The following is a 144,179-nucleotide window of genomic DNA, read 5'->3' as shown; positions in this document are numbered from 1 at the left end:
ATGGAGAAAGTCTAAGGGGGTTCTATAATTAAACATTTAAAAAAAAAACAAAAAAGGCACTGTACAGGCAACGTGCTCAAGCGTTTGACTACTAGTCGAGGCCGCCCTATTATTAATTAATAAATAAGTGCTTTGGATTTTTTAATCAAAATTTGGTAAAACCTTAGATGTGACCATATATTAAAAAAGGGAAGCATGACTCGTGTTCACACTATGAGGATATATAATATTCCAATTGGCACTCACCAATCACAGCGACAATTGGCGTCGTCTATGGGTTCCATTTTCATTGGGAGTAGGAGTACTAACCTTGTGAAGTAGAAATTTTCTTCTCTTTTGAATTTATTTGAATTAAAAAAAAAAATATATATATATATATATATATATTTTTTATAAAATATGTACCATTAGAAAACTATTTGAATTAAAATATTTAGTTTTTTTTTTATCATTTATGATGATTTCTTCTCACTTGGTATTTCAAATTTATAATTTCTTAGATATAAGTTTCACTTAATTTTAAAATAATAAAATAATATTTTAAAAAAATTACAAAATTTTTTGTTTATTTTTACATTTTTTAAAAATTAAACTATAAAAGTAAAAATTAATACATGTTTAACAATGGATTAAATAATTTTAATGTTATAAAATTTATATAATTATCAAAATACCCATTTTTAATGTATTTAATGAGTTTATCATGTTTTATCCATTAATTTATATGATTTTATTGGGTGATATTGATATAGACCAAATATGATATCGTCAATCCAAATTCGTAATTTATTATGTGGATTCATGTCATATTATCATATCGTATGATATTTTGCCAAGCATCCCTTTTCATTAAAAACTCTTAACTATTGAAAACCGTTTTTTAGAATCTTTCTACAGTCTCTTAGATATTCATTGTTCTTCAATATTTTTATTTTTCAAGTAAGTTTTTAATTTTGTCTTTATTTTATCATTTTAATTTATGAAATTTTATTTTTTTGAGAACTTTTATTTTAATTATTTTTGTAAATTAATACAATTATCCTAATTTTGTCAAATTTAATTTATTTTATAATTATATATATATATTTTTTTTTTCTTTCTTTGAAGTGGCACGCATAAAAATAAAGACAATCAAATTGTTTGGTATTTCAAAAGTACTAGATAGTACCGTTAACATTATTTTTTTTTTCAAAAAACCTTTCACATTGTTAGGCACATCCAAATTACATAAATGTAGATGGGTAGGAAAAGAAAAATAAAAGTAAAGTGAACGGATGAACCAAACACATTGTTTTAAATAATATCCATATTTTCAATTATTGCATATATATATATATATATTATTCAATTTTTCAATTTTTCACCAAATACGTGGATCATCTAATCATTTCGTAGATTCCACAAACTTGATGCTTAATCAGATTCCTTCCTTTCCAATAAATGATGCACTTTTCCTCCCAAAAGAAAGGATATAAATATCTTTCAGCGAAAAAAAAAAAAAGGGTATAAATATTATTAGAAAAAAATTAAAGAAAAGTAATTAGAGTGTGTATTGACCTAACTAATTAATTTATACGTTTACTTTTATATTGCTACTGTTTTTAATTAATATCATTATAATAATATAGTTATTCAATTAAAAAAAAAAACTTTTAAGTGTCATCAAAATTAATAGATTTTCACACCATTTAAGAATTTGAATCTCTTTCCTTTTTTTTTTTTTTTTTTTTTGGGTTTCCGGTTTGGCTTAAATTAAGTTGTATTATTCTGCTCTGTTAGCAAGTCAAATGGAGAGAAAAGAACCTGCTCCAATTGAATTGATTTAGCAGCAATTCTTGTTTCGTGGAAAGTCAGAAATTAATAGATAGGTGGAACTTCTAGATGATGTTATAAAAAATTAAATAATAAACAATAAATAAAACAAATAAATCATTGGTCAAATAAAATCGCCTATCTTGAAACCATATTGCTTTGAATTGAGCCTAGTCCTTAATTATGACATTGTCCTCAAATGATATTTGTTCTTAATTTACAGGTCTAAAAACGAGCAATAAATATATAATTCTTAGACGACGAACACAAAGAAAGAGTGACCGAGACAATCACCACAACACGGTGAAATGGACAATTCTTCTGGCATGGGGATTTTAAAGTTATCAAAGTCTCTTCACCCACTTACTTTTTATAGAAAATGATTAAAAAGCCCATTAGCTTTTTCCTTTTTGCTTTTTAAAAATTTTAACCATTGTTTTTCAGATAAATAAATATTTTTAAAAAATGAGAGCAATCACAGATTATGCAAACACTTAGTAAAATTTTCTAATTGGGAATTTCTGAAACCCCAAAATCTTAAAATTTAAATTTCATCTAATCCAACATAGGACTTAGCCACTTGAATTTCATCTAGCTGCAGAATTTTCTTGACCAGTCACTTTTCTGTTCAGCAGATTTTTCTAGTAACATTTTTTTTTTTTTTTTTTTTTTTAGGTTCATTGTTTCTTTCTCTACCTTTTTCTTGGTTAATGGTTGATTATGAATTATGGATTAGAAACCCATAAATTTATTTCTCAATTTTGTTAAAAATTTATTTATTTATTTATTATTATTATTATTATTATTATTATTTTGCATATGAAAATAGGATCAGAAATTCGGAAATCCATGAAAAAATAGATTCAGCCATGGTCATTGATCATTTGGAAGTAGAAAATTGATTAATTTAGAAGGAAAAATTAAAAGAGGGGCTATTGGTCATGTTTAAGATTTTTTTTTTTCCTTTTCTTTTTTTGATATTAATTCCCACATGCTTAAAGGATTTGTTTGACGCTGCCAATATTATATATGGTCAACGAATTAAAATTCATATGTAGGCTCAACCAGAATTCTTTTTATATGTGCAAATAATTAGATGGTGAATTAGACTAACTTCCCAATCATGATAATAATTTTCTAATATTAATTCTGGAGTTAACTTCCCTTCAAAGAAAAAAAAAAAAAAAGGACCTACGGTTCAGTTTCTTATTATTATTTTTAAGGAATAGTAGAAATTGTACAGGGTCCTGAACAAATAAGACGTGGTCATATCAACAGAGGTCAATAATATTGCAATGATTGCTTGGCCAGTTACTGATTTTTATTTTTTTATTTTTTGCTTAAAGCTTGACGAGTTACTGATAATAATAATAATAATAATAATAATAATCGCCAAAAATATAATAATAATAATAATAATAATAATCATAATGTTTCCCCAGAATTAATAATGATACAGAATGATAATAATTTGGTAATTTCAATTTTAAAAAAATAGTAATCTATAACTTTATGAAGTCAAAAGGCAATGGCCATATTGGACCAGGGCAGGTCCAATTGAAAGTGCATATGTTCGTAATGGAGCCATATGGTGTGCCATTTTCATTAGTCTAAGCCTTCTTTTAAGCCTTTTTTTGGTAAGAAGAATGAAAAATAGGAAAGACAAAAAATTAAAAGATAAAGAAAAAGTTGAAGTGATGAAAAATTTTATATTTTCCCTGTTGTTTGATAGAAGTGAAAAAACAAAAGGGAGAAATTTTTTTTAAAGAATTGCAGCTATTTTGTATTTATTAATTGTTTTTCATTTCAATAATTTCTGCATAAGTAAAGGGATTGTTTAGGATAGAAAACTTATCTTCAGGATAGAAAACTTATCTTCTAATTTTTCATTCATCTTTTTCTGCTTCCTAACCAAACAACCATTTTTTTTTCCCCTTCCACTTTTTCATTTATCTTTTTCCTTCCACTTTTCCATTATAACAAACAAAGCCACTATTATAGCAACATAATTTAATCTATCGCTTAGAAATTATTTATGTTTAAAACAAGGTTCTAAAAAAAGTGAGATCTGGGAAAGTGGCAAGATCAAGCCTCAATTTATGAGCTTTAAAAGAGCCTAATTGTTTCATATTTTTATTATTATTTTAATTATTCTAAAATCATTAAATCACTAATATAATATGTATGTACATTCAAAGTTAAAGTATATATATATATATATATATAAATCTATATCGATCAAGTATATAAAATTAAAATAAGCTAGTAATAATTAATGATAACATATTTATTGAAACTTTATATTTTCAAGTTTTCAACAAAAATAAATCTTAAACTTTATAATTTTCAAATTTTCAACAAAAAATAAATCTTGAAAGTCATAAATATTGTGATTACTTAATAATTTATGAGAATATTTAACCTTACAAAAATAATAATTTGTCTATTTTAACATCATTAGCATATTTAATATTAAAAAATTGAAATTCAAAAAATAAAAAAAATAAATAAATAAATAAATAGATAAAAGGCATGGCTTCTGATGCCTAGTGTCACGTCCCGTGCAAAAGGAGCAAAATCCTTGAGGTTTAACCGGAAGACTCTATACTCTCCATGAAGGATCAAGAGAAGCCCGGAATATTCTAGAAGATTCAAGAGAAACCTAGACTAATGTAGATGAGAATCTGTCTAGAATACTCCATGTAAATATCTTGTACATAACCCTAGAATAATCTAGAACCATAACTAGATAGGTGACATGTGTACATATCTAGAACTTTCCTCCATGCCAAGCCCTCTATATAAAGGGGTTGGTCTCTCATTTGTAAGATATCCAAGAATATCCAAGCATATCCAAATATCCAAGCATCCAAGCATATCGAAGCATATCCAAGAACACCAAGAATTCTAGCAATAGAAGTATTCTCCACATTCTCTCAAACTCTCCTACTTCCTACTCTCTCACTCTTAGCTTCCGCATTTTCATAGCTTGTGAGCAAGGCTTACTTAGCAAGGGAGGTGCTAAGTGCCGCACGGGAGTGTTGGAAAAGTTAGGCCCGTGACAGTTGGTATCAGAGCCAATTGCTGCTCAAGCATATCGTTGGTGTAACGTGGAAGTAGGCAAGATGGCTAGCTCGGATGTTACCATCAATGTGGAGGGAGCTACCGACGTGCGGGGTCGTGAAGTGCAACGCAACCCCAATGCGGGGAAGCAGAGGCATAAGTCCAAGTCCAAGGATGTAATGACCGGCGTAGAGTTGCGCTTAGAGGAGCATGCATCCCGAGTACAAGAACGGTTTGAGGCGCTGGAGGGTCGCCTAGATGGGCTAGAGTCGGAGGACATTGCCATCAATCAAGCCGTGAGGGGGTTACTCAATGGGCTAGATGATGCCTTGAGGAGGGAGCTCCGTGCGACACGCGACCAATGCATGGGGGAGGTAGCGGACCTTCGTGCAATGTTGGAGAGAGAATTGGATGTCATCCGCACCCAAATGGAGGATATGCGGGGTGATTGGGCTCTTTGCAAGAGGGCGGTGGCGTCGGGGACGACCACTATCCGCGAGGGGCCACGAATCGATGTGCCAAAGCCCAAGTCCTACTCCGGGGCAAGGAATGCGAGGGAGCTCGAGAATTTCCTTTGGGGCTTGGAGCAATACTTTGAAGCAACGGGCATTGTGGACGATGCTTCAAAGATTAGGACTGCCACTCTCTACCTTAGCGACACAGCAATGTTATGGTGGAGAAGGAGGCATAGCGACATTGAGCGAGGTACGTGCACTTTCCATACTTTTGATGATTTTAAAAAGGATCTCAAAAGGCAATTCTATCCGGAGAATGCCGAAGATGAGGCAAGGAGTCGCCTTCGACGACTCAAGCAAGTAGGCCATATCCGGGAATACATCAAGGAGTTCACCAACTTGGTGTTGGAGATCCCGGACCTATCGGATAAAGACTCCCTTTTCTACTTCATGGATGGACTACAACCTTGGGCCAAGACGGAGTTGAAGAGGCGTGGAGTACAAGATTTGGCTAGTGCCATCGCGTATGCCGAAGGCTTCATCGACTACTCCAACCAAAGAGACTCTCCAAGGCCAAAGGAATGGAAAGACAACCATGGAAAAGGTGGGGGAGAACCTAGTAGGTCCAAAGAGGATGAAAGGGAGGAAAGTGCACACAAGCCAAAAGGCTCGAAATGGAAGCCACCGAGGGAAGGTAAGGATGCTTCCAAACCTAAAAACTCTTGTTTCTTGTGTGATGGACCGCATTGAGTTAGGGATTGTCCAAAAAGGAAGGCTTTGAATGCCATGACTGCCCAATACGAGGAGAAGCAAGAGGAAGGAACTAGTATAGGTTCCTTACAGCTGTTAAATGCTATCAAGGCTGCTCCTAAGGAGACAAAGAAGAGTGGCCTAATGTTCGTAGAGGCAAAACTCAATGGAGTGTCCACCAAGGCATTGGTGGACACGGATGCCTCACATAATTTCCTATCGGTGGAGGAGGCACAAAGGCTTGGGATTAAGGCAACACAAGGAAGGGGCTTCGTCAAGGCGGTAAATTCTGACGCGAAGCCGCTCCAAGGAGTTGCTCGAGGTGTGAAAACCACCATCGGCGGTTGGGAAGGCCAATTGAACCTAACGGTGGTGTCCATGGATGACTACAAGGTTGTCCTTGGCATGGACTTCTTCAACCAAGTAAAGGCTTTCCCACTCCCATTTGCTAACAAGTTATGCATCATGGATGGGGGAACGACATGCATGGTGCCTACGGAACAAGCTAGCAAGCGGGAGGCAAAGGTTTTGTCGGCACTGCAAGTTGAGATGGAGGAGCAAATCAACTTGGTTGCTGCCCAAAAGCCTAGTAAGGATGTCCCAAGCCATGCCAAGACACCTCCTAAGGTACAAGATGTGCCAAAGGAGTTGCACCAAGGGAGCTTGCGTGCATTGGCTTCAAGTTGTGGAGACAACAAGAGGAAGCATGTGGAGGCTAAGGGCGGGGCCTTAGTCAAACCACTACCCCAACCGCACAAGATGCATGAGGGGGTGATAGGACCCTATGAGAGGTCACCTCCCATTGTAGGAAAAGGGGACAAGGAAGCCCCAAATGAAGGTAAGTCAAGAAGGGCACCCATGGTAATAGCGACTTCACCCGACAAAGATGTGGAAGCCACACCTGCGGATCGAGTAGTTCAACGTGAAGGCGTGCCTAACTACTTGGTGAAGGGGAAGGACCTGCCAGATGGTGAAGTAAGTGGGGAGCACGAAGATACACAACGGCAACTCAAAGATCACATTCGGCGGGCAAGGAAGAAGGCGCGACGAGGGCGTCGCGAGTTTAGGTGGGGGAGAGTGTCACGTCCCGTGCAAAAGGAACAAAATCCTTGAGGTTTAACCGGAAGATTCTACACTCTCCATGAAGGATCAAGAGAAGCCCGGAATATTCTAGAAGATTCAAGAGAAACCTAGACTAATGTAGATGAGAATCTGTCTAGAATACTCCATGTAAATATCTTGTACATAACCCTAGAATAATCTAGAACCATAACTAGATAGGTGACATGTGTACATATCTAGAACTTTCCTCCATGCCAAGCCCTCTATATAAAGGGGTTGGTCTCTCATTTGTAAGATATCCAAGAATATCCAAGCATATCCAAATATCCAAGCATCCAAGCATATCGAAGCATATCCAAGAACACCAAGAATTCTAGCAATAGAAGTATTCTCCACATTCTCTAAAACTCTCCTACTTCCTACTCTCTCACTCTTAGCTTCCGCATTTTCATAGCTTGTGAGCAAGGCTTACTTAGCAAGGGAGGTGCTAAGTGCCGCACGGGAGTGTTGGAAAAGTTAGGCCCGTGACACTAGGCTCCTACCTTTTCACGCCTTGGATAGGGTTGATTGTCTTTTTCTACATCTTACCTTTGTGTGGGCCTTTTTCCCATGCCTCACACCTAGGCGTGCCCAGGCCTGTCACTAAACAATCTGGGTATATATTTCTTTTTCTTTATTTATTTATTTATTTATTTTTTGATAAATGGGTATATATTTCTTTTTGTTTTTTTTGCTTAAACAATTTGGTTGTATATATTTGGGTATATATATATATATATATATATTAAAAGTAGTGTTTTAAAAGGTAAAGCGCAAAATGGCACGCTTTGATTGTTATGAGGCGGGGCATAACAGCAAGAAATTAAATTACAATATTAAAACAATTAAATATATATTTAGATTGATATAAAATTAAAAAAATATAAAATAAAAATTAATTTTTAAATTGCAAAATAAACCAATTAATGTTTACATAAACATAAAATTAATAAATTATAAAAAAATATATATTATAACTTACATTTTTAATTTATAAATAATAATCTATAAATTTAAATGAGGGAAAGATAAGTTTTTTTATAAATTATAAGATAAAAATTTCGATTGAATTAAATGTTTGAAGCGTATGCCTCACTGTTTGAGGTGGAAGAAAAAAACGTATTCTTTTGCCTGAAGCATATGCACGATCTTCTAAAATGCATGCTTCACATGTGCATTATCCCAAATGTCAATCCTCGAGGGGATCCCAGAGCATAGTAGACCTAGGCGTGCCTTCTAAAATATTGGTTAGGAAAAATAGTTAGCTAATTAATAACTTTAGAGATGGCCAACCACATGGTTTTCCATGGTTTTCCGAGATGATTGATTTTTTTTTTTTTTTTGGGGCTAAACTAATTAAAAAAATGATTCCTGGTAGTATCATAGGCATCAGCCGTAGTATTGCACACATCATAATGATGAAGATATTAATCCTGTGCTAAAATTGAATAAACGAATGAATTTCTGCTTGTGTTGATCTTTCATTGGGCTGATATGTTTATGCTACTTATACATGACCTCACTGTTACAATATTTATCAGAAAGGTATAGAACAAAATAAGATACGTGCCTATCTTTATCACAGCATAACTCCCATCTTAACAATATGGAGGCTAATCAAACATTTACAATAATCGAAACCAGCTGCACTAGCAACTAGGAATCTCATAAACTTCACATAGGCCTTGTTGAAAAGAGTGAAACTGCATTCACATTTGATTTTCCACATTGTTTATTTGTTTTCTTTCTCGCTAGAGAAATTGTCATTGAATTAGATGCTTTTTAAATCTTTTTAAAACATCAAAAAATAAATAAGTAGAAAGACTATGAAGAGGATTTTTACGAGCAGCAAAATTTTCCTACAAAACTAAAAATTTTGTGACTAAAAAATGTTAGATCATCAAAGAGATTGTAATCATGTTGTGAATAAAAGGCAGTCAAAGGTTTATTTGTCATGATTAACATCCCTTCTGGTGACAATTATTCAACATGTTGGTGTGTCAAACACACATTTAGGCACAATATGCACATTTTGACGCAATATTTTTTTTTATTTTTTATGTTTTTGTAGGCCTGGTGTAGAGTGTGCATGTATAAGTTTTACATTAACTATATATGGGGATCGTAAATGATATATAAAAATTTTAAGTTATTTTTTTTATAGGTTAACTTTTTAGGATAAAACTCAAAGTCTTAACAGATGGTATCAGAGTCGGATTTCAAACAAAAATATATGTATGCATGAGATAGAAACCCAAGACGATCAAATGGTAATGGACCATCATATGGTGGACTGCAATGGTGAATAAAATCCCCATGATTGGCGGTCAAAACTTGATAATAGAAATTTTTATGTTGAGTGGTGTAGCAATGGGGAGCTCCATGCAGGGGCACACGGATTAAGTCATGCCAAGTGGCACAGGGAGCCACCATGATGGAGACATGGTCACATCTTGAGGGAATGGGGATGATATAGTAGTTGTCAGAGAAAAACTAACCCGATAACTAACAAAAGCCAGAAGCCATAAACCTCAAAATTTTGAGACTAAAAAACTAAGAAACCAAATGAAGTTTTACAGGAATATAGGAATATATATAGACTCAAAGCACACGAACATATATAGATTTACGTAAATTAATAAATCGATTGCATTTGATGCTAGAATCTAAACCTTAAATATCAATTTTAAATCCAAATTAATAAAAAAGAAAAGTAAGATCAAATTATCCAAAACTGAGCAACTTCTTCATTTCCCAATCAATCAAAATCTCCAAAACTCAGAACAAAAATGCAAAAAGAAAAAAAAAAAAGAACAAAATGCAAAAAATATGCAAGTGATTGCTTCAAACTTCAACAAAACGCCATCCCCCCAGAAAAGAGATTCAAAAATGCAAAAAGGAAATACTTTTTCACCTATAAATAGGAAGAACATCAATCAGAGCCGATTCTGATCCACTAGCTCCCCTTTATCTCATTTCGATGGATTTGGGCACATAAAAATGAAGAACCCCCTAGGAATGGCGATGTCTTGAAGAAGTTGGGGTTTCAGTGTATTAGATTTTTAGACATTAACAAATGCAGTAATGTTGGAGATATTGGGGTTTCAAGTGTTTCCAATGCTTGATCATCTTCTTTGAGGACATTGAAGTTGTTGAATTGCTACAAAAACAAGGATGTGTCAATTTTAAACTTGGCCAGATTTTGCAATAATCTTGAAACTCAAATCATTGGTGGCCATTACTTGTAAGAATATTCTGAAGAATTTGGGCATCGATTGGCATTTAAACATCTCTGATTCCTCATTGGGTTGCATCTTCAATGAATGCGTAAACATGGAGGCTTTGATACCGGATATTGTGAGGAGTTGATAGATGTTGCCTTTGAGAGTTTAAGCAGTAGAGAAGCTAAGTTGACTTTGAAGGTTAGTAATTGCCTTAAGATTACTATAGCTGGCATACGCATGCTTTTGGACAAATGCGATTCTCTAGAATACTTGTATCTAAGGTCATGCCTACAAATTACAATGGCTAGTTGCTGTGAAGTAGGACTGCAGTTTCTCAATTGTTGTTCAATGAAGTTTACTAGAAGTTTATCTGAACCTGATGTGTTACCCTTAACACCTTGTCATCATGTTCATTAACCTTTGAAAATCGAACAGTGCCTTCTGAAGCTGGGGAGAGTACGAGCTTGTTGGGTTAATTATTCTCGTCAGTCATGTGCATTTATGCCTTTGAGCTCATGGGATGTTGGGCTTGCATTGTATTTACTTCTAAAACTATGTGTATATTTTTACGTAAGTTGTCTTTTGATTCGTAAGTATCCTTGAATTCTGGGTGCAGTAGCATTGTAACTTATTTCTACTGTGGATTTGGATCTTCTCTCAAGTTTCAAACGTCCTCCATCCTTGTTTGATTTTAACCGAAGCCCGCCCCGCCCCCCCCCCCCCCCCCCCCCCCCCCCCCCAAAAAAAAAAAAAAAAAAAAAGCATCAATAAATCAACCAAGTGAAAAATATTAGTTAGGTATGCTTTCAACAATTTGATGTCTTTATCTATGGTCAGAAAAACATTGATGTTGAAGAGCTAGGGCAATCACCATGAAATTACTGGCAATAATTAAAAAAGGAAAATGCAATAATAGAAAGAGTAAATGGCAATTGTGGTTGTCCTTAAATATTGCATCTTGGTTTCACATGCGCTAAATGATGGTCTAAAAGTTTCCAAAAAGTCATCGTTTGCCCCTACTTTGCTCCATCACCTCATTTTCTCCCCTTCCACCTCCTTTACCTCCGTCCTCAATCTCAGTTGAAGGAATAACACCATGGCTTTTGGGACATCAATGGCATTAACTCTGTCCACTCGCATCTTAAGAGTAAAACCTTTGCCTTTGCCCACTCCTTTGTCAGTGTATGCGGTCTCAAAAGTAACATCTATGGCAGAGTATCACTCTTAGGAATAAGACCACTGCCTTAATCTCAGTCTCAGAAGTATATCACTGCCCTTAGTTTTAGTCGAAGAGGTAATATTACTGTTCTCAGTCTTATTCGAACATGTGTGGACATGTGTGGCATGGTTTGGTGCCAAGGTAAGCCTTATGTATGTGGGATGGGCAGCCATGCTTATGTGCTAGTGTAAGCAATTGATTATGGGCTTGATGCATAGCATGCTTGCAAGTGTGTACGTTGATGTGTGAACATATGTGTGGCCATGTGTGCATGTGTGCAGGCATGAGCATGGTGTGCAACAATGCATGATACTATGTAGCAGTATGTGGCAATAATAAGTGAGCATTTTTACTCATTAATCAAGCTATCTAAGCTTAATTATTTGTCTAATTTCTCAAGTTTTTAATTATTTTTAATAGAAAATATTACATCTGGATATTTTGAAGTTTGCATTAATTATAATTTAATTTTCTAAGTTTTGAAAATTAAAACTAGCACCCTTAAGATGAATAAATAATATTATTTTAAGGAGTATGAATGAAATAATTGGAGAGAAGATAATAACTTTTTGGAACCTAAAGAGAGATGAATGATATTTTTGAAATTAGAGGGACTAATGTATATGAAATTAACCCTTTTTAATATGTTTTGTTCTCGTTTGGAAGGAATAGCTTCAATTAAGGCATTTAAAGCATATTTGCTAAAGGTTGAAGTTTTTGAGCATTTTGGACCTATTTCTTGAATAAGACCCATAGAATTGATCTTAGGTGTGTACACTTCAATATTTGAACTGCACACGCCAACTTTTTGGTCTCCAAAGATGGAGGGAAAACAGATATGGCATGCATACTTCTTCCTTTGAAATGCGCATGCCAATCTCATCAAGGAAGGAGATGGAAGTGACATACCCACTTGTTCCCTAAAGTGCCAAGCCTAATCTTGGCCAAGGAAGAAGAGAAGTGGGTGCCCACCCTCCTTGTGAGTTACCCATGACAATTCCACTTATTCCATACATGAGAAACTTTTTTTGGAGCTCATGGCTTGGTTATTAATAAGACATGTGACTGACATATATTTATCTTTGTGATAGTCTTATAATAGAGGTCAAAGTGTGAAGATTAAGCTTAGGGTAAGGATTAGAGATCTAATTGAGAAATTGGCTATATATAATTCCTAAAAGGCATCATTAGAAGAAGCATTTTGGAAGGAGGCTAGAGATTTAAAGAGAGCTCTTGAAGAAATTAGGGTTTAGATAGCTTTATGGAGAAAAAGCACACATCTAAAGAAAAGCTCTAGTTCTCAAAGAGAGTTCTTATAGAAGAAGACACCACATCACCAAGTTGAGAGAAGAAGTGCTTTCAAGAGGGAGAAGCTTTGAGATTTTGGAAAATTTTTGAAGACCCAAGGGATTGGAACTTGGAGGAGACATTATTCATTAAGTTTCTTTAATCTTCCCACTCTTTATCATAATTTGTGTACAGATTTCTTGGGTTTTATATAAATTGATTATTGTTATGGATTTCTCTTTGTATTGTGTTTAGGCTTTTTTTAAAATTTTGAATATGTGTTAGATCTTTGATCTAGGGCTTTGATGTAGCTTAGATTTGAATTGTGATGATATTATTTGGTTGATTGAATGTTTAATTCCTTTTCAATTTGTTGTATTTTTCTTGGATTAATTGATGAGCATACCCTATTAGATTGAGAAATTGATTGTCTAAATTAAAGAATTAGTGTTTCAGCAAGCCTAATTTTGTAGATTGAGAATGGGACTAAAAGCTATTATGAACTTGACCAAACCCATTTAGGTTTTAGGCTACCTTAGTATTAGCTTTTATTAAGTTTGAAAAAACTAATTTAGGTTGGGTAACCAAAAGGGAACTTAATTTCATTGTTAGTTGGTAAAATTAAGAAAAACTTGAAGTTTAACTAAAATTTTCATATATCTTGCTTAACATCAAGAATGTCAATGAATGAATTTAGAAATTCTTTGCTGATAATTAGATTGAAATTGGTCATTAATTTCTAAATTAGGTAGTCACATGATAAGTTTAGGTGAAATCAAGGTCTTAGTTGTTTGAATTCATAAATTCCCTTGCATAATCAAGGTGTGTTTATATCATACCGAATTGTCTCATTATATTAGGTTAATATTTAGTATTTTAGCTTAATTTTTATTTGTTTTTCATTGCCTAAATAAAGTTAGGTCATGATTATTATGGTACTTGGGCTAACTTTGCAAGTCTAATCAATCTCCATGGTAACGATAGTCTACTTAATTTACTTCATTACTCAAGTGATATATGCACTTATGGGATTCATCACAATCAAGATATAAGATTTATTGTCAAGGAGTTCTATATTATTTTACCAAGATTTTAAATTGTAGTGATTATAAATCAAGCAACAACTTGAGAAATCATGCAACAACGTGCAGCACTTTATGGTAGCATCCACACATAGCAGTGCTCAACAATATGTGTATGCATGTGGGTATCAGTGTGCGGCCAACAAGTGTGCATGTGCACAGGCACACAAAGCTTGGTGCACTTATAGGCTAAGTTTGCAATAGTAGTTGTCCTTTCTAGGCTATATGTAAGTGGCAAGTGCAAGCAAGGCTAAATGGCTATTATGCAACCTTATGCGTTTTGTATGCTTAATATCTGACATTTGTTTGACTTGGCTTTAAGGGGTGACTATTGTTGGTTCTTTATGTCTTGAGCCTTGGTGGATGCATCCAAGGATGTTAGAGGACTTGTCATGATATGTGGCATTCAATAGCTTATGAAATCATACTCTTGGCAATTGTGAGAGGTCAACCACAAGGCCAGATGGCTTAGACTAATTAATCTAGCATCACCCATATAGTTAGGGTTGTTAATTACAAGTTTTGTTGGCTGTATAAGTTGAAACATTGCATGAGACATCATAAAAAGTAGTGTGGTGATCTTTGTATGTTCTTGGCTGATGTTCTTTATTATTTAAGTAAAGAAAAGGTTTTGGGTGATCTTGTAAACTTGGTGTGCCTTGTGTTGCTTTGTGATTACCTTTATTTGCACTTTGTGTATGATTTGTACGTAAACCTCACTTATGTTCATGTGAGATTGAGTTTGGCTAACTAAGGTTTGCTACCTTAATCTATACAATTGCAAAAATTTGATATTGAATTTTATCCCTGTGGCAATCAATATCAGAGTCTGGTTATTTCTAGTGGTAAGGAAAGCCCTACATGAAAGAATTTCCCATTTGAAGGAGTTGCTTGGTGCTTCTTTTTTAGATACAGTCATGAGTTTCTCTAAACAGTTGGATAGTGCCATACTGAGCATTGAAGCTTTGGCACAAAACCTTGCCCCGTTCATCATGGAGTTGAATGACAAGCATGAGGCGATCATGAAGGATCTTATTTATTTAATGATAGGTTGAAGGCTTGGATGCAACTGTTAGACTTTGAATCAACCGTCTTCGAGTCTTTTATAATCAACCTTCCTTTTCTATGGAAAATTTACCCTCGAAAATCAAAGTCGATAATACAATGCCCTTTAATAGGGCTAGAAATACTAAAGAATTGGAAAACATCTTGTGGGATATGGTGTAGTAATTCAATGTTTTCCATTATCCAGAGTAGGAGAAAATGACCATTGCCATCATGTATTCAACTAGTGATGAGAAGCTTTGATAGTGAACTTGATTGTAGGACAATGAGAATGCTAATAGACCAAAGATAGAGATGTAAACATGATTGAAGAAAGAACAGAAAGATTGATTTCTATCTACAACATTGTTTGGGTTGTTAAGGATGCTTTGAAAAAACTCACACATATTAGCACCATTCGTGAGAATGTGAAGGAGTTTTGTTTGTTGATGTTAAATAGAAAGAATTCTTATAGGAAGATAAACTCTTTAGTTTCATGTTCGATTTAAGAGGGTAAGCACAAGCCAAATTAAGAAAGCAAGGGGTGCAGACTTTACTTGCTACCATTACCACTGTAGATGGCCTGTTAAACTTCAAACACTCTGTTCCATCATCATCTTCTGGTGATAAGAAGAAGAATGGTGATAGGAAAAAGTTCAAAGGAGGCAAGAAAAAAGGTGCAAAGGATTGGAAGAATAGCGACCTTATTATGCCTCAATCAGATTAATCCAATGGAAAATGAAGAATACTAGTGGTTACTCCATTTATAATGGACCTTAAAGAACTCATTATTATCCTAAGAACGAGAAGATCAATACCTTGGTTACTGATGATAGGAACTTGAATGTTAGTGATTTTGTGCCTTTAAGAGTCACCCCTCTTTAGTTGTTGAATGTTCTCACAGTTGAAAACGCCAACTTGTAGCAGAGACTTTTGTATGTTATAGTATAAATCAATGGTAGGGAATTGACAGTGATATTAGATACAAGTGTTATATAAATTTTTTGCATAAAAAAAGTTAGAGGACTTAGGTTTGAGTGTTAATTCACACTCAAGTTATACCATGGCCTTCAACTCTATTGCACAATTTATGTATGGCACGACTTTGGTAGCTTTAAGGATTAAAGATTGGCAAAGTGTAGCTTTATGGTGGTGGCTTTGGATGAATTTGATGTGATATTCAGTATGAATTTCTTTATTAATTCCTAAGTATACTTAATGCCTTATCAGAGGAGGATTGTAATTTCTGGTGGATTGTGCCTTGCCCATGTGGAATGTTTTTGACTAGGAAAGTGCATTCGAAAAAGCAGAAAAGATGATTTATGCCCTATAATTGAAGACTAATTTGGAGAAAGGTATGAAGACCTTTGTGGTTGTGTTGGTGGAGAGTAAAATGGACAAATACGTGTTGTTGGTCTATTAGAGGAATTTACATACTTAATATCTCCTATATTGCCCAAGATATGTCCTCACAAATAAGCATTTGACCACAAAATTGACTTGGAGCCTAGTATTGGATTCTCGCTTATGCACCATACCAAATGGCTCCATCTGAGTTGGCAAAGTTATAAAAGCAATTGGACGAGTTGATTGATGTTATGTGTATTCAATCATTCAAGGCTTTCTACAGTGCTCTGTATTGTTTCAAAGGAAGTAAGACAATATATTAATAATGTATGTGGGTTTTAGGGCTTTGAATAAGATCATTAGAAAAAAGAAGTACCATGTGCCCAATACAATGGACTTGTTTAATTTGTTATTCCAAAGCCACTGCCTTTACAAAGTTTAATTTGTGATTTTTCCATTGGCAAGTTTAAATTGTAGAAGGTGATGGGTAGTAAACAACATGTGTTTTATAAGGTGTGGCTGATTAGAATTCCTTATAATGTACTTTAGTCTCACCAATGCTCATGCTACTTCAATAAGCTAATAAATGATATGCTATACAAGTTTTTGAGATAGTTTATGGTTGTATATCTGGATGAGATTGTGGTGTATGATAAGACTTAGTTTATGGTTGTATATCTGAATGAAATTGTGGTGTATGATAAGACCCTTGATGTTCATGTGGAGCATTTGAGAATAGTATTTTCTAAGCTAAGGGAGCATTCTTGCAACTTAAGAAGGAGGAATGCAAGTTTTGCTACCAAGAAGTGCTATTTTTTGACCATTGGATAGGTCATGGGCAACTTCAGATGGATAGCAGAAAGATATAAACAATCACGGATTGGATACCATTTACAAGATTGCTAAGTTGCAATCTTTCTTTAGTTTTAACCAACTATTATTACAGGTTGATTGAGGGTTATTCCAAAAAAGTGACTCCACTTATTAACTGGCTAAGTGGATGTGGGATGAGAAGTGCCAGATTTTGAAGTTGCCCAATTTCAATTTGACTTTCTAAGTGCATACTCATGCTTCAGACAAAACAATCAGTACTATTTTTGTCTTGGACAACCATCATGTTGTCTTTAAGAATAGGAAGCTGAAGGAAACCAAGTAGAGATACTCAACTCATAAGAAGAAGATTGCTATAGTGGTGCGTTACCTAGATGTTTGGAGGCAATACTTTTTAGGAAGGAAGTTTGGAATGGCGATTGACAATGTGGAAAACATGTCCTTAAAGACCTCGAAAAAGTTAATCTTTAAGTAAACATGGTGGTAGAAATATCTTGGTGAATTCAATTTTAATTAGGTTTATATCCAAAAAGGCAAAATTAATGACCTAAATGCGCTGAGCATAAAAGAGTTGTATACATATATTTCTTCCATTACTCACATTAAGTCAAAAAATTTAGAACATATAAGGAGTAAATCTTGAAGGATACTACCTACACCAATCTTATATAGAAGATTAAAGAGGGTTTAATATGAAAATATTGGCTTGAGATGGGTCTCATTTATGCTAAGCATAGTAGATTATATGTCCCAATTAGTGGGGGATACGAAGGGAACTATTGCATGAGTTTTATGACTCTCCTAGGGGTGGTTACCATGAAGTTGAGCAAATGATAGCTTTGCTAGCCAAATTTTAGTACTGGACAAAGATAAAATTGAACGTTGAAGCATATGTAAAGACTTGTCTTGTATACAACAAGACAAGGTGGAAAGGCTCAAACCTCAGTGCCAATTCTGCTACAATATTACACTGGAGTAGCAGCTCATGATGCGTCAAGATATGGTGAAGTAAAAAAGGAATGATGCTTTTCCAATAGTTTACCTATAAAAAGTAGGTTTTGTCAGACTAAGTTAAGGATAGTTTGGCCAAGGCTTTTCAGAGGATGAATAAGATATTGATAAGAAAAAAAAAGACTTTTAGAGTTCTAGGTGGGAGAAAAGTGTTGTTGAAGTTGACATCACAAATCCAAAAGTAGCTAATTAGGACCAATGTGCATTGCTCCTTGGTGCATAAGTATTAGAGACAATCTAAGATTCTAAAGAAGACTGGGAAAAGTAGTTTGATAAGGAGATAGATAATATAGTTGATCATCAAATCATGGGGCATAATAAGAAGATAAGGCGGATGATTTTCTTGTTCATTAGAAACTAGAATTCAAGGTTAACGCTATTCATGAGAGAAATGCTAGTTTGCGGCATTTTAGGATACAAGTGGTTGATTACTTGAAGCTCCAGCCAACAAAGATAGTATCCGTTTCAGGTGAAGGAAGTTTGTTAGGTCTTTAAGCCTTGGTATGGGCTAAGCATAATGGCTGCTATATGTTATGCTTAGGTTCTTGGCTTGATTGTGTACCTTGATGGGTGACATACAATGTTGTGCAGCATGGTAAGTGGGCATTTAAGGTTAGGCATCAAATGCAACATTAAGTAAATGTGCATTGGATGTGTAGCTTTGCATAAATATTGGCATGGTTGGACGTGAGCTTGGCATGGTGGTAAGCCTTCCAGGCCATGCTAAGGGTTATTATGATTTCTCCTCATGCAATTTGATGTATGGTGCTATCAAACGTTAAATGACTAAATAAGCTCTTTAAATGGGTACCTCGATGGTAGATGTAGCATATAGCATGCGTGAATGCCCAACGTACCTAAGGTATGGTATAGGCTTGCCCTAGCTAGCATGCCTATAAATGTGGGACAATGTCGGTGATGTATAGCTATCATTGGTGGCTCGTCCATCTAAACATGTGTAGGTAAGTACAGTACATCGTTGAGGCAAAGCATGAGTAGACCTTATATATGTAACGTGGGAAAACCATGTTTATATGTAAGTTTGGGCAAATGATTGTGAGCTTGATGTGCAATATTCATGGAAATGTGTGCATCGATGTGCGGACATATATATATATATATATATATGGCCATGCAAGCATGTGTGCTAATGCAAGACGCAAACGGTTATGGTTAGGCACAATGTGCAAAAATGCATGACAATATATAATAGCATGTGGCCATAACTTGTAGAATCATACAATGACATGCAGTACTTTATGGAATTTGGCAATCGCAGCAAACAATAGCAGGGGCGCGCATAAGCAACAATGTGTAGCAATACATGTGTGCATGCGAGTAGCAGGTGTTCGTGTTCACGAGCATGCATGAGGGTGTGAAACTTAGGGCACATTAGGCATTGGCTCACTTGTGAGTTGAGTTTGCAGTGGTTGTTGTTCATTATACCTACATGCGAGTGGCATGTGCAAGTAAGGGAACATGGTTGATATGCAACCTTGTGTGTCTTGAATGCCTGACACTTGACATGGGTCCGAGCTGATTTTAAAGGATGGTTATTGATGGTTCCTTATGTTTTAACCTTTGACGATGTGAATCTAAGGATGTTGGATATTTGTTTTGATATGTGGCATTTAATGGCATATGATAGCTCGTTTATGGCAGTTGTAAAATGTTAAATGCAACGCCAAATATTTTAGGCTGATTGATTTAGCATTATCCTTGCAGTTAAGGTTGTTGGCTGTAAGTTTTAGGACCAAGTGATTAATAAATGCATTTTTAATATTAATCTTTGATGTGATCCAAAGGCTGAAAAAGAAAGTCTTGATGTTAATCTTAATATTAAGATTCCTATTTGATTTTGGAGCAAATAATTCTTAAATCAAGTCATTTTAAAACCAATTTCAAGACTTCCTTTTTCAACCTTTAGATATATATATATATATATATATATAATGAAGCTCACATCAAGACAACCTAATAATTTTAATCTTAGATCTTCCTTTATTAGCCTTGAGACCACATCACGGACTATAATTTAAAGTTCAAAAAATGGTCAAGTACAGATTTAGTGACATACTAAAATCCTATTTAAGAAAAGTAAATAATGTAATACCTAATGATTAATAAATATAATTTTATATCACAATCTTTAATGACCCAATGGCTAAAAAAAAGTCATGACGTTAATCCTGATATTAAAAATTTGATTTGAGCATATGGTCATGTATATATATATATATATATAGTTTTAACACTATAATGGATTAAATATATCTAATTTCACTATGAATGTAATTCTAAATCATTCAAAATATGAATTTGTTTGTACCAATATTTTCAGCCTAGATAAAGGGAAACTAGAATATGGAAAAGTAATATATGTCCTACATTATTTTGGAAGCAAAAGTCACATGAATATTAGAAATATAAATATTGTCATTTATTCCATATTGAAACAGTAATGAATTTATGAATTGTTCCAACTTTCTATATTGAAGCCTCTTATGCACTTTGAAAGGACACCTCAATATTTATTACACCTCTCTATAATAGAAGATGTCTCTTATTTTTAATTCTAATTTTCAACAAAGAATAGGTCTTCCAGCCGCTTATTATTTAATTTTAGCTATTAATTTTGTGTTGGCCTTTAGGTCACCTTTCTTTTTAGTCACTGAAATTTAATTTAGTGCTTGTCCTTAGGATGTCTATTTTGTTGACTTTAGTGTTTTTTTTTTTTTGTCTTTTTAGTGGCATTGTTATTATTTATTTTTTTTAGTTGATTAAAATCATTTATTAGTAAGGCATTAGAATTTTGTAATTGTTTGTTTTCTACAATTAAATGCAATTGTCCGATTTCTTTTGTTTTTTAGGCAATTGTTATTATTATTAATTTTCTATATACCTTCAATATAGAAGGTAGCATGCTGAACAATTAGAGATGCTCAATGTTGGATTTTTGTCCCAACATTATCTTTGGACACACCCAGTAGAACACATTAACTAAAAAGTCGAGATGATTTTAAATGATGAGAAAGTAATTCAAAAGATTTTGTGTCAGATGAGTGACGACATAAAAGAGCACGATATAAAAATGATAACATCGTTTGAATTGATCCACCAACAATTAAGGCTGCACTGAAATCTGCATGGGCAATTTATGGCCAAGATGAGCATTAGGTGTAGGCCATTCAAGCTTCACCAACTGAAGTGATGGTTTTCAAAGCTACCTCTACCTGCATCCATTCAGTTGCAGGCCCGACATACTGCTCTGATGTCAGGGCCCGTCCAAAATTCCTCACCAGAACCCTAGACAAGCCCTGATCCCAGGGAAACCCTACCGGACCCTCCAATGGAAAATCCGGCAGAACCTCTCCTAAGGGTTGGACTTATCACAAATTTCCTGCACTGAAAACACACTTCTATATTCATCCCCTTATTCCTCCCACAATACTACAAATTGATTCCACAAATTTACAGCATTCCAAATGAATAACAGCAATCCAGTGCATAATTAATACATAAATGTCCGAGATAGTATACAGAGCTTCATGAAATACTATTAAGCATAGAATACAACAAGGATGAAAGAAAAATTACAATTGAAATAAACGAAGACAAAGGTAACTTCTCGAACTACAATAGCGACGGAGATTTGGTTCGCTCCGAAAGAACATTTACCACCCCTTGCACCTAAAGGAACGGAATTTAAAAACGTGAGATGCTAATCATCTCAGTGAGTGACCCTAGCTACTGTACACCTTTAATAATAATAATGTAACAAATAAAGGAGTTTAATTAATACCAACAATTAAATAATAAATAAATAATAAACAATTGAAAGAAATAATTTCTCTCAAAACCCTCACTATTCACTCCGTTGGAAATGTTCTCTTTTTAAAACATTTTCACAAAACCCGATATTCGTATTTCTCGAAAACCAAAGGATCAATTAATTTAATAAACAATAAATAAATACCCCAAATATAAATAAAATGTACTAAGATATAATAAATATTATTTTGAATACTTTGGGGTTTGAAATTTCCATCCAAAAATTTATACTTGACGCACCACACCATATACCAGTGATGCCCCCTGATACTCAGCGTCCCGAGCACCGACTAGCGGGGGGTTAAAGAGAGAAACTTGCATACGGCACTTCGGCATCCCGACAGTACCGCTGTTGAAATCGTCATCCCGGCCAAGGAGGGGGGCAGCTGTGGCCAATATCAAACTTGCCTGCCCTCGGTCAAATGGCAGCTCACAGGAGACATAATAACTTGCGCACTAACCACATATACACCGGAACACCAATATTGTATGAGTGCGTCTAAAATAATTATTAATTTAATTATTACCGTACCGATTTTCCAAAAATCACCGTGAGAAATATACCAGTTTTCAATTTCACCATCTCACATTTTCCTTTAACATACCCGGTATGAAACCATCGATAATAATATACAATTAATTTTTCTCGTAGTACAAAATCCAACAAATAATATTCCATGGGCATAATTATAAAATTTAAACCACCAATTTAAACAAATAATTTTCTTAAAATATTTAAACCAATTATGCCCAAAAATAATATTAAAATCTAAATACAATTGATTAATGAAAATACTTTGCTCATGTGTAATAAATACAATTAAATCACAATAAAATAATAATCGGGAAATTCTTAGTAACCAAAATTCAGTTTAGCATCAACGGGTAAATATATATATATATATATATAAAATAATATTTTTTTTCCGATTATATTCAAATTCACCCACATGAGCATAAATTCCAGATATCAATTTAACACCACATAAATATAATTAATTACCCTAAAATATTTTTTAAAGGTGAGTTACTGTAACACCCCGTCCCGAACCATGTCGGAATTTTTGCATGTTGACCGAGGTTGACTGTTGACCGTTGACCGAAGGGGTCAAAAGTTGACTTTTTGATCCGGTTGGAATTCTAGGTTGACTGAGGTACCGTTACGAAGTACACGTTGGCACGAGTTCGTAGACTGGTAGCACGTTGAAAATGGAGCTACGGTTTGAAAGTTTTGAGCAAAACAAGTTGAGGTCCAAACTATCCAAGGGGTGCCGGAGTTGACTTTTTATTCATGCAAGGTTGAGCTTTGACTCATGCATGGTTGTGAAGTGCTCGTCGATACGAGTCCGTAGATTAGCGGCACGTCCAATTTGGACATGTGGGTTGAAAGTTATGGACCTGTAAAGTTTTTCAAATACTGTATTATTTTATTATTATTTTTACACGCATAACTATGTGCCACGTGTGACTTACTGAAGGTGACCATGTGTCACCATGGTGAAATGCCACATGTCAACCATGTGTAAAATCAAATTATTTTTATTATTATTTTAAATAATAATATTAGTATTTAATTATTTTTATTTTTATTTCTTTTATTTTCCTTTTTCTTTTCTTTTCCCCACGTGGGAAAACACCCTTTTCTTTTTTCTTTTTCTTTTTCTTTTTTCCTTTTCTTCCTTCTTCTTCCCCGACCCATCAACAAAAAAACGTAGCAAGCTTTTTCTCCCTTTCTCTCTCCTTTGACTCTCTCCCTCTCTCTGTTTGACCGGTGTTTCGCCGGATTTCAATCCCCAAAATGCTACACGCGCCGGCCACCAAGGAAGCCCGCCACCTCACGACCTTGGCCACCAAATTTCCCAACCAGCCGCCGCCGGACGCGCCCAGATCGGGCCGGCAAAGTCACGGCGGCGAGGTGGAATTTTTCCGGCGATTCTCGCCGTTTCCGACCAACCCAGCCCGTCCCATACCTCTATCCCACTATTTTTGACCCCTCTGAGTCCATTTCCGGGGTTAGTTTGCCCAAAATCCCCACCGTTTGAAAGATCCCTCAAGATCAAAACCGGCCGAAGCTTCCCGACCAAATTCCGGCCACCTCCGGCGGAATTGGGGTCGATGGAGATCGGATTTGTGATCCTCGTCCCACGATCTTCGATTCGGTATATTATTCGACCATTTTGGTTAAAGTTTGTGTTTGACCCCCCGGGTACCGGGTATTATTTACCCGATTAAAATATTAATTTATTTGACTGTCTGTGAATTTTGTTCTAGGAGCACCGGTGAGTCGTAGAATTGATCCCGTAGTGGATCGTGGGTTAATTGCGTGCTCCAGGTGAGTGACCCACCTTCAAATTAATTTTGGGGAATTTAATTGTTGAATATATTATGTGTGATTTAAATATTTGGAATTTAAATTCTATGTGCCAAATATTTATTCAATTTATTGTGGAATTATTTATGAATTTATTAGATTTAAGAAAATGTGCATTTTATAAAATTATGCCATGTGAAATTATTTTATGGATTTGAGGATTTTGAAATTTGTGTGGTTTTAATAGTAAAATGGGCACGATATGATTTTCAAATATTTCAAGGAAAATATTTGGTTATGTTGGTGATTTCAATTTTTATAAAATATGCCCATGGAATATTATGAGATTTGATTATGATATTTCGAGAAATTATTTATGCTTGGAAAAATGTGGATATTTGAATTGATGGATTTGAGAGTTGGTGAATTTGAAAATCATGGAATTTATGGCATTGATTATAAAGAAATTGTGGAGAATTTCCTGGTTTAAGCAGATGGATTATGCCCGCTATGCTTATGAAAAATGTGAAATTTGTTTTATAAATTAAATTTGTGGATTTTATGATTTTTAGATGCACCGTGCACGTACTGGTGTTCTGTTTATTTGTGATATGGTTAGTGTGCACACGGTTGTGATTAGGGCGCAGGTGGGTGTGATTAGCGCGCAGGTGATGTGATTAGCGCGCAGATGGGTGTGATTAGCGCGCGGTTGATATTATGAGGTTGTCCTGTGGTTGCCATCGGATGAGGGTGGCCACCCCCTTTTGGCCGGGACACCAGGTTAGCAGCGGCGCAGTGGGACGCCACGCGACCGTATGCCGGTTTCTCTCTATAACCTCCTGTCTGGCGGTACCTTGGGACGCTGGGTACTGTTGGCGCCACTGGTATATAGTGGGTGCATCAACTGATTTTCAGAACTGTGTTTTAAAAATAAAATGTTTTAAAACTGTATTGGAATTAAAATTAATTATTACTGTTCGGATATTTATTTGATGTCTTGGTTTTCGGGGAATATGAATAAAGGGTTTTGTGAAAATGTTTTAAAAGGGGAACCTTTCCAACTGAGAGAATTGCAAGGGTTTTGAGAGAAAATATTATTTCCAAATAATTATTATTTATATACCTATTACTGTGGTATTATATGGTTTAGTAGTAGGGTCGCTCACTGAGATGATTAGCATCTCACACTCTTAAATTCCGTTCCTCTAGGTACCAGGTTGTCGGTGTTCACTCGGAGCGGACTTGATCTTCCTCGCTGTTTTACTTTGTGAAGTACCCTGCTCTTCTTTTATTGCAGTTGTACTATTTCTTTCACTCTTGTTGTAGTTATTATGCACTGGATTACTGTATTTTTTTATTGAAGTGCTGAAATTTGTGGAACCAACTTGTAGTACCGTGGGAGGAATAAGGGGATGTTTTTAGAAGTGTATTTTCAGTGCAGGTAATTTGTGGTAAGTAAATCCCTTAGGGGAGGCTCTGTCGGATTTTCCATTGGAGGGTCCGGTAGGGTTTCCCTGGGATCAGACCTGTCCAGGGTTCCGGGGAAGGAATTCTGGATGGGTCCTGACAGTTACTCACCTGGAACATGCAATTAACCTAAGATCCTCCATGGGATCAATTCCACGACTCACCCGTGCCCCTAGAACAATAACATTACACATCTCAAATAAATTAATATTTTATTCGGATAAATAATACTCGGTACCCGGGGGTTAAACACAAACGTTAACCAAAATTGACGAGTAATATACCGAATCGAAGCTTGAGTGACGAGGACTCGAGGTGGCCGGAATCTCGCCGGAAAGCTTTTGGGATTCAACTCTTCGATTCTCTCAAACTGTCGTGAAATTGGAGGAAAAGGACACCGGATCTGGGTTCAGGGGGTCGAAATTAGTGGAGAAGGACCGGTGGTGCAACTGGGTACTCGCCGAAATAGTGATTTCCGGCGAGCCGCTGTGGTCATCGGCAACCGTCGCCGGCAGCCGCGCGTCCGATGGCTGGTGGCTGAGATTTTTGGGGGTTTTGTAGATCAAGGGGAGAGGGTTCCAACGGGACCGGCAGTGAGGCAAACGGAGGCCGAACGGCGAAGAGATCGGGGTTTGAAGATTTTCGGCCCCTCGCCGGAAAATACTCCGATCCCGGCGCGTCGGAGGTCCGGTGGCCGTGAAATTTGGTGGGTAGGCCAGAATTCCCACGGGTGAGAGACTGGTCAGGTGCGTGTGGCTTGGGTTGGCCGGTGGTGGAGGGGAAAAATCGCCGTCGCCGGAAAACGCTCTGATCCGGGCCCGTCGCCGGTCGGTTGACCGTGAGATTTGGGTGGTCGGTCGGAAATGGAGAGGCGCTCCTGCTTGGCCACACGCACCGGTGGTGGCCGGTCGTTTCTCTCTCTAGCTCTCTCTTTCCTTCTCTCTCCTTCCCGCTGTTTTGTCAAAATAAAAACCACCGTGGGTGACACTGTTCACCCACATGGACCTCTCAGATGTCGACATGTGGCATTTCACTGTTCACCAATTCAACAACATTAAAATATTACGGTAGTCGGAAAACTTCACATGTCCATAACTTCTTAACCAGATGTCCAATTTAAGCGTGCCACTAGTCTATGAACTCGTATCGATAAGCACTTTACAACCATACAAAAGGCAAAGCAAAATTTCACAACCATAAAAAGTCAACTCCTGGCACCTTTTGGACAGTTTGAATCTCGACTTGTTTTGCCCATAACTTTCAAATCGTAGCTCCGTTTTCAACGTGCTACTAGTCTACCAACTCGTGCCAACGTGTACTTTGTAACGATACCTCAGTCAACCTAGAATTCCATCCAAGTCAAAAAGTCAACTTTTGACTCATTCGGTCAATGGTCAACGGTTAACCTCGATCAAAGTTGGAAAATTTTCGTTGTACTTTGGGACGGGGTGTTACATCTGACATCTATTAAAGTGTTAGACCCACAGGCCACCTTTATGTCAATGTTGGTCTTTCAGACAACATCTATTTAAGTGTAAGTACCCCAAGACATATATGTCCTATTGCTGGCCTCCTAAGCCACATCCTTCTGACCGTATTGATACCTACTGGAATGTTGGCCCTCAGGGCCACTTCTGCTTCGATACTAGCCCTTCAGTTCGTATCTGCTCCATTGCTGGCCCATTTAGTCATATCTATCATGGTGTTGCCCCTCGACCCATATCTAGCATGGTAATGACTCCACAAGTTGCATCTACTAAAGTGCAGACCATTATGGCCATACCTATAGGGATGAGATAAGTTGAACACATGGGATAGAAATTGAAATTATACATTCCCCAACCAATTAGAAGTCGAATCCAAGGTAAAGGATAGTAGATTGCACACCGAATCAAAACTAGATGAGTGGCCAAAATTACATCCTTTAACCATATTTGCTCAATCCTAATGGCCTAGGATTGAAGAATAGGGACCATGACTTTCAAGCCAACCGAGAATTTGGATGATCGAAGATCTAGATTATAATGAACGAAGGCTTGTGCATAGATTTAGGAATTGATGAAGACATTATTTTGAAGATGACTTGTCATGCGACTATGAGCATAATAATTCAAAGGAGTTCTGGTCCAAATGAAAGACCAAATGTGGTAGAAAAAGACAATTAAAATCCAACACAATCATCTAGTGGCGATCAAAGGCCATTAGTAAGGAGACCTGAGGATGAAAATTCAAATATCATATATTTCATCAAATTATTCTAATTTAATGAAACGTTAGGGGGGAAAGAAAATTTCGACTTAGATAAAAATGAAACTAGAATATGAAAAAGCAGTATTTTTACCATAATATTTTGCTAGCAAAAGCCACATTAATATTAAAAATACAATTGGCATTTATCCTACAATGGAAAAGCAAAAAATTGGTGAATGGTTCCAACTCTATATATTTAAGCCTCAATGCACTTTGAAACGACAATTCGACATTTATTATACCTTTTTAAATTAGAATATTTTGATTATTTTTAATTTTAATTTTCAACATAGAGCATGTTTTTCGATCGCTTATTATTTAATATTAGCCGTTTAATTTTGTGTTTGCCTTTAGGCCATTGATATTTATAGTTATAGTCATTTAATTTAGAGTTGGCCCTTAAGCCATTTATTTTAATTATTGGCTTTAATTTTTTTTTCACTTTTTTGATATTGTTCTTATTTATTTTTCTTATTTGATTAAAATCCTTTATCATTAAAATATTTGAACTTTTCTAATTATTTGTTCTTTACATTTAAATAAATTCATCTGATTTCTTTTATTTTTTTTGCACAATTGTTATTATTATTTTTATCATTATTGTTTTTTATTTTTCTTCAGTTTAGAAAGTGACATGCCAACAGAATAAGAGACATCTAATTTTCCAATAAAATTATATATAGCTAGATATAAGATGTCTAGTTTCTATTGGGTGATAAATGTGTATATATTTTATTTTTTATTTATTTATTTTTTATTCTTTTTTTGCTAGAGAACTTAGTATTGAATTATCTTATCCGGTTATTCTTAAGCTTTTTAAATCTTAAATAATAATAATAAAGAGGACAATTTTAGTAATAGAAACTTTTCTAACAAAAGTTAAAATTTTGTGGCTAAACTATTAGTCATTGAATAGAGTGAAATCATGTTGTGGTTAATATTATCAAACTATAAAAAATAAAAAACAATTAAAAAAAAACATGTTGTGATTAAAAAGGCAATCAAAGTCTTGATTGCAACCGACAACATTTTTATAACCAGAATCCTTTTTTGGTTACAACCATTCAACACGTTGGTGTGTAAAAACATACACTTTTTGGTTTCTAGTGGGCAGCAGATCAGAGTAGTACTTGAAAGAATGTTCTGCTTTCCAGTTACCTTAGCGGTTTCTGAATTTAGAGCTCTTTTTAATTCTTATATTTCAACCAAAAAAAAAAAAAAAGTATGCAGTGTTTACTTGTTTCTTGTGTTTGAGCAGTGTTCAATTGGCCGGCATTCGCTTCTCTCACAACGTGGCTCAACTATCCTCTCTTGCCCAATATGAAAAATGCATCAAACAAGGAACGTCTTTTGGCCCAGGAGTAAGTTGAAGGACTATGAACCATTTGCAAAATGGTTCTCGTTTCTTCAGCTATACCGTTGACAACCACTGTGAACTGGGACAAAAGGTGATTATCACCCTTGGATCACCATCGAACACCTCCACTATTCTTTCTCCACCTCCACCAGACAACTCAGATGCTTCATCTCTCACTTTTGAAGTTCTGTTTATTATCTGTTCCTCCATGCTTGTTTCTTTCTTGAATCACATTTAAATCCTATTATGTATCATGCATTCTATTCTCCTTTATGGAAACTAGCTTCCAAAAACGGTGCTGACCATATGGCAAAGTCTCAGTCCATGATAAAAGCCATTTAATCTAAAGGGGAATTTGGCCTAATGTCCTTCTTTCATGGCCTCTAATGAAATATACCCCTCATTTCTTAGTTTCTTTTTATCTACCCTCTGCTTCCCATTTTATCCCCAATGAAAGTAAAAAATTACTTTACTTTCCTTTCTCCATTCCTTCAGTCCAAGAAACCCACAGTCTTTAGTTTCTGCACTCGGCTTTTCTATTTTTCTTCATTCCCCAGAAAACCCACACACAATCTCATTAAGAAAAAAAAAATCCATGCTCCATCTCCTTGCATCTCTTACCTCTTCTCTTGCAAACATATGAAAGACTAAGGAAAAATTGTGTTTGAGGTAAGGATCTGTGTATTTTGATTTTTGTTTTTTTTTTTTTTTAGCTTGGGTTTTTGCTTGATTGGTGAAAGGCGAAGACGATGATTGGAATGGAGGAAACTAGTCGAAATCAAGTAGTAGTAGTAGTAGTAGTAGTAGGTTATACAATTTAGTGGGGTGATTAAATATTATGAGTATGCTTTAGGGTCGGTTTCTGTATTGCTTTAAGGTCAGAAACACTTCACAAGTTTTTGTTGAATTTTCTGATTGCAACTTAATATTAAAGAAAATTAAAAGAAAAGAAAACCCAAAAAAACAAAATTGAAGAATAAGTAGAAAGCAGTTATGGTTAAAATCTGCTTCGAATGTTGAATCATTTGTTTTCTTGTTTATATGACACTCACCATCCTGCTAGATATCATAATTTAATTACATAACTTCATTTTGATTTTATGTTGGTTTCTTGTTTATGGTTATGAAGGTGAGTGGTAGTTTTGCAGAGGAGCTTCACTTGGAAAGTTTGCAGCATCAAATAGAAAGTGATCTTATGCCAAGTGCCTGATGTGACCAAAGTGATTCTTATGGTTTCCTTTTAGTTATATGTTCTATGGCAAATTATATAAGTTAACTTCTTCTTTTTTTGTTTACAATTAGTTAATATTTAAAAAAGATGTTATACCTGCTATATGGACCATGAGGTATACTATCTATGTTGTTTAGTTTGCCTTAATTTCTTTCCGTTTAGTTTTCATCCTGATACGAACCTAGGACGACCTGCTCCTAAACCCGTATTATATTAGCCCGGATCTTTAATTAAGTTCAAGTTCTAATGGAATGGACCTCAACCCCTAACCAACCTGTGGTTAGAAACCTTGGTATAATGTAGATGCCACAATAGGGGATGGAAAACCTATTGATAAGTCAAGCTAAAACAACCAATTCTCTAATGGTGTTTTAGGTGTTCTCAAAGAACAAAGAGATAATTAATCTCACAAGTATTTTCTCAATCAAATCAAAGTTTTAAAGTTGTGTTATTAATGAAAAATAAGCCTTTAAATAGGCTTTGAAAGAAATAAAATAAACCCTAAAAACCCTAGGAAAAACCGGCCACACAATGAAGAAGTCTACCTTGGCCGAAACTTTCCTTTTCCTAATCTAATTTGGATTAATTAATTCCTTTATTTTAAATTAGGAATTAATTAATTTACAATGAAAATAATAAAATAATAACTTTCCTAATCTTATTTGTCCAGAAAATAAATAAATAGAAACTAAAAAATAATGGTAGTTTCCTAAAACAAAAAGTAGAATAAAATTAGAAAACTAAAATACTAGCTTTTTGACTAAATTGACTTTGACCAATCTTTGACCAAAGTGAGCTCCAAATCAGCTTCAATATGCTTTGTAGGATGCCAAATAAGCTTATTGTGAAGTTCCTCACGTTGCCCTTGCTTGGAAGTATGAGAAAAGGCTAATACAGTAAAATACAGTAAAGCCAGCAAGAAATACAGCAAATCCGGCCTTTCCTTCTCCTTGTGCGCAAAGATGGGGTTCCAATTCATACAACCCGGCCTCCTTATTATCACCAAAAACGTCACCTGACCCTGTTTTGGCTTCTATTGCTTGTATGAGTAAAACAAGCCTTTGTTCTGTAGATGTGACCAACCCCTCTTGACTATGACTTATTCCTTGTATGAAGACAGCAAGATTGTCCTTGAACTTCTTGGCTTGGGCCCTAGTGATCGGTCCCACCTTCATTTGTATTGGGTCAGCACCCCAGCGGGTTGTTGGTCGAGCAGTCTCGGGTGGATTCGCATCATTCCCCTCCTCTTGAAAAGGATTTGTCCTCAAATCGAAATCATCACCTGCAGCAAAAGGAGATAAATCAGCAACATTAAAGGAAGCACTAACATTATACTCACCCGGTTGATCAAGCTTGTAAGCATTGTCGTTTATCCTTTCCAAAACTTGAAAAGGTCCATCACCCCTCGGCATGAGTTTTGATTTCCTTTGTTCGGGGAATCTTTCTTTCCTTAAATGCAGCCACACCCAATCTCCAGGTTCAAACACCATTGATTTTCGGCCTTGATTAGCCACCCTTGCATATTGCTCGGTCCTCCTCTCAATGTTTGCTCGGGTTTTCTCATGAATCTGTTTTACAAAATCAGCTTTTTGTTTTCCATCTAGATTAGCACGCTCACTTAAAGGCAAAAGTGTTAAATCTAATGGAGTCAAAGGATTAAAACCATAAACAATTTCAAATGGAGTAAATTTAGTTGCTGAATGTAAAGACCTATTATATGCAAATTCAACATGTGGTAAACATTCTTCCCAAGTCCTTAAATTTCTACTAATTAATGCTCTCAACAATGCAGACAAGGTTCTATTTACTACTTCGGTTTGTCCATCAGTTTGTGGATGACAAGTAGTTGAAAATAAAAGCTTAGTACCTAATTTAGCCCACAATGTTTTCCAAAAATAACTTAAGAACTTAGCATCCCTATCCGACACAATAGTTCTTGGCATTCCATGCAATCTCACAATTTCCTTGAAAAATATGTTAGCAATATTGGATGCATCATCAGTTTTGTTACATGCAATAAAATGTGCCATCTTAGAAAACCTATCTACTACAATAAATATTGAATCCTTACCTGTCCTTGACCTAGGCAACCCAAGAATAAAATCCATAGACAAATCTACCCAAGGATAGGTAGGAATCGGCAAAGGCTTATACAATCCATGCGGTTTCAATGTTGATTTTGTTTTTCGGCACTTCAAACATCTTTCACAAATTCTCTCAACATCTCTCCTCATGTTAGGCCAATAAAAATGTTCTTGCAGCAAGGATAAAGTCTTTAAAATACCAAAATGACCCATTAAACCCCCATGTCCTTCCCTAACCAATAATTCCCTAATACTACAATTAGGCACACAAAGTTTGTTTTCCTTAAACAAATATCCCTCAAATATGTAAAATTTATTAAATCCATGTTTCAAACAAGTTCTAAAAATTTCTCCAAAGTCACTATCATGCTCATAAAGTTCTTTCAATTGTTCAAACCCAAGCAATGTAGCATCTAAAGTAGAAAAGAGCACATACCTTCGGGATAATGCATCGGCAACCACATTTTCCTTACCTTTTTTGTAGCGGATCACATATGGAAATGTTTCAACAAACTCAATCCACTTAGCATGCCTTCGGTTGAGCTTTCCTTGACCCTTGATATGCTTCAAAGACTCATGATCCGTATGAATCACAAACTCCTTTGGCATAAGATAATGCTGCCACGTCTCCAAAGCCCTCACCAAAGCATACATCTCCTTGTCATAAGTCGGGTAGTTTAGGGCAGCTCCATTCAATTTTTCACTAAAGTAGGCTATGGGCCTTCCTTCTTGCATTAAAACAGCTCCAATACCTACACCCGAAGCATCACACTCAATTTCAAAAGTCTTAGAAAAATTTGGCAAAACTAACAAAGGTGCATTACACAATTTTTCTTTCAATAAATTAAAAGATTTTTCTTGTACTTCCCCCCATTTGAATCCAACATTCTTCTTGACAACTTCATTCAATGGTGCTGCTATGGTACTAAAATCCTTGACAAATCTTCGGTAAAAACTTGCCAAGCCATGAAAGCTCCTCACTTGGGTAATGGAAGTAGGAACCGGCCACTCTTGGATTGCCTTCACCTTAGCTTGGTCAACTTTGATTCCTGCGGCACTTACTACAAAACCTAGAAACACAAGCTCTTCTTTGCAAAAATCACATTTTTTAATGTTAGCAAACAATCTTTCCTTTCTAAGAACTTGCAAAACTTGCCTAAGTTGATCCACATGGTCATCCAAATTTCGGCTATATATTAAAATGTCATCAAAATAAACAACCACAAATTTACCAATAAATGGACGCATTACATGATTCATAAGCCTCATGAAAGTACTAGGTGCATTAGATAATCCAAAAGGCATAACTAACCATTCATACAGTCCATATTTAGTTTTGAATGCGGTTTTCCATTCATCACCTTCTTTCATCCTAATTTAGTGATAACCACTCCTAAGATCAATTTTTGTAAACATGCAAGCACCATGCAACTCATCAAGCATATCATCTAATCTAGGAATGGGATGTCTGTATTTGATGGTAATATTATTTATAGCCCTACAATCAACACACATTCTCCAAGAACCATCCTTTTTAGGTACCAACAAAACAGGAACAGCACATGGACTTAAACTCTCACGAATATATCCTTTATCAAGCAAATCACTTACCTGTTTTTGCAGCTCCTTTGTTTCTTCAGGATTGCTCCTATAAGCTGGTCTATTTGGTATGGCAGCCCCTGGAACAAAGTCAATTTGATTTTCTATCCCTCGAATAGGTGGTAGTCCACTTGGAATCTCACTTGGGAAGACATCTCCAAATTCCTTCAAAAGAGAAATCATTGAACTTGGCAATTCAAGTTCTTCAAAGTTAGTTTGATCATTAAAATAATTTTCCTTGTAAAGCATGACCAGCAAAGGTTTCTTACACTCAATAACCTTATTAATATCCCCTAAACTCAAATAAAAATTCTGGTTTTTCCTCTCTTTCCTTTCTTTTCCTTTTCTTTCCTCGGTTTGGCTCTCATTGGCGGAAATTTCCAATTTTTTTGTACTCTCGGGTTTGCTCTCTTTACTCACCCCTCTCTCGGCTTTTTGCTGGTCTTTCCACTCAATATGAATCTTAGAAACCTTACCTTGGTCAGCAACCTCAATCTTACCTTCTTGAAAGGATGGTGAAGCCGTTGGTGCCATACTTGCTTTTTCCTTGAGTTTTTCGGCTTCTCTCCTTTGTTGCATTTTTAATTGGTCTTTGTAAACCTCTTTAGGAGATAATGGTTCCAGCTTGACCTTCTTCCCTTTAAACCTGAAAATAATACTATTTTCTCGACCAAAATGAGTAGCATCTTTATCAAATTGCCATGGTCTACCTAATAGTATATGTCCAGCAATCATAGGCACAATATCACATAAAACTACATCCTCATATCTACCTATATTAAATTTTACTTTGGCTTGTTTGTTTACTTTCATCTCACCATTATCATTAAGCCATTGTAATCTATAAGGCTCTGGATGTTTAATTGTTTTCAAGCCTAATTTATCAACTACAAGATTACTTATCACATTAGTACAACTCCCACTATCTATAATCATGCTACAAATTTTACCTTGTATTTCGCAGCGAGTGTGGAAGATGTTTTCTCTTTGTATCTGCTCTTCATCTTTGTAGACAGCAAGTACTCTCCTTGAAACCAAGCTCAACTCAGCATTAGATGTATCTACAGGTTCGGCTTCATCTTCATTGCAATCCTCCTCTCGCTCGGTTTCAGCTCCACTTTCTTCACTTGCGGATTCCAGCTCACCATCACCCTTTAATACCATGATTCTTCTATTTGGGCATTGGCTGGATATGTGTCCTCTTCCTTGGCACTTAAAACAAATTATTTCTCTAGATTTTTGAGGTTTAGGATCAGATTTTATCTCACCTCTAAGTGCTTGGACAGATTCGGTCTTGACCTCCCTTCTTGGCCGGTTGGTAGATTCATCTCCTAGTTTCGGCCTCATCTTGTTTTCATAAGTGAAATTGTTTCTCCAGCCACTTGAACTTGTCCTTCCACTGCTAGAAACTCCTCCAAACCATGTACTAACACCCCTCCTCTTGAATTGGTTTTCGAGCTTAATGGCTACATGCAACATCTCCTCCAATTCCAAGTATTGTTGTAATTCAAGTTGGTTGGCAATGTCACGGTTTAACCCTCCAAGAAATCTTGCCATTGTTGCTTCCTTATCCTCCCTCATGTTTAGCCTCATCATTAACATCTCCATCTCTTTGTAATAATCCTCCACGGACCTACTTCCTTGAGACAAAGATTGAAGCCTTTGATGCAGCAACCTTTGGTAATGAGATGGCACAAACCGCTTTCTCATGGCTCCTTTCATTTGACGCCATGTTGTAATCAAGTCATCACCAACCCTCTGTCGGGTGCTTTGCTCATTTATCCACCATTGGAGTGCATAATGGCCAAACTCCATTGCTGCCATCTTCACCTTCTTACCTTCCGAATAGTTGTGGCAGTAAAAAATCATCTCCATTTTTTCTTCCCACTCCAAATAAGCTTCGGGATCACTTTTACCCATAAAAGGTGGGATATTAACCTTGATATTTCCCAAATCTTCATCTATATCTTCCCTCCTATATCTCCCACGGCCAGCTCTATCTTGGACAGCAAAGGTTTCGTCCATACCTTCCTCAAAGTCACCGTCGAATGGCTCTTCATCAAATTCCTCTCTCGGCCTCTCGCGACCTCCTCGTCCTCGGCCTCGTCCTCCATGGAATTGTTGCATATTTCTTGTATTCGGCCTTCCTTGTGAGGCTTCTAGTCTTCCCACTCTTTGATTTACATGCTCAAATTGAGCACTAACCCGCTGTATTGATTCCAAAATAGCTCTCATGTCCACTTGGTCTCCACTCCCGGTAGCTCGGTCATCGCCATGGAATGCTACGGACTCTTCCTCATTGATCCTCAAGGGTGGATCCCCTCTTCTTATTCTAGAATCTGCCATGTTAGTAAAATACTGCAAAAATAAAATAAATCCTCACAATATTCACTCCCTCACGTGTTTCACTCAAACAAGGTCTCGACACTCGTGTTTGCACACTAGTTTCGGCTTTTATCCTCTTTTAAGCTCACACACTCTTGCCTTTTTCCACTCAATTAATTATCTCAAAGTTCTAATTAAAACACCCACAAAACAGCAATTAGATCACTAGTATGTTTTAATTAAACTTATCAACAAAACAGTAGCAAAAAGTAGGCAATACCGAAAGAATCCAACAAATCCTAATTTTTTTTTTCGGCTTTCTAGACAAGAAAACACAAAATAATGGGAAAACGTTGGAATTTTTGAAAACTGCACCAGATGGTAGTAGATTATGAGCTCAAGAATAAAATTCCAGAATACGATCAAGAATCAAAGAGAACAAAAATATAGAAAAGTTGTTGGTTGTTGTTCTTTGTAATTCGAATTTTTGTATCAATTCCTTTAACTAATTTTAATCCAAAAAATTTAAACACCCAAAATCCAAATATCCAACAGCAAGAATAATTTCCCAGCAACTCAAATATTGAATAAATAATCAAAAACCAGCAGCTCCAACAAATTTCCAGCAAACAAATCAAACTCCAACAAACCGAAATATTTTTCTGTTTTTTTTTTCTTTTTTTTTAATTCGGCTTTACCTCTTTTTTTTTTTTTTTTTTTTCACTCACAGAACATAAACAACTGCAGTAGCAAGAGTAATTACCAAAATTGCAATTCCAAATCCGAAACAAACACCAAACCTGTGACCTCCAAATAAACAAAATGTGCAGTTTTTATTTTTATTTTTATTTTTTTTAAATGTTGCCGCAAACTTCTTTTTTTTTTTTTTTTTTGAATATATGAATGCAAATATTTAAGACTAAAACAGCAAAGAAAAATCAACAAAAACCAAATTAACAAGAACAATGATAAAAGACAACCAACAAACTAGAAAACAATAATACGATAAAACTAGGAAATCCTAATTCAACTAGGAATGAATTTTTTTTTTTTTTTTTTTAAGATGCAGAACGTGTATGGGATGGATGCAACCTTAACCTAATGCTAAAATTGCAGAATAACACAAAAAAAAAATAAAGCAAATAAAGATAGATCAAACCTGAACAAAACTTAGCTCTGATACCAAATGATACGAACCTAGGACGACCTGCTCCTAAATCCGTATTATATTAGCCCGGATCTTTAATTAAGTTCAAGTTCTAATGGAATGGACCTCAACCCCTAACCAACCTGTGGTTAGAAACCTTGGTATAATGTAGATGCCACAATAGGGGATGGAAAACCTATTGATAAGTCAAGCTAAAACAACCAATTCTCTAATGGTGTTTTAGGTGTTCTCAAAGAACAAAGAGATAATTAATCTCACAAGTATTTTCTCAATCAAATCAAAGTTTTAAAGTTGTGTTATTAATGAAAAATAAGCCTTTAAATAGGCTTTGAAAGAAACAAAATAAACCCTAAAAACCCTAGGAAAAACCGGCCACACAATGAAGAAGTCTACCTTGGCCGAAACTTTCCTTTTCCTAATCTAATTTGGATTAATTAATTCCTTTATTTTAAATTAGGAATTAATTAATTTACAATGAAAATAATAAAATAATAACTTTCCTAATCTTATTTGTCCAGAAAATAAATAAATAGAAACTAAAAAATAATGGTAGTTTCCTAAAACAAAAAGTAGAATAAAATTAGGAAACTAAAATACTAGCTTTTTGACTAAATTGACTTTGACCAATCTTTGACCAAAGTGAGCTCCAAATCAGCTTCAATATGCTTTATAGGATTCCAAATAAGCTTATTGTGAAGTTCCTCACGTTGCCCTTGCTTGGAAGTATGAGAAAAGGCTAATACAGTAAAATACAGTAAAGCCAGCAAGAAATACAGCAAATCCGGCCTTTCCTTCTCCTTGTGCGCAAACCACCTTGTTGGTCGGTTTTGAAGCTGCTTTGGCTGGTTTCTATGACTCATCCTCCATATGAATTGAACCCATAAAGATGGGGTTCCAATTCATACAACCCGGCCTCCTTATTATCACCAAAAACGTCACCCGACCCTGTTTTGGCTTCTATTGCTTGTATGAGTAAAACAGGCCTTTGTTCTTTAGATGTGACCAACCCCTCTTGACTATGACTTATTCCTTGTATGAAGACAGCAAGATTGTCCTTGAACTTCTTGGCTTGGGCCCTAGTGATCGATCCCACCTTCATTTGTATTGGGTTAGCACCCCAGCGGGTTGTTGGTCGAGCAGTCTCGGGTGGATTCGCATCACAGCCAAGGTTGGAATTTCTTAGGCTTGGCTGGTGGAACATTATTAATTTTCAAGTTGATTACAAATATGCAGTTGGGGGTAGCATAGGTGAACTGTCGTATACTTACTCCTATTTTATGAATTTGAGGTTGGTTGCGGAGATGTGGTATTAGTTTGCTTGTGGTTTTGTATTATAGGCTAATGGCACTCAAGACTTCCATGATAAACTGATATTTACAGATTGAGAAACCCATACTATTGGTTACAATTCCAAAAATGTGCTTGAAAATGCCTTAGGTCAGGTGCATATCGTTATCCTTGTGCACTTGATTATGAGGTTGATGTAGTGTCCCTCCTTAACATATGGAAGTTGTGGGTTTTTTTTTTTGGTCTAGAAGTAATAATCACTGCCCCCACACCCTTTCTATGAATTTCATGTAACAATTGGTGTATTACTAGAGTGGATATCATGATGGTTTCATAGCAAGAGAAGAAGCTGTGGCACAAGAGGGATTTAATATTGGCTTTAAGGAATCAGTCCTTGTTGGGTACAAATGGGGTCTAGTTAGAGGTGATACCAGGTAAAAGAAAACAAAAGAGGAAAAGAATTTGAATGCTCTGTTGCTTATAGAGTTTTTAATGAAATTGCTATAAGCATATGATTAAAAAAGAATTTAAATGCTCTCTCATAGAGTTTTTAATGAAGTTGCTATAAACATGTGATTAACTTCTTTTCTCTGCTACTTTTGTTTTCCTGTTTTATCCAATTTGCATCCCTATGAACTGCCTTCACTTTAGTTCCTGAGGACTAGAAAGAGAGCATTTAAATTCTCAATATGGTAACCAAACTCTCAAAGACATGAATTGTATGGTTGCTTTTCATAAGTTGTTGGATTCTACTATGAATCATAGTAAAACCAAAGTCATCTTCCAAGGAATTTCTCTTACCCACTACCATTAAGTTTACTTCTTTCCCATCACCATTTTTTTTTTTGAAAACCAAAAATTAATTTCGTGAATTTCTCTGATCCTTTTTTTTTCTTTTTTTTTTCCTTTTCATATTTAGTTGCAAGGGATTGGAATGAGCTAGGGGTGACAAACTGTGGAAATGAGACAAAACTCCTAAGTGGATCAGTTATCGAGGTGGATTGTCCAAGGCATTATATGTGGTGAAAGATGTATTAACTGGAATGAGAAAACAAGTTCATCTGCTGGACATAACAACTTTACTGATGCACCATCCGTATTGATTTTTTTTTAAATGTTTTCACTTCTTAAGGTCTGTTTCTTTCTTATTTGGTTTCGGATAAACACTATTTAAATGTTTTCACTTCTTAATGTCTTTTTTTCTTTAATTTTGTCAACGATTATCATTAATAAAGCTAGATTTAACACGTTCTTGGTGGAAACACACACTATCGAAGCTATCGGATGGAATTGTGGTGATTCTTTTGTGACAGTGGACAAATGTGAATTACCGACGATGCATCGGTAATTACCGTTGGGCATTAATAGCATCCTTGTAACAGAAAGAAACTCACAAAATGCTGAACACAAAATGATATTTTACTAACACAATACGATAGATGACTTATAAAAAGGAGAAATGCAAATCTAAAAGAGATTGGAAGAAGCTTTCAAGCTGGGAATATTCTCCAATTTAAAACTAACTAAATTTTAATGTATACCATTAAAACAAGTTCAAATGGTCCCAGGAATTTCAATCTTTCATCTATATGATTAAATTTGGGGCTTTGAGATTTTATATCATAACAGCATATGGTTATATAGATGGGGTCTATTTAAGCATTCAAAGTGCCTTTTTTTTTTTTTTTTTTAATGATGAATTAAAAAGATATCTCCTGCTAGATACTATTAGTACTATAGGCACTATATCAATGGTCCCATATGCCACATGGCCATTACAGAGGTATAGGACCTTAAGAGACGATAAAAAGGTAAATCAAAACACAGCATAGTTGAATCGGCTTTTTTCTGCTGTGCTGGTGGTAAAAGTGGCTTGTCCAAACGAAGGGTAGGAACAAATATAGCAGATAATTATGAAACATAAGTACGTTAATAGACAAACCTGCCCTTGTCATCCAGGCCCAATAAATTATCTCCAACTGTCCCCTACAACAAATGACAATTGGATTTTGTTCCGTTTGAAGGAGAATGACTGTCTACACAAGGAGCAGAGCTTGTTTAGATCTTTATAGAAACTTAGTAATGCCAAAAAAAAAAAAAAAAAAAAGGCAAAGAACAGAGGTCCCACCTTAATTAAGCAGATGTTGGAGGACAAAGAACCATTTCTGTTCCATGCCACAACTAAGCAAAAGTCCTTGTATCAAATTAAAATTATTTTGTTTTGGAAAGGCTAAAGAATGAAGATGATAAAAGCAAGCATCATAGAGATATAACGATTGAGAGGCACTAATTTTCATTTTCATTCTTTTTGTTCCATAATAGAGAACAAAATAAGTAAAAGAGTACTTACCAACATGTATAATATATACACATTCTTGTATGGTTCGCATTTTTTTTTTTCCCTCTCTGCAATCTCACAGGTTTAGAAAAATTACCTCTTCAAGTACCTTCTAACCTAAATTACCTCTCCAGAAAAATTACCTCTTCAAGTACCTTCTAACCTATATATTAACACTTCTTCATTCACTTAAGATATATTCCCTTCCAAAAAAAAGCAAAAATTTAACAGCTGGTTTTATTTCCTTCTAGTGTCTCTATATGCTCTCTCCCCTTTCAGATTAAGAATGGATGCAATATTAAATTTGTTTCACAACTTGAGAAACCAGGCGGATACTGAGAGTACCAAAGTATCTGTTTATATAACAATCAGCGTACTCAGATAACAATATAGGACCCTTCTGAACACATACCACACTCATTCTTGCTTTAACTTTAAAATAATAACTTAAATAAAATAATACAATTCATATTCTTGTGAACAATACAACTGAGGGGAAAGATTGATAGTCTCTTACAGAAAAAGTCTTCTGAGATGAATTATCAAAAATAGCACCTCCAAGTGCTTCAAGAGTGATAAAAAATTTATAAAAAAAAATTTCAAAATGTTAATGGAATGGCATAAGGTAAAAAATTTGGCATTTTGAGACATGACATCTTTGTCGCTGCATGCTCAAACTTCTTGATAGTAGCTTCATTCTCCTCCAAGCTAGTCTGAACAAAATACTTGACCCACCAGGATGAACTCCTCATCTTAGCCTTCAAAAAGGAAAATAAAAATAAAAATGCCAGTGTGTCGGTTATTTAGAAAATTAAATTGTTTATAAGATGATATTCAGACTAAAGCAGCCACGAGACACAGGAATATCTGCAGCACAACAATATGAGCTGAAATATTAAGATAAACCAGCCTTTCAAATGAAAACCTTTCATTCCTAAAGCAAAAAAGGTTGTTTTTTTTCTTCGGTAAGCTTTTTAAATTCCTTATATTTTTTTTGATTCCTAAACCTTTCCATCCAATCTCACCATCTCAAGCAAAGGAAGATTATCATGAAAATGATCAATAACAAAATGTTAGCAGTTAATGTAATAGCTTATCACAATGAATTAAACAACTTTTGAAATAAAAGAAAAGCATATGAAAAATAAGTTTCAAATGCAGATATCCTTACCACCCTTCCATATTTGGATTCTGAAACTTTAGCTTTCCGATGACCAGGAGAGCCTGAATGGACATTTCAAAAGATGTCACTAGAAAACAATCATATATTTTTCATCCCAATATAGAAGTTTTACTACCATAAGTATCAAGCAAAAATTACTATGAAGTTTGAACATCATAAAAGAGCAGTTTTCTCAAAGAACTGATATCATTAAAATAATATGACTGTCCAGTACATTCAAACACAACAAGGAAAATCAAAATTTGCTGTCAAATAGAAATGTGAATATCGGAGAACCTTCTTTTAATTTATTAAATGTTTAAAGCATCTCATAATATTACAACGTAATTTATAAGAAAATTTTAAAAACATCCTACCACCTTTTGGTTTCGTTGGCATGTGGGAAGGCATTAAGGAAAAAATCTTAAAGCATTCTAATTTAATAATTGTGAAACTTGGGATTAAGAAAAATGCACCAAGATTGGAAGATAACATCATAATCTCATATAAAATTTGGTTTTCATGGTCTTCACTAGAAGATACTTATGTGCCAATAGGAAGCACAGATTGCCAATTAATGCAAAAAAAACAGTTACTGAAGACTCAGAATAAAGAGAGCATAAAGAGCAGCAACAGATAACCACATAGAAATGCAATTAACAAACAAAATACAGGGTAAAGCCTCTGTACTTTCACAAAATCTATTTAACAGTTGTACGATCTTTTCACCTGTAAAGATCACAAGCCCATCAATAGATACCCTTGCCAGATCTGGGAGGGTCTTGTTAAGGTACCTAGGAGACAAATATTCCAATGCATCTGAAACAATTACAAGAGAAAATGATTTTGGCCTGTATGGAAGTGGAAACTTGATGTCGGCAATAGGCACAATGGCTTTCTTCACAAGGGCTTTGCAGTTTCTATTAGCATCCTCTATGTCATATGGTTCCACACCCGAGGCTTCAGTTTCTTTCTCCTTTAGCAATTTAGAAACCACTGAACAAGTATCAGGGCCAACATGTAGAATTTTGTGCATGCTGTCACCATATGCTTTTGCTAGAATGGGAATTGCTCGTTGGACCTCCACCGTGCATAAAAATCACCTGGAAATAAAAGGAAGTTAAAATCCTCAAGAGAGGTGACACCATGGAAAGTTAAGCTCTTTTTTAGAAGGAACAATTTCAACTTAATCTACCATGAACTTTTATATAACTTTGCAATTGGGTTGGCACTTCTACAATGTTCAAACAAGCGAGCAGCAAATATGCATTTTAAAATTAGTTACTCAACAGTGAAACACATTACGAATCGATTGATCCTAGGCTCCATTGTTCATGGAAAATATGGTTTAAGCATGGTCGAAGCCTTACTACACAGGAATAGCTAAAGGAATATGGTTTAAGCATGGTCGAAGCCTTACTACACAGGAATAGCTAAAGGAAAGCTCTGGGGAAAAAAATATCATCCGAGACTAAATCATCAAATACATAGTTATGCATCCATACTCACTCCACCTTTGATTTCAAAATCCAAAATTCATGAATAAATTCCAAGTAACACAAAATATGCAGCAACCAACATACGAAAATGTCAAACAAACAAGAAAAAAAACCCCAAAAAAAAATTATATTTACCTTCAACCTTGCCAACAGCCTCCCTATTAAAGCTGAATTGCAGTCAAGCATAGCGAGTATAACAAAAATATCCCGCAAAGTAGTTCTCAGCCAAAACGTGATTGATAAACAGCCTCCCTAATGTTGACAAATCCACCTGTCATATTAAAGCCAAATTGCAGTCAAGCATAGCGAGTATAACAAAAATATCCCGCAAAGTAGTTCTCAGCCAAAATGTGATTGATAAACAAATTGTAAGAAGTCTATCACGTATAGTATAGAAGCCAGTTACTAAGGCGACAAAAGGAAAATGATAAAGCCCATTCGTTATTAAACCAACATGTATGTTATTTCTTAATTCTTACAGACAATAACAAATTGATCATAAATTTTATTATATGGTTACAGGGTTTAGATAATGAAAATTTGTGGTGGTCTATAACAAAAACTAGGAAATACACCATCAGACAATCATTTCCAGAGAAGTTCATATTCCTAAAGTGCGGAATTATAAGATGCCATTATCAAAATCAGCTCTTTATGTGTGTTTTGCTTGCACGTACGTGTGATAAGTTAACATAGATAGTAACAAGGTAAAAACAAATATACTAAGATACGAATCAGTATCTTAAGACAGTGTATTTTATGACAGTTGTGCTGTCAAATATGGCATAGAAAAGGTTCAGAATTTATGACATACCCATTAAATTGAACAAGCAGAATCGTGACAACACGAATTTGATTTTTGGAAGTGCAACGAAAGCCCATGAAACAGCTCCTACAAAAGGCTCTGTTGGTATCAATCTCAATTTGACCCAAAGTTCCCCATCAATGTCAAAATCTCGAACACCAATTGGCACCACAATTGGTATAATGCTAAACTTTAGTGACAGCATTAAAAGCATACAGGCACCTCCAGTATAACGGAGACCGATTTGATATCTGGATGAAATCAAAAGAAATATCTGCAGTTAGTTAAAATATTTAGCATACAAGTTTAAAAAAAAAATAATTAAATATCTAGAGTATCCATAAAGAAAAAAAAACATAACCCTAATTTCGATTCCAACTTATCCTAAAATTAATCCAAAAAAAAAAAAAACACCCACAATTGTTTTTAAAAAAAACCCAGAAACCAATCAAATCGAAAAGTCAAAGGAAAAATAAAGCAAACAGATAAAGCGTTTTATCAGAGAGGCCAAGCAAAACAACAAGCTTGGGCATCTGCTTCCGCTATGAAGCACCACCCTTGAGCTTCGCATACAAATCCACGTCCTCCTTCTTCACGATACCCTATTTTCCAATTCCAAACCATCAATTTCTTTGTATGAAATTTTGACGACCAGAGAGATGAAACGGGGCCTGTTTGGCAAAAGGGCAACTAAGTGAAGAAAGCTTGACGAATGAGAAGAGATGAGCCAGCTTTGGGGGAAGGGTGATAAAGGAGAAGAGAAAAGTCGGGTGGAAAAAAGAAAAAAAAAACAGAAAAAAAAAATTTTAATAATAAAAATATTTAATTTGGATAAAAAATATTTTAAAATTATTAAAAATTAAAAGAATATAAAAACAAATACTAAATAAAAGGATAAAAATGGTTAAACTCATTCCTACGAGGACATTGGCCAAAATTCTCCTAATCCAAATTCAGACCGGCCCATACTAAAAGCACATTGTATTCCGTTTCTGGGCCCTAAGAAAACTTTACCGCGGCACCAAGTTTGACATTTTCAATATATGCCATTGCTTGGCCAGATTAAAAAATTAAAATTTTTGGCAGCCAAAACTAAAACTCTTATCTATCTAGGCTGAAAAGATGGATTGGACTAACACGTGACCCAATGGAAGATAGTTAAAATATTTTACTTTTCTTTTGTGTTTTGGAATGGTTAAAGTCTTTTACTTTTCTAGAGACAAACTTTTGTACAACCGAAGCTCATCATGCGGTGATTGCTTGGCCAGATTAAAAAATTAAAGTTTTTGGCAGCCAAAACTAAAACTCTTATCTATCTAGGCTGAAAAGATGGATTGGACTAACACGTGACCCAATGGAAGATAGTTAAAATATTTTACTTTTCTTTTGTGTTTTGGAATGGTTAAAGTCTTTTACTTTTCTAGAGACAAACTTTTGTGCAGCCGAAGCTCATCATGCGGTGATTGCTTATGTTAAATCAGGCCTGTATAGGATAATAAATAGTTACGGGTCCACTTTTATTGAATGTGTCTTGGTACAATTCCCAATTCCAGCACGAAATATATAGCCATGTTTAGTTGTAATAAGCATCCCATTTGGACTTATTCCAAAAGACTATGTTTTCAATCTTTGGACTATTCTAAAAGACTACACGCTCAATCTTTCGCTTATAAATATCCCATATATGGAATGCTATCTTCATCTTCAATTTCAACATCAACCATTCTCATTCCATTTAAGACACGATATTAATTAGCTGATTAAGTTCGAGCTTTCGTGATCTAGCTGAAAATAAAAGAGAGTACGTATTAGGGAAATGGCTAAGCAAATGGGTTTGATGGGGTTGGGCTGCTTCATCTTTATGATGGTAGCACTTCAAATTAATGGTGCAAGTGCAACCACGTACGTGGTCGGAGACAGCTTGGGTTGGACTGTTCCTCCAAATACCTCTTTCTACACCGAGTGGTCTAGCTCCAAGACTTTCCATATTGGGGACGAAGTTTGTAAGCATTCTTTTTATTATCTTTCCTCTCATATTGGCTTTATCCTATTAATATATTGTGACTAGAAATATATATATATATATATATTTATATATGTATGTATGTATAAAATTTCGTTTTATTTTACCTCCTCATCAAACGGCTGGACCATCTAGTTTTTTTGTACAAATAAATAGTAAAGTATTACTACTGTATAATATATAAAATATCAAAGCTTGTATGCACATTTTATAACAAAATTATATATAAATATATATATATATATATATGTTCTATTATATTTGGTTTGGCTGCAACTTATTTTACAATGTCACGTCATTTGTGATGCATCACAAGATTTGATGAAAATGTTTTCTTACAAATGTGGTGAAAATTTTCAAATTTTTTTTTTCCTCAATGTTATTTTGGTAAAAAAAATAAAGAGTATTCTTTAATTTAGTGCTACATGAACAACTTCCTAATCAACATAGAGAGATATAAGAAAAATGTGTTAAATTAATTGTACTAACCTTTTGTGAGCAGTGTTCAACTGGACCGGAAATCACAACGTGGCAGAAGTATCATCACTAGCTGAATACGAAAACTGCGTAAACCCAGGAATTGTTATTGGGTCACCAGTAACAGCAAACCTTTTGGAAAACGGTTCTCGCTTCTTCATCTGCACCGTTGATGACCACTGCGAAGCTGGACAGAAAGTCATAATCACCGTTGGATCACCAACAAATACCTCCTCTACAGCTAGCCCTGCTCCTTCACCAAGCTCTGCTTCATCTTTGAGTTTTGGTGTTATATTCACTGTTTTAACCTCCGTGGTTGCTTATTTCTTCGCTTAGATCTAAATTGTTGTAATAGTAGTAGCTAGCCAGCCAGCCAGAAAAGTGATCGTGTACGTGGATATTGTCTATATATTATTTTTCAAATAAAATAAATAAAACAAGTTTTCCTATTTTTTATATTAGTATTGAGTATAGTGGATTCAATAATTTCGTCTGTCTTAACTCTATAGAGATTGAATATGTAAATTATTATGTATTTGTAGCATGTATATCTCAGGCTTGTGACCCTTTTTCCTTTATCATATACGACTATACGTAAACTTAAAAGAACAGGTTTATAATTCAATCTTAAAACTCAATTCAAAATGAAATGAGTCCTTTTTTTTTTTTTCTTTTAATAAAAGAAAACAAGAGAAAGTAGAATTGAGTCTGTTTAAATGCTTAAAATTTAAAAAAAAAAAATGAAGCTATATTTTTAAAATCTAACCAATAAAAATTCAACATGAACCGAAAAAATTATATGTATAAATATATATAGAGTTCAATTTAAATATATATATAGGGAAAGGCTATTATCAGGACTGATCTTACCACTTTATATGCGGTCCAAAATCGTAATTTTATACTAGCCCTTAGATTAAAACTAACAGCTTAAATTACTCCTTTAATTTCCCTCTCAAAAATGCTCTCTCAGGTACACGTCTTAGGGGCCTCACGCCGCGAAACTTCTTCACCGCCGTCTTTACCGGAGCTTTTAAACTCCAGTGGGTGACCATAAGCCTTGTGTTTCCTCTTTCGATACTAGCCCTTCAGTTCGTATCTGCTCCATTGCTGGCGCATTTAGTCATATCTATCATGGTGTTGCCCCTTGACCCATATCTCGCATGGTAATGACTCCACAAGTTGCATCTACTAGAGTGCAGACCATTATGGCCATACCTATAGGGATGAGATAAGTTGATAAGTTGAACACATGGGATAGAAATTGAAATTATACATTCCCCAACCAATTAGAAGTCGAATCCAAGGTAAAGGATAGTAGATTGCACACCGAATCAAAACTAGATGAATGGCCAAAATTACATCCTTTAACCATATTTGCTCAATCCTATTGGCCTAGGATTGAAGAAGAGGCACCATGACTTTCAAGCCAACCGAGAATTTGGATGATCGAAGATCTAGATTATAATGAACGAAGGCTTGTGCATAGATTTAGGAATTGATGAACACATTATTTTGAAGATGACTTGTCATGCAACTATGAGCATAATAATTCAAAGGTGTTCTGGTCCAAATGAAAGACCAAATGTGGTAGAAAAAGACAATTAAAATCCAACACAATCATCTAATGGTGATCAAAGGCCATTAGTAAGGAGACCTGAGCATGAAAATTCAAATATCATATATTTCATCAAATCATGCTAATTTAATGAAATGTTAGGGGGGAAGGAAAATTTCGACTTAGATAAAAATGAAACTAGAATATGAAAAAGCAGTATTTTTACCATAATATTTTGCTAGCAAAAGCCACATTAATATTAAAAATACAATTGGCATTTGTCCTACAATGGAAAAGCAAAAAATTGGCGAATGGTTCCAACTCTATATATTTATGCCTCAATGCACTTTGAAACGACAATTCGACATTTATTATACCTTTTTAAATTAGAATATTTTGATTATTTTTAATTTTAATTTTCAACATAGAGAATGTTTTTCGATCGCTTATTATTTAATATTAGCCGTTTACTTTTGTGTTTGCCCTTAGGCCATTGATATTTATAGTTATAGTCATTTAATTTAGCGTTGGCCCTTAAGCCATTTATTTTAATTATTGGCTTTAATTTTTTTTTTCACTTTTTTGATATTGTTCTTATTTATTTTTCTTATTCGATTAAAATCCTTTATCATTAAAATATTTAAACTTTTCTAATTATTTGTTCTTTACATTTAAATAAATTCATCTGATTTCTTTTTTTTTTTTGCACAATTGTTATTATTATTTTTATCATTATTGTTTTTTATTTTTCTTCAGTTTAGAAAGTGACATGCCAACAGAATAAGAGACATCTAATTTTCCAATAAAATTATATATAGCTAGATATTAGATATCTAGTTTCTATTGGGTGATAAATGTGTATATATTTTATTTTTTATTTATTTATTTTTTAATCTTTTTTTTGCTAGAGAACTTAGTATTGAATTATATTATCCGGTTATTCTTAAGCTTTTTAAATCTTAAATAATAATAATAAAGAGGATAATTTTAGTAATAGAAAATTTTCTAACAAAAGTTAAAATTTTGTGGCTAAACTATTAGTCATTGAATAGAGTGAAATCATGTTGTGGTTAATATTATCAAAATATAAAAAATAAAAAACAATTAAAAAAAAACATGTTGTGATTAAAAAGGCAATCAAATTCTTGATTGCAACCGACAACATTTTTATAACCAAAATCCTTTTTTGGTTACAATCATTCAACACGTTGGTGTGTAAAAACATACACTTTTTGGTTTCTAGTGGGCAGCAGATCAGAGTAGTACTTGAAAAAATGTTCTACTTTCCTGTTACCTTAGAGGTTTCTGAATTTAGAGCTCTTTTTAATTCTTATATTTCAAAAAGAAAAAAAAAGTAAGCAGTGTTTACTTGTTTCTTGTGTTTGAGCAGTGTTCAATTGGCCGGCGGCAATCGCTTCTCTCACAATGTGGCTCAAGTATCCTCTCTTGCCCAATATGAAAAATGCATCAAACAAGGAACGTCTTTTGGCCCAGGAGTAAGTTGAATGACTACGAATCATTTGCAAAATGGTTCTCGTTTCTTCATCTATACCGTTGACAACCACTGTGAACTGGGACAAAAGCTGATTATCACCGTTGGATCACCATCAAACACCTCCACTATTCTTTCTCCACCTCCACCAGACAACTCAGCTGCTTCATTTCTCACTTTTGAAGTTCTGTTTATTATCTGCTCCTCCATGCTTGTTTCTTTCTTTAATCACATTTAAATCATATTATGTATCATGCATTCTATTCTCCTTTATGCAAAACTAGCTTCCAAAAATGGTGCTGACCATATGGAAAAGTCTCAGTCCATAATAAAAGCCACTTAATCCAAAGGGGAATTTGGCTCAATGTCCTTCTTTCATGGCCTCTAATGAAATATACCCCTCATTTCTTAGTTTTTTTTTTTCTCTACCCTCTGCTTTCCATTTTAGCCCCAATGAAAGTAAAAAATTACTTTACTTTCCTTTCTCCATTCCTTCAGTCCGAGAAACTCACAGTCTTTAGTTTCTGCACTCGGCTTTCTATTTTTCTTCATTCCCCAGAAAACCCACACAAAATCTCATTAAGAAAAAAAAAAATCCATGCTCCATCTCCCTGCATCTCTTACCTCTTCTCTTTCAAATATATGAAAGACTAAGGAAAAATTGCGTTTGAGGTGAGGATATGTGTATTTTGAATTTTTTTTTTTTTTTTTTTAGCTTGGGTTTTTGCTTGATTGGTGAAAGGCGAAGACGATGATTGGAATGGAGGAAACTAGTCGAAATCAAGTAGTAGTAGTAGTAGTAGTAGTAGTAGGTTATACAATTTAGTGGGGTGATTAAATATTATGAGTATGCTTGAGGGTCGGTTTCTGTATTGCTTTAAGGTAAGAAAAACTTCACAAGTGTTTGTTGAATTTTCTGATTGCAACAGAATATTAAAGGAAATTGAAAGAAAAGAAAACCCAAAAAAATAAAATTGAAGAATAAGTAGAAAGCAATTATGGTTAAAATCTGGTTCAAATGTTGAATCATTTGTTTTCTTGTTTATATGACACTCACCATCCTACTAGATATCATAATTTAATTACATAACTTCATTTTGATTTTAGGTTGGTCTCTTGTTTATGGTTATGAAGGTGAGCGGTAGTTTTACAGAGGAGCTTCACTTGGAAAGTTTGCAGCATCAAATAGAAAGTGATCTTATGCCAAGTGCCTGATGTGACCAAAGTGATTCTTATGGTATCCTTTTAGTTATATGTTCTATGGCGAATTATATAAGTTAACTTCTTCTTTTTTTGTTTACAATTAGTTAATATTTAAAAAAGATGTTATACCTGCTATATGGACCATGAGGTATACTATCTATGTTGTTTAGTTTGCCTTAATTTCTTTCTGTTTAATTTTCAGCCAAGGTTGGAATTTCTTAGGCTTGGCTGGTGGAACATTATTAATTTTCAAGTTGATTACAAATATGCAGTTGGGGGTAGCATAGGTGAACTGTCTTATATTTACTCCTATTTTATGAATTTGAGGTTGGTTGCGGAGATGTGGTATTAGTTTGCTTGTGGTTTTGTATTATAGGCTAATGGCACTCAAGACTTCCATGATAAACTGATATTTACAGATTGAGAAACCCATACTATTGGTTACAATTCCAAAAATGTGCTTGAAAATGCCTTAGGTCAGGTGCATATCGTTATCCATGTGCACTTGATTATGAGGTTGATGTAGTGTCCCTCCTTAACATATGGAAGTTGTGGGTTTTTTTTTTTTTTTGGTCTAGAAGTAATAATCGTTGCCCCCACACCCTTTCTGTGAATTTCATGTAACAATTGGTGTATTACTAGAGTGGATATCATGATGGTCTCATAGCAAGAGAAGAAGCTGTAGCACAAGAGGGATTTAATATTGGCTTTAAGGAATCAGTCCTTGTTGGGTACAAATGGGGTCTAGTAGAAGTGATACCAGGTAAAAGAAAACAAAAGAGGAAAAGAATTTGAATGCTCTGTTGCTTATAGAGTTTTTAATGAAATTGCTATAAGCATATGATTAAAAAAGAATTTAAATTCTCTGTTGCTTATAGAGTTTTTAATGAAGTTGCTATAAACATGTGATTAACTTCTTTTCTCTGCTACTTTTGTTTTCCTGTTTTGTCCAATCTGCATCCCTATGAATTGCCTTCACTTTAGTTCCTGAGGACTAGAAAGAGAGCATTTAAATTCTCAATATGGTAACCAAACTCTCAAAGACATGAATTGTATGGTTGCTTTTCATAAGGGTTTGACAACATGGGCTAAGTGGGTGGATTCTACTATGAATCATAGTAAAAACAAAGTCACCTTCCAAGGAATTTCTCTTACCCACTACCATTAAGTTTACTTCTTTCCCATCACCAATTTTCTTTTTTGAAAACCAAAAATTAATTTCGTGAATTTCTCTGATGCTTTTTTTTTTCTTTCTTTTTTTTCCTTTTCATATTTAGTGGCAAGGGATTGGAATGAGATAGGGGTGACAAACTGTGGAAATGAGACAAAACTCCTAAGTGGATCAGTTATCGAAGTGGATTGCCCAAGGCATTATATGTGGTGAAAGATGTATTAATTGGAATGAGAAAACATGTTCATCTGTTGGACATAACAACTTTATCACAACTCAGAAAAGATGCACATCCTGGCTTTTATAATGGCTTTAGGCGCATGGACTGTAACCATTGGTGTATTGCTGGACTTCCAGATACTTGGAATCAACTTTTTATGCATTCCTCATAATTGTCATGCTTGTTCTGGTATTTTTAGTTTATAAAAATGATCATACGGTTGCTTAGGTCCTTCCTTCTATAGATCACCATTTTTAAGGGAATCAAGTTTCAAAACACGAACGATCTTTTCATTTTCAATGTCAACCAGATATTGAGAGTTAAACATCATTAATGAAACTCTACAATCTTGCATAATTGCGAGTATTTAATATATTCATAATTTGAACCATAAATTTGCACAACTCTTTGATTTTTTTTTTCCCTGGTAAATATGTCATTTAATAGCCCACTCTTTAATTCTTTGGTTGTTAAATATGTCATTTGATAGTTTCCTGACCTTGCATGTTACATTAGTATATGAGTCTTTGGAAAATTGCATGGTGACAGAGGAATGAGGCAAGGTTGCATGAATCAAACATATGAGGGATTCAAAGTGGGTGAGACTAAGACAAAGTTATGAAAAATTTCTCAAATTGGCATAAAAATTTGATTATCGTAAGGTCTTCAGTAATTACCGATGAAACCTACGGTAATCAATTTGTCCTTGCTTGAAAAATTACTATAGGTTTCATCGGTAATTACCGAAACTCGTATGGTAATCATATTTTATCAATTTTTAGCCCTCACAAGTCTCCTAATGTGTGTTAAATGCAACAACATGCAAAAATACTTTCTTCAATGATCCTAAGGAGAAAAAATCCTAAAAGTTCTGAAAAATTCTCAAATTGGCACAAAAATTTGATTATCGTAGGGCCTTTGGTAATTACCGATGAAACCTACGGTAATCAATTTGTAGTTGTTGGAAAAATTACCTTTGGTAATCCACTTTGTTTGTAATTTGCTCACTTTTTCCAAATCTTTTGTGGATTTTTTTGTCAGAATCATTAATAAAGTTATATTTAGCAGGTTCTTGGTAGAAATACACATTATCGAAGGTTGTCGGATTGAATTGTGATGATTTGCTTTGAAAAAATTGAACAAATATAAATTGAGGCCACCAAAACAATATTCTTGCCATACCATTATTTTCTTGTTGACAACAAACCATCAAATATACCATATATGTAGAAGGCTAAAATATAAATATAAATATTTGGACAAACATATGTATATATGGTATAAATATAAATACTACCAACAACACAGTGGCCAAAAAAATATATAATGATAACAAACTCTTATTGATTCGAATTTAAAAGACACATGACCAAAACATTACAAGTTATCATTAACAAAATCCGAATACAATTTTGTATCATACTCAATCTATGTAGTATGCAATTAGAATGATTGTTAAGCTATTCTTTCCATTGCATTATTCTTAAGGGTTCTCTATGAAGGGAGTTGCAGATTGTCATAGCGGCTGAGAGACTTAAGTACAAATTAAATGGGAAGACAAAATAACATGTTAAGAGCCGATTATGTGTCATGGCATATCTTTGAACAAATTGAATGGGAAGACACAATAACTGTGATTTTTCTTTGTCTTTGAAGGCCAAAACGATGTCGTTTAAGCCTAACCCTAGTAGTAATGTTATTCGGTTCCTGTTTGTATCATACTCGATCTATGAAGATGTAGAATAAAATTTATTAGATAAAATAAATTGGAAGTCCACAATTAGAGCTCCAACCTTATAAGGACATTCTCCAACCTTATACCAAAACTCCTGTCCTCATAGTAACGAGTCTGAAAAAAGAAATTTGAAGTCCACAATTTGTAGTGGTGCATTTCGAGCATGTGGTCTGAAACTAATTAAATGGGGTCCTGTTCGATGTGTAAAATGAATTAAACAGGGGAGAAGAAGAAGGAAAACTTACTATAGCCTTGAAATCAAAACACAAATAATAGAGGAAAGAAGTAGTAAAACACACTTGCCTTCATGAACATTAAGGTAATGTACCATGCCGATAATCACTACCATTTTTCCATGGTGGAACTCAAGCAAGAATGTCTAGGGCATTCCCTATAGGAAAATGAACATGTACCTTCGTATCACAAACTTGCAAGAATATGGTCAATACATTTCACCTAAAATGAAATACATTATTTGAAATAGAAAATAAAATACCATTGGTTCCATTAGGAAATTGAGCATTCCCAAGTGCAATATGACCTTTGAGGACCTGTAAAATGAAGCAAACAAAATTACTTTGCAATACTTGAAAAATATATAATAATAATAATGATAATAAAAAGTAAAAACAAAATAGATTAGCACTTACTGCAGTATGGCATGGTTTCTCATGTTCTGATGGTTTTCCAAAATGAACTGTCCTTCTTATATCAGTTGTTCGATGTAAATACTGCATAAATGCCCATAAAGATAACCACTTATAAGTTAAAAATGTATCAATAGAAAACATAGTCTATCTAGCTAAAATATTTAATAAAGTAAGTGCATGAATGTAGTTTGTAATTTTTACATAATCATTACCAGTCAAGTTCATAATATAGTTAATTATAGCTAACAAGCCTTTGCTCCTGAGTCAAAAAGATATATGCTGTCTGGATTAAACTTAGCACAAGTTTCTACTTGTGATGCATAATGGATGATTGTAGCATTTGGACCAACCAACGAAATAGTAGGAAAACTTAAGCCTCTAAAATGTTGCAGATATAACAGAAAAGAATATCTCTATCATGACAAATTTTGTAAGAAAAACATATTCCTCTAGTGTATTACATAATTCAAATTTCAGTTGCTAATTAAAGCAAACCCCTGACATGTAATGTATAATTAAATTAGCTTCACTTTTCAAAGGATTTTTTATCAGACCCATGCTATGCTAACTAGGAAATCTATCAAAATTATCATTATTTGGTCCATAAGATAAGAAACAAACATAAAACTGTTTTGAGGGATGGTACCCCAACATTTTCAACTATATCACTTTTTAAGAAGAACATTTAAAAGTGGTTGATAAAGTATGAATTTACATATCCATGTCAAAGTTCATTTAAAAGTGGAATACCCTTTATTTCCCTTCATATGTTGCACGAAACACACATTAGGGGACTTGTGGGAGTCAAAAAATTTGTCAACCGTAATTAACGAAAGGCCTTCGATAATTACCAATGAAACCTTCGGTAATTTTTCCAGCAAGAGTAATTTGATTATCGATGTTTTCATTGGTAATTACCGAAGGCCCTATGGTAATCAAATTTTTTTTGGCAGTTTTAGAACTTTTTTTGAACTTTATGGGGATTTTTCTATTTAAGATCATTGATGAATGTATATTTTGCATGTTGTTGCACGAAACACACATTAGGGGACTTGTGGGAGTCAAAAAATTTGTCAACTGTAATTACCCAAGGGCCTTCGGTAATTACCGATGAAACCTTCTGTAATTTTTCCAGCAAAGGTAATTTGATTACCGATGGTTTCATCAGTAATTACCGAAGGCCCTACGGTAATCAATTTTTTTTGGCAATTTTAGAACTTTTTTCGAACTTTATGGAGATTTTGCTGTTTAGTATCATTGATGAATGTGTATTTTGCATGTTGTTGCACGAAACACACATTAAAGGATTTGTGGGAGTCAAAAAATTTATCAACTGTAATAACCGAAGGGCCTTTGGTAATTACCGATGAAACCTTCGGTAATTTTTCTAGCAAGGGCAATTTGATTACCGATGGTTTCATCGGTACTTACTGAAGGCCCTACGGTAATCAAATTTTTTTGGCAATTTTAGAACTTTTTCCGAACTTTATAGGGATTTTTCTATTTAGGATCATTGACGAATGTATATTTTGCATGTTGTTACACAAAATACACATTAGGGGACTTGTGGGAGTCAAAAAATCTATCAACTGTAATTACCGAAGGGCCTTCGGTAATTACCGATAAAACCGTTGGCATCGATAATTATCGATGCACCATCCGTATTGATTTTTTTTTAAAATGTTTTCACTTCTTAAGGTTTGTTTCTTTCTTATTTGGTTTCGGATAAACACTATTTAAATGTTTTCACTTCTTAATGTCTTTTTTTCTTTAATTTTGTCAACGGTTATCATTAATAAAGCTAGATTTAACACGTTTTTGGTGGAAACACACACTATTGAAGCTATCGGATGGAATTGTGGTGATTCTTTTGTGACGGTGGACAAATGTCAATTACCGACGATGCATCGGTAATTACCGTTGGGCATTAATAGCATCCTTGTAACAGTAAGAAACTCACAAAATCCAGAATACAAAATGATATTTTACTAATACAATACGATAGATGACTTATAAAAAGGAGAAATGCAAATTTAAAAGAGATTGGAAGAAGCTTTCAAGCTGGGAATATTCTCCAATCTAAAACTAACTAAATTTTAATGCATACTATTAAAACATGTTCAAATGGTCCCAGAAATTTTAATCTTTCATCTATATGATTAAGTTTGGGGGTTTGAGATTTTATATCATAACAGCATATGGTTATATAGATGGGTCTATTTAAGCATTAAAAGTGCCTTTTTTTTTTTTTTAATGATGAATTAAAAAGATATCTCCTGCTAGATACTATTAGTACTATAGGCACTATATCAATGGTCCCATATGCCACATGGCCATTACAGAGGTATAGGACCTTAAAGAGAGGATAAAAAGGTAAATCAAAACACAGCATAGTTGAATCGGCTTTTTTCTGCTGTGCTGGTGGTAAAAGTGGCTTGTCCAAACGACGGGTAGGAACAAATATAGCAGATAATTAGGAAACATAAGTACGTTAATAGACAAACCTGCCCTTGTCATCCAGGCCCAATAAATTATCTCCAACTGGCCCCTACAACAAATGACAAATGGATTTTGTTACGTTTGAAGGAGAATGACTGTCTACACAAGGAGCAGAGCTTGTTTAGATCTTTATAGAAACTTAGTAATGCCACAAAGAAAAAAAAAAAAAAAAAAAAGGCAAAGAACAGAGGTCCCACCTTAATTAAGCAAATGTTAGAGGAAAAAGAACCATTTCTGTTCCATGCCACAACTAAGCAAAAGTCCTTGTATCAAATTAAAATTATTTTGTTTTGGAAAGGCTAAAGAATGAAGATGATAAAAGCAAGCATCATAGAGATATAACGATTGAGAGACACTAATTTTCATTTTCATTTTTTTTGTTCCATAATAGAGAACAAAATAAGTAAAAGAGTACTTACCAACATGTATAATATATATACATTCTTGTATGGTTCGCATTTTTTTTTTCCCTCTCTGCAATCTCACAGGTTTAGAAAAATTACCTCTTCAAGTACCTTCTAACCTAAATTACCTCTCCAGAAAAATTACCTCTTCAAGTACCTTCTAACCTATATATTAACACTTCTTCATTCACTTAAGATATATTCCCTTCCAAAAAAAAGCAAAAATTTAACAGCTGGTTTTATTTCCTTCTAGTGTCTCTATATGCTCTCTCCCCTTTCAGATTAAGAATGGATGCAATATTAAATTTGTTTCACAACTTGAGAAACCAAGCGGATACTGAGAGTACCAAAGTATCTGTTTATATAACAATCAGCGTACTCAGATAACAATATAGGACCCTTCTGAACACATACCACACTCATTCTTGCTTTAACTTTAAAATAATAACTTAAATAAAATAATACAATTCATATTCTTGTGAACAATACAACTGAGGGGAAAGATTGATAGTCTCTTACAGAAAAAGTCTTCTGAGATGAATTATCAAAAATAGCACCTCCAAGTGCTTCAAGAGTGATAAAAAATTTATAAAAAAAAATTTCAAAATGTTAATGGAATGGCATAAGGTAAAAAATTTGGCATTTTGAGACATGACATCTTTGTCGCTGCATGCTCAAACTTCTTGATAGTAGCTTCATTCTCCTCCAAGCTAGTCTGAACAAAATACTTGACCCACCAGGATGAACTCCTCATCTTAGCCTTCAAAAAGGAAAATAAAAATAAAAATGCCAGTGTGTCGGTTATTTAGAAAATTAAATTGTTTATAAGATGATATTCAGACTAAAGCAGCCACGAGACACAGGAATATCTGCAGCACAACAATATGAGCTGAAATATTAAGATAAACCAGCCTTTCAAATGAAACCCTTTCATTCCTAAAGCAAAAAAGGTTGTTTTTTTTCTTCGGTAAGCTTTTTAAATTCCTTATATTTTCTTTGATTCCTAAACCTCTCCATCCAATCTCACCATCTCAAGCAAAGGAAGATTATCATGAAAATGATCAATAACAAAATGTTAGCATTTAATGTCATAGCTTATCACAATGAATCAAACAACTTTTGAAATAAAAGAGAAGCATATGAAAAATAAGTTTCAAATGCAGATATCCTTACCACCCTTCCATATTTGGATTCTGAAACTTTAGCTTTCCGATGACCAGGAGAGCCTGAATGGACATTTCAAAAGATGTCACTAGAAAAAAATCATATATTTTTCATCCCAATATAGAAGTTTTACAACCATAAGTATCAAGCAAAGATTACTTTGAAGTTTGAACATCATACAAGAGCAGTTTTCTCAAAGAATTGATATCATTAAAATACTATGGCTGTCCAGGACATTCAAACACAACAAGGAAAATCAAAATTTGCTGTCAAATAGAAATGTGAATATCAGAGAACCTTCTTTTAATTTATTAAATGTTTAAAGCATCTCATAATATTACAACATAATTTATAAGAAAATTTTAAAAACATCCTACCACCTTTTGGTTTTGTTGGCATGTGGGAAGGCATTAAGGAAAAAATCTTAAAGCATTCTAATTTAATAATTGTGAAACTTGGGATTAAGAAAAATGCACCAAGATACTTATAATCTCATATAAAATTTGGTTTTCATGGTCTTCACTAAAAGATACTTATGTACCAATTATCCATATATCTTATGTTTAGGAAGCACAGATTGCCATTTAATGCAAAAAAAAACAGTTACTAGAGACTTAGAATAAAGAGAGCATAAAGAGCAGCAACAGATAACCACATAGAAATGCAATTAACAAACAAAATACAGGGTAAAGCCTCTGTACTTTCACAAAATCTATTTAACAGTTGTACGATCTTTTCACCTGTAAAGATCACAAGCCCATCAATAGATACCCTTGCCAGATCTGGGAGGGTCTTGTTAAGGTACCTAGGAGACAAATATTCCAATGCATCTGAAACAATTACAAGAGAAAATGATTTTGGCCTGTATGGAAGTGGAAACTTGATGTCGGCAATAGGCACAGTGCCTTTCTTCACAAGAGCCTTGCAGTTTCTATCAGCATCCTCTATGTCATATGGTTCCACACCCGAGGCTTCAGTTTCTTTCTCCTTTAGCAATTTAGAAACCACTGAACAAGTATCAGGGCCAACATGTAGAATTTTGTGCATGCTGTCACCATATGCTTTTGCTAGAATGGGAATTGCTCGTTGGACCTCCACCGTGCATAAAAATCACCTGGAAATAAAAGGAAGTTAAAATCCTCAAGAGAGGTGACACCATGGAAAGTTAAGCTCTTTTTCAGAAGGAACAATTTCAACTTAATCTACCATGAACTTTTATATAACTTTGCAATTGGGTTGGCACTTCTACAATGTTCAAACAAGCAAGCAGCAAATATGCATTTTAAAGTTAGTTACTCAACAGTGAAATACATTATGAATTGATTGATCATAGGCTACATTGTTCATGGAAAATATGGTTTAAGCATGGTCGAAGCCTTACTACACAGGAATAGCTGAAGGAAAGCTCTGGGGAAAAAAAAAATCATCCGAGACTAAATCATCAAACACATAGTTATGCATCCATAATCACTCCACCTTTGATTTCAAAATCCAAAATTCATGAATAAATTCCAAGTAACACAAAATATGCAGCAACCAACATACGAAAATGTCAAACAAACAAGAAAAAAAACCCCAAAAAAAAATATATATATATTTACCTTCAACCTTGCCCACAGCCTCCCTAATGTTGACAAATCCACCTGTCATATTAAAGCTGAATTGCAGTCAAGCATAGCGAGTATAACAAAAATATCCCGCAAAGTAGTTCTCAGCCAAAACGTGATTGATAAACAACCTCCCTAATGTTGACAAATCCACCTGTCATATTAAAGCCAAATTGCAGTCAAGCACAGCGAGTATAACAAAAATATCCCGCAAAGTAGTTCTCAGCCAAAACGTGATTGATAAACAAATTGTAAGAAGTCTATCACGTATAGTATAGAAGCCAGTTACTAAGGCGACAAAAGAAAAATGATAAAACCCATTCGTTATTAAACCAACATGTATGTTATTTCTTAATTCTTACAGACAATAACAAATTGATCATAAATTTTATGATATGATTACAGGGTTTAGATAATGAAAATTTGTGGTGGTCTATAACAAAAACTAGGAAATACACCATCAGACAATCATTTCCAGAGAAGTTCATATTCCTAAAGTGCGGAATTATAAGATGCCATTATCAAAATCAGCACTTTATGTGTGTTTTGCTTGCACGTACGTGTGATAAGTTAACATAGATAGGAACAAGGTAAAAACAAATATACTAAGATACGAATCAGTATCTTAAGACAGTGTATTTTATGACAGTTGTGCTGTCAAATATGATATAGAAAAGGCTTAGAATTTATGACATACCCATTAAATTGAACAAGCAGAATCGTGACAACACGAATTTGATTTTTGGAAGTGCAACGAAAGCCCATGAAACAGCTCCTACAAAAGGCTCTGTTCGTATCAATCTCAATTTGACCCAAAGTTCCCCATCAATGTCAAAATCTCGAACACCAATTGGCACCACAATTGGTATAATGCCAAATTTTAATGAAAGCATTAAAAGCATACAGGCACCTCCAGTATAACGGAGACCGATTTGATACCTGGATGAAATCAAAGGAAATATCTGCAGTTAGTTAAAATATTTAACATACAAGTTTAAAAAAAAAATAATTAAATATCTAGAGTATTCATAAAGAAAAACAAAAAACATAACCCTAATTAAATTCCAACTTATTCTAAAATTAATCAGAAAAAAAAAACACCCACAAATGTTTTAAAAAAAACCCCATAAACCAGTCAAATCGAAAAGTTAAAGGAAAAATAAAGCAAACAGATCAGGCGTTTTATCAGAGAGGCCAAGCAAAACAGCAAGCTTGGGCATTTGCTTCCGCTATGAAGCACCACCCTTGAGCTTCGTATACAAATCCACATCCTCCTTCTTCACAATACCCTAATTTCGAATTCCAAACCATCAATTTCTTTGTATGGAATTTTGACGACCAAAGAGATGTAACGGGGTTGTTTGACAAAAGGACAACTAAGTGAAAAAAGCTTGATGAATGAGAAGAGATGAGCCAGCTTTGGGGGAAGGATGATAAAGGAGAAGAAAAAAGTCGGGTGAAAAAAAAAATAGAAAAAAATTAAAATAATAAAAATATTTAATTTGGATATAAAGATATTTTGAAATTATTAAAAATTAAAAAAATATAAAAAAAAAAATACTAAATAAAAAGGTAAAAATCATTAAACTCATTCCTACGATGACATTGGGCCAAATTCCCCTTATCCAAATTCAGACCAGCCCATACTAAAAACACATTGCGGCACCAAGTTTGACATTTTCAATATATGCCATTGCTTGGCCAGATTAAAAAATTAAAATTTTTGGCAGCCAAAACTAAAACTCTTATCTATCTAGGCTGAAAAGATGGATTGGACTAACACGTGACCCAATTGAAGATAGTTAAAATCTTTTACTTTTCTTTTGTGTTTTGGAATGGTTAAAGTCTTTTACTTTTCTAGAGACAAAACTTTTGTACAGCCAAAGCTCATCATGCCGTGATTGCTTATATTAAATCAGGCCTGTATAGGACAATAAATAGTTACGGATCACTTTTATTGAATGTGTCTTGGTACAATTCCCAATTCCAGCACGAAATATATAGCCATGTTTAATTGTAATAAGCATCCCATTTGGACTTATTCCAAAAGACTATGGTTTCAATCTTTGGACTATTCTAAAAGACTAGACGCTCAATCTTTCGTTTATAAATATCCCATATATGGAATGCTATCTTCATCTTCAATTTCAACATCAACCATTCTCATTCCATTTAAGACACGATATTAATTAGCTGATTAAGTTCGAGCTTTCGTGATCTAGCTGAAAATAAAAGAGAGTACGTATTAGGGAAATGGCTAAGCAAATGGGTTTGATGGGGTTGGGCTGCTTCATCTTTATGATGGTAGCACTTCAAATTAATGGTGCAAGTGCAACCACGTACGTGGTCGGAGACAGCTTGGGTTGGACTGTTCCTCCAAATACCTCTTTCTACACCGAGTGGTCTAGCTCCAAGACTTTCCATATTGGGGACAAAGTTTGTAAGCATTATTTTTATTATCTTTCCTCTCATATTTGCTTTATCCTATTAATATATTGTGACTAGAAATATATATATATATAAATATATATATATGTATGTATAAAATTTCGTTTTATTTTACCTCCTCATCAAACGGCTGGACCATCTAGTTTTTTTGTACAAATAAATAGTAAAGTATTACTACTATATAATATATAAAATATCAAAGCTTGTATGCACATTTTATAACAAAATTATATATAAATATATATATGTTCTATTATATTTGATTTGGCTGTAACTTATTTTACAATGTCACGTCATTTGTGATGCATCACAAGATTTGATGAAAATGTTTTCTTACACATGTGGTGAAAATTTTCAAATTTTTTTTTTCCTCAATTTTATTTTGGTAAAAAAAATAAAGAGTATTCTTTAACTTAGTGCTACATGAACAACTTCCTAATCAACATAGAGAGATATAAGAAAAATGTGTTAAATTAATTGTACTAACCTTTTGTGAGCAGTGTTCAACTGGACCGGAAATCACAACGTGGCAGAAGTATCATCACTAGCTGAATACGAAAACTGCGTAAACCCAGGAATTGTTATTGGGTCACCAGTAACAGCAAACCTTTTGGAAAACGGTTCTCGCTTCTTCATCTGCACCGTTGATGACCACTGCGAAGCTGGACAGAAAGTCATAATCACCGTTGGATCACCAACAAATACCTCCTCTACAGCTAGCCCTGCTCCTTCACCAAGCTCTGCTTCATCTTTGAGTTTTGGTGTTATATTCACTGTTTTATCCTCCGTTGTTGCTTATTTCTTCGCTTAGATCTAAATTGTTGTAATAGTAGTAGCTAGCCAGCCAGCTAGAAAAGTGATCGTGTACGTGGATATTGTGCTATATATTATTTTTCAAATAAAATAAATAAAACAAGTTTTCCTATTTTTTATATTAGTATTGAGTATAGTGGATTCAATAATTTCGTCTGTCTTAACTCTATAGAGATTGAATATGTAAACTATTATGTATTTGTAGCATGTATATCTCAGGCTTGTGACCCTTTTTCCTTTATCATATACGACTATACGTAAACTTAAAAGAAAAGGTTTATACTTCAATTGAATAGAATAAAAGGTTTATAATTCAATCTTTAAACTCAATTCAAAATGAAATGAGTCCTTTTTTTTTTTTTTTTTAATAAAAGAAAACAAGAGAAAGTAGAATTGAGTCTGTTTAAATGGTTAAAATTAAAAAAAAAAAATGAAGCTATATTATTAAAATCTAACCAATAAAAATTCAACATGAACCGAAAAAATCATATGTATAAATATATATAGAGTTCAATTTAAATATATATATATAGGAAAAGGCTATTATCAAGACTGATCTTACCATTTTATATGGGGTCCAAAATCGTAATTTTATACTAGCCCTTAGATTAAAACTAACAGCTCAAATTACTCCTTTAATTTCCCTCTCAAAAATGCTCTCTCAGGTACACGTCTTAGGGGCCTCATGCCGCGAAACTTCTTCACCGCCGTCTTTACCAAAGCTTTTAAACTCCAGTGGGTCACCATAAGCCTTGTGTTTCCTCTTTCGATGAACCTTTTCCGGCACATCCTTGACAATTTACTACTCCTCCAAACTCCTCCTACTCCATCATTCTCTGTCGAGGAGCAAGACTTGATGGCAAGTCCTGTGTTGAGTAAGAGGACCGAGTGAGAGCTTTATCTTTCCTACCTTAGCCAGCCGATTCAGAACATTTATTCCATTTTTTCCCCTTCTTGGTAAAGCAACTGCCACAGTCCCTCTTTTCTTTTCTTTTTTCCACCTTTGAAACTTTCCTAGAAAATTTTTCCTTTTCCTTTTTTTTTTTTTTCAATTCCAATTCTTGGGTCTCAGAAAAACTCGCTCTGAGCTACCTTTCCCCGAGAAAAACCTAAACATTGGAACTTTTCCACTTATTTGTTTTTTCCAATTAAGGAAAAGTATCTAATTTCTTTTATTTTTTGTGTAATTGTTTTTATTATTTTTCTATTTTTCTTCAATATAGAAAATGACATGCCTACACAATCAGAGATGTCCAATTTTCCCAACAGAATTACATATAACTAAATATTAGATGTCTAGTCTACATTGGTTGACAAATTTGTATATATATGTTATTTTGTTTTCATTTTTTATTTTTATTTTTTTGCTAGAGAACTTTGTATTGACTTTTCATATCTAATTATTCTTAAGCTTTTTAAATCTTAAAAAAAAATGATAACAAAGAGGATTAGTTTTAGTAATAAAAATTTCCTGACAATAGTTAAAATTTTGTGGCTAAACTATTAGTCATTGAATAGAGTGAAATCATGTTGTGATTAATATTATCAAACAAAAAAAAAAAAAGAATCATGTTCTGATTAAAAAGGCAATCAAAGTCTTTATTGCAACCGGCCACATTTTTGTAAAGAAAATCCCTTTTTGGTTACAACCATTCAACACGTTGGTATGTAAAAACATACATTTTTTGCTTTCTAGTGGGCTGCAGATCAGAGGAGTGCTTGAAAGAATGCACTACTTCTAGTTACCTAAGCGGTTTCTGAATTTAGAGCTCTTTTTAATTCTTATATTTCAAAAAAAGAAAAAATTAAGAAAGTATGTAGTGTTTAATTGTTTCTTGTGTTTGAGCAGTGTTCAATTGGACCGGCAATCGTTCTCTCACAATGTGGTTCAAGTATTCTCTCTTGCCGAATATGAAAGATGCATCAAACGAGGAACGTCTTTTGGCCTAGGCATAAGTTGAATAACTGTGAATCTTTTGCAAAATAGTTCTCGCTTCTTCATTTGTACCGTTGACAACCACTGTGAACTGGGACAAAAGGTGATTATCATTGGATCACCATCAAACACCTCCACTATTCCTTCTCCACCTCCACAAAACAACTCAGCTGCTTCATCTCACTTTTTTAAGTTCTGTTTATCATCTTCTCCTCCATGCTTGTTTCTTTCTTCAATCACATTTAAATTGTATGATGTATCATATAATCTATTTGCCTCTATGGAAACAAGCTTCCAATAATTATGCTGACCATATTGCTTCTTTCTCTTCATTGTATCCATTTTAATCATAGAAGGGCTATATGGTTATGATATGTTTATAGGGTTTTTTTGAAAAATAGCCATCCGTAAATCCAATCTTGAAAAATAGCAAATTTTTTTTTTTTAATAGAAAAACTAGCCATCTATGGACAAAAATGTCTTTGGATAAATTGAAAATTACGAAATACCTTTTCTTTTACCCTTTCTTTTTTCCTCCTTTGTCAAATAATCCGTGCATTTCATCTGCTCTCATCCATGCATCTCATCTGCTAGTGAACTTGTTCTCCTTGGCATTTCATCTACTCTCACTTTCTTTTTTTTGTAATTTCTCACTTTTAAAGCTAAAGCCAGGTAAATTTTTTTTTTCTCTTTTTCTCTTATTCCCATGTTTTCTCACTTTTGTAAGTTTTAAGTTCTTTTTTTTTAACATGGGTATGTAACAAATTAGTTTACGAGATATTATATTTGAGTTTAAAGAGACTTAAGTGATAATAGTGTGGAAATGGGGGAAAGTTTTCAGCTAATTTTCTGCCAGTAGGAAAACGCTATATTTGGCCCAAAAAAAAAACATAATCGACTTTTTTAAGACAGTTAATATGTTTATTTAATATTATTCATATGTTTATATATTTATTGATTTAGTTTAACGTTATTCATTTAATTTTGTAGTAAAATGAAATATGATGATATTATAATTGTGATTTTATACAATGGAACATTGGTACAAAATGATGGTGGTAATTGGGAGTATCGAAATGGTAAAAATATAATGGTTTCCATTCGGCAAAAGATGCACAAAATCAGAGTTAAAGGATGAGATTTTCAATTCTATTGAGATACTACTTATGGCATGTGTTCTCATTACTACACCGCGGATGCATATCGTGCAGCTTATACTGAGTCCATTTATTCTGTGTTAGATAAAAAACAGTGAAGTGCTCCGGATGATGTGCCAAGTCATATTGTTCTTCCACCGAGATGGACACATAAGCGAGCCAGTAGGCCGAGGATACAATGCATACCATCTCAAGATGAAGATGTTATTAGACATAGATGTAGCCGATGCGGTGGTGTCGAATATTATAGGCAGAAATGTACGAATCCATTGTCTTATGTTTCGAATTAGGAAGTTTTAATTTAATGTTATGGTTTAATATCTTTTGATAATTATCTCATAACTTGGATATTATATTTTCTACTCAACGGTAAGTTTTAATTTAGTGTTATGGTTTAATATCTTTTGATAATTATCTCATAACTTGCATATCATATTTTCTACTCGACGGTAATGATTTATTTATGTTGTGATAATGGTGTAGTACGTATTTAGCAATTTTTTTATTTTAAGAATTTAATCCCAAATAAAAAGAGACATTCTGGAGTTGATTTTGAATCTTTAGTTTACATCTCATTTTATGAAATGTCCAAATGATTTTGAAAAGAAAAACAAATATATATCATTTTTTCTTTTCTTTTAATTGGTTATTGATTTTAAATGTCAAAACATTTTTTGTTAAATCCATCTTCATCTTATATAATATTTGTCTCCACTCTCAATTTTTTTTAACCCCAATATTAATTTAAATAGTCTATTAGAAATTCATTTTTCAAGTGAAGGAAATTAGTTTTCGATAGCAGTAAAAATTTTCCGACAATTTCCAACAGGAGGAAAATGATTTCTGCTTGGAGGAAAAATTTTCCGACAGGCGAAAAATTATCCAGAAGCTTGAATTGACCTGCATTAAGAGGTTTGTGCAAAATGAAATTCTAAAAAAAAATGCCACAGTTACCACTACAACAAAACAATTATTACAACCATATTCAATAGTTAATATTTATTCAACAAACATGTAAGTGTTAAGAGGCTTTACCCATTACTTTGCTGAGGGGAATTTTATGCCAAAAACTGCAATTCTTATTTCAATTAAAGACCCAACATGAGCATCCAATGGACAAAAGAGGTATAGAAAAAATTCAAGGGGTTTTAACTACCTTTGATTTCCTAATTTAGCACAAAAGTCACGTAATGTAGGGCATGTCTATAAATGATATCAAAGGTGAAACTGATGGATCAAAAGGCACCCAAATAAACAGAACCCAGTGGTCTGCAAACAAGATCCACCCCTCTTTCTCTCTCTCATTCTCTGTAATTTTTGTCCTTCAGTTTCAATTTTTCTACGAAAGTTAGAATACGATAAAGCCAAGGAAATGGATTTTAGAGAGAGAGAGAGAGAGAGAGAGAGAGAGAGAAAGAGAGAGCAGGGGTGTAAATGGAGAGAAGAGAAGGAAACTTGACTTCAAGAGCCGAGATCTGTCGAAGAAATGCAATTCAAGACTTGTATCGGGCGTGAAGGTGAAAACAGATGGTTTCATGACCTCGTATTTCGCTGCTTCTTTTATAGTTTGTTTTGCAAAGACAATGTTCGAAAATGGAGGAAATCTATGGAAATTGAGAAAGCAATATTAGTGGTGTTGAGAGAGCAGAAGAGGTGTTTGAAAGAGAAAGGGAAAGGAGAAAGAAAACCAGAAACAACAAAAAAAGAAAAAAAGAAAAAAAAAACACTGAGTGTTGGTAGAGAAAAGAAAGAAAAGTAAAAAAAAAAAATCTTTATTAAGGGTATTCTAGTCCAGATTGGTTAAAAGTGAGTTAGTTTTCAAAAAAAAAAATTTATTATTTTTCAAGTTTACATTTGTACGGTGGTTATTTTTTCAAAAAACCCTATGTTTATAAACTATATGGAAAAGGATAAAGTAGACCAGATAAAAATTGGCAAAGCCTCGGTCCATGACAGAAGCCACCTAATCCAAATTCAGACCAGCGCATGATAAAAACACGTTGTATTCCATTTCTGGAGCATAAGAAAACCTTATCCCGGCACCGCCAAGTCTGACATTTTCAAAATATGCATTGCTCGGCCAAATTAAAAAATTAAAGTTTTCGGCAGTCAAAACTAAAACTCTTATCTATGTAGGCTAAAACGATGAATTGGACTAACACGTGACCCAATTGAAGATAGTCAAAACCTTTTACTTTTCTACGGTCAAAGGTTTCTTTCGTGTTTTGGAAAGGTTAGAATCTTTTACTTTTGTTGAGTCAAACTTTTGTACAACCAAAGCTCCATGTGCGGTGATTGCTTATAGTACTCTAATAATCACGTCTGTATGGGATAAGATATAGTTACAGGTCCACTTGAATTGAATGTGTCTTGGTACAATTCCCAATTCCAGCACGAAATATATAGTTGTGTTTACTGTATTAAATATCCCAATTGGACTTATTCGAAAAGACTATAGTTTCAAACTTTCTAAAAGACTACACGCTCAATCTTTCGCTTATAAATATCCCATATTTGAAAAGCTATCTTCATCTTCAACTTCAATATCAACCATTCTCATTCCATTTAAAGCACAATATTAATTTGCTAATTAAGCACGAGCTTTCGTGATCCAGCTGAAAATTAAAGAGAGAACGTATTCGGGAAATGGCTAAGCAAATGGGTTTGATGGGGTTGGGGTGCTTCATCTTTATGATGGTAGCACTTCAAATTAATGGTGCAACTGCAACCACATACGTGGTCGGAGACAGCTTGGGTTGGACTGTCCCTCCAAATACCTCTTTCTACTCCGACTGGTCTAGCTCCAAGACTTTCCATATAGGGGACGAAGTTGGTAAGCATTCCTTTTATTATCTTTCCTCTCACATTTGCTTTATCATAGACTGTGACTAGAATATATATATATATATATATAAATAATTTCATTTTATTTTACCCCCTTATGAAACTGCTGACAACATTATGCTTGGCGCCATCTGGTTTTTTTTTTTTTTTTTTAACAGTAAATAGTAAAATATAACTATTATATAATATATAAAATATCAAACGCTTGTATATGCATTTTATGGCAAAACTATATACATATATGTTCTATTATATGTGATTTGGCTGTAACCTATTTTACAATGTCACATTATCTGTGATGTATCATAAGATGTGATGAAAAGCGTTTTCTTCTACATGTGATAAAATATTGCAAATTTTCATTCCTCAATTTTATTTTGGTGAAAAAAAAAAAAAAAGAGTAATTTATTGCTACGTGAACAACTTCCTAATTAACATAGAGATGTTAAAGAAAAATGTGTCAAATTAAATGTAACCTTTTGTGAGCAGTGTTCAACTGGACCGGAAATCACAACTTTGCAGAAGTTTCATCACTAGCTGAATACGAAAACTGCACAAACCCAGGAATTGTTTTTGGGCCAGGAATAAAAGCGAACCTTTTGCAAAACGGTTCTCGCTTCTTCATCTGCACCGTTGATGACCACTGCGAAGCTGGACAGAAAGTGATAATCACCGTTGGATCACCAACAAATACCTCCCCTGCAGCTAGCCCTGCTCCTTCATCTTTGAGTTTTGGTGTTGTATTTACTGTTTTAACCTCCATGGTTGGTTATTTCTTCGCTTAGATCTAAATTGTTGTTATGTTAATATTGAAGGTAGCGGATTCAATAATTTTTTCTGTCTTAGTTCTATAAAGACTGAATATGTAAATTTATATTTGTAGCATGTATATCTCAGCCTTGTGACTCTTGTTCCTTTATCATATACGACTGCACGTCAAAAAACAAAAGGTTTATGATTCAATCTTAAAACTCAATTCAAAATCAAATGAGCCCTTTTCTTTTTTTTTTTTTTTAAATAAAAGAAGAAAAGAAAAAGAAAGAAGAATTGAGTATTTTAAAACGCCTAATTTAAAAGAAAAGAAAAAGAAGGGGGGGGGGGGGGGTGTCGCGGAAAAAGAATTGTCTTTTTAAAACGGTTAGATTTAAAAAACAAAAAAAAAAAACAAAAAAAAAAAAAAGAAAAAAAGAAGGGGGCTATACTGTTAAAATCTAACAAATAAAAATTCAACATGAACTGAAAAAATCATATGTATAAATATATATAGAGTTCAATCTAATATATATATATATATATATGTTGGACAACATTCAATTTAAATATTTGATTGATATTTACCTTTTAAATATATATATATATATATATATTACATTAATTTTTTTTTTCAAAAAAAGAAAAAAAGGAAAAAAAAAAAAAAAGAAAAAAAAAAAAAGAGAGAACCACTTCCATGCATCCAAATGATATTTACCCCAAGCCACATGTGAAAATTATATTTTACCAATTAATGGCAAAAAACCTAGATATTACTCAACTCCATTGTAAACTTGCGGATAAAGAAGCTTTTTGGACCCACAGAAAAGAACAGCAAGGTTCAGCCACACCCCCCTTGCATACAAGGAAATCTGTTCTTTAGAAAGAAAACGTACAAAGGACATGTCTAATTACTGAGAAAATGACATGAAGTAAAATAGAAATTTGAATGTTTGTAATTATTATCCTCACAATCGGGAGTTGCTATGATAATAAATTGGTTTTATTTAAAATAAAAGTGAACATCCCCAAACCTTTACTTTTAAAGCAATTAATGCATAACCTTCTCTTTTCTCTCAGCTTGTCTGATGCGATCCCTCAGCTTTGTCTGATGCATTCCACCCTGTGTGGTATCCTCATATTTCAAAATTCTATTAAACAATTAAAGCCCTGCCTGTGAGATTAGCTGATACCGCATTTCCCGTGCAGTAATCAGATTAACGATGGAGGCTTCTTTAGATGACATGGAGTCATTAATTAATAAAACTAGAATGCTTCAATGTGTACTGGAAGATGTTGAGCTGACACCAGATTCAACAAATGCAAAGAAGGTAGCGGACCTATCAGTGGTGGGCAAAATTATCTCAAACAGAACATTTGGAAAGAATGCTGTAGCGGCCATTCTTCAGAAAGCTTGGAATGTCTCAAAACCATTTCAGGTAAATGTCTTACACTCTAAGACCTTTTTATTTGAGTTTAAGCAAGAAGAAGATAGGAAAACAGTTCTGCAGAGGGGTCCTTAGAATATAAATGGGTCTCATTTGGCGCTCAAGAAATGGGATCCTGAAAAAACTCTTGAAGAAATAAACTTAAAGAGTACAGCCTTCTGGATGCAAAGCCATGGGCTGCCTTTGCTAAATATGACCAAAGCAAATGCCCTTAAAAATGGAGAACGGATTGGTAAGGTGCTAGAAGTGGATTTCAACAATGATGGCAGGATGATAAATCGAAGATTTTTGAGAGTTTGGGTGGAAGTGGATGTAGAAAACTGCTGACAATGTGTTTCTTCCATAAGAGAAGCCTTAAACAAACCACCTGGATCCAGTTTAAATATGAAAGAATTTCAGAATTTTGTTTTAAATGTGGAAGATTGGGGCATTTACTAAATGATTGCACAGAAGTAGAGGAAATTAAGACAACTGCACCTAACGGAAGACTTGTTACCTTATATGGTCCATGGTTGAGATAAGATCATGCAGGCAATATGTTTAATAATGAACTAAATGTGTTTTCAAGTCCTAGCAGCTCAACCATTAATGCATCAAAAGTCGAAGATGAGATGCCGGGAAGAAGTGCCCAAGTTAACAAAGTGGAGTACTCAAATAAAAAACTTTTTGTGCAATTAATGAATGATGGAGACAAAGTCATTAATAAGATTGACATGGAACAAGAAATTATATATGGCATTTAAAAAATCTCAAGTCCACAAGAAAATTCAGAAAACACATTGGCAAGAGGAAGGCCACGCTGACATCATTAATTGCAATATTCAGGAAGCATCATTACAGAGAAGTTGTGCAACAAGAAGTGAAATTATAATGAAGGAAACGACAGAAAATATTAAACGTCACTCAAATTTTCTCCAATATTTCCCTGACAAAGGAGTGGGCTATAATATAGAATGTTTCACACAGGCCCAAGTCCAAGAGCTCTTATTACGCTTCAAGAGGAAATTAAGGGTTTTTTCAAAAAGTAGCCATCTGTAATATGATTTTTGAAGAATAGTATTTTTTTTTTTTTCAAAAAAGTTAATCATTTTAGAACAAAAATATTCTTGATAAAATTGAAAATTACGCAATAGGTTTTTTTCCTTTCCTTCTTCCTCTACATAGCCGTTCATGTAAGGATTTCTCTAACAGGCCACTCTTTGCATCTTATCTCCTCTCATTCTCATTTTTTTGTATTTTTTCATATCTGAAATTAAACTCAGGTAAAATTTTTTATCTTTTTTCTTATTAGATGAAACTAAAGAAATATGTGTTTTTTCTCTTTTTCTTTTTTCTTGTATTTTTTGTTAGTTTTGGAATTTTTAAGCTTTTTATTTAATATGGGTATGCAAGAATTAATTTATGAGCTGTTATGTATGAGTTTAAAGATACTTAAATGGCATATGGTTTGAAAATGGAAAAAAATTTATGTAAAACTGAAAAATTGCGAAAAACAGTAAAAATGGAGGAAATTTGGCGAAAAAGATGAACTTCCGCCATTTTCCTCCAGTTTGTCAATTTTCGCAAGTTTTCCGCTAATTTTTCACCAATTTTCCTCCAATTTTTCTCCAATTTTCTGCCAGTTTTCCGCCAATTGGAAAAAGCTATATTTGGCCCAAAAAAAAAACAGAATCAACTTTTTTAATACAGTTAATATGTTTGTTTAGTATTATTCAAATTTTTATATATTTATTGATTTAGTTTAACGTTATTCATTTAATTTTGTAGTAAAATGGAAGATGATGATATTGTAATTGCGGTTTTATACAATGGAACATTGGTACAAAATGATGGTGGTAATTGGGAATACTGAAATGGTAAAAATATAATGGTTTCCGTCGGCAAGAGATGCACAAAATTAGAGTCAGAGGATGAGATTTTCAATTTTATTGAGATAGATCGAAATGAATATTTGCTAAAGATAAAATGGATATATGGATGATGTGCAGAAAAGCTGGATCCTACAGAAATACACTGTGATAAGGATGTGAAATGCTTTCTTCAAAAAGTAAGGAATGGAGGGATGACAATGATATGGCCTTCAATGTATGTTGAGGTGATTTCGAAAGTTGAACATGTATGTAGAAATGTTCATCAAATAGCCTTTACTTCGGATAGTGGGAGTAATCTTCATTCTTTTTCTTGTCCTCCAATTGGCGTTCGTCTACCACAAGTTTCCGGTACTGAACCTATTCAGGCTACATCTAAGGAAATTATGGTTCAAGAAACTCAGTTTAGAGATCAAGTTGATGTTCGTGGGGCCTGGACATCATTTAACATCCACAAAGGAGTTGATGTTGGAGGTGACTATTCTGAACGGTTTCCTAACGATGAGGAGTATGAGCAGTTGCATAATATTGATCATGATGAGAATTACAATGCAGCAGGGGATGATGTTGATCATAATGATGTAGATTTTGATCATGAGTTGCCGGACAATGATAATGATATGCATCCTGAAATGAACAATGAAGGAGTTGATGATGTTAGGCCGAGGATGCAATGCATACCATCTCAAGGTGAAGATGTTATTGGACGTAGATGTAGCCGATGCGGTGGTGTTAGACATTATAGGCAGAGATGTACGAATCCATTGTCTTATACTTCGAATTAGAAAGTTTTAATTTAGTATTATGATTTAATATCTTTTGATAATTATTTAATATCTTGGATATTATATTTTCTACTCGACGGTGGAAGATTTATTAGCAATTTTTTTTTTTAAGAATTTAATCCCAAATGAAAAGAAGCTTTCTGGAGTTGATTTTAAATCTTTAGTTTACATCTCATTTTATGAAATGTCCAAATGATTTTGAAAAGAAAAAAATATATATATCATTTTTTCTTTTCTTTTAAATGGTTATTGATTTTAAAAGCCAATACATTTTTTGTTAAATCCATTTTCATCTTATATAATATTTGTCTCCACTCTCAATTTTTTTACCCCACTATTAATTTAAATAATCTATTAGAAATTGATTTTCCAAGTGGAGGAAATTAGTTTCCGACAGGAGTAAATTTTATTCAACAATTTCCGCTTGGAGGAAAATTTTGGAGAAAAAATTTTCCAACAAGAGGAAAACGATTTCTACTTGGAGGAAAAATTTTCCTCCTGGCGAAAAATTGTCCAGAAGCTTCAATTGACCTCCATATGGGATTTCCGACTGAAGGAAAATGTATCTAGAAGCTTCAATTCATCGATTTCTGTATGATTTTATTTCATAATTGCTTTAAAAAATTCATTAAAAAATGTGTAGTACAATGGACAATGGTGGCAACAGCTGAATCAGATCATTTCCTCTTCCTACCTAATTCTACACTCCAACCTCCTGCTCTGCCACCTCTCTCTGCTCGAAGCTTCATCATTTCCTCTTCATCATAACCTTGCATATCAGGCCCCCTTCCAGCCATGGACATTAGGGCCATAACGACAAATTGGTCTGTATTAGTTTCAAAGGGAATGCAACATGCCACCAACTTAGACACCAAAAACTGCATCAAATAATAATCAAAATAAAGTAAAGAAAACTAGAGAGAGGGGAACAATCATCAAGAATTAAAAGGAAGATATACCTGAAGCTGCTTACCAAACACAGAACCAAATATACTACAAGATATTGCACAAGTTTTTCTATTCAAATAACAAGATAATTAACATAAACTTTAGGAAGATGTCACACCATGAAAATTAATTACATAAGAAAAAAGTCCTCATTACACACCAAAGAAAGAAAGGAATTTTACTCTTTCTTCAAGAGGATATCCACATTCAACCATAGGCAATTTCTTTTTTCAGTTTGAAATAAGTTTCTAAAGTAGGAACCAATTTTATCAATAACATGATTATGATTCAACTTTCTAGTTTACAGAACTCACTTTCCAGATCACTCATGGAAGAAGAAAAAGAAGTACATCCGAAAAAACCTAAAGGGAAAAAGGAAATAAATTGGACCAATGAAGAAGAAGAATCTAAATGTATACCTTTATATATCTTTTTCCCTTTTAACAGTGTAATGAAAGTTTATTGCATAATATATTTATTCCACTTCACTTTATTATTTAGCCACACGAAGCCTCCATTGAAGTAAAACACCATGAGGATTTTTAAATTTGCAAAGAGTACCTGGGAGCAAATAAGCATTGACAATAATTGCTTCCAAAACACTACCCAAAGACAAGAAATTTTTTTCATAAATGGAGTCAATCATGACAGTGTTTCGAAGCTTTGCTCTTCTATGTTTCTTCCTCAACTTGTTAATACATTCAGGCCTCTTCTTAGTAGTCCCATCTCTATGTTGCTCACTCCACGCCTACAACATTCTACACATCCCCAATTCCCCGTTAGTAGAAATAAAACTTGGCCAATCTAAAATCTTTACCTTTACCCATTTTCCATAACCAAAAACCCAAAACAAAGGTTCAAACTTTGGAATTTTTTTTTTCTTTTCCCTCAATTTTCTCATCAACCAAACATTAGAGAATACATTGAAAAAATATCAAATTAAGTGTTAAAAAAAAAAGAAAGAAAGCTCTGTACCTGAATGATATCAGAGAGAAGAATTATTGGGGTAACACAACTGGAATAAGCAGTCCAAGTCTTGAGGATCCGAGAAGCAATCCAATTTCAACTGGGTCATTTGGTCTCTTTTCCATTTCCAATTTTGGGATCCATATCTTGGTCTTCTTCTTCTTTTTCTTCTGGGAATATTATAGATCTGGCATATTCGATGAATCTAAGAAATGGGTCCTCCCCTTTTACTTCCAAATCTTCAAAGGCCATGTCTAAATCCTTTAACTTTTTTTTTTTCCACCGAGTTTCAGATATAAAATTTTCTTGGATTAATTACCCTGCTGAAGCAAAATTCCAATATTACAACAGTTCATAAATAATCAACCACTAGCCAAAAAAAAATAAAACAAAAAGTACAGAAAGAAGGAATAGGTGGTTGCAGCGACACCAGCACAGATGCAAGCTGTGGCTGTGGCGACAACTAGCTTTTAGTGATGACAACAATGGTGTTGGTGCGGCTACGACTAGCACTTAGTGGGGATGACAATGGTGCAGCTGCGGTGATGACTAGCTCTTTGTGGCTATGGCAATGATGCAGCTGCAATGATGACTGGCTTTTGGTGGTGACTGCGATGGTGTTTTTGGAAAGGGAAAGCCCCAGCCTAAGTTTTGAAAGGGAAAGGGAAAGCAAGAAAAAAAAATATACATATATATATATATAGTAAAGGGTATTTTGATCCAAATGTGTTAAAAGTTGGTTAGTTTTAAAAAAAAAATAAAAATTTTGCTATTTTTCACGAATGGATTTACGGGGTGGTTAGTTTTCAAAAAAATCCGGAAATTAAAAAGGAGAATTTAGTCCAATATCCTTATTTGAAGGGGAATTTGGCCCAATATCCCTTTTAGAAGGGCTATGATGATATATACCCCTCCATCGGTTAACTTTTTTTTTTCCCCCTTTAATATCCATTACATATTTAAAAATTTTTAAAAGACCTGTATGTTCTTTATTTTAGATTTAATATAAGGAAACCTTTTGTGGCTCCTACGATTTGGCTTCTAGGTTCTCATAAAAAACCAATGCTGAGATTAGAAAGAGGACCAAATCTAAAGACAACAAGTTTTAGTTCGAAGAAAGCAATGCTCAGATCTTCAGGCTCATGCTTGACGATGCCCATCTTCAATCCCACCTTTATTTCTATGAGTATCGGAATGCTTTTACCTTCTCACTTGTGGTTGTTTCTTCTCTGCTGCTTCAGAAACACTTGAATGGTGGATCGGAAGAATCTGGGTCTTTAGCAAATGGTGGTTTTGTTCCAATTCTACTAGGATTTGTGGTTGTTTTTAAGTTTCTAACGTTGCTCGCCAAGGTTTCTTTTGAAAAATCAGTGTCAAGGAGGTCGAAGAAGCGTGAATAGAATCACCAAAAATTCTGAAAACGTTATCAAATTGGCAAAAAAATTTGATTACTGTAGGGCCTTCGGTAATTACCGATGAAACCTATGGTAATCAATTTGTCCTTGCTGGAAAAATTACCATAGGTTTCATCGGTAATTACCAAAACCCCTGTGGTAATCACATTTTACCATTTTTTTTGCATCCACAAGTCCCCTAATGTGTGTTAAATGCAATAACATGCAAAATATACATTCTTCAATGATCCTAAAGAGAACAAAATTCCAAAAGTTCGAAAAAAGTTCTCAAATTGCTAAAAAACTTATTACCGTAAGGTCTTCGGTAATTACCGATGCAACCTACGGTAATCAATTTGTCCTTGCTAGAAATATTACTGTAGGTTTCATCGGTAATTACCGAAACCCCTGTGGTAATCACATTTTACCAATTTTTTAGCGCCCACAAGTCCCCTAATGTGTGTTAAATGCAACAACATGCAAAATATGCTTTCTTCAATGATCCTCAAGAGAAAAAATCCCAAAAGTTCTCAAGTGGGCACAAAAATTTGATTATCGTAGGGCCTTTGGTAATTACCGATGAAACCTACGACAATCAATTTGTAGTTGCTGGAAAAATTACCGTAGGTTTCATCGGTAATTACCGAAACCCCTATGGTTATCACATTTTACCAATTTTTTGGCCCCCACAAGTCCCCTAATGTGTGTTAAATGCAACAGCATGCAAAATATACATTCTTTAATGATCCTAAGGAGAAAAAATCCAAAAACTTCTAAAAAAGTTCTCAAATTGTAAAAAAAAATTTATTACCGTATGGTCTTCGATAATTACCGATGCAACTTACGGTAATCAATTTGTCCTTGCTGGAAACATTACCGTAGGTTTCATCTGTAATTACCGGAACCCCTGTGGTAATCACATTTTACCAATTTTTTGGCGCCCACAAGTCCCTTAATGTGTGTTAAATGCAACAACATGCAAAATATATTTTCTTCAATTATCCTAAAGAGAAAAAACCTCAAAAGTTCTGAAAAAGTTCTTAAATAGGCACAAAAATTTGATTACCGTAGGGCCTTCGGTAATTACCGATGAAACCTATGATAATCAATTTGTAGTTGCTCGAAAAATTACTGTAGGTTTCATCGGTAATTACCAAAACCCTTATGGTTATCACATTTTACCAATTTTTTGGCCCCCACAAGTCCCCTAATGTGTGTTAAATGCAATAACATGCAAAATATACATTCTTCAATGATCCTAAGGAGAAAAGTTCCCAAAAGTTCGAAAAAAGTTCTCAAATTGGCATAAAAATTTGATTACGGTAGGGCTTTCGGTAATTATCAATGAAACCTATGGTAATCAATTTGTCCTTACTTGAAAAATTACTGTAGGTTTCATCAGTAATTATCGAAACCCCTATGGTTATCACATTTTATCAATTTTTTGGCCCCCACAAGTCCCCTAATGTGTGTTAAATGCAACAACATGCAAAATATTTTCCACTTTATTCCACGGTTAATGAGAAATGAGGGTAGATGAGAAATGAAAGATGGTTCCATTTATTCAACACTTTCATATCCATTTATTTAAATATTTTCCACAACTGCACAATTAATTCCCTTCTGACTACTCTCTTTTGGACATACTACCATGGAGCCGCATTTTAAAAGAGATTGGAAGAAGCTTTCAAGCTGGGAATAGTCTCCAATTTAAAACTAACTAAATTTCAATGGATACCATTCAAACAAGTTCAAATGGTCCCAAACTAGAAAGCCAATATTTGAGAACTCAATTACCATCCATTTAAATTCTCATCCTTCTTATTTTTTGCTTTTCCACATCTCAAACAATATGGAGAATTTAATAATAAAATTGGATCCTTACACTTCATCTTGACATGAGAATCATGTAGAAAAACTAAAAACTAAATCTAAATTAGCAAAAGAAAAATATACAAGTGTTTTATGAATAAAATCTAGAGAATATTACAACTCCTACAAAAGGTTCTATTGGTATCAATCCTAATTTGACTCAAAGTTCCCCATTAATGTCAAAATCTCGAACACCAATTGGCACCACAATTGGTATAATGCCAAACTTTAGTGACAACATTAAAAGCATACGGGGCACCTCCACTATAACGGAGACCAATTTGTTACCTGGATGAAATCAAACGAAATATCTGCGGTTAGTTACAATATTTAGCATACAAGTTTCAAAGAAAATAATTAAATACCTAGAGTATCCACAAAGAAGTATAAAGGTTCAAATCTAACAATTGAGGCAATAGCTTATACCCAATAATAATAGAGGAAAGTAGTAAAACACACTTGCCTTCATGAACATTAAGGTAAGAGCCAATTCCGTGGCCTGTACCATGCCGATAATCAAGACCATTTTTCTATAGTGGAACTCAAGCAAGAATGTCTAGGGCATTACCTAAAGGAAAATGAACATGTACCTTCCTATCACACAATCTTACAAGCATATAGTCAATACATTTCACTTAAAATGAAATACATAATTTAAAAAATAAAATAAAATACCGTTGGTTCCATTAGGAAATTGAGCATTCCCAAGTGCAATATGACCCTTGCGGACCTGCAAAATGAAGCAAATAAAATTACTTTGCAAGACTTGAAAAAACATAATAATAATAGTGATAATAAAAAGGAAAAATAAAATAGATTAGCACTTATTGCAGTATAGCATTTTCAACTATATCACTTTTTAACAAGAAGTATAAAACATTGGGGTATTATTATTTTATTTTGTTTAAGAAGTTATAAAATTCTTGAGAATGGTTCAGAGTATATTAGTAACAAAAATTCTTTGTGTATGACATTGGAATTGGATTGCACCTTGTTATTTATTGTTTCTGGTGTTGGTTTAGCCATCGCATTAACTAACCATTTCTTTTATATATAAATAAATTATATGTTTATTTTCCTTTCTAAGTACTTCTTTATATCTATTTATGCATAAAACAAAATAATGGGAAAGGAAAATATCAAAAGATACTTTCTAATAATTCGATGATAATATATTCATAATTATCATGATTAGATTCATCCTCAGTTTTCTTAATTATACAATAATGACAAAAATAAAAATAAAAACTTTGATTTAGAAAGCAAATGGTAAGGTCATGCTTAAAGCACCACAACCACAAAAGAAGCTGGGAGTGTCCAACTGGCTGCTTTAATACTTCACCAATCAATACAAGAGGATGATAAAACCTAAAAACCATAAATTTTTGGTACAAATTTTTCAATCACAGCCATATAACTTCCATAAGGCTTTAGGTTCCTTAACCTTTTGAGTGGATGTGGGAATATGACGCCCAAATTTATAGCATCTTCTTTGATAATGTTAGAGAGAAAAAGCAATTATTCTTATAGGGGCATGAACTACGTCATCAAGGCAACCTGTCCTCGTCGGTCTCTTTTACTTCAATCATCTTTTTATTTTTATTTTTATATTTGCTGCTACAAGCAATTGCCTTTTCTATATGCCAAGAGAACTTCTCTTTTTATTCCCTCCATAGAAAGTGTCTGCGTAACCATATAACATAGAAAAAGATATGGAGTAACTTTACGACCTCACATCTGTTGGAGAATTTAAGTATAAGTTGATAAAATGCTTCCAAAGATGAAAAAAATCAAAAACCACCACAGGCTTCAAGACGTATCATTCTAGTACTAGCCAATACTCAGATTGAAAATCAGATAAGACATAGCATCAACATACAAAAATGGTGCTACTGATCCTCTGATTTGCAGGTCCAACCAACAAATAGTACACGGAAAAATCGACTAAGACGTGTCAACAATGATGAAATAAAATGTCAATGCATAATAACCAACATGGCAAGTGAACCATACCTACAAAAAGGTAAGCAGCACTGTTCCACGCCCAAAGAGACTCCAACCAATTCCTGAAATCACCCACATCAATGCTGCTAAAACCTTCAAATGTACCTTTGAAAACCATAAATGTTGCTGGTGGAAATCCCATAAATCCCAAAACAAGATTACAAGATACTCTTGAAAAGTTTCTCGAACTTGGAACTCTAAGATCAAGCTTCAAGGGATGAGCCAGTAAACACATTGGGACAATAAGTAAACCCCAAATTTCTGTTGTAGCAAAGTTAATGACTAACATGAGACATAAACCAATGAAGGCAACTGAGATAGTCAATGATTTCAACATAATTAGCTGCTGGAATACCAAATTTCCATAGGGGGTTTAAGGATCTAGCCACTTGTCCTGCTGATTCAAATAATTCTCCCAAAATCTTTAGCCATTTGGAGTCAAGTACAGACCACATCTTGTCCACCTTTGCCCACAACCCTAGCCTATGTACAGCTAAATAGTTCACAATATTGATGAGGTCAAGGTTTGGCATCTGCCTATTTGATGCCTCGGCATAGATGCTAAGGCTGTCCTCAGAGTGTTCCTTTTTATCCACAACCTTAATGACAAGGGCTGCAGCCATAGTCCCAGCACTTCGAAATTCATCATATATCTGCCTTTCAGCAATTGGGTTCTCTTCCACTTCACGCACATTATTGATTTCAAGACATATTTCCACATCTGCTGTGCGCAATTTGGTAAATAGTGGTGTGTGATATTCTCTTAGCCATGCAGCAACTGCTGCATATTCTCCATGCTGGGAATCAGCACCCAGCCAAATAAGATCCTTGGCCAGCCAAGTGACACGGGTGAGCACGGAAAATACAAACTATGCAATGCCCAAAGACAAAGCCTCGCCCTGATTAATTTTTGCTAAATAGAAAGGTGTTACAAGGACAATTGCTTCCTTCCCATCACCACGTGGTGCTCTTATTATTCCAACAACATTGGTGCTGAACAACTGATATTCTGTTCGGTTTTTCCAGAATCTAGACCAGAAAAAAAATGCAGCGGATGAAACTAAACAGCCTGAGGCTGGAACTTGTGATAGTTAACTTTGGCACCCAAGTCTGACATATACTGTGCTATCAGTCTTTACCTCTCTCTGAATCAAAAGATTTAAGAGAGAACCAAGTAAGAACACACTTGCATAGGATTTCTTCTTTTCCTAGGTTATCTACATTATTAAGTCAAGATAAGGGAAGCAATAAAAACGCATTTGCAATAGAGAACATAAAAAATATCCCAGGAAATAGGAGAGGTCCCATAGTGCAAAGTGCATATAATTCCCTGCAACTATTTTGCTAAATGTCTTGAGAAAGTTGAATAACAAAGTATTAAAATCTCTAATGCACTAAGTTAAAGCAATAACACCTTTAATATACATCAGCAACATATAGAAAGAATTAAAAAGAAACATTAAATTTGTTTAACCAAATTTCCAAAGCATGTAAAGAGAAACACACTTCAACTCACATCAAATCCCCTAGATACATGAGCTTGGCTACGACAAGTTGATCTAGATACTTAGAAAACCAAGCTAACTTCAATCTTATTGTTCAACAATCTTAGAGGTGGGTACCCTTATAGATATATGCATGTTCAGTAATAATCATATAAAAATTTAGAAAATTTGCTAACATAGTATAGAGGATTATTTAGTGCTAGAGCTATAAAACTATTTTAAAGTAATTTTCTAAAAAAAGGAACTAGCATTGTTTCATATTGCAGATACAAAATTGAAGCGGTTAAATTAGAATTCACATAATTAAACCGAATAAGGAAGCACATACATTCCTGCACCTTGAGATTTGGAATTGAGAGCAATTATGTCCTTCACCCATTTATTTGCCTCCGATACATCTTGGCTGGAGAGCATGGGATTCCCATAACCTATTCAAGTTAACATTAAAAATAATTCGAAACAATCACCACAGTTAAGCAAACTTTAACTGCACTTTGATTTTTATTTTATAGTTTTTACAAGGAATTGAAATTGACCTGGCATGAGGGCATTTTCGAATATGTAAGTGTTCTTGGCAAGAACCGGAAGCAGCAAAAGAGCCAAAATTCCAGCAGTACAGAAAACAATGCTGAAAGCACCCAAAAAGGAGGAGGAAAAATCCCACATCTAATCAGAATATTTCCGGTACCATATTAAAAATTGGATTTCAGTCGATTAAGAAAACCAACAACATAAAAATAATAAAGAAGAAAGAGTACCTGAAGAGGAGGTTGTGTGAGAGAGGAGCAGGCTCTGGGTTTTTTGGGGGAAGTGTGAGGAAGGAGAAGTGAAGAGCCGACTCTAGGAAGGAGAAGATAGGAGCCGGCTCTGGGGTTTTTTGGGGAAGGGTGAGGAAGGAGAAGAGAAGAAAAGCACTTCGAAGCAAGTGAAAGAAAGAGAGGAAAAAAGTAAAATTTAATATCAAGGGTACTTTAGGAATATTAAAAAAAAAGGACAAAACAAAAACAAATCATAAATCGGTGGTATATATCGTTAACCCCCTTTCAAAAAGGGTAATGGACTAAATTCCCCTTATTTGAAATGTGTTAATGAAATCTATCCATCTTGATTGAATTTTTTTTGTTTTACCTTTTTATTTTTATATATTCCTAAATTATCCTTTTCAAATATTAAAAAGAAAAAATCAAGCCCTAAACTGAACATGACGAAGAAGGAGAGGAAAAGAAAGTGAGAAAGAATGGCAAAACGACTTGGGATGACCAAAGAGTTCTTTAGGAGGAGGGATGGAAGTCAATAATAATGGTTTAGATGGTTTCTTCCTTGTCAAATCTAAGATGAAAGTACGAGGATTAAAGCACAGAACTAAAAACCTATCTAGGAATTTGCAGGTGATGTATGGTTTGTTGCTGGACAAGTCAAATCTGGCTGTTTCAAAATATCAGGCTGAATGCATGGATGCTAAAGGATTAGCATAACCAAACCATCAAACTCCAGAGGTAAGTTGCTCTGAAATATGTTTATATAACTTATATTCTTTATTTTATTTTATTTTTCTAAAAATAATTAATTTCACATCTAGATTCAACATTTTGGAACTTCTAAATTACTCATTCATTCATAGTTTGTCACAATTAGACACAGGATAATGGAAGTATCTGGTTTTTGCTTGAATTATTCACTTCCTTATTTGGTAGACCGATAATTCCCAAGGAAAATATTTTATAAAGGAATATGACTTTCTAAATTGTAATGTCTTTTTTTTTTCTTTTTTTTTCTTTTTTTTTTTTGAAGCTATTTGGGACATGTTGAGAGAAGTATTTTTTAATTCAAACTTTTCCCCCAAAAAAAAAAAAAATCCCAAGTTTCATTATCCTAGATTTTTAAAATTTTTGTTCCTTTTTATATTTTCCATGCACCAAATTCTAAAGAATTTTCAAAATTAATTTCTGGAAAATGATTCCTCATTGATATCATGTAATAAACATTTTAGTGTGTTATTCATACAAGTAAAACATTTTCCTTAATATTTCTTATTGGACTACTAAAAAAAAGAAATTCTAATGGAGTGAATTATTTATCATTCTTGTGTTGTAAATTAAAGTGCTTAGAGTTTGGATGTTTATCTCTAGGCAATATATCTTTTATTTGAATTTCTTATGGATTATTTGAATAGACTGGCTTCAACCATTCAAAGGTTTCTAAATTGGAAATGGAAAGTTAAAAGGACATTTCTTTTTCCTTGACCCATAATTTCTATGGCTCTAAAAGTTTCTTGACTAGATCATGGAAGACATCTAAATGTTAATGTAGACCATGTTGTGATTATATACCTTAAATTAATAATAAATAAAAAGTTACAATGCTGATAATGATTTATATTAAGTTTTACACAGCTTTCTAGACAAAATGCTTGCTAGTTTGTTTTCAGAATTTATAATGATAACAACTAGGGCTTGAGGTTTTGTTTAGTTGCCATAAATGTTTGGAATGTTCATCTTATAGTTCATACAACAAAGAAAAGTATGAAAACATTACCATCAATGGGTCCTAATATGTTGCTGGATGTTACCTTGCGGAAAGATGCCCAGCTTCAAATATTATGCAAACTTAATGAACCTAAAATATCCTAGCCTTAGGATTTAGTCTCTCAAACAATAATTTAAAGTTAAATACAAATTCTCTATTATTGTAATAAAAGCATTGAAACAATCTTTGGTTGTTTTCTTCTATACATGGAAATTAAATTTACAACCAATGGAGTACCCAAAAAAAAAAAATTGATAGTGAATGTAAATGACCATAAATTTTCTTGCTCCCTATCTATTTCAGAAGATTTTAACAAGAAAAACTTGCATGTGTTTGAAGTCATGAACTGCCTCTGATAGTTACTGAAAACTAAACAGACAATTTATGTTGGTGTTGCTTGTCTTGGGACAATTTTGTTTGGTTACCATCTCGAATACGACGTACTCTAGCAATAAGATAGCATGCTCTGTTTTGCTTTGAGCTTTTTTAATTTAATTTCAATATTAAAGTAAGTGGTAGTACTACATAATATAATTACAAATCTCAAGTCCTTGTTACTTTTTTCTTCAGACACAACCTTCCAAGCCTTTTAATATAAGCTTATTCCGTGCATGAGGTTTACCATAGTGTTCTTGTTTATTTGCTGTAGGGTTGTCAATGTCTCTCTTGAGTACCCTTTCAAGGATCTTGGGATTGCTGAAAACATTATATTACAAGGCTTAAGCAATAATTCTTACCTTTGTTTTTTGTATTTGGTTTTTCCCTTTTCTAGCTGTTTTGATTTTTTAATCACAATTTTCCTTTTCTTATTAGAAGTTAGAACAACTTATATATCATATTAAATGAAGTAAAGTGCAAGAAACATTTATCATTTTACATTTCTAGTTGAAATTCAAGATATATCTATTCTAATTCTGATATACTTTTCTTCCATTTGATGTTCTTACCTCCCAGAAGGATCACAATGAAAACTAGTGTACCTGCTGGAAGTGGCAAACTGAACTATGGAGTTAGTGACTTCAAGGAAAAATGTTGTAGAAGATCTTCATGGATCACCAGCATGACTTTTAGCATATGCATACAGAAAGAAATTTCATGATATGCTAAGGATCTTAGTACTAAAAACAGTTTACATGTACTAAATCTTACTAGCTGGGGGTATGTTGTAGCTTTAATCTTAAGCTGGATGTGTATTTAGTTTATCCACTTAATCATGCTATATAACAACTATGCAATGTTCTATACATGTTATTAGTAGTCCTATTGGTGACGGTGTGCTTTATATTTTGCTTATGCTATCTTAGTAGTCTGTTGGAAAAAATATTAACATAGATGCATTGAAGAAATGTATTAGTACAATACAATGGTCTCATATATATTATGAAATAATTGCAATAACAATTATGGATAGGATTGCCTAAAGGTGATATTCTTATTGGTAAAAAATTAAATTTATGCCCCTGTTTTTTATTTCTTTCATGCATAGACTATATATATATATATATATTACATGCATCGGTAACAATGGATTATAATGTTTTTTCAAAGGATAACTCATGGGATTGGTTTATCTTAGGATTGCATTTTTCATCTTGCCATGGCATAATAAGTTACTGTGGAGATTGATGGCTCAAAAAAGGAGGTATAATATTAAACCAAAAGTATATTTCAATGAACTTTACACAACTTTATTATCAATTAAAGACGTAAATATTTAAAATATATTTCTATTTCATTCACATTTACATACTTTTTAGTCATGATTCTTTCAAGAAAAAAGGTATATATTAAATCATAATTTTAGTTCTTGGGTTGCTGCAAATACATATTGATGGCAGAATATGATGATCACTTATTGGAAAATTTTAAGGTCTATTTCATTTTTCTACATTAAGCCCACTCAAACTATCCCACTTGCAAATTTTGATGATCTAATTGGAAATTTCTCCAATAATCATCAAGAAGATTATATATTTTGGAGTTAATATTCTTTGCCTTGTGGTATTGGATAAGAGTCGGACATTATATTCCATTTGTTGCTTAAATTAATATTCATATGTTTTGTACATTGAAAAACATTTAATATTTTTGTGGTTAGGTTGAGATACTAGTTTTGTACATTTGAAATTTGACTCCTAACAAATTCTACAAAATACCTGCACCTCAGTTGAAGAATTTTGAAGGTCTTTTATCGACTACAGTAAACTCTTGTGAGTGGATTATTTAAATTCTGCATAGAGTAGGTAATTCACCAGAAGAATTCTGATAGCAGTTATATTTCTTGGTGATAATATACCTAAAACAAATTTGGAAAAGGAAGGTGTATTTGCTATATGATAATAATAATTCCGATACATAGCTGCATTAACCATTCCTTACGATAGTTACTTGGTTACATGGATGACTTTCTTTGTTTGTTTTTCCTTTTATAAACAAAGAATCTGACGATAGTTGCTCTCTTTCTTTGTTTGACAGGTTCAACTTAAAAAAGCTCACATATGAAGAAAGGAAGAATCAGTTAATGGAAGGATTGACTAAATTTGGGCAGTGGCATAAATTTTCAAAGGTACATAGCCTAAATTTTTTATGCTGAGGAATGTGGATTTTGTATGCTGGAAGAATTATATGTTGTGTTTTTTTATATGCTAGAAGTATGGAGATTGAAGACTGAATTGTGGAGAATAGAAATTGAAGTTTTGGAAGAATTCTATGTTTTTTTTGGTTTTTTAATTGTATATTCAATTTAACTTGAAGTTTTATTTTGTTTATTTGCATTACAAGGTCATATGAATGGTGATATTGACATATTCTCCATCAACTAGCTAAAGCAAAATTCTAAATGAATTAGCTCATAATGTATATCACGTGTGCAATATCTTTGTCCCAAAAATTCATATTTATGTAGACTCACATATAATGTGCACCATAGTTTTGTTCACATATTGTTTAATATATTATGTAAGTTGTTTCATATATTCAAAGTCTAAATACACTACTATATCTTGGTTGTTTACTTTTTTTTTTCAAAAAAAAAAATAATAATAAAGCATTTTATCCTCCTCATGCAGCTCTCTTATGTTAACTATGATTTGGAGGAAATGGATTTTATTATGTCCATGGGAGACAATAACTTGATGACCTTTTGCTTTATTCTTTTATATGACATTCTCAAAATTATTACCATATAGTTTTGTATGTTATCGGTGTTTGATTTGTTTACCTAAACAGCTTTTCTTTTATGATGTCTAACCATATACTATAAACTTTTCTTTAGGAACATGGATACAACCTTTTTTCTTTGGGGACATGTTTACAACCTTTCTTTATTATAGTGTTGGGAATGAGGAGTGTACTTGATTAGGCTGGTAAAATTTCTATCTGAAAGTCTTTGCACACTTTTCAATTTATTAGAGTTGATTTTCTCTAGATTGCATCATTCATTTCATAAGCACCCTTATTTGGTAGTCACTGAAGCATATTATTCATTTTAATTTGACAGATAATGCACATGCTGTATAGAGAACCTGGCTTTCCTTGTGTCCATGCAATTGCAGCATGTAAGCATCAACATATTTCTCCATATATCCTTTCCTCGGCGCATTACTCAGTTGACTCATTCCATGACGCATATTCAGAAACCATATATCCACTTGGAGATAAATGTCAGTGGCATGCTCTAGATGATGTCATAAACCAGCTTGTACTTCCACCTAAAATTGGCAAACAGTTAGGAAGACCAAGAAAGAAGAGGATTCAATCTCAAGGAGAGGAGCGTCATCAATATAGATGCGGGAGGTGCAAACAGATTGGTCATAGTAGCCGATCATGCTCAGCCGCCATACCTCTTGATAGTACTGCCAACCAACAGCACCATTCAACTGAAGGACCATAAATCGCTCTACACTATATTAAGACAATGGGGGCATGTTATGTGGTATGCGTGTGTTATGCAATGTAGTAAGGAATGTAATTAATAGCTCAACCACGTAATGTGTGTTTTGGCATAATAGACGTTGGTTTTATGTGTTGTTTTGTTGGAAAAGTCATCTGTCGTATTGTGTTGATAAAATATCAATGACCCTAAACAAAAAAAACTCTAAAAGTTCGGAAAAAGTTCTCATATTGGCAAAAATATTTGGTTACTGTAGGTTTCATTGGTAATTACCGAAACCTCTGTGTTAATCACATTTTTCCAATTTTTTGGCCCCCACAACTTCCCTAATGTGTCTTAAATGCCAAAAAAAAAATGTAAAATATACATTCTTCAATGATCCTAAAAAGAAAAAACCTCAAAAGGTCTGAAAAAGTTCTCAAATTGGCATAAAAATTTGATTACCATAGGGCCTCCGATAATTACCAATGAAACCCACGGTAATTAATTTATACTTGCTAGAAAAATTACCGTAGAAATTATCAGTAATTATCGAAACCCCTATGGTAATCACATTCGAGTACTTTTTTGGCCCCCACAAGTCCCATAATGTGTGTTAAATGCAACAACATACAAAATATACATTCTTCAACGATTCTAAGGAGAAAAAACCCCAAAAGTTCTGAAAAAGTTCTCAAATTGGAATAAAAATTTGATTACCGTAGGACTTTCGGTAATTACCGAGGAAACTTAAGATAATCAATTTATACTTACTTGAAACATTACCATAGAAATCATCAGTAATTATCAAAACCCCTATGGTAATCACATTCGACAACTTTTTTGGCCTCCACAAGTCCCCTAATGTGTGTTAAATGCAACAACATGCAAAATATACATACTTCAATGATTATAAGGAGCAAAAATCACAAAAGTTCTCAAATTGGCACAAAAATTTGATTACCATAGGGCCTTCGGTAATTATTGACGAAACTTACAGTAATCAATTTATACTTGCTGGAAAAATTACTGAAGGTTTCATCGGTAATTACCGAAACCCCTATGATAATCACATTCGACAACTTTTTTTGGCCCCCACAAGTCCCCTAATGTATGTTAATTGCAACAACATGCAAAATATACATTCTTCAATGATTCTAAGGAGAAAAAACCCCAAAAGTTCTGAAAAAGTTCTCAAATTGGCACAAAAAATTGATTACTATAGGACCTTCGGTAATTACCGATGAAACCTATGGTAATCAATTTGTACTTGCTTGAAACATTACCATATAAATCATCGATAATTACCGAAACCCCTATGATAATCACATTCGACATCTTTTTTGGCCCCCACAATTCCCCTAATGTGTGCTAAATGCAACAACATGCAAAATATACATTCTTCAATGATCCTAAGGAGAAAAAATCCCAAAAGTTCTGAAAAAGTTCTCAAATTGGTACAAACATTTGATTATCGTAAGGCCTTCGGTAATTACCGATGAAACCTACAGTAATCAATTTGTACTTGCCGAAAAAATTACCGAAGGTTTCATCGGTAATTATTGAAACCCCTGTGGTAATCATATTTTACCAATTTTTTTGCCCCCACAAGTCCCCTAATCTGTGTTAAATGCAAAAACATACAAAATATACATTCTTCAATGATCCTAATGAGAAAAAACCCCAAAAGTTCTGAAAAAATTTTCAAATTGGCAAAAAACATTTATTGCCGTAGGGCTTTCGGTAATTACCGATGAAACCTTCCGTAATTTTTCCAGAAGGTATAAATTGATTACCGTAGGTTTCATCGGTAATTACCGAAGGTCCTATGGTAATCAAATTTTTATGCCAATTTGAGAACTTTTTCATATCTTTTAGGGCTTTTTCTCCTTAGGATCATTGAAAAATGTATATTTTGCATGTTTTTGTATTTAACACACATTAGGAGACTTGTGGGGGCCAAAAAATTGGTAAAATGTGATTACCACAGCCATTTCGGTAATTACCGATGAAACCTTCGGTAATAATTCCAACAAGTATAAATTGATTACCATAGGTTTCATCAGTAATTACCGAAAGCCCTATGGTAATCAAATTTTTGTGCCAATTTGAGAACTTTTTCAGAACTTTTGGGGTTTTTTCTCCTTAGGATCATTGAAGAATATATATTTTGAATGTTTTTGCATTTAACACACATTAGGGGACTTGTGGGGACCAAAAAATTGGTAAAATGTGATAACCATATGGGTTTCGGTAATTACCGATGAAACCTACGGTAATTTTTCCAGCAACTACAAATTGATTACCATAGGTTTCATCGTTAATTACCGAAGGCCTAAGGTAATCCAGAACCAAAGGACGTTGCTCGCCATTAAAACAGCAATTGAAGATCTACCAAAACCATCAAGTGGACCAAAATTGAAATCCAAAACCAAAGGACTAATTAGAAAGTAAACCATATTCCCAGCTATGGCTCCCAAAGCCCCAAAGAGAACATTTAATTGCTTCTCTGACCTCCTTGATGCAGATTTTTCAAAAGAAACTTTGGTGAGAAACGTCAAAAACTTAAAAACACCCACAAATCCTAGTAAAATTGAAATAAAATCGCCATTTGCTAAAGACCAAGATTCTTTCGATCCACCATTCAAGTATTTCTAAAACAACATAGAAGAAATAACCACAAGAAAGAAGGTAAAAGCATTTCGATACTCGTAGAAATAAAGGCGAGATTGAAGATGGGCATCGTCGAGCATTAGACTGAAGATCTGAGCATTGCTTTCATCGAACTCAAACTTGTTGTCCTTGGATTTGGTCCTCTTTCTAATCTCAGCATTGGTTTTGGATGAAAACCCAGAAGCTGAATCGAAGGAGCCACAAAAGATTTTCTTGTATTGGATCTAAAATAAAGGACATCCATCTCTTTTAAAATGTTTTTATCGGTGTAATGGATATTAAAGGGCAAAACAAAAAAGTTAACAAATGCAAGGGTATATATCGTCATGGCCCTTCTAAAGAGGGCATTAGGCCAAATTCCCCAATTAAAAAATGGGTTTAAAGAGAAATAGCCTAGTAAAACTAGTCAGCGCAGGGTTTTTAATTCAAATAGCATGGAGAGCTTGTCAGCCCAATTTAATATTGGCTACAATAATACCAATAGTTCAAGAGTAACAAAGAAGCAAAGACTTAAGGTAAGTGCAAGAATACAATCCCCCAGGGACACAGATAGCAATGAAAATTCCATGGAGCACAGTGCAATGAGTGAAAAGGCGGACCAAGGGGGAATGAATCTTGATTCCCATGGCGTCCAAAAGGCTGAGGAGGCGAGCCTTATCAAGCCCCATAAAAAGCCATGAGTCTTAGATCTTGGAACTATCGTGGCATCAACAAAATCACGAAATTAGGGCTCCATAGGGCCTGGTAAAGAAACATCAACCATACATATTATTCTTCATGAAAACCAAAGCATGCTTATAAAGAATGGAACAATTAAAAAAAAACATATGCTTCGATCATATGATTGCAGTGCTTGCAGAGGATCAAGCTGGAGGGTTAGCTTTTTTTGGAAATCCTAGGTAAACATTATAGCTAAATACACTTCAAACAATATCATTTATGTGAATGATGATTTGGATTGTGGGAAGGAAACAGCTGTTTTATGTGGATGCTACTGTCCTCCTTACTGAAGAGAGAGAAAAACCTTTTGGGAGGAATTAAAAAAGGTTGTTGGTAGAGTTATAGAGCCATGGCTGTGTTTTGGAGATTTTAATGATGTCACAAGTCAAGAGAAAGAAAAAAACAAAAAACAAAAAAAGGAGAAAAGCAAGTTCATTCTAAGAGGAATTGGTATTTATGGAATTTTATTAATGATGCCAAAGCCATCAACTTAGGATTTTTAGGGAATAGGTTTATTTGGTGCAACAAAAGGGTAGGTTATGCAAACATAAGGGAAAGGCTAGATTGTGCTCTTTGCAATAGCGAGTAGAGAACCATATTTCCAAGAGCAGGGGTAACACAAAGAGCCATGAGTCTTACATCTTGGAACTATCATGGTATCAACAAAGTCACGACAGTTAGGGCACAGGGCTTGGTGAGGAAACATCAACCATACATATTATTCTTAATGAAAACCAAAGCATGCTTAGAAATGGAACAATTAAAATGAAACATATGCTTTGATCATATGATTGCAGTTCCTGCAGAGGATCAAGCTAAAGGGTTAGCTTTTTTTTGGAAATCCCAGGTAAACATTAGAGCTAAATACACTTCAAACAATATCATTTACGTGAATGATGATTTGGATTGTGGGAGCGAAACAATTGTTTTATGTGGATGCTACTGTCCTCCTTATTGAAGAGAGAGAAAAACCTTTTAGGAGGAATTGAAAAAGGTTGTTGGTCGAGTTACGAAGCCATGGCTGTGTTTTGGAGATTTTAATGATGTCATAAGTCAAGAGAGAAAAAAACAAAAGGAGAAAAGCAAGTTAATTCTAAGAGGAATTGGTATTTACGGAATTTTATTAATGATGCAAGAGCCATCAACTTAGGATTTGTAGGGAATACCTTTATTTGGTGCAACAAAAGGGTAGGTTATGCAAACATAAGGGAAAGGCTAGATTGTGCTCTTTGCAATAGCAAATGAAGAACCATGTTTCCAAGAGCAGAGGTAATACATTTAGAGGCTTGTAGATCTGATTTGGATAAAAAATTCTTCTAAAATAAAAAGGTTGTGAGAGTGCTCGAATCCATCTTTTCCTAGCAATTTGGATAACCTTTTTAATTCTTGTATTTCAGAAAAAGAAAATATAGAACTTTGTAAGATTCCAACTTAGGAGGAGGTTTTAAGAATTATCAAAACTATCAACCCTTTCAAAGCTCCAAGTCCAGATGGATTACTTGGATTCTTTTTTCGGCACTATGGGAAAGAGACGGAAAGGTAGATTGTGGATTTTGTCTAGCATTTTTCCAAGAAAGATGCATCTCTAAAGATTTCAATCAAACTTTTATTGTGCTCATTCCCAAATCCAATCAAGCAATCAACTTCAAACAATTATGACCTTTTAGTCTTTGCAATGTGACTTACAAAATTGTTGTAAAGTTGCTTGCTTTGAGATTAAGACCCCACTTAGAAAAGATTATATCCCCCTTTCAATCAGCTTTCGTTCTGGGGAGGTAGATTGCTGAAAATTCAATCATTGCACAAGAGATAATCCATAAGATAAAAAATTATAGAGGGAAACATGGCTTGGTGGGAATTAAATTGGATATGTCAAAGCCTATGATAAACAGAATGGAAATTTCTATTCAAGTGCTTAACAATTTGGGTTTTTGTCAAGCTTTTGTTAATCTGATTGAACAATGCTTAACTTCCTCCTCTTTTTCTTTTTTAATTTGGAGATTTTTCAGCCTTTTGTGGATTGAGGCAGGGGGACCCACTTTCACCATATCTTTTTATATTGGGATCTAAGGCTTTATCAAGAATGCTTGCAATGGAAGAGCATAGAAGGAAGTTTCATGGAATTAAAGTGGTTCCTATTGCTCCTCTTGTTACACACTTATTATTTGTTGACGATATTATCTTGGTTGGAAGGGCGAATGTTCAAGAATCAGCAAGACTTCTTGATTGCATAAGGAGAGCTGCTGATTTCAATCTTGCCTTTTTAGCAAAGTTGGGATGGACAATGGCCGCCAATATAGAGAAAATATGGGTAAAAATGTTAAAAGCTAAATATTGTCGCTTGGATAGTTTCTTACATTGTAAGACTAGCATGAATTTGCATACACTTAGAAAGGAATCATGGCCACAAGAGAAATAATTAAACATAAAGCTTGTTTTATGGTCAGAAATGGACATTCTGTGGATATTTGGAAAGATCCTTGGGTCCCTAAATTGACAGATTTTAGACCTTCTCCACGTGCTAGAGGCATAGATGATATACCTTTAATGGCGGACAACCTAAAAAGCCAAGATGGTCTTTCATGGAATGTTGATTTAGTAAAAGAAATTTTTGAAGAAGAAAGTGCAAAAGCTATCTTGGGTATTCATTGGGCAAGATCATATCTCGAAGATAGAATTATTTGGCTTGATTCCAAAAAAGGGAATTTTTCTGTGAAATCAGCTTACTTGGAGATAAAAGCTAGCAAGTTTAATCTGGACCAATCTAAAGTATGGAAACTGTTGTGGAAGGTTAATATCCATGAGAGACTAAAAGTACTTCTATGGACTGCAAGAGGGGGATTACCCATCAAAGCTTCATTAAAAAGTACATTGCTAATCTGAACGAAGATTGGCCATTTTGTTTTCAAAATGCTGAAACTGTAGAGCACATATTTTTCAGATGTGATTATGTGAAAAGGTTATGGTTTGGGAGTAAGTGGTGTCTTAGGTTGGATCAGGTGGAGTTTAGCTCATTTGTGGATTATTTAAAATTCATTCTTAAATCAGTTTATAACTCCCTTAAAATGGAGAAGAAGAAAGAGTTCACTCTTTTTGGAGCTCTAATTATAGAGTTTGTTTGGAGAAAGAGAAATCAATTCGTTTTCAAGAATGAAACTCTTGATCCAACTCATGATATCAATACTCTAAATTCCAGAGCAAAGGAATTATTTGTTGCAGCAGGTCCAGTCCAAAAACTGGCTCTAAGGGCTCAAGTATCAAGCAATGCAAACTGGAAACCACCTCAACATGATTTCATCAAGTTAAACTTTGATGCTTCGATTAAACAAGATGTGTCTGCTATAGGACTAGTGGCCAGAGACCATTGGGGAAATGCTATAAAAATGTGGTCTAAGAAAAGTTCAAGCTTAAATGTTGATCTTGCTAAATGTATTGCTTTAGAATGGGCTATAGATCTTGCAACCTCTCAAGGTTGAAGGAAAGTGGTTTTTGAGGATGATTGTTAAGGTGTGATAAATGCAGTCTTATCAGCTAAAAATCATCCTCATTAGGAATGCATTTCAGCTCTACAGGACATCCACAAAAAGTTATCTAATTTTAGTTGCTATAATACACAGTGGGTGCCAAGAAATTGTAACTCAATTGCTCATTTTTTATGCTCTTTGGCTGATTCATTTTCAAGAAAATTGATTCAGTCTTGTCTTTGTTGGCCTAAATCTCTCATTGTCTTGCTATTGAAAGAAGGTTGTAGACCCGTTTTGTAATCTATTAATTTAAATTCATGTTAGCAAAAAAAAAAAAAAAAAAAAGGAGGTGAACATCCCCTAGTATTATGTCAAATCAAATTTCCATTTCATCTAAAAATTACCTGTATTTGTAAGCTTGGTTTGATGACATAGTCATTAAAAATACATTTATAAATTTTGGATTCAACCAAATATAAATGAAATGTTTTTCCCTTTTAGTGAAAAATAAATTAATATAGAAGGACCAGAATCAATAATGAAAATATCAGTATCAACGAAAATGTCGAAAGTATGATTTTATAAAAATATTGATAAAATTACGAAAACTATAAATATTTAATTTAGAATATAAATTTTTACATATGGGATAATTAATATAGTAAAATAATATAAAAAACAATACAATATATATATATATATATATATATTTAAATACAAAACCCTTATTTTACATATATTTCTTTTCTTTTTCTTTCTTTTTTTTTTTTTTGAGAATATAATTTCCTATCTACAACATACCCAAAATAATAATAAAATTTATATTTATTCAAACATAGCTAATTAGTATTATTTTCTATGAAATATAGATAATTAAAATAAAGTAAATATTTTTAATATAATTAAGAAACACTTTAATTAGGCATGTGTTTACTTGATGGTATTGCATTTTAGTTAAAAACAAATATGAAATAAAAATTTCTTATTTGTATTAAAAATATTTACTTTATTTAAATATCTATTTTTCCATAAAAAAGATTAATTAGCTATTTATAAATAAATATAAATTTATTGTTATTGTAGGCATATGTTATGTCACTCTTAAAAACATGAACAATAAAAGATATATTCTTAAAAAAATAAGGAAAAGAAATATGTGTAAAATAAGAGTTTTGTATTAAAATTAAAGGAATAGTAATATTGTAATAAATGTAAAAAATAAGTTGAAATTATTGTTTTAAACATTGCATTGGTTTTGGAAAATGTTGTAAGACATATGTCAATTGTAAAAATGAGCGAGTGTGTTAGCATGTGTGCGAGTGTTGTTAGCAGTCCTTTTTTCTATAACTTGGATTACCTGATAAATCAATCCACTGGTATCGTGTTTTTTTTTTTTTTTTTTTTTTTGGGCAAGCGAGGGTGTTTCAATATAGACAAACCCATTTGGATCATCGAGTGAATCTATTCTATCCGAATAAGGGTTCTATCAGCTAAGTGGCTAGTCTTCATCTTCCACAGCTCTAAAATTTCTCAGAGTGTCAAGATTCAACATGCCAATGGCTCATATATCCTAATCTCTCCCTTTACAACAAGAATCGGATCTAAAAATCGAAAAAATTCTGATTTTGGGTATTGAAAATCTTGCAACAAAATAAACAAATCTACCATCCTCTGAAATTGTGAAAACCAAAACAACGACCATAAAACAAGCCCTAGAAAGCGAAGTAGAAAGGAGACAAAGGCATTTAATAGACCATTTGTGAAATTTGGTTTGCTGAAGCATTTAAGATGGGTTTGGGAAAGAGAAAGACCGAAAGAGATGAGAACAAGAGAAAATCGAGATTTCCATTGGATTTACACTGAAAATCAAAATTTCCATTGGATTTCCACAAATATCCATCGGAAACCCAAGATTTCCACGATTTCAATCAACAAATTAAGTCGACATTTTGCGACAATGGTGACAGTCCAGCAACACCTCAGATAGATATTTCTTCCCATTCTCTGTCGGTGTCGAAGCTCACCGATGCCGAATAATGTCGTCGAAATTTCAATGATATCGTCAACTTTTTCTTCCTTAACTAGGATCACAGTTTTAGGTGGAGAATGTTAATTTTTATTATATATCAGTTAAAGTATCCTCAATCGTGAATATAAATTACTGTTTATATGGCATAAAAATTAATATTGCTTAAATAAATGTAACATTGTATAATCAATTTTAAAATTATTCTCCAATGATAATATATATAAAAATTACTTATGACTATTAATTAATTAAATATTTTATTTTTTTAAAATAATTAATTTAAAAAAAAATTGCATCTTAAAAAATTTCAGAATGTTTAATAGATTCTTCACAAGTAGAGATTTATTTCGATATATTTTTTTTTCCCACAAAGGATGTTTAAACAAATCTATAGAAAAGGGTTTTTTTTTTTTTTTTGTTTTAAATAGCGGTCTATTTTCTGACATGGAAAAAAAAAAAAAAGTTAGCAATAGATAAGACCATTAGAGATATTCTTACATTGGCTATATTTATCATATCCCATAGCCAAGAAACGCGGTCTAACATACCTTTCAGTGAGTCCCTATGCTCTGTTAGGGTTTTTCTCTCATGGCATCTATGAGTCTTTTGACTTCTGCATTCTTTCAAAGAAGTTTGTGTTCTGCCATGGTGGAGATTGAAACAATGTAAGAGATGGCAACTTAAATAAAGGAGAATGACGCATTGGTTATCAAAAAATCTACATAAGAAGTGGCCATCTTACACAAGCTTTTACCAAGAAAAAAAAAATCAATTTAACAAGAAACTGTTCATGTACATGATGAATTCTTTATGGAAATTTCATGTCCTATTTTCTTTAAAGAGATTAGGGATCACATCCTTCTGTGTCAGTTTCCAAATATTCAAAAGAAGAAAGTTATTCAAGGAGCTCCATGGCACTTTGATAAAGCTTTGGTTTTGATTGAGATGGTTAATACCCGAGCTTTACTGCATTCGATTTCTTTGACACGAGCTTTATTTTGCGTGCAAGTTCACAATTTTCCTATCATCAGTATGACTAGGGAAGTTGGAGTGTTAATTGGGCTAAATCTTGCCAAGCTAATCTGTATTGCTTCTGAGGAAGATTGTCTGTATTGAGGAAAGTTTTTAAATGTGGGAGTTCATATTGATGTTCATAACTACGGTGTGGTATGAAATTAAAGTTTGAGGATGGGAATGCTTTTTGGGTGGAATTTTATTTTGAACGTCTTCTAGATTTTTGTTTTACATGTGGAAAACTTGGGCATACTTAGAGGGATTGTGGAATTAAATGTCTTTAGCAAGATCAACAATACGGAGCTTGGTTGCGGGCATTAAGGATTGGGAATTCTTCTTCTTGGCAACAGAAATCCTTGGCTAAGGCTGGACATGATATTTAGGCTTCCCGTTCAAATAATTTTGATAATTACTAGGCATTCAAATGATATTGCTTTGATTCAAGAAAGTGACTAGATTAATAATGATGTGGCAGTGCAACGGAAAACTAGGCATCGGAGGGAGACTCATCTAGACTAGCTTTGTTCACCAAGTGATACAAATATAGATGAGGTAAATGAAGGTCAAATTGCTATGGAAATCTTACCTACTGCTGCTCCTACAAGTGATTAGGGATTGGGATTGGGATTGGAAAATCCCATATTTTTGCAAGAAACAATTGTATCTGATCATGATGATACAGCTGTGATAAAAGCCGAATAGTCTGAGGCCTTGCAAAATAAATTTGATGAGTTGGGTCTTGCACATAGAGGTCAGAGATTAAAGTCTTGGAAACGGTTAGCACATCAGAATGTCAGTAATGGTGTTTCTATTACAGCTTTGAAATTTGAAGGTAAGAGAGTCTTTTTGTTGGGTGATAAGGTACTGATGGAGAAAGGTAATATTAAACATATGAGGGTGATTGGTTCGACTTCTGTGGATCAAAATATGGATCGAATGGTGGGGACTGAAGTTTAGTCCCACCACAATCAATGAAAATTTTTAGTTGAAATGTTTAAGGGGCTTGGGAGCCACTAAACATTGAGAGCATTGCAACGGATGCTCAGATTCTGATAAATCGTTTCTTGTTAAAAAAAAAAAAAAAGTAAATAATAATAATAATAATAATAACCGATGGAAAGACAGTTGGAAAATATACAATTAAAATTAAACATAAGAGGTTGTTTTGGTGTTAATCGAGTTAGGTTGGAAAGTGGCTTAACTTTACTTTGGAAAAGTATGTAAATCTCTTGTCTTTTTTGAATGGCCACATTGGTTTAATTTTACCTCGGAAAAGTCATGTAAATCCCTAAATCTTGTATTTTTTTGAATGGCCACATTGATACAATTATTAATCATAGTCAACAAGGAGCATTTCGTTTTACTGAATTTTATGGACACCCTGATTCAAGCCAACGAATCTTTTCTTGGGAGCTTCTGAAGAGATTATATCATTTATCTGATTAAGGTTGGTTTGTAGTAGAGGATTTTAATTTATTAACATCAAATAAAATGGAGGGTTGTTCTAAGCCTCTTGTTCAAACCACTAATTTTTGAAGTGTGGTTGATGATTGTTTTTGAAGAAATCTACATTCTCAAGGATATAAATATAAACGGGTAAAGAAAGTGAATTTCATATCTAGAAGCAAATTAATAAAGGATTTTGCAAATGATAAGGGTTTGGTTTTATTCCATTTTGCTATGATGAGGCATATTTCTAGTAGTGTTTATGATCATGATCATCAAGCATTATTGTTAAATCCTGTTGCTCATAATGAACTAAGGGATAGACGAGAACATCAATTTCACTTTCAAGAGGCTTGGACAGTTGATAATGAAAGTGAGAAAGTAATAATGTCTGCATGGTCTATGAATGTTAATAGGACTAACAGTCTGGCTGATATAGCTTCAAAGTTGGGATGTTTTGCAGATCGGCTTAGAAGATGGAATAAATTTTCTTTTAAAAAGCTCCAAACTGATATATCTCTTTATTCCCGTGATTTAGAATATAAAGCATAAACATAAAATCAACTTGTCGCTTGAAAGGAAGGAAATAATGTGGCATCAGCATTCTCAACTAAATTGGGATCGGTATGAAGATAGGAACACGAGATATTTTTTCATCATCATGCTACAGCCAGGTGCTAACAAAATACTATTAAAGGATTTATTAATATTTTCAATGATTGGATGACGAATTATTACGAGATATCTCACGTGTTTGTTGATTATTTTTCCTTTCCATTTAAATCTAGTATGTTACAAGCTAATGATGATCTTTTTTTTGAAGTGCATGGTCATGTTTTTGAAGATATGAATCGAAAACTTTGTTAACACATAAAAATTGACCTTTGTTATTCTTTTTTCTTTCTTTTATTGATATTCACTTTAATTTGATCTGCCTTCCAAGGATATTGTGGCAAGAACCTTATTTACCTTTCAATCCTTTCCCTTTTTATGAGTGTCTAGGTATAATGACATATGGCAAACGTTGTGTATTTAAATGTATTTGGGTGACATGTGGCCATCATGTAGATGAAGCTCCTTGTCTGCCTTTTAGCTCTTTAGCAGGCTCAATTGGAAAGCTTATCTCTTATTATCCTCTTAATAATAGAGTTTGTTAAATAATGTCATATTATTTATGTAGGTTAATTTTTCATACCAACACTACCCCCTAAGTAATCTTGTGCCTGTCAGTGCAACTCTCAAGGGTAAGATCACTTTGATGTCTTATGGGTGATTGTTCCACTACAACTTTTATCCTTTTCTTTACTTGAATTTTCCCATTTAATTAGTTCAGCTCCTACATAGAAAATCTGTATAGAAGATTTCCCGGCCTAATTTGCACAGAAGATTTTCCAACTTTTTCTTACTTCGATGCATTTCCTAGCTTATACTTCACAGACATAAACATCATTAATTTGTAAAAAAAAAAATATATATATATATATATATATTAATGCTATTGGAATCCTTGGTAGGTTTTGCTTTGATATCTTCGTCTTCTTCTTTCATGCAAGTTCACTTTCACTTTCATCTTTTTATGTACTAAAATTGTTAAATTTTTTTGGTGAAGACAATGTTGCTTTCACATTTACAAATGGGAATTCTGATAACTTATACCTAGCTTTGTTCAATATTGTAAACTTTTGATAATATGCACATGTGAATGTTAAAATACTATTCTGCAAGAAAAATATTAAAACTAGAAAATTTTATGGGTCTGCGGAGGCTTCTTTTGAAACAATAAATTTTTATTGTTTAGTTACATCTATTTTGACAAAGAAAGAAAGAAAGAAAATAGAAAGTAAAAGCATATAAATGGGGAAAGTCTTAGCGGTTTTTATAATTAAACATTAAAAAAATTTTAAAAAAGGTACAGTACAGTTTGGCAATTGGCAAATGATAGTCAAGGCCGCCCTATTATTAATTATTAAACAAGCGCTTTGAATTCGTGAATTAAATTTGGTAATAGCTTTGATGTGACAATATATTAAAAAAGTGCTAACAGGACTCGTGTTCACACTATGAAGATCTACAATACTCCAATTTGCACTCACTGTCCACAATGAAAATGGATCTTACTCATGATTCCGTTTCATTGTGAACAGAGTACTAATTGGTGACGTAGAAATTTTATTCTCTTTTGAATTTATTTGAATTAAAATATCTTTTTATTTTTTTGGTAAAATATGTGCTATTAGAAAATATATTTGAATTAAAATATCTTTTATTTTTTTTATTTTTATTTTTATCATTTATAATGATTTTTTCTCATCCCATGTTTTGAATTCATGACTTTCTAAATATAAATATGAACAATTTACTAACCGAATAAATCTTACTTGATAAAATATCTAATATTAAAATAATAATTTTTTTGTATTTTTAATATTTTAGCCGAACCATACCTTCAAAATTTTAGGGTTTTCTTTTTTAACCAATATTTTTATTTTTAGCCTGATGATTTTTACATTGAACAATTAGTTTGGCAAATCTTGTATACCTGTTTGGACTGTTTTCCCATTATTACTATTATTATTTTTATAAAAATAAATGTAATTTTGGTGATTAATAGAGTATTTGAAGAGCATGAATAAGGCTAATAATTCATTATGGGAATAACAAATATTGTTGGAGTAAATGGGGAATCTGACTCAGGTCAATAGCTTATTTTTAGAAGTTTGCTTAATGACGGAGTAATTAATATTTTCGGAATATAATTTGTAATTAATGTTTAACTTGAAAATTTTAATATTGATAGTGGCCATTCATGGTTATTATTCAAATTGTTTACAAATAATATGGAAAAATGTTTTGATAGGAAACAATATCATTAATGAAGGAATTGGAGCAAAATTACCTCCATCAAGGATTGCCATGCAAGACTTGAAACTTAGCCACAAAAGGAGAAAATATTCAATAAGACTGTCCTATCACGCCAAGTGCTAATGTGGTAGGCCCATCTATTTACACATTAACAAATGGCATAACCTTCAAGCTGTCCATCATCCTTAAACAGTTGTAGATAACAATAGCAGCCAAATCAAAACCACAAATCATGTAAGGATAATTACCACTTCCCAAATATATTGCAGGATACTTTTCCATATTCTAATTGCAATGGCAAAAATAACCCTACAATGTTATTTAAGGATTCCAAAAAAGTTTGCAATAAGGATCGTTAGTTTCATACGGAACATCGTCATTGGAGGCCAAAAAAAAAAAATATATATATATATATATACATATATAGTGAAATTAACCAAACAAAAATATATTGGCATGCCTTGTATTCTATAAAAATATTCTGTTTTTATGAAGAACAATAGAGTTTCTTCCTCAACAACATTTTACTTTCCGTTTTGTTAACTTCTGAAACTTTTGAAATGGTTTACTATAAAAAATAAAAGTGACACATCATAGAGAAGAAAAATTGAGTAAAAAATTAAAATTGACAGAAAGTTGCAATTTTGTTGGCTTTAAAATTGATTTATTTAATTATTATTTTTAACAAGCTTCTGTTTATTTGGAAAAAATTAAAAAAAATAGGATAGTAAAATTGCTTGGTAACTAATGTTAAAGTATACAAGCAAAACTGCAATTTTCTTGATTTATATAATTTTTTTCAATGAAAATTTGATTCATGGAAGATTTGAAAAATTTAGAAACAATAAGATATGAAATATCCATGGAAGATTTGGAAAGTGTTAGTCAATTGTATATAGAAAGTGGTGATTATTGTGCAGATACAATTTTTTTTTTTTTTTTTAACAAAAAGTTGTAAATACTTGGTTAATTAGTTGTATGTATAGTTGGGGAAGTGGTGATTATATTTACATGATTTATGGTGTTGATTTAGGATGTTGCCGTTATGCGGTTAGTGAATTGGTTAAGGCTGATGGACAGCTTGGAGGTTATGCCACATATCATTTTTGTAAATAGATAGGCCTACCACATCAGTTTCATATCGTAAAAAAAGGACCCGCTCCATCAAAAACTCTAACTATGGAAGCTTTCTTTGAGAATCTTGATATTCATTGTCCTTCAATATTTCTATTTTTCAAGCAAGTTTTTATTTTTGTCTTTATTTTAACATTTAAACTTATTAAATCCTATTTCTTTTAGATTAAAAAAAAAAAGCTTTATTTTGATTGTTCTCTGTAAATTAATATAATTATCTTAATCTAATCATATTTTATTTTTATTACCATGTATTTTTTTTTTTCTAATTCAATTTAAAGTGACAAGCACACATAACTGGGACAATCACGTTATTTGGAGTTTCAAAAATATCAGACGGTACCTTTCACATTGTTTTTTTTTTTTTTTTTTTGGCAAAGACCTTTCACATTGTCAGGTACATCGAAATATCATAAATGTAGGTGAGTAGGAAAAAGGAAAATAAAAGTAAAGTAAATGGAAAATTTTACATTTCTTTTTAAATTATCATCATAAACCCATCACTTGAATTTAGGCTCAGGGAGGTCAAATTAGTGGGAAATGGTAGGTTGGATCACCAAGAACTCACCAGAACAATATTTCACAGCGAGTCACCATGCCCACCGGGAAAGATCATCGCCGATGATGCGCCTGGTGGCCAATGGCTGCAATTTTTGGTGAGAAGGTAGACCAAGGGACAGGTGACTTAACTGGACCAACAGTGTCAAAATGGATGGCTGGTTTGGAAGAAATCAATAGTGGAAGGAAATGACATCACTGACAAAAAATGCCTTGATCTAGGCGCTTTGGTGGTCGATTGGCCATGATTTTTGGGTGGTTGGTAGGAAATGATGGGAAGGTGGTGGTGTTCCAACACGTGTCTCTCTTTTCTCTCTCGCCCCCACCTCATACATCCCACCAATTAAAACGCCACCCGTGGTGCCATTGTGCACTCATGGGTTGGTTAAACAAGTGACACATGGCATAGTATCAGTGGGCATTATGCACACATTTTACTTATGCATGCAATTATACATAAAATAATATTGTCTTAAAAAAAATTTCCAAGTCCATAAGTTTCTAACCAAATGTCGAAATTAGGCGTGCCACTATATTGACGAGTAATTTACAACCATACATGAGTTAAAGCTAAATCTTATAAAAATAAAAAGTCAAATTTGGTACCCTCAGCCAATTTGGACCACATCTTTCTTTGCTTATAACTTTCAAACCGTAGTTTTATTTTCAATGTGCTACTAGTCTATGAACTAAGATCGACACGTACTTTACAATGGTGCCTCGAACAACACAAAATTATATCCGGATCAAAAAGTCAAAACAGGCCCTACTTAATCAATGGAGGTTAAACTCGGTCAACGAGAGAAAATTTCAGCATACTTCGAGACGAGGTGTTATATCAACCATAAGGCCATATGGCTTAGGCTAATTAGTCTAGCATTATCCATGCAGTTAGGGTTGTTAACTACAAGTTTTGTAGATTGTCTATGCTGAAACATTGCATGAGACATCATAGAAAGGAATGTGGTGATCCTTATATGTTCTTGGCTGATGTTCCTTATTATTTATGTAAAGAAAAGGTTGCGGGCAACCCCCTAAACATGGTGTGCCTTGTATTGCTTTTTTTATTACATTTATTTGCACTTTGTGTATGACTTGTACATAAACCTCACTTATGTTCATGTGGGATTGAGTTTAGCTAACTAAGGCCAGATGGCTTAAGGTAATTAGTCTAGCATTATCCATGTAGTTAGAGTTGTTAACTACAAGTTTGTAGGTTATCTATGTTGAAACATTGCATGAGACATCATAGAAAGCAATGTGGTGATTTTTATATGTTCTTGGCTGATGTTCCTTATTATTTATGTAAAGAAAAGGTTGCAGGCAACCCCGTAAACCCGGTGTGCCTTGTATTGCTTTTTTATTACATTTATTTGCACTTTGTGTACGACTTGTACGTAAACCTCGCTTATGTTCATGTGGGATTGAGTTTATCTAACTAAGGTTTGCTACCTTACGCTATATAAAGGAAAACATTTGATATTGAATTTTATCCTTGTGGCAATCAACATCAGAGTCTAGTTATGGCTAGTGGCAATGAAAGCCCAGCATAAAAGAATTTCCCATTAGAGGATTTGCTCGGTGCTTCTTTTTTAGGTACAATCATAAGTTTCTCTAAACAGTTGGATAATGCCATAATGAGCATTAAAGCTTTGGCACAAAACCTTGCCACATTAATCATGGAGTCAAATGACAAGCATGAGGTGATCATGAAGGATCTTATCTATTTTAATGATAAATAGAAGGTTTGGATGCAACTATTAGAGTTTGAGTCAGCCGTCTTCAATTCTTCTACAGTCAAACCTTTTACCATAATATGATCCCCTTTAATGGGGCTAGAAATACTAAAGAACTGGAAAACTTCTTATGGGACATGGTGTGGTAATTCAATGTTTTCCATTGTTTAGATCAGGAGAAAATGGCCATTACATTAATGTATTCAACCAGTGATGAGAAGCTTTGGTAATGAACTCAGTTGTAGGATGACGAGAATGCTAATAGACCAAAGATAAAGATGTGAAAACAATTGAAGAAATAACAGAAAGATTGATTTCTATCTACAACATAGTTTAGGTTGTTAGGGATGCTTTGAAAAAACTCAAACATATTAGCACCATTCGTGAGAATGTGAAGGAGTTTAGTTTGTTGATGTTAGACAACAAGAATGTCTCAAAGGAAGATAAGCTCTTTAATTTCATGTCTGGTTTAAAAGGGAGAGCTTAAACCAAATTAAGAAAGTAAAGGCTGCAGACTTTACCTGTTACCATTACCACTGCAGATGGCCTATTAAACTTCAAATACTCTGTTCCATCATCTTCTGGTGAAAGAAGAAGAATGATGATAGAAAAAAGTCCAACGTAGGCAAGAAAAAAGGTGGAAAGGATTAGAAAAATAGCGAGTCTTATTATGCCTAAATCGGATCAATCCATTGGAAGACGAAGAATACTAATAGTTACTCCATTTGCAATGGGCCTTAAAGAGCTCATGATTATCCTAGGAAATAGAAGATCAAGACCTTGGTTGTTGATGATAGGAACTTGAATCTTAGTGATGCACCTTCAAGAGTCGCCCCTCTTCAATTGTTGAATATTCTCATAGTTGAAAAGGCCAACTTATAGCAGATACTCTTGTATGTTATAGTACAAAACAATGGTAGGGATTTGATGACACTATTAGATACAAGTGCCACATAACTTTTTTTGCACAAAAAAGTTAGAGGAGTTAGGTTTGAAGGCTTTCAACTTTACTGCACAACTTATGTATGACTTTGGTAGCTTTAAAGATTAAATATTGGCAGAGTGAATGTAGCTTTATGGTGGTGGCTCTAGATGATTATAACGTGATACTTAGTATTGATTTCTTTATTAATGCTAAGTATTTTTAATGCCTTATCAATGGAGGATTGTAATTTCTGGTGGATTGTGGCTTTCCTATGTGGAATGCATTTTGACTAGGAAAGTGCATTCCAAGAAGCAGAAAAAGATTATTTATGCCCCATAATTGAAGGCTACTTTGAAGAATGGTATGGAGACCTTTGTGGTTGTATTGGTGAATAGTAAATCGAATAAATGTGTGGAAGTGTCTGATGCTATCTGTTAGAGGACAAATTTACATGCTTAATGTCTCCTAACTTGCCCAACTCACATCCTCACATACAAGCATTTGACCATGCAATTGACTTAGAACCTTGTGTTGGATTCCCGCTTATGCACCATACCAGATGGGTCCATCGAAGTTGGTAAAGTTACAAAAGAAATTGAACGAGTTGATTGATGTTGTGTGTTTTAAATCATTCGAGGCCTTTTACGATGCTTTGTTGTTTCAAAGGAAGCAAGAGAATTTGTTAAGAATGTATTGGATTATAAGGCTTTGAATAAAATCATTATAAAAAAGAAGTACCATGTGCCCAATGTAATGGACTTGTTTAATTTTTTATCTAAAACCACTGTCTTTACGAAGTTGAATTTGTGATCTTGCCATTGGCAAGTTCAAATCACAAAATGTGATGGGTAATAAACAGCATGCGTTATAAAGTATGGCTTGTTAGAATTCCATATAACACCTTTTAGTCTCATCAATGCTCATGCTACTTAGTGAACTGATGAATGATATGCTATTCAAGTTTCTGAGCTAGTTTATGATTGTATATATGGATAAGATTGTGGTGTATAATAAGACCTTTTATGTTCATATGGAGCAGTTGAGAATGGTATTTTCTAAGCTAAGGGAGCACCAATTGTATGTTAAGAAGGAGAAATGCAAGTTTTGCTACCTAGAAGTGCTATTTCTTGGTCACTGGATAGGTCAAGTGCAACATCAAATGGATGGCACAAAGATGCAAACAATCACATATTGGATGCCTTTTATAAGATTGCTAAGTTGCAATCTTTCTTTAGTTTTAAACAACTATTGTCACAGGTTGATTTAGGATTATTCCAAAAAAATGACTCCACTTATTAACCAGCTAAATGGATATGGGATTAGAGGTGCCAGAAAGCACTCTAAAAAATAAAACAAGCTATTTCCACAAAACTTATGAAGTTGCTCAATTTTACTTTGACTTTCTAGGTGCATATTCATGCTTCAGCAAAAGCAATTGGTAGTATTTTTGTCTTGGACAATCATCATGTTGCCTTTAAGAATAGAAAGCTAAAGGAAACCAAGCAGAGTTACTCAACCCATGAAAAAAAGATCGCTATAACAATGCATTACCTAGATGTTTGGAGGCAATACTTGCTGGGAAGGAAGTTTGGAATGGTGATTGACAATGTGGCAAATATGTCCTTAAAGACCCAAAAAAATCTAACCCGTAAGCAAGCATGGTGGCAAAAATATCTTGGTGAATTTAATTTTAATTGGGTTCATCATCCAAAAAGGCAAAATTAATGAGGCAAATGCATTCAGCATAAAGGAGTTGTATATATATATTTCTTCCATTACTCATGTAAAGTCAAAATCTTTACAACGGAGTAAGGAATAAAGACTGAAGGATATTACCTACACCAAGCTTATACAGAAGATTAAGGAAGGCTTTGTATAGAAATATTGGCTTAAAAGGGATTTCATTTATGCTAAGGTTATTAGATTGTATGTACCTATTAGTGGGGGGATACGAAGGGAACTGTTGCATGAGTACTATGATTCTCTTAGGTATGATCACCATGAAGTTGAGCGAATGATTCCTTTGCTAGAAAAATTTTAGTACTAGATAAACATAGAACAGAACATTGAAGTGTGCATAAAGACTTGTCTTGTATGCAATAAGACAAGGTGAAAAGGAAGAAGGAGGTGGGATTATTGCAACCTCTTCCCATTCTAGAGAAGCTTTTTTAATATATCTCATTATACTTCAATGTTGGATTACCAAAGTTTGATAATATGTGATCAATTCTTGTGGTTGTGGATAGGTTCTCCAAATATGCTCTGTTCATTACTACACCATATTCTTATCATGAAAATGTAGCTATTGAGTTGTTTCACAAGTGTTTTATGAAATATTTTGGTCTACGAAAATACATAGTCAATATCCTATGCCCAATTTATCAAAAGGTTTTGGATAGTATTATTCAAATTGCTAGGATTTAAGTTGAAGTTCTCCATTGTTAATCATTCCCAAAATGATAGGCAAGCATAAATAGTAAAGCATTGTTGGAGAACTACTTGAGGGATTTTGTAGCTATAAGCTTGAATAATTGGGTCAATTTACTTGATGTTGCTCAATTCTGCTGCAATATACATAGATTATCATATACAAGTTTGAGCCTTATAGAGTTAGTACTGAGGTAACAACCCATGATGCCTCAAGATATGGTGAAGTAGAAACGAAATGATGCTTGCCCATGCCCAATAGTACTCCAATTTACCTATAAAAAGCAGGGTTTGTCAGAGCTGGTCAAGGATAGTTTGGACAAGGCTTTTAAGAGGATAAATAAGATACTGATAAGAAAAAAATTCTTTTAGAGTTCTAGGCGGGAGAAAGGTGTTGTTGAAGCTGACACCACAAATCCAAAAGTAGCTAATTAGGATCAATATGCATCACCCCTTGGTACATAAGTACTAGAGACCATTTTAGATGCTAAAAAAAATTGGGAATGTTGCATACAACTTATTGTTGTTTGATTGGATGAAAGTTAATCCTACCTTTCATGTAAGCTTTTCGAAATCATTCCATAAGGATGTCAAGAATCCAAATTGAGTTCAAGAAAAGAGAGCCTTTTTTATAATTAAAAGGTAGTTTTATAAGCAGATAGATAAGATAGTTGATCATCAAAACATGGGGCATAATAAGAAGATAAAGCAGATTGATTTTCTTGTTCATTAGAAATCAGAATTCAAGGTTAATTCTATTCAAGTGAGAAATGCTAGTTTGCGGTAGTTTAAGATGCAAGTGGTTGATTACTTAAAGCTCCAACCAAGGAAGACATCATTTGTTTTAGTTGAGGGAAGTTTGTTTGGCCTTTAAGCCTCAGTATGGGCTACACATGGTGGCTTCTATCTGCTATGCTTGCTCTTAGCGTGATTGTGTACCTTGATGGGTGACACATAGTGTTATGCGGCATGGTAAGTGGACATTTAAGGTTATGCATTGAATGTGACATCAAGTAAACATGCATTGGGTGTGTAGCTTTGTATAAAGATAGGCATGGTTGGACATGAGCTTGGCATGGTGTTAAACCTTCTAGGCCATGCGAAGGTTTATGATAATTTCTCCTTATGCAATTTGATGTATGGTGCTATCAAATGTTAAAGGCTAAATAAGCTCTTTAAACGGGTACCCCGATGGCAGATGTAGCATATGGCATGGGTGAATGACTAGCATACCTAGCGTATGGTATAGTCTTGTCCTAACTAGCATGCCTATGAGTGTGTGACAATGTTGGTGATGTATAGCTATCGTTGGTGGCTCATTTATCTAAACATGTGCAAGTATTATGGTTCAATGTCAAGCCAAGGTATGAGCAAACCTTATGTATGCAATGTAGGAAAACCTTGTTTATGTGAAACTGTGGGTAAATGATTGTGAGCTAGATGTACAATATTCATGGAAGTGTGTGCATCGATGTTCAGACATATATGCAGCCATGCAAGCATGTGTGCTAGCACAAGTACGCAAATGGTTGTGGATGGGCACGGTGTGTAGAAACGTATGACAATATACAATAGCATGTGACAATAACTTGCGCCATCATACAACGACATGAAACACTTTGTGGAAGTTGGCAATCGCATCATGCAATAGCATGGGCATGCAAAGCAACAACGTATAGCAATAGATGTGTGCATGCGAGCAGCAGGTGTACGTGTTCACCAGCGTGCGTGGGGGTGAGAAGTTTGGGGTGCATTATGCATTGGCTCGCTTGTGGGCTGAGTTGGCAGTAGTTGTTGTCCATTCTACCTATATGTGAATGGCATATGCAAGTAAAAGAACATGGCTAGCCTTACATTTGGCATTGGTCCAAGCTTATTTTAAGGGATGGTGATTGATGGTTCCTTATGTTTTGACACTTGACAATGTGAATCTAAGGATATTGGAGACTTGTCTTGATATGTGGCATTTGGTGGTGTATGATAACTCGGTCTTGCCGGTTATAAAAGCTTAAATGCAACACCAGATTTTTTAGGCTGATTGATTTAGCATTATCCTTGCAGGTAAAGTTGTTGGCTATAAGGTTTATAGGCTATATTAGCTGGAACAGCGCATGAGATGCCATAAAGAGTAATGTGGTGATCTTTGTTGGAGGTGACCCCTTAATTAGTTGGAGGTGACCCTGTAAACTTGGTGTGCTCTATGTTGCTTTATGATTACTTTACTTGCTCTTTATGCGTGACTTATGTGCGTATTATATTAAGTTTGGTTGATTAAGTTATGGAGGCAAAATTTTGAGAATAAAATTTACCCCTAAGGCACTAACTAAGTTCAAACAATTGGATAGTTTATATTAAAGCAATAGTTATCTAGTCCTTTGAGAATAACTATATAAAGGTAGTAACAAGGGTAACTTTGGAGGTGAGCAAATAAATGGAAATGGGAAACCGCATGGTTTTTGTGGGGTGCTTGATCATGCTTATGATTATAGGCCTTGCTGAAAAGGGTGAAACTGCGACCACATGTGAGGTGGAAAGGATTTTAGGTTGGATTGTTCTTTCAATACCACTTTCTACATCACCTTGGCTAATTCTAACAATTTGCATATCAAAGACAGCCTTTTTAAGTATTCCTATTATACAGACTTACATCAACATGACATGATGATTTTAATATTAGGTTTTCCTTTATTAGGTATTGGATCAGATTAAAGGTTAGAATTTAAAATTTAAAAAATGGTTAGTATGAGTTTAGTGACATACTAAAACTTTAATTAGGAAACTGAACCTTATTAGGACCAAGTGATTAATAAATACAATTTTCAATCTCAATCTTTGATGTGATCCCAAAGCTGAAAAAGGAAGTATTGACGTCAATCTTAATATTAAAGATCTGATTTGAAAATTGAAGTCTTGATGTTAATCCTAATATAAGGATCTAATTTGATTTTGGTGTATATAAGTCTCAAATTAAGTCCTTAATATCAAGACTTCCTTTTTCAACCTTTGGAGATATATATTTATATAGAGTGAAGCTCACGTCAAGATAACTTGATAATTTTAATCTGAGGTCTTCCTTTATTAGCCTTCAGATCACATTAAGGTCTAAAATTTAAAATTCAAAAGGTGGTCAAATATCGATTTAGTGACATACTAAAACTATATTTAAGGAAAGTGAATAATATCAAACCTAATGATTAATAAATATAATTTTAAATTACAACCTCTAATGACCATGGCTTAAAAAAAAATAAAGTTGTGACGTTAGTCCTGATATTAAAATTCTGATTTGAGCATATAGTCGTGTGTATATATATATATATTTTCAACACTATAATGGATTAAATATATCTAATTTCACTATGAATGTAATTCCAAATCATATAAAATATGAATTTGCTTGTACCAACATTTTCAACCTTGATAAGAGGAAACTAGAATATGGAAATGTAATCTATGTCCTACATTATTTTTGGTAGCAAAAGTCACATGAATATTAGAAATATAAATATTGTCATTTATCCCATATCGAAAAAGTAAAGACTTTGTGAATTGTTCTAACTTTATATTGAAGTCTCTTATGCACTTTGAAAGGACACCTCAATATTTACTACACCTCTTTTATTTTTAGTTTTAATTTTCAACAAAGAATAGGTTTTTCAGCCGCTTATTATTTAATTTTACCTATTAATTTTGTGTCATCTTTCTTTTTTATCATGGTAATTTAATTTACCGCTAGCCTTTAGGATGCTTATTTCGTTAACTTTAGTTTTTTTTTTTTTTTTTTGGGTGTTGTTCTTATTTATTTTTCTTAGTTGATTAATGTCCTTATTAGTAAGGCATTAAAACTTTTTTAATTTTTTGTTCCCTAAAATTAAATGCAATCATCTGATTTCTTTTGTTTTTTAGGCAATTGTTATTATTATTTTTCTCTTTCCCTTCAATATAAAAGCCAGCACGCTTGAACAATTAGAGATGCTTAGTGTTGGATTTTTGTCCCAACATTATCCTTGGACACAACCAGTAAAACGTATCAACTAAAAAGCCAAGATGATTTCAATGATTAGAAAGTCGTTCGAGAAATTTTATGTCAAATGAGTGACGATATAGAAGAGCACGATATAAAAATTGCAACATCACTTGAATTAATGCACCAACAGTTATAGGCCCTTCAGGCCGCACTGAAATCTGCATGGGCAATTTATGGCCAAAATGAGCATTAGCTGTAAGCCATCAAGTTTCACCAACTAGAGTGATGGTTTTCAAAGCTAGCTCCCCAATATTAATCTCCTAGGCCGCATCCATTCAGTTGCAAGCCTCACAGGCTGCACCGACATCTATTAAATTGTTAGGCCCATAGGCTGCTTCTATGTCAATGCTGGTCTCTCAAATAACATCCATGCAAGTGCAAGCTCCTCAAGACATTTATGTCCTAATGCTAGCCTCTTAGGTCACATCCATCCAAGCGCAAGCTACTCAGACTGTATTGACACGTACCAGAATGTTGACCCTACAGGCTGCCTCTGCTCTAATACTAGCCCTGCAGTTCATATCTACTCCATTGCTGGCCCATTTAGTAATATCTGCCACAGTGTTGACCCCTCGACCCATATCTAGCATGGTAATGACTCCATAAGCTACATCTATTAGAGTGCAAACCATTATAGCCACACCAATAAGGACAAGACAAGTTGAACACATGGGATAGAAATTCAAATTATATATTCCTTAACCAATCAGAAATTGAATCTAAGGTAAGGGATAACAGATTGTACACCTAAGCCAAAACTGGATGAATGGCCAAAATTACATTCTTTAATCATATTTGCTCAATCCTAATGGCCTAGGATTAAAGAATAGGCACCATGACTTTCAAGCCAATCGAGAATTTGGATGATCGAAGATCTAGATTAGAATGAACGAAGGCTTGTGCATAGATTTAGGAATTGATGAAGATATTATTTTGAAGATGACTTGCCATGCAACATGAAGCATAATCCAGAGGAATTTTGGACCAAAGGAAAGACCAAATGTGATAGAAAAAGACAATTAAAATCTAACACAATCATGCCAGTTCAAACAAATGTATTTTACTCACCAAATATGATAGAAATTCCTTTCTATGTGTTTCTAGCTCTTATGATAAATAGACTCTTTGGATTGTGCTACGGTCCCATTGTTATCATAGTAAAGGATAGGCTGATCTACATATGGTATCACTTAAAGTTCCATAAAGAATTTCTTAGGCCACACAGCTTCCTTTACAGCTTTAGATGTAGCCACATATTAAGCTTCAATGGTGGAGTTAGCAATACAAGTCTATTTTATGCTTCTCCAATTAATGGCTTCTCTATTTAGGGTAGACACATAGCTTCATGTTGATTTACTAAATTCAGTATCTCTTTGGAAATCTAAGTCTATATGACTACGGTTTTCAGACTCTCACTAGAATACACAAGTATATAATCCCTCATTTTCCTTAAATACTTCTTTATATACTTTATTGCAACGTAATGTTCCACTTCGATATCTAAATAGAAATGACTCACTACTCTCACATATAGTAGATATTTGGTCTAGTGCACAGCATGACATACATGAGATTACCAACTACTGAAGTATAAGGTTTCTTACGCATGAATTCTCTCTCCTTAGGAGTTTTTTGTGATTGTTCTTTAGAAAGATTTATTCCATGTATGAAGCATAAAAATCCCCTCTTACCTGGCTATTATTTATTAATGTAGGAAGCTTAAGACAAAGCCAATATGTTATTCTTCTGGTCTAGTAAAAATTTGATATCTAGAATATAGTTAGCTTCACCAAAGTCCTTCCTAACAAATTATTCTGTCAGGTAACTTTTTGCACCTAATAACACCTTCACATCATTTCCTATTAAACAGATATCATCTACATAAAGGATCGAAAAATGTATTACTAAACTATGAATCTTTTAGTATACACTTAGTTCATCAGGAGCTTTCTCAAAACCAGACATTTGTATGACCCAACTAGACTTAATGTTCCATGACCTAGATGCTTGCTTAAGTTCATAAATTAACCTATGCACCATACTTTTTTAACCTTTTGCTATAAACCCTTCTACATATAGATATACTCTTCCAACTCACCATTTAAGAAAGCTGTCTTAACATTCATTTGTCACCAATCTAGCTTTGAAGCTTTTTACCTTTTCATTTGATCCTCTCTTTATCTTGTAAATCCACTTGTACCTAACAGATTTTACCACTTTAAATGCTTCTACAAGAGACAAAACTGAGTTAGAATCTATAGATTTCATCTCATGTCCATGGCCTTTCTTGCACATCAACATCCTTCAGTGCTTCCTTGTAAGTGATGGGGTCATCATCTGGATTATCCATAACGACCTAGTATGTCTCATCTAATAAGACATACCATGCAAGTTTATATATCACTTTTCCACTATGAGTTTGCAACAGTGGCTATTATACATGTACATGAAGATTCAATTTTAGTGGTTTTGGTGGATCACCAATTTCTTCATTATCCTTTTTCCTATTCTTAATTTTGATTTGGAATTGGTTCCTATGCTTGTTCACCTTCATGTACTTCTACTACATATTCCCCTCTTTAAACATGCATACGAAATAAAGGTGGAGGCCCAAGAGTTTCAAATGGATCACAAACCATCTCAAGCTCTTCAAGAATCACTTTACTCTTAGTTTAAATTTTATCATATAATCTTCTTATAAGAAAGTGGCATGAGTATTCATAATCATTTTCTTTTCTCTTGGATTATAAAAAATTTCACCTCTCATTCTCTTAGGATAGCCTATAAACATACACATTTCATTACAAGATTTCAAATTTTTTAAGGTTTCTATACTAAAACATGTGCAATGGCTTTTGTGCAACGTTGAAAAGGTCCTAATGTAGTGGGATCATTTGGATTATTTGGGCTTTCCAAATTTGAATATGGTTTAAACTAGGTTTGTGTCCTTTCCGTAATTAGTTAAGTATTTTTAAAACAGGTTTAGATGGAACCAAGTTTAGTAGGTATACAATTATTTATAAGGCATGTCTCGAGAACGATTCAAGTAAAGATAAATAATTAAGCATCAACCTCGCCATATCCAAAAAAGACCTAATTCTTCTTTCAGTAACTTCATTTTGCCAGGATGTCCCAAGGAATGATAATTGAGAAATTATCCCCTCTTAAGCCAAGAAAGACTTTTGAACTCACTAGATAGGTATTCCGTTTCTGTCAGACCAAAGCTGTTTAATATGACACCTAATTGCTTTCTACTTTAGCCTCATGCTTTTGAAATTTATCAAAAACTTTAAATTTATGACACATTAGATAAACATAATCATATCTTAACTAGTCATCAATAAATATGATGAAATATTCAAACTCACCTCTAGCTTGAACACTCATTGGTTCCTTTACTTCAGTATGTACCAATTCTAGTTATACAATGGCAGGATTTCCTTTAGCCATAAAGTGTCTCTTTATCATCTTACCTTCCAAACAAGATTCACATAGTGGTATAGGTTCAAATATTAAGTAATTTAAAATTTCACTTTTAACCAAACCGTAAATCCTAATAGAGTTAATATGACCTAATTGCAAGTGGCAAAGATAGGTTTAATTTAACAATTTTCTTTCTTAGATAAAGAAAATTACTCATCATCTATATTTTCAATGACATTAATATTATAAGACTTAGGAGTTAAGAAATAAAGACCAGTTATCAATCCTCCGGAACAAATAAAAGTACAATTACTCTTAATTGAAACTAAGGAATCAAACTATATTGTCAAACCTTATTCAAATAAACAACTAACAGAACCAAATTTTTTTTAAAATTTGGAACAAATAAATAGTTTGACAAATATAAAGTTTTATTATTGAAGGATAACTACGCTAATTTAATTATCATCATGGAGACACTGTTTTTTATTTCTCAACTTCAAGCTTCTTTATCCGTTAATGAGTGGGCTACTTTATTTAAACCACTGCAAGAGCAATAAACATAGTTAGATTAGTCGAGTTAGTGGTTCCTAAATCAATGACCCATTTATCGATATAATTCTTCACTAAACAAGCCTCAACTACATAAAGATTAGCCATACCTGATTCAGGGTAATCCTTTTTCTAGTGACCTTTTTTACAGCACTTAACTTTTAACTTCTTCTCTACAATTGGATTGGCAACTAGAACTGCTCCTTTCTACTTTTTATTCTTCCTTCCATCTTTGAGTTACCTCTTATTTTTAGAAGAATCTTCGGCATGATATGCATTTGCCGGTTTCACAAGAGTCTTTTTTACACTCTCAAGCTGGTGTATGAGATCAATATAAGAAAGATTCATACCATACATATTATCGTTTGGTTTAAACTAATTAAAGTTATCAGGTAGAGATTCCAATATTATATTGATCTTTAACTCTTCATTCAGCTTAGCCCTTATCACTTGCACACGACTAAAGTGCCCCATCATCATAAGGCAATGTTCCCAGACACTGCCTCCACTCATATAAAAGTATATCAACGCCCTTTTTGTTGCTTGTCTAGCAGTACTACTACTCTTAGAGAACATCGTATCCAAAATATTGATAATTTTTTATACATCTTCTAGGTTGGATATTTGCTTTTATAAATGACTGACAACTTAGCCAAGAATATAATACTAAACTATAGTATTCATCCATTACCAATATGCATATCCCATCTTAGTTTTCTCATATGCATTAGCATCAACTTCTTATGACTTTGGGTTGTTAGGACAAATTTGATTCTGTCAAACTCAAGGATAATAAAAAAGTTGGTTTTTACTATTCATATTCATTTTTATCGATAGATTTTTTACTCAAATCATGGCTAATGGATTTAGGTTTAACATTTTTTGAAAAATAAAAAAATGCACATATATTAACACGTAATATTCACAACAAACATATAAATATGCAGATCCCTTAACTACTTATTTCTTATATTTATTCTAACAATAACTTAGTTTTCACTATAAATACTTATCTTGGTCTAGACATTTATAATAAACTAAACTTTGAATATGATATATATAATGTCTTACTAAGGCAGCTCCTAAGAAAGATAATATGGGTCTCAAACTCCTTAACCTACCTCCTTAAATAAAGCCTTCTTAGATAGCACTAACAGCTTCCACTCAAATTTTATTTTAGCACAACCTACCATTTTGAACATGATATATATACTGTCCTACCAAGTTAGCTCCCAGAAAAGGTGAAATAGGTCTTAGACTCTTTAAAACTTACCTTCTTTGACAGAGGCTTTTTGGATAACATTTAAACATACCACTAAAGTTGATTATAGAAAAAAAAAATCATTATTCCAACATTTTTTGGGCTTTTAATAATATTGAAAAGCATGGTTGGGAGGAATGTTATTATTATTGAAACAGAATGTATTAACCATTAATTTAATTTCAAAATTCTTTTAATATCTAAGCATTGTCGATGTTTGACTGTACAATCTTAATTTTAAGTCCAATCCAATAAACCCATTTATGTTTATTCGTCGAGGCATCACATAACTATTTTATCATTGGACCTTTAATGGAGCACGTAGGTTTAAAATTAATTTTAACCTTCATCCATTCATATTTAATAATTAAATAAAAATTTAAGGATTTTCCATAATAATATAATCTGGATATAAAATGTATACTGTTAAGTACATGTATATATCTTATGATACAATAATATGGCGCCATCTATTCTATATAGCATACAAGCATATATAAATATGTTATATGTATATATTTTAAACAATTATAAGAAACTGAATAATAAATAAGCATTTAATCCATGGTTTCCAAGAAAGGAAAATCACAAGCCCAATTATGGCCATAAAGCCCAAACTTGATTTCTTGGCCCCGTTCATCACCAGAGGAAGCTACCCACTAAAAAATCAGCCCAATTAGACCATCCACATGCCCTCATGAACCCAAAGAAATCTACCAAGTGAGATCCACTTGCACAACTTTGGACGACACGTGCAAGCACGTTCGATGGCTTCCAGCGACGCTCCAATGCTCTTTGGCTTCGTCTTCTTGTGTACTATCCATTCATAAAATCGATATCTAGAATGTCTCAAAATTTGATGAACAGTAATGACTAGGCATTTTCCTTCGAGTATTTTACATATGTTTTTCCACAAATCTGATTTTATTACAACATAAATAAATAAAACTGCTAGAAAAATAAATAAATAAATCTATGAGGAAATTTAATCTTATGATTAGCTCCTTGTTACATCCCTAATAAAAAAACAATACAAGGAAAAATCTAGAGATATTGGTAGCTAAGCACTCCAAACTTTGTCAAGGATGACATATTACATCCTAAACTTTTTTCCTAGCATTATGCACCATAAACTACCTATTTGCTTGCACCATTAGTTTTTCTATTAAAAATGCATAATGGATCAATAACGTGCCGCGCATGTGTTGCGCAGATTCTCATCAAGCAGGGGTAGATAATGTAATTTTACTGTTCTCAGGTTAGAAATTAGGGCTTCAAAAGTGGAATTTTAGCCCTAGTTTTGAAAAGCACGAGGGAAAGTGAAATTATTAAAAATGGTGGAGCCAATGTAAGAAGGGGACAATAGGGCTCGAGAAAATTGATGAAAACTTTCTTCATCGTGGCTCAAGTTGCAAAAGAAAGCACATCGTAGAGACATTGCAGCTCAAGTTGTAGCACATGAATGAATTTTCATTGAAGAACATTAACAAAGAATTGATGGAGCAAATGTTCTATCATTGTTGAATGCCAGCTGTGGAAAGAACTCCAAGCACTAACATTAACCCAAGAAGGAGATTTCATGGGTGTCCAAAATATAAGATATATTATCATTTATGTTTAAGCATTTATGAAAAATGTTTAAAAAATCTGTAAACATTTTTTTAAATATATGTAGAAGAAAACAGAGATCATCTTTTCATATTTTCATCTTTTAAAAAATATTGCACCTTTCACATTGTTAAGTTAAATGTCAATTTGAAATCATTATGCAGCAGGAAATTTTGTTTCTTAATTTCACTACTAGTAACTATTTGTTAAATTTTTTGGGTTATGTTTGTAGAAAAATGTGAGAAAAGGATGTGGAATCTTTGAATGATATGGTACACCAATGTGTCAACATTCAGCAAGGGTGATACCTGGTCTGCTAAGAGATATTACAAAGTTGGAGGAAGATAAGGTCAGACTAAAGAAAATAGTTTGTGTTGGATATGTTGTATGAGTATTGTTGGTTTTGTTATATAATGATGACAAATGGAGAATGTAAATAAGGGATAGTTGTTTTCTGGTACTATGTTATATAATATGTACTAGAGTTAATCGAGACGATAGCATATGTTAGTATGCTTGTACCAACTTTGTATTTAATATCTATACTATAAATGTTTTATTGTATTTATTTCAACCTTGTGAATATATTTACCAATTTCTTTTTTATATCAAATAATATTTAAACCTTGTGTTTAGTATCCTTGTTGATATTTTTAGAGATTGTCCACCTTGTAAATTTATGGCCAAAGAATTGAAAGATATGTATGGAAAAAGGCAATACAAGACAATATCATAAAAGCAAATTTATAAATACATCCCAAAATATATGTCCAAGTGTTTAAATACATGATAACATTTTTACACATCCAAAATACATGTATACGATATCATTATGCCCAATCCATACCACCACATGCATAAACTTACCTAAACAACACATAAACAACCTAGCCATAATAAAATGTCCTAAATAGTCACAAAAGATCAACTTCACAAAATTCATAAACTACCCTAACAACTATATACTAGTTGAATTTTACAAGACAAACAAAAACCAAGTTGTATTAATAACACAAACAAACAGCGATAGGGCTACTGAGCCTTTTGATGCTTGAAAATAGAAACATTTAAATTGACAAGATAGTGTCATTGCTAATATTGGAATCAAAAGAATTGAACATAATTACCTAGAACTTAGATTTGGTTCTGGACATCCTACACAACCTCATATTATGTCTTTGCTGCCCGCATTTACTGCATGTCATCACGGCCCTTTTTCTCCCCAACTCCTTCATGGTACCAGGTTATTGCTTATCTAGCTCTCTTCTTCTTACTTTTCTTGGCCTACCTGGTTGTTTTCTAAACGTTAATGGGTGCAAAGGGGGTATTCCAGTATTAGGCCACAAATCTAAACCACTCATTAGATTAACAGTGGGACTGTATGTCTTGAGATAAGCACATTTTTTGTACCAATGGTATACAAAGAATTCAAGTTCCATATTTCCACTAAAAATGGCAGAAATTGTATGGGAACAACGTATACTTGTTAAATCTCAGTACCTATGGGAGCATGTGCTCGCCTTTAAATCTACAACATATTGACCACCAGAGGCAACTGTAACCTGAAATTTCATCTCACCAACCCATACTGATATACACTCCCTACTATTAGCCTTCAAAAGCTTTAGTTTCTTGAAAATCCATTCCTTGTCCAATCTCTCCATTCCACTTAGCAACTGCCTCTAGTTTGAATGTCATTCTTTCATGATCTTATACCTAATCTCTTCCAACAAAGCTAGAATAAGTTTGTCACTTGCCCCTGCTAGTGATTCATTGAATGTCTCACACAAGTTGTTTAAAAGGATATCACATTTTGGCTAAGTACTAAAATGTGACTTATACCAATATCTAGGAGGTTTTTCATTCAGTCACTTAAATGCATCAGATGACAATTCATTTAATTTTTCCATCTCAACTTTGAGCTGGGCACTGTTCCTACCTTGGCAGCAAACCACAACCTTTTTCTTTAAAGCTAAACCTTTAAATGTGAGGTTAAAATTCTTGTACAATTTCCTAACATAATGTTGGTGTTCAGATTCAGGTAGTAACTCCTCCGATGCATTAACAAGCCCTTCTACTTATTAGAAATGAGTGTCATCCTATAAAAGTTCCTTACCTTAAGATCTTCTCTCAAAAATTCAAGAAACTAGCTCCAAGTATCCTTGTTCTCTATTTCTACCAATGCCTATGCAAGTGGAAACATTGCATTATCACCATCAATGCTAACAGATGCCAGTAATTGACCTTGATGGTGACCTTTTATATGCAACCATCAAGGCCAATAACTAGCCTACACCAATCTTTATAGCCTTATTTATAAGCTCTCAGGCATATATAAAACCTCTAAAACTTGCTTACATTACCTTATAACTCACTTTTTATCACCACAATACTGTTTGGGTTATTTTTCCTTAACTCTTCATAGTAGTCCCATAGCCTGCGGTATTGCTGCTTAACAGTCCTTTGTATAGCAGTAAGGGCCTTTCTTTTTTCCTTGTAATACTACCATTCACTCACCTCCGTATTGCAATCATCCTTGATAGTTGTTAATAAATGATTTAACTTCCAATTGAGATCAACTCTAAAGTTATTTAAGTAGATGTGACATTTGGATTCTTATACAACTTAACACATCTATCTATGTGTACATTATTCTAAGTTTTAATCTAAAAGGTCCTTTTATCTCTCAACATTGAAGCATATACAAACCACTCACATTTGCAGTTGGCACACACAGCCTTAACTTTGTCACTGCAATTCTTCTTAAACTTTATTGGTCTCTATTCAATGATTGCATACTCCCTCACTGCTTTTCTAAAGTTATCGGCATAGCTAAACAACATGTCAACCTCAAACTTAAGATCTCCCATATATATCTAAGCATTAAAGTGAGGAAAATGACTATTAATGTCTTCTTCATCACTAGATGACACGCTCATCAATACTGTTGAAGTGTGGCAATTTTGCCACTTGATGGTGCATGTCACCGGCTAGCATGCACACCTAGGTATCAAATCCTTTCCTTTTATGACTTTATATTTTTTGTATGTTTTTAATTTATGCAAGGTATATTTTGATAATGTTTTGTGCCTAAGTTATGTACGCAAAAGTATAGGCAAAATTATGCACAAAAGAGTAGGAATGTTATGCTTGAAATGCCTATGGTGCTGGATTCATAATTTCCAGAAACATAGTTCCACTATTTATCTTATATCTCAGGTTGCAAATGGAGTTTTGGGCTGAAATTTTGAGGGATGTCTACAGACATATATAGAAGACTATGGTTCAAATTTCAGGTCCAAATTACATGGGAAAGTCCATTTTCTATTCCAAATAGATTGCTGTATCTGATGGGCCCAGTATGCAGAGTATGGGTCAGCTTTGGAGCTGTTTGGCCCATGATCCGGTTCCAGAACTTTCCTAGCTCTTGGAACAATATTTATTGATGACCAAGGATTCTTCAAACCAAGTTTCATAAGCAGATACAAAGGGGAACTAAGTAGGTGAAGCTAGTTTGGTTGTTTACCCAAACTAGTTAAACAATAGGAACTTAGTTCAAAACCATGTGCCACTTTTTACTATATTTGGAATAGACATGTTGCAGCTGGTTTTTGACTCTTTTGTGTATGAAAAGTTAGGTGTTGACCATTTTACTTTTTTAAATTTCAAATACTTTAATCATTTTGTAAGCTCACATGCTTGGCATGTGTGAACTAGTTGTAATTTCAAGCTTATATTGTAAAATGAATGAAATGGCTACACATCCAAGCCTCATTTTCAGAAAAGCCAACGTGTTCCTCTTCTTCTTATCTCTTCTTCAACACCTTAGAACACTTTAGGAACCCTAAAAACCAGAAAACACCATAACCAAAACCTAAAAACACAACTCACACACAACCATTCCCAAGAGCATCACCAAAAGCTTGCTTGTTGCTAACACTTCAAGCTAGCTTGCTCTTGGTCATAACCTTCTCACCCCAACAAAGTGGTATCAGAGCAAGGCACATTTTTGTGAGATTTGTGAGGTTTTTGGGCTGGTTCATTCCTTGAGAGTGAAGAGATACTTGAAAGCACAAATATATTTTCATATTCCTTCATATTCGAAAGCAACATCCACATGGCTTCTTCAAGTTTTTCAACTCCTTCTCCTCCTATCTTCAATGGGGAGAACTACAACATTTGGAGTATCAAGATGCAAGCCTACTTGAAGGCTTATGGTCTTTGGGAGGTCACCATAAATCCCCAAGAACCCGAGCCTTTGAGACAAAGGGCAACGGTCAACCAAATCAAGCACCATGAGGAGGAATTGGCTAAAGGTTTCAAGGCTCTCACCGCCATTCATTCTTGTATTAATGATACCATTTTCACAAGGATAATGGCATGTGAGAGTGCCAAAGAAGCTTGGGACAAACTTCAAGATGAGTTCCAAGGGAGTGCAAGGACAAGGCAAATGCAAATCCTTAACCTAAGGAGGGAGTTTGAGATTATCAAGATGAAAGACAAAGAAACGGTTAAGGAGTTCACCACAAGGCTTCTTAATGTGGTGAATCAAATTAGGGTGCTAGGTGAAAGATTAAGTGACCAAAGGATTGTGGAGAAGGTGTTGGTCTCCTTGCCCGAGAGGTTTGAAGCTAAGATATCTTCATTGGAGGAGTCAAGGAATCTAAATGAAATTTCTTTGACCGAGTTGGTGAATGCCTTGCAAGCTACGGAGCAAAGGAGGAGGATTAGACATGAAGAATCAATGGAGGCTACATTTGTGTCTAAACAACATCAAAGGACACAAAATCAAAAGAAGAACAAGCTTAAGGTCATAAAGGAGAAAGGTGAAACTAGCAAACCCGAGAGGAAGTCCTATGAACCTTGTCACCATTGCAAGAAGAAAGGTCATCATCCAAGAAGGTGTTGGTGGAGACCGGATGCATTTTGCCATAAATGCCAACAAAAGGGTCATGTGGAGAGAGTATGCAAGGCAAACAAGAAAGATAAGCAACAAGCAAATGTTGCTAAAGATAATGCAAGTGATAGTGAATCCGAAGAGTTGTTTGTTGCTACTTGTTTTAGTAGCATCAAGAATGATGAAGGATGGATCATTGATAGTGGAGCAACACACCATATGTCTCACAAGCATGAGTGGTTCACAAACTTGGATAGGAGCAGCCACAACAAAGTCAAAATTGGAAATGGAGCCTTGATGGAAGTGAAAGGCAAAGGAGATGTGGTGATACACACCACCAAAGGTATCAAAACTATCCATGATGTTCTCTATGTACCTTCTTTATGTGAGAACTTACTTAGTGTAGGTCAAATGCTTGAGAACAAATATGCATTACACTTCTCAAACATGACATGCACTATAGTTGATCCACATGGAAATGAATTAATGTGTGTTGGAATGAAGAACAAGAATTTTAGGTTGAATATGGATGAAAATGGTGCATCGGTTGCATTGAACACCAAAGTTGAGAACACCTCTCAACTTTGGCATAAAAGACTAGGCCATGCTAGCTTTAAGTCATTGGTAGGCACACATGAACTTGTTAGAGACATGCCATTGGTGGAGAAGCAAGAACATGTGTGTGAAGTGTGTCAAAAAGGAAAGCATACTAGGCTAGCATTTCAATCTTGTTCTTGGAGATCAAAGGAGAAGTTAGGACTTATACATTCGGATATTTGTGGTCCTATGAGTGTTCCATCCTTAAATGGCAGCAAGTATTTCATAACTTTCATTGATGATTACTCAAGAATGTGTTGGGTGTATTTCCTTGAAAGAAAATCACAAGCTTTGGAGAAGTTTGTAGAATTTATGAAGTTAGTGTCAAATCAATCCGGTTGCACTATAAAGGTGTTAAGGACGGACAATGGTGGGGAATACACAAGTGAGGCTTTCAAACAACTTTGTAAGGATCATGGTATAGTTCATCAATTCACTACACCATACACACCACAACAAAATGGTGTATGTGAAAGGAAGAACCGTACCATCATGGAGATGGCTAGATGTTTGTTGTTTGAAAGTGGCTTGCCAAAGAAGTTTTGGGCCGAAGGAGTTAATACATCCATCTACATCCAAAATAGGCTTTACTCAAAGTCTTTGAGGAGTAAAACCCCATTTGAGCTTTGGTTTGGATATAAGCCTTCTCTTGATCATATAAGGGTATTTGGAAGCATTTGTTACATCCTAGTACCACAAGAGAAGAGAGGAAAGCTTGATGAAAGGTCACAAGTTGGTGTTTTGGTTGGCTATAGTGATGTGACCAAGGGATATAGAGTGTATAACTTGGAAACCAAGAAACTTGTGATAAGTAGAGATGTGAAAGTTGATGAGGAAGCTAAATGGGTTTGTAGTAAGGAGGAGTTGGCTAGTATGGATGAAGACAATCGGCTTGAAGCTCATGATAATGATGAGGAACAAGGAAATGATGAAGGTGCCGCCCATGATGATGAATATGATGAGAATGAGCTAGAAATCTCCATAGAGGCTTATTTGGAGATTGGTGATGGTGTGAGAGGCACAAGACCTCTTAATGAGATTTATGAAAGGTGTAATGTGGCATTGAGTGATCCAATCAATGTCCATGAGGCTATGGCAAGAAAAGAGTGGAGATAAGCCATGCAAGATGAAATCGATGTGATAAACAAGAATGACACTTGGAGCTTGGTAACAAAACCGAAGGGAAAGAATGCTATTGGGGTGAAGTGGATCTTTAGGACCAAGTACAATCCGGATGGGTCCATAAATAAGCACAAGGCAAGGCTTGTTGTCAAAGGATATGCACAACAAGCCGGTGTGGATTATGGAGAGACTTTTGCACCGGTTGCAAGGATGGAAACCATAAGACTTCTTCTTGCAATTTCGGCACAAAAGTCTTGGAAAGTATATCACCTTGATGTGAAGTCAGCCTTCTTGAATGGAATATTGAAGGAGGAGGTCTATGTTGTGCAACCCGAAGGTTTTGTGAAGAAAGGAAGTGAAGAGAAGGTATACAAGCTACACAAGGCCTTGTATGGCCTTAAACAAGCTCCTAGGGCATGGTATGCCAAGATAGATGGTTTTTTGACAAAGCATGGATTTAGGAGGAGTCCTAATGAGCCTACATTGTATATTAGGACTCATGATTGCATGGTGTTGGTGTCTCTTTATGTTGATGACCTTCTAGTGACCGGTGGTAATGAGAAAGAAGTGAGCAATTTCAAAAGTGAGCTAGAATTGAACTTTGAGATGTCTAGCCTTGGAGAGATGAAATACTTTCTTGGAATTGAAGTTGTCCAATCATCCAAGGGCATCTTCATATCTCAAGAAAGCTATGTGAAGGAGTTGCTCAAGAAGTTTGACATGGAGGATTGTAATAGCGTTGCCACACCTATGAATGAAGGCACCAAGTTGGTGAAGGATGATGATTCTCCAAAGGTAAATCCTTCCATCTATAGAAGTTTAATTGGTAGCCTTTTATATGTATGCTCTACTAGACCGGATATCATGTTTAGTGTGGCTGTTTTGTCAAGATTTATGCATAGTCCATCACAAAATCATCTTAGTTGTGCAAAAAGAATCCTAAGGTATTTGAAAGGTACTAGTGATTTTGGTATATGGTACAAGGATGGCATGAATGAAGCTTTGCTTGGTTATAGTGATAGTGATTGGGCTGGTTCTTTGGATGATAGCAAGAGCACATCGGGCTACATTTACACTCTTGGAAATGGTCCTTTCTCATGGAATTCCAAGAAGTAACAAACCGTTGCACAAAGCACCGCGGAAGCCGAGTATATTGCTTGCTCAAGTTGTGCTAATCAAGGTGTTTGGCTTAGGAAATTATTGGAGGACTTGAGCTTGAAGCAAGAGGAAGCCACGGTAATTTTGTGTGACAATACTTCAGCAATAGCAATTGCACAAAATCCAGTATAACATGGGAGGACCAAGCATATACCGGTCAAGTATCATTCCTTAAGGGAATTTGAAGCAAGTGGTGAAGTGAAGTTGGAGTATGTGACTTCCGAGGAGAACTTGGCGGATATCTTCACCAAGCCATTGGGAAAGAAGAGATTTGAGATATTGAGAGGACTTCTCAATGTCTCATACAAAATTGCCAAGGAGGAGTGTTGAAGTGTGGCAATTTTGCCACTTGATGGTGCATGTCACCGGCTAGCATGCACACCTAGGTATCAAATCCTTTCCTTTTATGACTTTATATTTTTTGTATGTTTTTAATTTATGCAAGGTATATTTTGATAATGTTTTGTGCCTAAGTTATGTATGCAAAAGTATAGGCAAAATTATGCCCAAAAGAGTAGGAATGTTATGCTTGAAATGCCTATGGTGCTGGATTCATAATTTCCAGAAACATAGTTCCACTATTTATCTTATATCTCAGGTTGCAAATGGAGTTTTGGGCTGAAATTTTGAGGGATGTCTACAGACATATATAGAAGACTATGGTTCCAATTTCAGGTCCAAATTACATGGGAAAGTCCATTTTCTATTCCAAATAGATTGCTGTATCTGATGGGCCCAGTATGCAGAGTATGGGTCAGCTTTGGAGCTGTTTGGCCCATGATCCGGTTCTAGAACTTTCCTAGCTCTTGGAACAATATTTATTGATGACCAAGGATGCTTCAAACCAAGTTTCATAAGCAGATACAAAGGGGAACTAAGTAGGTGAAGCTAGTTTGGTTGTTTACCCAAACTAGTTAAACAATAGGAACTTAGTTCAAAACCATGTGCCACTTTTTACTATATTTGGAATAGACATGTTGCAGCTGGTTTTTGACTCTTTTGTGTATGAAAAGTTAGGTGTTGACCATTTTACTTTTTTAAATTTCAAATACTTTAATCATTTTGTAAGCTCACATGCTTGGCATGTGTGAACTAGTTGTAATTTCAAGCTTATATTGTAAAATGAATGAAATGGCTACACATCCAAGCCTCATTTTCAAAAAAGCCAACGTGTTCCTCTTCTTCTTATCTCTTCTTCAACACCTTAGAACACTTTAGGAACCCTAAAAACCAGAAAACACCATAACCAAAACCTAAAAACACAACTCACACACAACCATTCCCAAAAGCATCACCAAAAGCTTGCTTGTTGCTAACACTTCAAGCTAGCTTGCTCTTGGTCATAACCTTCTCACCCCAACTAATACATCATCATAATTCTCATAATCAGACATAATGTGGACTTCATTAATGGAAGTAGTTGGATTTCTAGGGGGTTGAACACCTACGAACTCAATATTACTATCCACATTATCCTTAAACATAACCTCATCATCTGATAAATCCTAATCAGATTGTTGAAAATCAAAATCATCACTATCCTCATCATGGTCATTTCCATTGAAATTACAATGACTAATGCCCTCTTTCTCGTTGCCACTAACATTTCTCTAATCATTCTCTTCACCTCCCCTAACATGATCACTCTCTTCACCTTCAATAACTTGCATGTCAAAATTAGGCCAATCATTTTATGATTGAGGCTCATTGCCACCAACATTGCCCTGATCACTCTTTTCACCTCCCTTAACATGATCACTCTCATCACCTCCACTAACATGCATGTCAAAATCAAACCAATCATTTTGTGATTGGGGCTCATTGCCACCAAAATTGCCTTGATCACTCTCTTCAGCTCCCCTAACATGTAGATTAAAATCACAAATATCATCTTCTCATTGGGGAGGGGTATTTAAACCTAGTTCTTAGGATTGGTGTGGTTCAGCTTGGGGTTCAGGTTGTTAGGTGGCTACTTCTACCTCCCAATTGTGAGGTTCATTGGTCAAAAACCCCAAAGGCACTTGTGAATAAAAGATGTTTCCATAACTCTACTATTAGGCACAATATCCTCATCTCCTATTATCCTTACCAAACCATCATTTAGGCTCTTCTTAGGAATCTAATAGAAGTAAAAACATTGACATTTGCTTCCTAATAGCTTTGCAAACTTATCAAAGCTAAAGTAACACATAATGTCAGCATGGCAATAGTCAATAAAACTAAAACTCCATCCTAAATATACTATCTTACCTATTCTGTCAAACAAGTCACCATCATGTGAGCTTTAAGGGTAAAGTATCTTGACCCAGCAACTACAGTCATATTTTAAAACAGAAACAAATAATAAGTAAAAAAGACATGTGGTGACATAGCTGTTAGATAAGAAAACATTGTTTCTCTACCAGTCACATATTTGTTTGGCATTTTGCCTCATTCATTTGAAGTTTAAAGTATATTAATAATTAATTCAGGCGTATTATACATACACCAACCACAATGAAGTTAACATTGTTTTTTTAATTCAATTTACGCACATAAAAACACAAACTTTCTAAAACAACCTAAACCTAGGACCACATCCCACTTAGGAAAACCTAGATTCGGGACCGCGCCTCACCCACAAACCCAACAACAAATCAGTTTAATACATAACATGTGTGTGCATTGGGAAACAAGGTTTTTTAAAAAAGATGGGATATGGGATCCAGAACCAATATCGATCTCCTATCATTTTCATTTTTCAAACCATATAATAAAATAGAACCTACAACCCAAAAAAGATGCAAAAAATTACCTACAACCTAAACAAAGAAAAATTTCAGAGCCACTTGTATTTAGAATAACTGAATGAATCTCCTTGTAGTTATCTTGTATTCTGACATGTACTTAAACATGTTCTAACTGAATGAAAGATATCACAATTCTCCATCAATTGAATATAATTTTAGTGCTTCAAGCATTTAATACTTGACCCTACTTATTATTTACTTTTCCCAACATGCTAATTAAGGTTTTAAAACAAAACCAAGAATAGTCAATGAATTCATATACTAAACAATGACTATTATACATTCAACTAGCTAGCTTTCTCTTATCTATAAATGTCACTCCAAATAAAGGAATATTTCCCATTCCTAACTGTCTAAACAACAAGCACAAATATAATTACCAAAAAAAAAAAGCACAAATATAAACATATTACCAAAAGAAAAAAAGCTCAAATATGAACTTATTACAAAAAAACAAAAAAAAAAGCATAAATATATACTTAGCAAAGAGAGAGAGATCGAGATTAGTACCATGGATGTCCTTTTTGATACAAAGTTAATAAAAAAAATAAGGCTCTATAGTGTATGGGCATATAATCAGGTGTTTAATGGTGGTGGTGGTGGGAGGTTCGCAAATGTTGGCTACAAAGACATGTTTGGTTAGATATGCTTTAGGTTAGATAATTGCACCAAAGAGTAACACTTCCTTCCACTCCATATGGGCTTCCAATAAGACCTTCCATGAGTGGACAAGCTTCCACCAAACACTTTTCTTGCAAGCCTACAATACCATAGGCTGCAAACATATAAAATAGACATGCAGTCCTCAATTAATTAAACCTTATTTCATTGAAAATTTATAAAACTCAATCCTTTAAAACTATTGGACTGAAAAAACCATATAAAATTGGATACATGATTCATAAATTAAGTAACATGATACATAAAACTAATACATAAAAAGATAATCCCTAAATCTCACAAAGTACATAACCCTATTACTCCATAAATTGGTAACCTTTTTCATAGATTGGGTAATATTTTCTATCTAACATTTTTTTAACAAGTTGTACTATGTCCTAAGTCTTTTTCATGAATTTAGTACTTAGGGAGGGGGGGTGTGTTATATCATCACTCTTCAAATGGAATTAATCTGGAATGATTGCTAGTTGTTTCTAAATAAGAATTTAAAAAAAAAAAGATAATTTATAAAGACCCAGTCATTACTTGTTTTAAGAAGGAGAGTAAACAGCATAACAAATATATAAAACCTTTTATTTATATTTTCAACACTTGATTCAATAGACAAAAAATAAAAAAATAAAAAAATAAAAACATAGATATACAAGCATTCACCTTTTTTTCTAGTACATGAACCACATTTAAAATGCTCTTTCATTTCCCTGCATATACATTATATATATCAGAGAAAGCAAATATTAAATTTGATTTATTATTCGAACAACTCCTTTTATAAACCAAATTTTCTTTTAGCTCCAAGCTTTGCAAGTGTCTCTTTAAAAAGTTGTTCTTTGAGAGGCTTTGTTAAAATATTCTCCAACTGATCTCTATTTCAACAATATTCAATTTGAATTGTGCCATCTTTGATAAGATCCCTATGAAAGTGAAATCGAGTCCAAATATGTTTAGTCCTCAAATGTAGAAAAGGATCTTTAGCAACTGTTATAGTTGAATTGTTATCATAAAACAAAATAGTTGGCTTTATGGACTTAAACTTGAATCTCTCTAAGAGTCTTTGTAACCAAATAATTACCTACAAATAGATAGCTATGTACTCTGCTTCTATGGTTGAAAGTGCTACTACTAGCTATTTCTTTGACAGCCAAGAAACTGCTCCACTCTCAATGTTGAACACATAACCAACAACACTTTTGCTATCATCAATACTTCCAACAAGATCACTATCAGTGTAACCAGTAAGATTAATTGGAAGGCTTGCTTGATAAAATATACCATAGTCAATGGTCCCCTTAACATATCTTAAAATTCTTTTAACAATTTCCAAATGATTTGAATATCATTTCTCCATAAATTTGCTCACCAAACTAGCAGCAAACATGATATCAAATCTTGTTGTTGTTAAGTACATCAAATTTTCAACTAAACTTCCAAACACACTTAAGTTGACAAGTTTTCCTTCACCATTTTTGCTTAATTTTAATCTAGCAACACAAAGAGTTGAAACAGGATTTTCTTGCTCCATTTTAAGCTTCTTCAAAATATCATTTGCATATTTCTCTTGAGAAAAAAAAAAATTCCTTCCTTTCCTTGATGAACTTCAATTCCCATAAAATGATGTAGCTTTTCCAAATCTGTCATTTCAAATACCTTTTTCATTGATGCTCTAAAATTATTTAATAATTCCATATAGTTGCCAGTGAATATGAGATCATTAATATAAAGACTCACAACAATGAAACCTTCTTTATCATGATTTTTGACAAATAAAGTATGTTCATATGGACATTTCTGAGAGCTACTCTTCTCAAAATAAAAAGTAATTCAACTATACTAAGCTCTAGGTGATGGTCTAAGACCATATAAGCCCTTCCTCAATTTGTAAATTTTGTGTGCTTCACCTTTCTTTAAAAAATTAGATGGCTGCTTAATGAAAATTTCTTCATCAAGATATCCATTCAAGGAAGCAGATTTAACATCCATTTGATAAATTTCTCAATTATTTTAAGCTGCAACAGAGATTATTAGCCAAACAGTTATAAGTCTTGAAACTAGTGCAAAAACTTCTTTGAAATCTTCACTTTCCTTCTGCTTATACTGGTTGACAACTAATCTTACAATGTATTTGTTAATTGAATCATCTGGATTGATCTTTGTCTTGAACACCGACTTAACTCCAATAGCAATTTTTCTTTGCTGGCAGAGAACTGAGTTCCCATGTGTTATTTTTGTCAAATGCATCAATCTCTTCCATAATAGCCATTCTCCATTTTTCTTCCTTCAAAGTTTCTTTTAAAGATATAGGATCTTCTCTTGCAAAAAAGGCAAAGAATATAATGTCTTGACTTATTGGTTGTGTAGTATCATAAATCTCCTGCATAGTCCTTATCTTTCTCTGATGGGGAGAACTTCATTATTTGAATTTTGAGAATTTTTCTTATCTTCAACCATAATACATGGTGTCTTGAGTGAACCATCAACTTCAAAGTCATAGAAAGATGATGCTTCACCAAATTTTACATTTTTACTTACTACAATCTTTTTTGTATATGGATTAAACAAACTTATAAGCTCTGGATCTTTCACTATATCCAACAAAAATACATTTTTCAGCCTTGTCATCCAACTTGTTTCTCCTAGCATAAGGAATATGTGCATATGCAAGACTCCCAAAAATTCTTAAATGATGAACACTTGGTTTTCATACGTATCAGGCTTCATGAGGATTACAATTTTGCAAAGCTTTTGTCCGTGATCTGTTAATTAAATATGTAGTACAACATACAACTTTTGCGCAAAAATCTAAAAGGAACCTTTTTCTTTTATGCATACACCTTACCATTTCCATGATGTTCTATTTTTTTCTTTAACAATCACCATTTTGCTATGGTGAATAACAAGCTATTAACTCATGTTTTATACAAACCTTTTTACAAAATAATTCAAACTCATTTGAAAGATATTCTCCACCATGATAAGTGCTCAAAGTTTTAATCTGATAACCTAAAAACTTTCAACTTGAGCTTCAAAATCCTTGAAAGCTTGAAATTCTTTTGATTTTACTTTAAGAGTGAATGTCCAAACTTTTCTTGAAAATCATCAATAAAAAAATAAAGAATGTCATGATCCATCCAGGATCCCTTACCGGAACACTAGATAAGCTCTAATCCTAGGGAAAACCTTACTGAACCGTCCTATGAAAAATTCGGCAGCATTTCCCCTAATGGTTAAGCATGCCCCAAAAATTTCGTACACAAAAACATACTCCTATACAGTGTCACCTTATTTCTTCCACCTTAGTACAAGATTTTCCATAAAATATAGCACTTCAATAACAAAGTATAAGAATACATATATTAAAAATAATTTAATAAACAAGAATACCTTTAAATATTCATGTCTGTCCATACCACCCACTTAGTACAATATATATTTTTATATCGATTTATGAACAAACCAAATGCATAAACATAAATAAAAGGGTGATAAAACAACAATAATAAAAGTATTACTAATAATAGTAGTATTGCACATTGCCCGAGCGCCACCACACTTGTCCAAAGGCTACATACTTGTCCAAAGGCCATCATACTTACCCGAAGGCTATTTTACTTACTTGAAAGCTGCGATACTTGTTCAAAGGCTGCCTTATCATAATAATAATAATAATAATCACAATAATCAACAATAACAATTACGACAATAATTAACAACAGTATCAATGATAAATAATAATAATACTTAAAATAGTAACAATAGCAACAATAACAATAATAACAATAACGATACTAGTAACAATAATAATAATAAATAGTAATAATAATTAAAAATAATAATAGTAAGTCATTGATGACAAATAATAATAATCCCATAACAATTAATAATTTTAAAAATAATAATAACAAATAAGGGTAATAATAGAAAATCATAAACATGAATTGGATTCATGTTATAAGGCTAAGCTATTCATGGGCCGATCAGATCATTGCCTCCAGTGTGGTACATATAAGCATAACATAATATATATATATATACGTATATATGAAAAAAATTACTTGATGCACCATACGATATACTAGTGGTACCAAATAGTACTCGTCGTCTCGAGCACTACCTGACAGGGAGATTGTCTCAATCGATCATTTTAGCGTCCTGTGACAAAGATTACTAATAACTTTCCATGGTTAAAACAATCGTTCTTCGACCGAGAGGGTGGCTGATGCTCACTGTACACTATACCTACCATACATCGGGCCCATAGCTCCCACAGGATGGCCATACATATATGCATGTTAATTCGTAATGATAGTCATTTTGCGACCAAGGGGAGAGTCAGCTGGTACTCACTCTATATTATATCCGCCTACCCTCTCTCAACACAGCTCACAAGGACGACCATGAATATAACTTGCGAGCTGATCCATAGCTATAATAAACAACCATTTTGCGACCAACAAAGGGGGCTAATGCTCACTATGTAAATATATTTGCCAACCCTTAGATCTATGGCACCCACAGCATAACCACAATATAATAAACAACCATCATGCTGCCAAGGAAGGGGGGGCTGATGCTTATGGTGCAAATATACTTGTCAACCCTCAGGTCCATGGCTCCCACAAGATAGCCATAATAAACAACCATCCACAAGATAGCCATACATACTTGCATACTAATCAACAATACAGTACAGAACACCAGTACCATATGGTGCATCAAAAAATTACAACCAGATTTACACACTTTTACAAAATTCAAAAAATTTCATATTTTCTTTTAAACAATCATATAAATCCAACAATTTCATTAAATTAATTTCTTCTACAATAATTTTAATTTCGTAATTATCCAAATACACAATATATTTTATACACTAAAATTTATTATTCTTCTTAAATCGTTAAAATTTACTTATACAAAAACTATATTAAATATATAAAATTTACATATAATTTAATTTCACATAAATACAATTTATCATATGAAATAAATGCAACAATAAATAAACGCAATTAATTTCTCCAAACCATATAATAAATATTATATAACAAATATATTTAAATCACATAAAATAGCATAATAAAGTTAAATGACAATTTTCTTTTTTTTTTTTTTAAACATACATAATGCTTTTCAAAATGTTAAATAACATAAAATATACATTCACTCACACATACACATATGTACAACCTTTTATCAAGTATGTACATATTCATATGTGAAATTCTATGGTGCAAACAGCCTTAAAGATGACGGTTTTTAAAGAAACCATCATCAATACTCATCCCTATGTGATAGCATAGACGACAGTTTTTTCAAAAATCTTCGTCAAAACTAAGATCCGCATGATAAAAACATGCAAACGTCCACACCATAGATGGACTATATTTATATATACATATATACACATACATATATAGAGTTCGTCTATGATGCAAACGATCCACATGCGGACCGTCTGTACCATAGAAGTTTCCTATATATATACACAAATATGTATATATATATATATAAATATATTCATCTATAGATATATATACATATATGTATTCATACATTTAAATATATACATACAAACCTTTAACAAACGTATTTTTTTTAACATGTATAAATGTTCACATACAAAAGCTCTTAACAAAAATATATTTAAACAAATATATATACATGTATACCTCCCTACATTCACAATATATATATATTTTCACATACACATATATACATATATATATATATAGATATATATATACACACATAAAATATATATTTGTAAACATACACGACATATACATGCATATATACATCTAAGCACATATATGTATATTCAATTTCATACTACATGCAAAATTTACTTAAAAATGACAACTTTTCAAATACACCATCATAATTCACAAATAAGGTACCAATGGAAAGCTGAAGAGATGAGGAACACGTTACTAACTTTCATTGAGCTCAAAACTACCAACGTTGCCTGGGAAACTGCTAGGAAGTTTTGGCCAAACTCTCCTCCAATGTATCTCACAAACATCTTGGAATTTGGATGAATGGAAGCTATTTTTGAAATCAGGGGATCAAAAACTAGAGGAAGAAACTGAGCTCACGATCGAAGACCGTTGAAAAACCGACCAACAAGAGAAACATCAACCGTCGAGGTTAGACTACCGATCTCAATGTATCCACAACCAAATGGTCGAAAATTGGACGGTCGGGGTTACCTAACCATGGGCCACCATGCCAGTCAGCATGTGTTGTCATTTGGCAGATGGAGCACGGCCACAGCCCTTCAATTGGGGGGGGGAAGGCGAAGTGGGGTGTTTTTCTGCAAGGAGGAGGATGATATGAACCTAGGACGACCTGCACCTAAACTCGTATTATATTAGCCCAGATCTAATTATGTTCAAGTTCTAATGGTCACCTTGACCCCTAACCAACTTGTGATTAGAAACCTTAGTATATAATGAAGACACCCACAATAGATGATGGAAGGCCTATTGATAAGTCAAACTAAAACACTCATACACTAATGGTGTTTTAGGTGTTCAAAAGAACAAAGGGAATTCAATCTCACAAATAATTTTCTGTATAAAGTTCAAGCTATATTCCTATTGAGAAATAAGCCTTTAAATAGGCTACAAAGTCACAAATAAAACCCTAAAAATCTAGGGCAAAAACTAGCCAACAGTAGGAAACATCATAGTGGCCGAATTTCACTACTTTCCTAAGACTAATTTCTAATTAATTAATTCCTTTATTTTGGAATTAGGAATTAATTAATTAATTTACAACTAAAATAATAAAATATTAACTTTCCTAAATCATTTTGTCCAGAAAATAAATAAATAAAAATCAAAAGTAAAGGTAATTTCCTAAAACAAAAAGTAAAAATCAAATTAGGAAACTAAAATACTAGCTTTTTGACTAAGATGACTTTGACCAATCTTTGACCAATTTGAGCTCCAAATCAGCTTCTATATGCTTTGTAGGATACTAAATAAAATTATTATGGAGTCCCACCCATTTCCCTTCCTCGGAGGAAAGAGAATAAGCCAACCTAGTAAAATGCAGTAAAGCCAGCAAAAACCAGCCATTTTCTCTCTCATGTGCACACCACTTAAATGACCAGAAAAGCTTCAGTCTTGACCAATTCGCATGACTTCTTAGTGACATCAAGTGAATTCAAGAAGATTTGAACCCATTTTCCCGCTACTCGGAATCCATAGATGCACCAAAACCGCTAACCAGATTCGTATCGCTTCCACCACTTGTATGCCTAAAATAGGTCTTGGATCTTCGGGTATGGACAAGCCTTCTTGAGAATGAATTACTCCCTGGATAAAGGCAGCAAGGTTGTCCCTAAACGTCTTAGCTTGAGCCCTAATTATCAGCCCGGTCTTCATTTCGTATCAGGTCAGCAAGCTAACGGGTTGCCGGTTGTGTAGGCACGATCTTGAAAAGGATTTTCCCTCAAATCCAAATCATCACTTATAGAAAAAGGAGACAAATTAGCAACATTAAAGGTAGCACTAACATTATACTCACCCAGCAAATCAAGTTTGTAAGCATTGTCATTGATCCGCTCCAAAACTTGAAAAGGTCCATCTCCACACGGCATAAGTTTGGACTTCCTTTGTTCGGGAAACCTCTCCTTTCTTAGGTGCAACCAAAACCCATCTCCAAGTTTAAAGACAACTTGTTTTTGGCTTTGATTAGCATTCTTTGCATATTGCTTGGTCCTCCTCTCAATATTTGCCTTAATCCTTTCATGAATCTGCTTCACAAAACTAGCTTTTTGTTTTCCATCTAGATTAGCACATTCACTTAAAGGTAAAGGTATTAAATCTAATGGAGTCAAAGGATTAAACCCATAAACAATTTCAAAAGGAGTAAATTTAGTCATTGAATGTAAAGACCTATTATAAGCAAATTCAACATGTGGAAAACATTCCTGCCAAGTTTTTAAATTTCTACTAATTAATGCTTTCAATAATGCAGATAAAGTTCTATTCACTACTTTTGTTTGTCCACCGTTTTGTGGATGACAAGTAGTTGAAAATAATAGTCCTAGGCATTCCATACAATTTCACAATTTCTTTGAAAAATAAATTAGCAACATTAGATACATCATCAGTTTTATTACATGCAATAAAATGTGCTATCTTAGAACATCTATCCACAACAACAAAAATTAAATCCTTACGTATCCTTGACCTAGGCAAACCAAGAATAAAATCCATAGACAAATCTATCCAAGGATAAGAAGGAATCGGTAATGGATGGTACAATCCGCACGGTTTCAATGTGGACTTGGTCTTTCGGCATGTCAAGCATCTTTCACATATTCTCTCAACATCTCTCTTTATATTAGGCCAATAAAAATGTTCTTGCAGCAACGATAAAGTTTTAAAAACACCAAAATGACCCATTAAACCACCCCTATGACCTTTCCGAACTAGTAACTCCCTAATGCTACAATTAGGCACACATAGTTTATTTTTCCTAAACAAATACCCCCCAAATATGTAAAATTTATCAAATCTGTAATTCAAACATATTCTAAATATTTCTCCAAAGTCACTATCATGCTCATAAATTCCTTTACTTGTTCAAAACCAAGCAATCTAGCATTTAAGGTAGAAAAGAGAACATACCTTCGCGATAATGCATCGGCGATCACATTTTCCTTAACTTTCTTGTAGCGGATCACATATGGCAGATCATCTCCATACGCTCCTCCCATTCCAAGGAAGCCTCCGGGTCACTTTTCCCTATGAAAGGTGGTATGTTTACCTTGATGTTGCCAAGATCATCATCTACCTCCTCTCTCCTATGCCTCCCATGGCATAGCCTCTCTTGTACAGCAAGTGTTTCATCCATTCCTTCCTCGAAATTCTTTCCAAAATTTTCCTCTTCAAACTCCTCTCTAGGTCATCCATGGCCTCCTCGACCTCCACCTCCACCTCCACCTCCACCTCCATGGAACTTTTGCTTCAAATTTGGTCTTTCACGAGATGTTTCTATTCTATCCATCCTTTGATTTATGTGGTCGAATTGAGCATTCATCCACTGCAATTTTTCCAAGACAACCCTCATGTCCGTTTGCTCACCATTCCCCGTAGCACAGAAATCACCATGGAATCCTACGGATTCTTGTTCATTGATTTTTAGTGGTGGATCACCTCTCCTCAACCTTGAATCTGCCATGTTAGTATAAATAATGCAAAATAAAATATATTCTCACCAAAAATCACTCCCTCATGTGTTTCACTCAATCAAGGTCTTGACACTCATGTTTTCACACTAGTTTCGAGTTTTACCCTCTTTTAAGCTCACACACTCTTGTTTTTTTCCACTTAATGAATTATCTTAAAGTTCTAATTAAAACACCCATGAAATAGCAATTAGATCACAAGTATATTTTAATTTAACTTATCAATAAAACAGTAGCAAAAGCAAGCAATACCGAATAAATTGGTGAAATCTAGTTTTCGGCTTTTCTAGGCAAAAGAAGGCAAATTAACAAGGAAAATTTCAGAATCAATAAGAACTGGACCAGATGGTAAGAAATTAAGGATTCAAGAATAAAATTTTAGAAAAATAATTTCAAACACGAACAGGAACCAATTCGAACAAAATTAAAAAATAGTGTTGGTTGTTGTTCTTGTAATTCTAGTTTTGTATCAAATCCTTTATCTAATTTTAATCCAAATAATTTAAGCACCCAAAATTTAAATATCCAGCAACAGAAATAATTCCCCAGTAACTCCAAATATTGAATAAATAATCAACAAAACAGCAGCTCCAAGAAATTTTCCAGCAACAAATTTCAACACCAAATTCAACAAACCGAAAATATTTTTTTTATTCGGCTTTTTCTTCTTCTTTTTTTTTTTTTTTAACACTCACATAAGACAACTGTAGTAGCAAGAATCAACATCAAAATTGCAATTCCAACACCAAATAATCACCAAACTCGTGACCTCCCAAACAAAATACAAATTATGCAGTTTTCTTTTTCTTTTTATATCTGTTTGGCTTTCTCTTTTTTTTTTTTTTTTTTTTTGAATATATGAATGCAATTATTTAAGACTAAAACAGTAAAGAAAAATCAAAAAAATCCAAAATTAACTAGAACAACGATGAAAAACAACCAACAAACTAGGAAGCAAAAATATGGTAAAACTATAAAATCCTAATTCAAGTATGAATGAATTTTTTAGTTTTAAGATGCAAAACATGTATGATGATAGAAGCAACCTTAACCTAATGCTAAAATTGTAGATTAACACAAAAACAAATAAGGCAAATAAAGATAGATCAAACCTGAACAAAATCTAGCTCTGATACCAAATGATACGAACCTAGGACGGCCTGCGCCTAATCTCCGTATTATATTAGCCCGGACTAATTATGTTCAAGTTCTAATAATCACCTTGACCCCTAACCAACTTGTGATTAAAAACTTTGGAATATAATGAAGACACCATAATAGGTGATGGAAGACCTATTGATAAGTCAAACTAAAACACTCATTCACTAACGTTGTTTTAGGTGTTCAAAGTTTAAAGAGAATTCAATTTCACAAATAATTCTTTGTATAAAGTTCAAGCTGTATTCTTATTGAGAAATAATCCTTTAAATAGGCTACAAAGTCACAAATAAAACCCTAAAAATATAGGGCAAAAACCAGCCAACATTAGGAAACATCATAGTGGCCGAATTTCACTACTTTCCTAAGTCTAATTTCTAATTAATTAATTCCTTTATTTTGGAATTAAGAATTAATTAATTTACAACTAAAATAATA

General features: G+C 33.8%; 6 protein-coding genes and 2 long non-coding RNA genes across 10 annotated transcripts; 5 read left to right on the top strand and 3 right to left on the bottom strand.

Moving 5' to 3' along the window:
• Nucleotides 1-29,835: 29,835 nt before the first annotated feature.
• LOC125420620 (uncharacterized) lies at nt 29,836-40,376 on the top strand. Of its 2 annotated transcripts, none has more exons than XR_009637260.1 (3): nt 29,836-30,111; nt 30,572-30,674; nt 40,063-40,376. It is a non-coding gene; the product is annotated as an uncharacterized LOC125420620 (long non-coding RNA). The 2 variants fall into 2 exon arrangements; XR_009637254.1 differs by having other exon boundaries at nt 40,056-40,376.
• A 1,518-nt stretch (nt 40,377-41,894) lies between these two features.
• LOC125420647 (probable pectin methylesterase CGR3) lies at nt 41,895-43,735 on the bottom strand (the record flags this gene model as incomplete). Its single annotated transcript, XM_048467320.2, has 3 exons — nt 41,895-42,232; nt 42,646-42,698; nt 43,366-43,735. Coding segments are annotated over 3 exons (582 nt in total), but the record flags the coding sequence as incomplete, so codon positions are not given.
• Nucleotides 43,736-46,633: 2,898 nt separating this feature from the next.
• On the top strand, nt 46,634-47,896 carry LOC112492896 (cucumber peeling cupredoxin). Its single transcript, XM_025077517.3, has 2 exons — nt 46,634-46,943; nt 47,466-47,896. The coding sequence occupies exons 1-2, from the start codon at nt 46,757-46,759 to the stop codon at nt 47,774-47,776; spliced, it is 498 nt and encodes a 165-aa protein (XP_024933285.3). The 5' UTR covers nt 46,634-46,756; the 3' UTR covers nt 47,777-47,896.
• Nucleotides 47,897-50,360: 2,464 nt separating this feature from the next.
• On the top strand, nt 50,361-53,440 carry LOC112489537 (uncharacterized). 2 transcript variants are annotated; one of them, XR_007238868.2, is made up of 3 exons: nt 50,361-51,162; nt 51,625-52,811; nt 52,971-53,440. It is a non-coding gene; the product is annotated as an uncharacterized LOC112489537 (long non-coding RNA). The 2 variants fall into 2 exon arrangements; XR_009637243.1 differs by having other exon boundaries at nt 50,372-51,162; nt 51,625-51,980.
• A 5,354-nt stretch (nt 53,441-58,794) lies between these two features.
• LOC107403355 (probable pectin methylesterase CGR3) lies at nt 58,795-60,646 on the bottom strand (the record flags this gene model as incomplete). Its single annotated transcript, XM_060815202.1, has 3 exons — nt 58,795-59,132; nt 59,546-59,598; nt 60,277-60,646. Coding segments are annotated over 3 exons (582 nt in total), but the record flags the coding sequence as incomplete, so codon positions are not given.
• Nucleotides 60,647-63,272: 2,626 nt separating this feature from the next.
• On the top strand, nt 63,273-64,528 carry LOC107428349 (cucumber peeling cupredoxin). The gene is made up of 2 exons (XM_016038873.4): nt 63,273-63,583; nt 64,092-64,528. The coding sequence occupies exons 1-2, from the start codon at nt 63,397-63,399 to the stop codon at nt 64,400-64,402; spliced, it is 498 nt and encodes a 165-aa protein (XP_015894359.2). The 5' UTR covers nt 63,273-63,396; the 3' UTR covers nt 64,403-64,528.
• Nucleotides 64,529-70,013: 5,485 nt separating this feature from the next.
• Nucleotides 70,014-71,230, top strand: LOC107403362 (stellacyanin). The gene is made up of 2 exons (XM_048464186.2): nt 70,014-70,330; nt 70,831-71,230. The coding sequence occupies exons 1-2, from the start codon at nt 70,144-70,146 to the stop codon at nt 71,124-71,126; spliced, it is 483 nt and encodes a 160-aa protein (XP_048320143.1). The 5' UTR covers nt 70,014-70,143; the 3' UTR covers nt 71,127-71,230.
• A 9,063-nt stretch (nt 71,231-80,293) lies between these two features.
• LOC132799369 (uncharacterized) lies at nt 80,294-84,832 on the bottom strand. The gene is made up of 6 exons (XM_060813833.1): nt 84,640-84,832; nt 84,418-84,547; nt 84,210-84,309; nt 81,048-81,102; nt 80,836-80,871; nt 80,294-80,660 (listed from the first exon to the last, which is right to left on the bottom strand). The coding sequence occupies exons 2-6, from the start codon at nt 84,545-84,547 to the stop codon at nt 80,637-80,639; spliced, it is 345 nt and encodes a 114-aa protein (XP_060669816.1). The 5' UTR covers nt 84,640-84,832; the 3' UTR covers nt 80,294-80,636.
• Nucleotides 84,833-144,179: the final 59,347 nt, after the last annotated feature.

The sequence above is a fragment of the Ziziphus jujuba genome, chromosome 1 (genome assembly GCF_031755915.1).
Source record: "Ziziphus jujuba cultivar Dongzao chromosome 1, ASM3175591v1".
Classification (NCBI taxonomy): domain Eukaryota; kingdom Viridiplantae; phylum Streptophyta; class Magnoliopsida; order Rosales; family Rhamnaceae; genus Ziziphus; species Ziziphus jujuba.
This window is presented reverse-complemented; position numbering and strand designations above follow the sequence as displayed.

Excerpts from the sequence above, each read along its gene's own strand:
- LOC107428349 (XM_016038873.4), top strand. The coding sequence starts at position 63,397 with ATGGCTAAGCAAATGGGTTTGATGGGGTTGGGCTGCTTCATCTTTATG. Across the intron at positions 63,584-64,091 it reads CCATATTGGGGACAAAGTTT|TGTTCAACTGGACCGGAAAT; the intron begins GTAAGCATTATT and ends TTTTGTGAGCAG.
- LOC132799369 (XM_060813833.1), bottom strand. The coding sequence starts at position 84,547 with ATGTGGGATTTTTCCTCCTCCTTTTTGGGTGCTTTCAGCATTGTTTTC. Across the intron at positions 84,310-84,417 it reads CGAAAATGCCCTCATGCCAG|GTTATGGGAATCCCATGCTC; the intron begins GTCAATTTCAAT and ends TAACTTGAATAG. Across the intron at positions 81,103-84,209 it reads AAATCTCAAGGTGCAGGAAT|GTCCGCAAGGGTCATATTGC; the intron begins GTATGTGCTTCC and ends TTCATTTTGCAG.
- LOC112492896 (XM_025077517.3), top strand. The coding sequence starts at position 46,757 with ATGGCTAAGCAAATGGGTTTGATGGGGTTGGGCTGCTTCATCTTTATG. Across the intron at positions 46,944-47,465 it reads CCATATTGGGGACGAAGTTT|TGTTCAACTGGACCGGAAAT; the intron begins GTAAGCATTCTT and ends TTTTGTGAGCAG.
- LOC107403362 (XM_048464186.2), top strand. The coding sequence starts at position 70,144 with ATGGCTAAGCAAATGGGTTTGATGGGGTTGGGGTGCTTCATCTTTATG. Across the intron at positions 70,331-70,830 it reads CCATATAGGGGACGAAGTTG|TGTTCAACTGGACCGGAAAT; the intron begins GTAAGCATTCCT and ends TTTTGTGAGCAG.